This window comes from Thermobia domestica, chromosome 17 (genome assembly GCF_964235325.1).
Source record: "Thermobia domestica chromosome 17, izTheDome1.hap1.1, whole genome shotgun sequence".
Lineage (NCBI taxonomy): Eukaryota > Metazoa > Arthropoda > Insecta > Zygentoma > Lepismatidae > Thermobia > Thermobia domestica.
Genome location: NC_137470.1, coordinates 122,958,405 through 123,102,583, shown reverse-complemented (window position 1 = coordinate 123,102,583; position 144,179 = coordinate 122,958,405). Strand labels below are relative to the sequence as shown.

At 36.9% G+C, this 144,179-nt stretch overlaps 2 protein-coding genes across 2 annotated transcripts; both read right to left on the bottom strand.

The window, feature by feature from the left end:
* Positions 1-117,917: 117,917 nt before the first annotated feature.
* On the bottom strand, positions 117,918-118,391 carry LOC145674153 (histone-lysine N-methyltransferase SETMAR-like). The gene has a single exon (XM_081743982.1). It carries the CDS (start codon positions 118,389-118,391, stop codon positions 117,918-117,920), a length of 474 nt encoding a protein of 157 aa, XP_081600108.1.
* A 197-nt stretch (positions 118,392-118,588) lies between these two features.
* On the bottom strand, positions 118,589-118,984 carry LOC145674152 (protein GVQW3-like). The gene has a single exon (XM_081743981.1). It carries the CDS (start codon positions 118,982-118,984, stop codon positions 118,589-118,591), a length of 396 nt encoding a protein of 131 aa, XP_081600107.1.
* Positions 118,985-144,179: the final 25,195 nt, after the last annotated feature.

Below are 144,179 nucleotides of genomic sequence, written 5' to 3'. Positions count from 1 at the left end.
CATCTAAATTCATACAATTATACTTACCCATTTCAAGATTTTTCACTTCATGATGTAAAGGCAGGAGTTACTCTTGACCCCTGGAGCTCAAGTATTGTCCTTATAATAACAATTCGTCAGGGTAAAATAATATGTAATAATAACCGCATGCACATGACTGGCGATAGTTCGTGTTGGTCCCTTTGCGATTCTCCGCGACAAATCGAAGGAGCGCGGACCAAAATTAAGCCCTCGCTGTTACGCGGTGGTAACTTCAATACCCCCAAATTTAGATATCTGCTTCGACTCGACGAATCCCTGACACTAGTGGCACACTAGCGGCAATCCTTCGACGCGTCGCTATATAGACAAGCATCAGCTACCAGCAAGTGGGCCACTAGGTGTTAGCGACGTCTACTGCATGGTGTAACTAACTGAGTGTAAAATGCACTACTAGCAAAAATTCCCGGGTCAGTCATGGGGTCCTAGTAATTTCCACATCGATCATGTAGAATTTAAGTGCGCCCAGCAGAGCCCAAATGGGTCCCGTTACAGACCCATGTCGATAAAGGATATAACTCATATTTATAGATTTGTGCAGATTCTGCCTAATTAGAACGTAAATTACTAATTTCTTCCGTAATTTGTGTGTTAACGTAACTATAAGACGATTTAAGCCAATGTAGCAGTTGATATGGGAATTGTCGTCGATTGCCGGTTTACCTAGCCTGTATCATTCTTCGTAGTTTGACAGCGCGCCATCTGTAGTGGGACGACTTGTTAACCGTTCTAGAAGGATCAACCTCGAGATCCATATGGATCGATGTCGCAGTTTTCCATTTACCCATCAACAGCCCACCGACATGTGCTGAAGGGGTGGTTTCGGCTTGTAGTTACATTATAAGCAGTAAAAATTGCTTTGTTCCTTTGACATTCTTAGTCATTTAAAACAGTACTTCTCAAAGTGAGCATTAAAGCACCACAGGGTGTGTTCGCATTTCCAAAGGATATACTGTAACCAAAAGAGCGTTTGAGATTTCATGGCCTTTTTAGACTTTTTCTTATTATTGAACGAAAGCAATTATGTAATTTACAAATGATCTAAAGTTTAGATTTCTTTAGTAACTCTTAGGTGACTTGTCTCAAAAGGTTAATATCTACGGGAGAGAGAAGTACATTCCAATCTCTTTTTTCTTTCCATCTTTAACACTTAATGATACTATAACGTAATTACATCATTTGTACGAGAGCAACATGTCACTCATTGACCGTTTGACGTTGAGAATGGACATAGATAGTACTGTTCATTGGGCAATTCTACTGCTGATAAGAAAACATGGTTAACTTTGTAAATGTATCAATATCATCACTACAATACGATAACCATTATGCGGTTAACTCTACAGGATTAATCTAACTAAAATGTTGTAAGAAACATAGGAAAGAAACATTAATGTAAATGGGATTCTCCATGATTAACTAACTAACTAGCTCTATGGCCTATGGAACCCGAAGGTTCAATGCCGCGTTCACAAAATATCTCCACTGACTTTTATCCTTATCCAACTGGATCCAGTTTTTACCCTGTATTCCTATTTCTGCAAGATCCATCTTAATGTTGTCTTCCCATCTACGCCTAGGTCTTCCTAATGGCCTCTTTCCAATTGGGGTTTCAGTTAAAGTTCTGAAAGCGTTCCTACTTTCTTCTATTCTAACTACATGGCCTGCCCACCTGAGCCTCCTAGATTTAATAACCCTAACAGTGTTAGGTGAGCGGTATAAACAGTGCAATTCCTTCACGATTACTACTAAACAAAATAATCAAATTACACATTTTCTACCTGTTGTTCTAAAGAATCTTAGCAAATTGGTAGTGTTGGTTTAATTTAAGGCGTAGTTACACTATCTTAAAAATAATACAAATATTAATCTTTAATACTAGACTGTAGGAATATATATCAGGATCGGCAACGTTGAATTCCAAAAGAGGGGGAAAGAGTTAGATTGCATGACGAATGTGCTAACCTGCAAGAGGGCGTCATCGCCCAGATTTCAACTTTTGCCGATCGTTGCTCTAGAGGGATTTGTCCAGGATTGTTCGGTGTCGGGCTAATAACGATGAGTATGTTTATTTACATCACCGTTAAAGGAATAGCAAACTTTCTGAAAGGAACTTACTTAGGAAACATCAGATCCTCCTCATACTTAGCCAGAGCCCATTCTGAAAAATTGCATCTGGCGTTCTGGGTGAAAGTTCTATGGGACTAATAGAAAAATATTCCCGTTTTCACGCTGATGGTAGAATCTTTGAAACAGTTATTGAATTACGTTCGAAGCATGGGAGTAAATAGCGCCCCCGCAACCCTGTGACGTGGGGATCACACAAGCTTCAAGGCCAAAAAATATATAGAAAGTACGTAGGGGCAGACCAGGCCAAATTTTCACCCGGGCAAAGTGACTTTTTGGCGCCCTTCCTCCTAGTACTAGCCTATATTTTATCATAGTGCTTTTAATATTTTAAACCCATTTTTCAAAAAGACATTCATTATCTAGGAAAACTTCACAAAGAATATGTCCTACTGTAAACCATACCAAGTCCGCCCCACCCCCCGCTTGGTCTGGTGGTTAGCACGCCTGCCTTTTGTGGTTTCGGGTCCAGTTCCAGGCTGGTTACTGTTGAATGATACAAGTGGTTCGGATTCCACTATAATGTTTCCACATCTCCTTTGGTCATTAAGGCATAATCGTGGAACGCTAAACTCAAACAAACAATACTTACTCCCCCTCCACTATTTATTCTACATGTCATCTCTCCATTTGTCGATACAGCCCTGTTAGTACTATGAAGCTCTCTTCTTCCATGGTGAAATGGAAAAAGATTATGTAATAGCCACTACTTTACAAGAATATAAACCAGAGAAGTCAGTTGAAAACACATTATAAAATTTACTTTTTGTGGCTCATTTTGTTTTCGCTCTGACTCTGGCGCTCCGGCAAGTCGCCCGGGTTGCCCGGCCCTTGGTCCGCCCCTCAAAGTACGGACGCATAACTAAGGGCTGCGGAGGAGAGATTAATCTTCATGTTATGTCATTGGTTTGACGTACTTGGAATGTTCAGTAACTGATCGGTTAGTGAAATAATTTCGACGGTTACTGATATTTAAAGTTTGGCGAAGGCAAAGTTACCTAACCAAATACATTTGATGTCGCGATGTCATAATTTGATTTTCCTCAGATAAAAATGAGGAAACAATAGTAATAAAGACCCTTACTCGTACTGGGCTCTAACTAACAACCAATTCGTTCAGACTAGTTGTTCTGACCAAATGAGTTTCGATTTCTTACACAAAAGAAGTGTGTTATATTACGAGGCATGCTTTTCATTATGATCGTGCTGTTAATTTATTCTTTCGATAGGTAGTTTCCACTGTTTGCTTTATCTATATAAATAAATGTATGTATTTATATACTAAGAGTCTTTGGGTAATGTGTGTAATAATTTCACGGCAAATATACTTACTTAAATGTATACTATGATTGGCCCTGATTGTCTGTTCCTTTGGGGGTTGGAAAACAAATACGTTAAAAGTGTTCTAAGTAATACGAACACGGCTTAAGAACAGGGACGGAACTGAGTTATCACTCGATCGACCTTGAGGGCAAATCACCAAAGGGTAGCTATAAACGAAAGTTCAGCATGCATTTCTGTGGAGTTTTGTTCAGTATTGCTATCTGCCAATCACGTTTGTTCTTAGGAGTAATATTTTACAGACCTAACCTTTCGATAGAGCGCAATGGCAGAGAACCAAAGGGAAGGACTTCTTGTCCTTGGTAACGTGGGACCATGTCCAATAAAAATGTCGCGTCTCCTTGAAGTGATACTTTATCGAAAATAAGTCGTTTTCCTTTATATATTCGAAGTTTGTGAGGGTTTCAAAATGAGGAAACTTTACTGACAAACAAGGAGTCATTTAGGGGTGGGTCCGGCCCCCTCTGAAATCCGAAGTTTTCTGTAAATTTAACCTAATTTTGGGGGTTATTTTTAAAGATTTTATTATAATCTATCCTAATATTGAAGTCGGTCCCCCCAAATAACTAGATAAGTTCCTGCATACGTGCCTGCTGACAAATATATTTTCAATATATTCGTTAAATAATAAAGTAAAATAACTAAATTAGGAGCAAAAAGCTTCAACACGGGCTAACTTTTGTCCACTGCCAATATTGTTAGAAGGGATGTTAATAGCAAAAACTCCTAGTCAATGCTGAACCTTGGAACTTCACCCCGAACGGAGAACACATATTTTTGAAATACACTCAGCCCTAGCCAGAAGGGATTGCAAGCGAGTTACGTTTGCCAACAACGCACGGAAACAAATGAATGCTGAATTGCATTCTAACCCGTTCCTACTACTACTACTTTTGCTATGGATCTGTATAGTACAAGGGCAAGCTTACTTTGATGAAAGAAGTTTAATGAAAATTAAAAAATAATCGTTAAAACACTTTTTGAATATTATTTTTAATCTTATTTTAACGAAAGAACTGTTATAATAATTTTTGAAAATAATAAAAACAACCTTCCTTAGGCAGTGTATGAACTAACGCCAAAACTAAATTTTCTTACCAACATGTTGCGTTAGCTCACTCGGCTACAAGAGCCGACGGCATCTGGCGTTTACTTTGTGCTATATTTAGGACATGACTCGTGATGTCACCAATAGGATCACGATATACACGTCATTATTTTTCCTACATTGCAGAGCCCCCGAGATTTGGTCATTGTCTACTCGGACTGAAATTGTCATTTCGAACCAACACTAATATGAAGCCAAAAATTCCTTTAAAATAGACGAAAACTTTGAAAGTTTTAAGAATTTAATATTTTTGCCTTTTCCCATACGGGGGTCATAGCCTGTACACCGAAGAGTCCCCGAGATTTGATCATTGACCACTCGGACTGAAATTCTTATTTGGAACCAAAACTTTACTGTGAAGTCAAAAATTAAACTTTTACATCAATTTGAACTGACTGGGTTCCGGTTCACCCCACTATTATGTTTAGTTAAGTGGTAATTTGTGACAGCTTCACATCATCAAAATAATATTTCACTTCACCGCTCCCCAGGAGTCGGTGTTGGATCCGCCACTAAAATCAATAGACACTTTTTCTATTCTTTTTGTCACCCTTGGTTGGGTACGAGCTCCCTCAAACAAATAAAGAAGCACTAATATTTCGATCAAGAGGCGCTATATATTAGGTATTTCTTTAGTTACCTACCCCTAATCGCACAGGGCTATCTTCGGTAGAATAAAAAAATGCTACGTGATATTGCAATCATGAAGAGGGAGAGGATGCTGCAAATATATTTCTTAATCATTTTGTCTGTCCTGCTTATCAGAAATTACTTTCTGTTGGAGGGTACTGAAATGAGAGGGGCAAAATAAAACGTTGTGTCGCCTCCTACATGGTTGCTCAAATTATTACTAAAGAAAGAATTTTAAAGTAAGATGTCTAAGGTTACTATTTGATCTAGGAATTAATTCGTGCGGGTGGACAAGAGATGGCGCAACGAACGGAGCGTCTCACAGTTCCGTGTATCCACACATGTGTTGCAAACCCCTGTCATCGCGTATCGTTCGTAGTATAGGGCAGTGGATTAAAGCGTCAACAACACCAGTTTGTAGTTAAGTGAACATGGCGCAATTTGTGCCTGATAAAGTGTTTTTGCGGGGTGTCCTGCTGCATTACTTTAACATGCAGAAAAGTGCGACTGAAAGTCATCGTATTTTGGTGGAAGTGTATGGTGACCATGCTCTAGCTGAGCGAACGTGTCAGAAGTGGTTTGCACGGTTTAGAAGTGGTGATTTCGGCTTGGCAGACCAAGAGCGAGCTGGACAGCCAAAACAATTTCAAGACGAAGAATTGACAGCATTGCTCGAGCAGGATTCGTGTCAAACGCAGGAACAACTTGCAGCAGCATTAGACGTTGATCAAACAACAGTCTCCGAACGCTTGAAAGCCATGGGAATGATTCAAAAGATGTCACATTGGGTTCCACATGAATTGAAAGACAGAGACGTTGAAAGACGAAAAAACATTTGCGAATTGCTGCTTCAACGACAGAGCAGAAAGGGGTTTCTGCATCGAATTATTACGGGTGATGAGAAGTGGATCCATTACGAGAACCCTAAACGAAAAAAGGCCTGGGTGAAACCAGGTGAACCAGGTCCATCACAACCAAAACGAGATATTCACTGTGCAAAGGTTATGCTGTGCATATGGTGGGATATGAAAGGTGTGGTGTACTATGAGCTGCTGCAACCGGGTGAAACTATGAATGGAGAACGTTATCGACGACAATTAATGCGTTTGAAGCAAGCTCTGGCCAGAACACGACCAGAATGGGAGAACAGACATGATAAACTTATTGTTCAACATGATAACGCTCGCCCACATGTCGCAAAACCGGTCAAAACCTATTTAGAAAATGTCGGATGGGAAGTTTTACCCCACCCGCCGTATTCACCAGACGTTGCTCCTTCGGACTACTACTTGTTCGATTGCATGAACAACGATTTGATTGGACAGCGGTTTACTTCTTCAGAAGATATCGAAACATGGGTCTCTGACTGGATCGCTTCCAAGGATGAGGACTTCCTTCGCCACGGAATCCGTACATTGCCTGACAGATGGGCGAAAGTGGTGGCTAGCGATGGACAATATTTTTCTTAAGGTATTTATGTATTTTGTGTTTGTACTACAGTTCAATGTGTGCGTACCAACCGCACGAATTAATTCCTAGACAAAATACATTATGTAAGGATGACATATTTAAGATTATTATTATTATTATTATTATTATTATTATTATTATTATTATTATTATTATTATTATTATTATTATTATTATTATTAAGTATGAATGTCTTTGGAGCACCGAAATTGTGTGAGACGAACCATGGTATATAGAGGTTTAAGATAGTTGGTCATAGGGGAAAAAACAGAATTTTTCCCTATCTGACTCTCTAACGTATAGATTATGTGCTGAAGGTAAGAAGGGTCATCATTCTACAATTGGTTACTTTTAGGTAGAATATCAGCTACCGTACTTCAATTCTCCTCTTTCGGGCTACTTACCTCATGTGGTAAAATCAAAACAATTTCAGTTCAAAACAAATACATTGTAATATTTTCCCGAAATTAAACGTCTAGGGGAATTAAACATTTAATAGGGAAATCTGTTATAAAAATGTCCAAACAAGTAGATAGAAGACTATTTAATGATAAACACTGTGAAACTATAAAATTCTCCAAATTAGAACTAACGTTTACTGGAAAACATTCGTTATGCACGAAGGATCATAAGTGAGCACAGGGAAAATAATTACGAAACTGTTTGCAAACAATATTTGGGACACTAATGCAAATGCGACAACGACATTTTTTATGTTTTTGGTATCGTCATGAGTTTTACACATATGTTACAATTTGATTCTTTCTTACATAAAAAGATAAATAAAATAACGATAGTAATAAAATTCACAATTGCACTTCTATGGGGTTCGAACCAGCTACCTGCGGGATACATATTCGTTGCTTTAACTAACTGAGATATTTGTTTTCTTACGCGAACTGAACCTGTTCTACAGTAAAGACGATATTTCATTACGATCGTGCTACCAATCCGTCCTTTTCGACAGGCAATTTCAACTGTTCTCTCTATCTATACGTTAATACTTGGCATAGATTCATATATTTGGAGTTCGCAGATAATGCACGTAATAAGACATATTAGAAATGTTTCGTTAAAAGTTTCGTTTGTAAATTAAATCCACATTTCTCTCAATGACATAAATTTCACTGCTTCGTGTTGAACTGCAGAATTCCCTCGCGTTCTTGAAAATTTCCCACTTTAGCAGAGTTGGTAATTCTCGAGATTTCTGTCGATTTAATGTTTTTTTGCTTCTAATTTATTTATTTTAAGTTAATATCTAACACAAATATTAAAAACAGGTTTGTTATTAACGTTTCCTGCTGGGGAAACTTTCTGAAATTTCGAACATATAAAGTAAACGGAGATATGTTCAAAAGTCTTCAAAATAAAGAGACGCGTCATTTATTTTGTTCATAGTAGTACGGCACCCAGAGGATTTTACGTAAATTACGACGAAAATCATCTGTTCAAAAATTATGGGACATTTTTCGTGGGCTGCCTTTTTCCGTAGCTCCCTTTTTCAGTTCTCATATTTTTTTCTGAGAATTTTGGGCTCCCGTGGAACACAGCCACTACTGTTGTTAAATTCTACAGCTATTTTGTTCCATGTGCAGTTCCTGTCGCTCCACGATACAGCGTTGCTCCGCTTATTTTCTAGAATGATCTTATATTTGATAGCAATGTCTAATAGCAGTTCTACTTACGACTGCAAAAAGTTTGTAGTTCTTTTCTTACTTTCAGTACACATACTTATCCAATCCAACATCTCTTGCTAACATTTCACTTCCACCGCATACTTACACAAATTAGACACCATTCCCTGAACCAATCATAGGACACAAACTGAAATAAAGGCAATCGAGATGTCAAAAGTTTGGTTGAAATATTGCTAGATCCATAGAAACTCCTGCTTAACAAAGCCACACTTGCAAACTGATTGCGCAACAGACTACTGCTTAATTCTGCCGCTCCGTTTACGTTCGGCTTTGCTCAATCAGGAGTTAAGCGAACATTGTACAACCGGCCGTAAGCTGCCTTTCTTTGCTCTCCCGTCTTTGCCCGTCTACATCATAACTGCTACCATTAGCTATTGTTTGAATCATGTGTTTCATTTCAGTTATATTTCTCAGAGTTTTGGTAGGTCTCTCGCAACGACGTCAACCCTTAAGTCGTGTCGTTTCATGGTGGATTTCGTATTGGGTTTCCGGCAGCTCCTCCACCTTTACGTCTCGTTTCCTTTTTTAATTTTCTTTTCAGGAAACATTGGTTACTAAAGGAATTGAATGCAAGGTTGCTAATGCTGTGTAAAACGTATCACGTGGGAACAGCATGAAAAATATGGGAAAACGAACTTGTTTGTACTGCCGTTGGAAATAGGATTTTTTGTACTGCCATCTGTTACTCAGTATATTACTGATAATAACAAAAGGAATAATTACAGGTCGCTGTGTTGGACCACGGTGGCTCAGTGGTAGAGCGTTCACCTCTGGTGCATGGGGTCTTTGGTTCGATCCCAGCTCGCTCCAAGTGGACTTTGTGGTGGACAAATACTGTGTGTGGGTTTTCTGAAGAATCTCACGTTTTCTCCAACTTTCTTCATTCTACCATTTCATTCATTTTCTCATCATCACCGCTTCCTTTAACCTAGCCGGAATAAACGTGAGACGTAAAACTGACAGACTGATTTCCATGTCGCTAGAATACATTGTGACAATACTAAAAATTTCATCAATTTCTGTTAACATAAAGTGGTGGTGGTTAGGCTCGATTTAAGACAAATAAAGGCCAGGAAACTGAAGTTTCAAGGCCCCTTTCACGTTAACAATAACAACAACAACAATAATAATAATAATAATAATAATAATAATAATAATAATAATAGTAATAATAATAATAATAATAATAATAATAATTTGGTGAAAATTTTAATATTCTAATAGTGTCAGAGATTTGACAAATGGCAGAAAATTACCCAAGCTCTATTTTCCCCCTTATAGGCCGTATTTCGAAATATTACATATGATCTACAGCTTAAAGCAGAAGCTAAATATTAATATAAAATGTCAAGGCTGCACGCCTTCTACTGAACAGAAATAAATCATTCAAGCCTCATTATCCTCCTAAGTGCCTCAATTAAGAAAGCTAATCTTACCTACAGCTTGGATTGAAAGAAAAACATTTGTAGAAATTTTCAATTTTCTGTGGCTAATAGTTTCGGAGATCTGTTGATGAGTGAATCGAAAAACAATATTTGAGTTTTACGTCTTACATTATGCCGGTTAGGCTAAAGAAGACAGTGATGATGAGAAATGAGTGAAATGAAGACAGTGGGAGAACCCCGAAGAAACCAACGCACACGGTGCTTGTCCACCACAAAGTTCACTTGGCGTGAGATGGGATCGAACCAACAACGCCAAGAACCAGAGGTGAACGTTCTACCACTGAGCCGCCGCGGCCCATTGACGACTGGATCAGTCTTTTCATATTGTAATGTCCCACGTGGTATTGTGTATAAACAACTCTTCACGTTAATGTTTACAAACACCACAACATGGTTTTGCAATAGGATTCTACACACCAGATGGATCTACTATCACCTGCATACGCTTCTGGCCCCTTCCACGAAGCGGACCACGACCACGAAGGAGCAGCGCCACAACCGTCTGAGGAGCTCTATAAATTGAATGGACGACAGCAGACCAGTACCAGTTCTCTGGTGCCCCTCCTATTGTTTGCATCGGAACATTATGAGTAACCTAACTCCAGGCCTCTAGTCTGCTTCGAGACTCTTGGCTATTCCTATCTCCTGGCCTAGCCTGCTTCAGGGCTCTGTAGCCACCTAAACAAGTCACTGCTTGCTTCGGAGCTTTGGGTTCCTAACGTCACTCTGCTAATCCTGCTTCGGGTTTCTGTAGAGATCCTGTCTGCGACCTCTCGGTCAAAGAATATATCTAAATCTGCAAACTTAGAGAAACTATCTGTAAAGTATTTTTTTGTAAAATACCGTTATAGTTTAATTTTATAATAAAAGCCGGTAGTAGGACTCGATTCGGGACGCTCTTTTTATTAACGCTCTACCTACAACCTATATGGGACAGAGTTTTACGTGATCGAGGCTTTGACCGTCTCAGTTTTGATCTGAATACTCCCCGGACGGTATTTTTATTAACAGAAAGTGAGCTCTTTTCTCATAGGTATGTGATTTTTTGTCTGTGAAATTAGTGACTCGGACTGGACTTTATTTTAATATATGCCTCATATTAGGTCAGGGAAGAACACTTTTCCGGAGGACGGTGCAAACATGGAACAGGATTCTCGCCCTTCTTTCAATATCCCACAGCTTACTAAATACTCGGCCAACAGGTTACTGAGGACCCTGATAGGTTTTTGACCATCTTGCGTTATTGCATTCCTGGAATGCAGAAAGAGGAAAGAACTGTTACCTATATGCCTTCAGGACATGGCTCTTGATTTATTGTTGCAGTTAAAAGCACAGAACCAATTGGATCCACTCAATTATGAACAATTAAAAGCTAAATTAGTCGACTTGAGTAGACCAAAATTACCTACCTATAGTGCTGAATTTGAAATTTGTCAGGTTCAACAGGGCTAAAACGAACCAATTGATGCATATTTTTAAAGAAAGTTAAGAGTTATCCGACAAGTTATGCCTCAGGCCACCGAGGAACAGAATATAAATTATTTATCATTAGGTTTAAATATTTTTTTTTTTTACAAAAAATCTCATTAGAAACATTTACAACAGTTCAGGCATTACAATCACACCTGCGTAATTTGGAAAAGGCGCACGATCTAATGAAAAACGTGATTATCTACAATTACAGCAAGCAATCTAGTCGATTTGTGATCAAAATCCACCAGTTACTAGTTTTAATTTGTCAGCAGTTGCTAGCGGCTCCTTTCCCACAAACAGCAACAACCAACTTATCCCTTATGTAGTCCGACACCTAATTGGCATCAATACCAATACCCTACTCCAATATTTCCTGTACCTTCAAACAAGGACATTCTACAGGGTGCCACCCAAACTCAATTACCTTCAAATCCTCCCTCCGAAGTTGTTAATACTCAACTCCCACCCGACCTCCCTGCGCCTAGCACATCTGGTGCATCGAGCGCCAATAATTCATTAGACTTTAGTAAATTAGCTAATCAAATGGCCAAATTATCTCTTCTAGTGCTAGGCTATGAAAAATGCTATGAAAAATTCATAATTTAGAAGGGTCAGCGGTAGTAATTACGTATAGAAATGCAAATAAGGGCAGCAATAACCAGCACATAAATGGGAAGAAGAGTAATTCTAAAAATAATAATAAAAATAATAATACGCCTAAACCAGAAGCAGTCACAGTTTGCGGTACGTGCTATAAACAAGAACATTCTTCTAGCATATGTTATAGGAATAGTAAACAGGGAAAGGCATAGGGGAGCCCAAGGACAATTTTTCAAGAACATTTTCTGAGGGCCGAAAGACAGGAAGTACGTGAACAACAAGAAGTCGCAAGTACTAACCTTAACAAACAGTTAATGACATCACTCTATACTGTGGCTCCAGTAACCAACAGAAGAACATTAAATTATTAAATCAAGAGCATAAATTGTTAATTAATGTAATAATTAACAGATAAAAATATCGTGTAATAATTGATACAGGAAGCTCGTTGAACCTATGGTCCAAGTCGTGGACTCCATCAAACACACACATCTTAACACCAGTCTACGAGAAATTGAGAATTCCATCTAATTTGTGTTACATAGCCAACAAATTTAAATTCAAAATTGGCATTTAAATTCAAATTTGCATTTAAATTCAAAATTGGCTCAACAACATTTACTTACTACTTCCGAGTTTTAGAACACGGAGAATTCTTGCCTTTATTTAAAGAAGATATTCTAAATCGTTTACAGGCTAAAATTGACTTGCAAAATAATAACATTATATGTATACAAGAAACCACGGCAATCGCCGTATCCAATTGAATTTAATGCTCAGGGAGAATTATCGACAAGTGCGATTCATTCAATAAAACAGGATAAGTCGGGTGACGTATTTACTACTCGTAAGGTTACCATACCAGTCAGGACACATTTCTTTCTACCCATTTATATCAAGAATCGAAAAGTGATACTGAGTATTTAATTGTCTCTCCACTAGAAAATTTATTGGATAAATACAGATTACAGGTTTTACCTACTAAAGTACCTAGGAACAATTTCACACTGCCAATATCAAATGCAATTAACAGGCCAGTAATATTAGGAAAAATACACCGATCGCATATGTTGAGGAGAACTTGCAAGAAGTCAATATACAGGGAGATCACCAAATAGATGAACGAAATGACGAAACATTTTAAAGATCTGAACAGGAAATTTAGGATAGGCTGTACAAAACCAAATTGCTTTTTGGTATTAAATTGTTTGACATAAACCCGGACTTATCGGATGAACAGAAAAAGGCTGCATATAATTTGCTTTTTAAATACCGGGATGTCGATGTCTTTTCATATTCACCAACATACAGGTTATTTCCGTGGCTACATCCATATAATAAGGATTGACAAAGGAGCTTCTTTCCATCAGAGGTAACATCCTATTCCTTTGGTTATAAGGCCGCAAATTGATCTGCAAATTAAAGAGCTCTTAGAGGGTAATATCATTAAAGAGACCAGTGACAGCTCGTTCTCGTCGCCACTTCTCAAAGTGCGCAAACCAAATACTTCAGAATTTCGTTTAGTTTTGAATCTATAGGCATGCTATAAGTTTACAAAATATCTTAGCATACCTTTCCAGTCCACGGAAGACATTTTGCATGTACTTAGAGGCAAATCTTGCATTTCGGCCATCGACATAAAGTCTAGTTATTTTCAAGTATTCTTGCACCCTAAAAGCCAAAAATATATGACTTTTGAACTTAATCCTTCTAAGAAGGTGCTTCAATTTCAACGCTGCGTTATGGAACATTCCACATGAGCTGGTGGGCTGAATATAGTAGTACGCATACTTTTAGAGGGTTTACCACCTCGTATAACCACATTTGCGGACGAACTCATAATAGGGATTAAAAATTGGAAATGGCAATTATCGGACTACGAATTACTTTTCTAAAGACTAAGGAAACACGCTTTTAGAGCTAGCCTGAACCAACTATTATACTCAGAATTCGATGTATTAGGTTTTACAGTTAGTGACAAAGAAATCAAAATTTCTCCCAAAATTGCAATGAAATATGGAACTTTAAGAAGCCAACCTCTGAGCGGGCCTTAAAGAGTTTTTTGACTCCGCTCTTATTTGAGGGCACACATTAAAAAGTTTACGGAGAAAGTGGAACCATTTCAAATTCTTTTGTAGAAGAATTCTAAATTTAAATGGACAAATCAGCATGACGAGCTATTTGAGAAACTTAAAACGGATGTTATCAGGCCCCATCCTTGTTTCATTTCGATCCATCCTTGGAAATCCGAGTGCACTCTGATTCATCTTCAGTCTCAGAAGGCGGAATTTTAGCATAAGACGAAAACTAGTCAGGAGTGTGTTATTTCTTATTGTAGTCGTTGCTTTACCAAGAGCGAGCGACGGGCCTCAACTTGGCAAAAAAGTACTATATGCATTGATATACGCCCTTAGAAAATTTCGATATTTTCTACTGAATAGAAAATTCAAGTTATTCATAGACGCTAAATGTCTGGCTTCACTCAACACGCAGCCCGACAAAGTAGGAAAATTTAGTCGCTACAAGATATTCTTAGCAGATTATAATTTTGAAATTCATCACACTAAAAGTCTATAGCATCCTGCAGATATTTTTAGTCGTTTAGAAGAAAAAAAGAAATACAACGGAACAAGAACACGAAACTGATAACTTTTCGGACACGGAAGACGCTAAAGTTTTTCCTTCTTACTCATTGGAACGCACCTTTCAAATTGACCAATCCGTGACATTACCCAATTAGGCTGAAGAGCAAAGGAATGACTCTTCATTTTCAGACTTCACTGTCTTGGAAAATAAGGAACCTAATAAATTATCAACACTCCGTGCCGCGAAATAATCCTGTCTTAAAAATGGATTGCTATATAGGACTCAGAAACATCCTCAAATTGGATTGCTATATTTTCTCTGTATAACAAAATCTTCACTATGCAAATGGTTTGATGCCACTCATAACAACCCATTGGTACCTCATTTCCGATATACTAAGACGTACCAATCGGCACTGAGAAAGTATTATTTTCCTTACATGAAAGTTTTTATAGCGAACAAAATAAGGACGTGCAATCTATGCTAAAAATTTAAGAAGTTATAACCAAGCTATCTGGCCAATTACTCCATCATCCTCCTACAGTTATCGCTACTGCATGGTAATAGATTCAATTTTAAGGTTGTAGACAACATTACAGCTGAAGAAATTGAACAATTTCTTATATATGATATCATTCTTAAATATGGAGCTTTTTCGTACCTGTACTTAGATAGACATAATGCAGAGACTACAGAACCTAGCAGAGTTCTACAACTTTGAATTTAAATTTTGTCCAGCACGTGATCATAAAACTTTGTGTAGTGGAAACATTCCACAGAATTATATAGTGCTCTTATTTTTTTGTGCAGGAAAATCGAAACCAATGGCCGAAGCTTATCCCATATATAACTTTTGCAATTAATACATTCGTCCAGGCTGGAACCAAGTATTCAAGTTTTTTCTTAATGCACGGATACGAACCTAAGACCATTTCTGATATTGTGCTTGCGCCAACGCCATCATTATATGTCGACAGGGAACACTTGAATGAAATACGGGGAATTGTGCAGGACAATGTAGCTGCAAGCTATAAGAAGCAGAAGAAATATTATGACACAAAACATTAACAATTTAACTTTCAGATTGGAGAGAAAGTCTTGTATTCTATCCGAACCGTCAAATTGCAGTACTACAAACGTTCTCTAAACTTGCTGGTCCGGTATAAATACTCGGAAGAATAAATCCAAACCTTTAAGGATCAGATTTCCTGATTCATATCGTCAACCTATTCAGGAAATTTCTGTAGACAGAATTAAGCCGTACTATGAAGACTTAGATGATACTCAGCAAGGGGATAATTAGCTATTTTTTTCTAAACGAGGGATGACATACATAGGGAAAAAACTCATTGCGAACAGAATCTAATTTATACAATGTAAATTGACTTTAAACATCATCTCTGTAGACAGCTTTATTTTCAGTAATAATTACTTCAGAAAAAAGAAAAAAAAGAAAGAAAAAGAGAAAGAATTGAATACAATCACGAGCATTCATATGGACTTTAAAACATTTTCAGTCACTCGCAAAAAGGCTTGTTCATTACTCTGCAATGAATGAAAGAATGCTGAAATTGCACTTCCGCATTTAAAAGGCAAACGGTCTATACAAAGACAAGTAACCTATAATTCTACATTTCCTGGATTATTATTTTCCTTTCAATCTTTTCTTCTCCACTATGGACCGCATATTGTCACCGATATTAGGCAATTATACTATACAGGATGTCCAGTATTTCTAGTTCATAACTATTATTATTATTGACGTTCAAAATTGAAACAACTATTAGAGGCAGATACATTGGAAATAAATAACGTAATGTCTTGCACTTAATAAACATGCAGAGTACTTACCTAATGTACGCTGAACTTCAGCCGTCCCTTTCTTCTTTTATCTACCCATTTCTCGAGTTTAACGGCCACCTCTCCGTTCCTCACCAATATCTCAAAATACGTTTCAGCAATCCCCGTCACCTGTCTCCATAGTTTCCCTCCTTTCACTTTATCCAGATATCTATACCCTTACAGCACAATTACATAGCAGACATCATGTTCCCTCATGGGAATGTGTCCATTATGTGCCTTATGTATCTCAGAGAAAAATCACATGAATGGCAAGTGATAATCGCAGTCTATGTCCTTCCCTAGGCACGTGTCTGAAATGTACGTGGGAACGTGCTTAGTATGTTCTAGGTATGTTCCCCATGCCGTAAGCGTTAAAGTACCACAAAATTACGTTACGTTAAATACGTTAAATAACCTATATGCGTAATGTGTTTACATTAAGGCGAGTCTAAAAAACACTTTAAACAAGTAAAAAATTTACACCATGGGGGCGGGCGCGAACCACCAAAGTTTGGATTACTAGCCGCGTGCTATTCCGACTTGGCCACGGGGGCGATGAAGAAAACGTCACTTGTAGAGGGATAAATTGTTGAGTTCTTTTGAATTTGGCTGATCAAAGTGCTCCTTTAACCACGTACATTCGACGACAACCGTTTGGGATCAGACAAAATCTGGTCGCATGTAATTTTATAGCAAAATGACAGATGTTCTATTTACTTTACTTCATAGTTCTTCCATATTCACTTTCAAATAATCCGCGACAGTTGCCATCTAATAAGGTTGATGCGTTTGTTGCTTGTAGTATTCAATCGCTTAGAAAAGAAGCAACAAATGCATCAAATGTGGAAGATGAATTTAGAACAACTAAATGGCACATTCCTAGCATATCTTGTGCTGTTAGGGTATTTGAAACAGTATGTACCGAAAGGACGTACCTAAAACATGAGAGATATATATGTCCCAAGTGACGACATAAAAACAAATGACTGTTAAAGTGCGAAACTGAGCCAGGTATATAGATGCCATATTTGTGGTTGCAAACATCAATTAGGTGTAACAAACACCTAAAACTGTAGGTAGGTGAAGTACATACTTAGCACATGAATATCATATGTGCCAAGTGTCGGGTATCTAAAAAGTAGCTGGGACACCTAAATGGCACATGCCTAGCACATCTTGTGCTGTTAGGGTAAGGTTTCACGATTTTTCGACGATCTCGTCCTAAAACACCCTTTCCCTTCAAAACCTCGTTAATTGCACGCAACACCGCACTATCAATGAACATTTTCATAGACTGAATGACAGGTATTACTTGGTTGCTATACAATATCATTTCACTATTCATCATTTTTTTCTTTTTTGTAGGAAGTACCTACACTCAATAGAAGAATATTGATCTCTTTAGCTTGTCACTTCCTAGTATTGCTTATAATCGTCATAAAAGGGAATGAAATTATATTTGAACAATCTGGATTATCGATAGTCAAGTTCAAGCCTATAATCAAGTATAAAAATATAGAATTCTTGCCCTACAGACTCCATTATAGTTCTCAGCAGTACAGCTTCCGAATGATTCTCGTGCTGGATATGAACAATTAGTGTCACTTTTACACGATAAAGAACGACAGTTTATTAATAAAATCTTAGACATAATACCTTGAGATTTCAAAACAGGGTATTTCAAAAGACCAAGATGGATGATTTTTAAGCTCTTACTTGGACTTGCAAAGTAATTTTGAACTTACACGTTTAGTAACAAATTTTTCAGTGGCAGTCTAAAAATTGATAACCAAAACTCATCATAATATTTTACAATTGGTATGTACAAGTGCCACAGATGAACGTTTGTTAATAGTTCTCCTTAATTTCCAAATTGTTGAACAGCACTTTGATGCTATAATACAGAGCATCCTTCAGAATAAGGTTAATGATGCTTTAATAAAACCTGCTTTAGCCAAAGAAATTATTACAAAAAATATAAACGTAAAAGACACACTCATGGAAAGGGATCTTGGACTATTTTATCAATGTTCAAAAGCATTTTTAATCTCGTTCAACCTAGAATTACCCAATTTAGATATTATAGATTAAACCCCAGTTATACACACCAATGGTTATCCCATTCTATACAAAAAAAATTAATAATGGAGTTCTTACCAATGCAGCTCATATACGCCTTCAAACACCTGAATGTGCAATTTGGACGAACCAAGGTATTTATGAATTGAACATATCACTTTGCCAATCTCACAATATGTTTTCTATCCGTAAATTACAAGCACAACCACGATTTCAAGTAACAGACTATCTACCTAGGTATATAATTTAGTTTTTCAAAATTTAACTAATTGTTGCCATTTAAAACTTACTTTATCACGGACTGAGGAATTTTACTTGTATACACCTATGGGACTCCGTCTTACTACTCGCAAATCTGTCGAAATTGCATTTCAAAGGAACCATATGTTAGCTGCTGACGTTGTTAATCGTTCACCAACTTACTTTTTTAGATACGAAGAATTCCAGCGCATAATAACAGATACTTTGAATCTTCCTACTAGAATTTCGGCGAACTTTACATTGATATATAGAAATTTACCGAAAAATCCAAATTTTAATTTTACTTACAATTTCAGGAATTTACAACGTACCATTACTTCTATGGATTCTTTACTATGGCATGAAAAGACTTCTTTATTGGAGAAGATGCGGGAATTTCATCTCTCCAGTGCAATTCCATGGACGATACTTGTTATTGCTATTCTAATTATTATATTTTGATTGGTCTCGGAATACTTTTATATTTTGTCTATAAACGCTTATTCGTAGCAATACCCCATAAACATTTCACTTTATATAGAATCTCCGATAATTTTGCGATCGTAATTTGATTTTTCTCTTCCTGTATGGAGCATCTTTATATCCCTTTGATAATCGAACCTTTTTAGTATTCGTAACTCTTATTATTTTATAATACTATATCTCCGTCTTCGCTCAGCATCAAAAATATCCAAAAGGTCCTGTCTAGATATATCTCCACCGATTCTAATGGACACATTTAATATCATCGATACAATTAAAGAACAAACGATTTCACAGAGTTCAACACCCCTCACCATAAGTGAGCTAATATATGCATATTAACGCCAAAGCTTAAAACAGCCCTACTTCGAGGGAAATGAAGTGACATATAATATACACTGATCCTGCCCGTGTTTAGGGACTAATTGTTTGATGCTTTCATCCACTGCCTTAATAGTGCTTCGAAAAAGTGAAATTTTTTCAGTGCTTTTAGTGATTTTTTTCTGTAATCTCCCCCACAAGTGTTACTACCCCCACAAGAAGAAAAATAACCCTTCGGCTTATTTTTCAAACAAGCCAGGGGGTGTAATGTCCCACGTGATGTTGTGCATAAACAACTCTTCACGCTAATGTTTACGAAAACCACCACATGGTTTTGCAAGAGGATTCTACACAGCAGATGGATCCACTATCACCTGCAGACGACGGGCTTTTGGATCCTCCGACGAAGCAGACCACGACGACGGAGCAGCAGAGCCACCATCATCTGAGGACCTCTACAATTTGGATTGTCGAGATCAGACTAGTTCCAGTTCTCTAGTGTTCCTCCTATCGTTTGCTTCGGAACATTAGGAGTAACCTAACCCTAGGCTTCTAGTCTGCTTCGGAACTCTTGGCTTTTCCTTTCTTCTGGCCTAGTCTGCTTCGGGGCTTTGTCGAGAATCCCAACAATCAGCCGCTTAACCTGCTTCTTGGCTTTGTGGCCACCTAACCACCCACTGCTTGCTTAGAAGCTTTGGGTCTTTAACGCCGCTCTGCTTAGCCTGCTTCGGGTTCTGTAGAGATCTTGTCTGCGACCTCTCGGTCAAAGACTACCTATATCTAAACCTGCAAACTTACAGAAATTATATGTAAAGTATTTTTTTTGTAAAATACTGTTTATAGTGGAATTTTTATAATAAAAGCCGGTAGTGGGAGTCGATTCCGGACGCTCTTTTTAGTAACGCTCTACCTACAACCTATATGGGACAGAGTTTTACAATATACATAATAGATAAGATAGATTCTAATTGTAAATAGAAAGCAGTCAATTTCTTTAATTTTGGAACTTTTCAAATGGTTTAGTGCATAAGTAAATAAATATAAATAATTAAGATTTCCTGAGAAATAAAATAATATTTTAAGCTTTACCTTTTGCTGAAGATGTAAATCTCTGGACGTATTGTGAACATTTCTTACGATCACTGCAAAGATTTCTAACAATGCCTATAAATGCTTATCAACAAACGACAATATTCCAGAAGCACTTTATTCTGATAATACGCAAATAACGTAGATAAGTTCACCAGCTCCAAATAGCTGGTATACAATAAAATGGACGCTGAAATTATGCTTGAATGAATACCATTGTCAGGTGATTGAAGACCGAATTCTTAAAAAAAAATTCTCGGCATGTTTCTGTGTCGTCCCTGAAACAGTTTTAGAAGAACTGCAGTGGCAGTTCAGTGAGCTACAGAGACAGCTATAGAGGACGCTGCTCAGTTTTGTTTACTCCACTACTTTTAGTGTTGTAAGTATCCAATTTTGTTTTTTCAAGTATATCTAGCAAGTAGTGAAGTCATTTGAGAATCATGAACCACATTTAGTTAGTCACTTTTTACCGTCTTATAACTGTGAATTGAACAGCAATTGGGAAAACAATTGTAACACTCATGTAAACCGAACTGTGGAAACAATTCAAGTTATAAACAACAGCATAAACTTACGACACTCGATCCTCACCGGCAGATCTACAGAATGCGATGTCCAGAAGAAAATCGCTGAATTTTACAAGAAATAGATTTAAGAGGAGCTACGACAGTTGCAGACATAGACAGCATATATGTTTCCTAACCCCTAACCAGAAATGGTGGAGACAATAAAAACTTGATCCATGACTCACTGACCCACCATTCACCGTGGCCCACTCCGACCCATCACCCACTGTGACCCACCACTCACCAAAACCCATCGATATCTGACCCATGATCCACGCCCTCCTCTTCATTGACTAAAGAGTTTATACTTGTAATAAAACAAGGTTGTGAAATTATCACTAATCATAATTTCTACGGTCAATTGCTGACGCACCGTCCTGTTAGAATACGGTAGATATGATCTTTTCAATATAAAATGGTAAAGTGTTTGTCATACGATGAATTTCAATTCAATTATCTATTTCCTTGTTGAATTACAGATTCTTTGTCAGTGGAAAATAGGATGAAATCTGAAAATCTGAAACCAAGGTAAAGTAGGCCAGCGTAAAGAAAGTGCAATATTCTAGTTTGTCGCAAAAGCCAAGTAGAGAGCCCTATTCCTATTATTACAATTTCAAATATCAATATCCAAAAATGCCTGAAGTTCTTTTTTCACTTTGATATACTCATCTCAGGTAAGTTACTAGAAACAAATGAAAAAAAAGAATAGAAGCCTTGAAAGTAAAACGTAGGCAAATTTACCATTGTTCAGAAGATGCTGTCTACAATGCACTGAGTAGAGTAGGTCGGTGGGTCATAGGGGACCAGAGTGAGTTAGTGGGCCCTGTGCTGTTGACCTATGACTCACTGATCACACAAATATTGATCCATGACTTACTGACCCACTCCATCTGTGCCTGTAACCAAGACTGACAGCAAATGGAAGATGGGCACAGATCCAAAGTTTCACAGACAAAACCGCCATGATGTTGCAAGTTGCGAGAGAAAAGTTTGAAACAACAGCATATTCATCATGCTGTTGTTTCTAACGTGTATTCTTTTCACAATTCAGTGACATGAATATTATCATTGTTTCTCTGTATTCAGCTCATTTTTTTAAACGAATGTTACTGTTGCGTTAATTTATAAAAACCTGATATGTCCAAGATCGATTCTGTAGCAAACAACAAGAAAACATACAGGGCGTTCGAAAACACCACAATATTTCGGGTTGTAATTCTTGACTAAAATAAAAAAAGGCCAACTGCGTCCAGAAATGCCTTACGGATTTACAACCAGTCGAAAATTTGCCAGAAAAAAAAGCTGTAACTCGAGAACAAAATGCTGAATCAAAGCCAGATGAAGGGGTACATTCATTAATTGTAGTTGTAGAATTAATTAATACAAAAATGAATGTGGTGGAGGGATGGTGAAAGGGTAACCGTAAGAAAAAATATGCATTTTCTTGGATATTCTACCGAAAGTAAAGGTCTGAGAGCTCCTTCGTGGTGTACAGCAGGCCACAGAAATTCTTGAGGTACAAAGTCCGTGAGATAGACAATGCAACAAACGCCTACTCTAAGATTAATTACGCCTGGTAGTAGCTAGCACAGCAGCGTGAAGTTGCCCCCAACTGTTAAAAGCGCAAATCGTGAAGTGTGTTTTCGTGCAGAAGTCGAGCGAAACGCTGGCTGACGATATGACAAAAGGGAGTCTTTGGATAATTGTACTCACAATAATTCTTGTTTGTATGATATACACGTAAAACTATACACAGCCACTTGAAAAAAATATACGGATATCAGAGGCGCTGATGAGAAGATAAGAGTTGAGGGACTTAGTTAATCTTACAATTAACTCAAATGAGGATTATATAAACAAGTTTACTTAGTTCAAATAACTATACATATCCGACTATCAAATAATATACGGATAGATTATGCGGTACATATGGTAGGTTATTTTTTTAACTAACTCAAAGCTTTGCGCTGAGTTTCGAAACTATTAACAGTAGTCCTACCTGCAAATTAATTAAAAGTATGGATGGGACATTTGGGGGTAAGAACTCAACCCCCAATGAAAATTTTGGGGGTCCAACAGGGCGTGAGCTCCTAGGTTCCGGCGCTACTGATTCATACGTAATACTGCTTCGAAAGAAGAAATTGTTGATTTGATTATTTGTAAAATAATTTTTGAAAATGGTAACTGTTGGTAATTTATTTGTAAATATTAAAAATGCAAAATTCGATAACACTCGAATGAGTTGGAGGACATATCCGTATTAAAGTAGGCCTATTTCCCGTTAACTTGCAAATATAAGTTAGGGTTCATGATTCTTATAATATTTGTGAAATTTTACACATTGAGACACAAAGAGAAAAGGGGAGAATATAGTGCCAATAAACAACAACTTAAAAATGCACGAAATTAACGGATAATATCAAATATAGAACCATTAAAAGAATTAATTCTGTAATTAGTTTTCTCCATTCATTTTCCTTCCTTTATTTTCAGGATTACATCATCACTGAATGTCTCCACTGGAGATTATCTTTCATTTAGTAGCATCCAACTGGAGCTCAGCCTTTTAAATGAAACATTTTAAAAAGGGTAAACGGCAGAAGCTGGAATCGAACCCAGACGACAGATTAGAAATCTACAACTCTAACCTCTGAAGTTTTATTGTACATAACTGGCAAACAACTAAATTAGGCCTTGCAGAAAAATTAACCAAGAACATCATTAACAATAAGGTAATTCAACTTAATCAATACATAATAAAAAGAAGTAATAATAATAATAATAATAATAATAATAATAATAATAATAATAATAATAGTAATAATAATAAAAATTGTGTGACTATGCTCGTTCAAACGTAAACGAAGAGTTTATTGCAACACCACTTCTAAAAACCGGCTGAAATATTTCTTGTCCCTTCCGGGGAATAGAGCTATCGACGTGTACGTCTCAGAAAGTCAAAATAAGTGCACGCATCCAACAAGGGCACAAAGCGCTGAAAATATGTAAGAATGCATGCTACAAGAAAGAGCGCTGCCTGATGTTTAGTGTGAGGGAAAAGACGAAAGTCAGGAAAAAACAAGTGCTCCACTGTAAACTGAGAGGGAGGACGGCGTGTAATACGTCCTAACACTCCCTGTAAAGCATGCCAAATAGGGGGAGCTCCAACGCATTGTGTATAACGATGAGCAAAGTGTCCTCTTGCTTGCAGTTATCACACGACGCATCAGGGACGCGTTGAATATCAAATAAGCGTGCGCGAGTAGGAATAAGCTGGTGTACAACCTGGAACCAGGTGACTGACATGTACGAAGGTAGTACAGAGGCCGAGACATTAACACACACTCGCTGCTAAATGACTTGTCGGAAATGATGTACTACGCGCAGCCGCGTCTGAGGATAAGTTAACGTTAGGAGAGCACAATATAACGAACGTGTGGTGGGAAGGTGGGGGTTTATGATCATCCCTGAATAGGTCCAATAGCGGATGAAAGTCTGGACATACGCCGGCCACTGGGCTACAAATTGGATAAAGGGGGGATTCAAAGGATACTCATAATTCGGCCAGAAACAACTGATCCAGTTATGAGTGAAAGAAGCTGCAGAAGTGAGCACAGTGTAGGAATCTAACATATACGAATTTTGACATTTTAAGCGGATATTGACTAATCCTAACCCACCAAGGGAACGTGGCAGATAAAGCGCGGTACGCGGAATACGGAAATAAAAACCGCACCAGATATGCCAAAGAAACAATGATTCGAACCGTTTGGCGTATACCTCCGGTAATATGTAAACTCGCGCCTGGTATCACAGTTTGGTTGCAACAAAAATATTGATAAATTTTATAAATGGAGCCGACGAAAACGCTGGGAATAAAACAGACGGCGTACCTGTGTTAAAAGTGAGGACCAAATCTCGTCATACTGCGGGGTAGGGTGTGACGTAAAGGGAATACCTAAGATTGTTAAGGAAGTGACATGCGGCAGACACGGGGTACCAGGAGCGCTCACAGATAACTGAAAGCCATTAAACCGTAACACGTGAGTTTTTCCGTCTTTATAATGAAGGCCAGAGCAACGAGAATATCGCTGTAAAACAGGAAAACTCCCTAGAGAATAGCAGAATCCACTCCGGTAATGGTAAAATCGTCAGAAAACCCAAAGATGTTTTGGTTGAGAAAAAGAGAGGGTCCAGGAGACAACGTTGCCAAACGATTAAGGAGTGGCTCTAAGACTAAAGCGAGTAGCGTGGTGGAGAGACAGCACCCTTGATGCAAGCCACGCTGTAACGAAATAACGGGGGGATAAATAGCCATTAATTTGAATACGGAAATTCGCTGTAGCGTAAAGGTTGGAAATTACTTGACGGAAAGCCAACGGAAAGCCCCACGCTTCAAGCGTTAAGCGAAGGAAACCATGATCCACGCTGTCATAAGCCTTAGCCAGATCTACTGCTAGGGCTCCTGCGGGAACCTGACGAAAATGGAAATATGCGAAAAAGATCCCGGAGAGAGCGAAGGGTGTACTGTATGTTATGCATCTCATGAAGCGCCGCCTGAAAAGAACTGATATATCGTTTAATAATAGGGCGTAATCTGACTGCAAGAACCTTCATGAATAATTTAAGGTCTACTGGTAATAAGGAAATAAGTCGATAATCAGTAACACGCGTGCAGTGGAGGATTTCGGGATGAGCACAATGATAGCCGTATTATGGAAAAAATCCCCCGACAACAAAGAGTTAAAGATCGTTACAAGAGTCGCACTGGGAAGAGGCCAATAACGCCGATAAAAGAAAATGCTCAAAGCATCAGCCCTTGGGGCACTGCGACCCTCGGCACGTCGGAGAACAGAAGATATTTCATTCTCTGTAATTGGACGCATGAAAACATAACCGTCACGTGCCGTCAGCTTGTGGGGTATTGCGGACAAAAATTCTGGTGCTGAAGTATAATCCATAGGCTGAGCACTCGCAAATGCGGTATAGTACCGAGTGAATTCCTGTAATATTTTAAGCGAATCTGTAGTTGTAGTACCGTCCGCCAAAACAAGGGAGTCGATGAAGTTCGAACGCCGTTCTCGTAACAGGAGTTCCATGTGATACAGGGAAGAGGTTTCCTTTGGAAAATAATGATAGAAGTCCTGTAAAAAGTAAGCTTGAAGAGAGGCGTGAGAGGCAATCTGTCGCATCTGACATTAAGGTCGTGAATACTGGCGTGATTGACAAGTGACGGTGGTGCCGCCCAAAGTTCACAAAGAGCACGGTAAAAAAGTCGTGTAACTGACGGTCCTGTTCACGTGCGAGTTTACCACGCCATTGAAAGAAACTACGTATTTTATGTTTACAATAAAGAAGCCACCATGCTCCGACAGTCGGATAATATTGTTGCATTCTACGCCAGTACTCAAAATGCGTGGAAAAAATTTCCACCACTTTCTCGCGTGACATCACTTCATTATTAATCTTCCAAAAGGAAGGGCCGCGTGCAGGAGGAATAAAAAAGGGAGCTTTAAGGCTACTTCTATTGCTGCGTGATCTGACATCGGTACGGGTAAAGTTAGGACGTGTGGCACTGCAGTACATAAAGGTGCCGTAACATACGCTCTGTCGAGTCTGCTCTTGGTCGTGGGGCCGCAGAATTTCATAGCATGCGTAGAATTAGATGCAATCAGCGCATCTTGTAATTGGCCCTACATGTCTGAGGCACTATATGTCTGTAAGTGGTCTGAGGCAGTATATGTCTATTTTTGTTTTTTAATTTAAATTTGAAGTCTCTCGACTATAGTATTATATCATGACAGAAATCAGTGTATTTCGTTATCGTAAACGTGTGCAGTTTGCTCCATAAACGAGTGTTTTTTGACTCTTTCTTAACAGAGCAGTCTTAGCGTAGTGGCGTGAGCATTCGTTTCGTGATTCAGTGGACCCGGGTTCGATTCTCGCTGCGGTAAATTGTTTTTATGAACTTCAATATTCATACTTCTGATGTGTAATATAATGAAAAACACTCAATTTGTTTCGCTCTTACAAGTTAAAGGCGGCTTTCTTCAGAGGGGAAATACTAGCAAAATGACGTCACATGTCTGTCTACAACCTTGATTCGTACCGTGGTGGAAACCGTAACTTGTTTAGCAAACAATTCATGAATACGACACCTAATGGTCATGCATAGGTCCTAGTATGAGTCATAAATGTGTCTGAAACGATATTGTATCCGAACAATTATTCCGAACGTCTTCCACTATTACTCCTACTGCTAGAAATAATAATATTTTCGTTCACCATTTCTAACACCTTCCATATATCCGTTCAACCAAAATTTGTAAATAGGAACTATTCTTTCTTATATTGATATGTATATTTTGTTAAAATATCAATATAACGCATACATAATCCAAAGTCTTTTAGTCAAAGAAAGTGTGTTGCTATGTATCATGGTGAAGACAAATCCTACTTAATTTCTGTTTAGGCATTTGAAGTTACGACATTAGTGTTGTCCAGGAGGTTACACCTTCTTTCTCCCCTCTCATTTCCTTTCGGACACTAATCGCTCTTATCGTGTCTCTATCACTATCTCTTATCCTTTCTTTTCCTATTCCTATCAAATTCAGTACACTTATTTACATTGCAATAGGACGTAATATTGAGGTCTTAAATTTTCAGTAATAATAATAATAATAATAATAATAATAATAATAATAATAATAATAATAATAATAATAATGGTATTAAATTTTTTGAAGTTGCCCTAAAATTAGACAAAACTTACAGATAAATCGGGATTTCGAGAGGGTGTCTGGACCTCCAAGACACACCACTGCAACTATCAAAATTTTAAACCAAAGCGTTCCGCTGAAGTTTCATGTAGAAAGTATTCTACTGCACATTTTGAGGAAAATAACTGTAATAAAAATAACTTAATATCACTGAACAGTAAGGCATATAATAAACTAACTTGCAAAATGTTAGATTTCTGGTTGTAACGTTATGCCCTGAGCGATAATAAGCTTCTAACTTTTAATCTTCTATGAGATAATAATTATTACTAGTTTATTATTATTAATACTATTATTATTCCTGAAGATTTGATAGTTCAAGTATTGAAACATCCCAGTATTCAAATATTAGAAAAAAAATAAAAGTGTGTCATCACCGTTCAATCGCCACCAAAAATTCTAAAGTAAAAAATATCTACTGGTCGTTCGTTTATCTGACTCGATTCGACTACCTTGAGATTACTGGTCGAGAGCCTTGACTACTTAACCACGATTACTACACAACAATTGATCGAATAAATACTCATATTCTGCATTTGGTTTTAAGGTAATCACCATTATATGGTCAAGGACTTATGTCCGCCACTATACAAACGTTTGCTGGACGTAGTATTGAAGCACGAGGATTACGTGGTCAGCTCCAAATGGAAATCATTAAAGTGTTGCTTTCTATTTATGGTTCTTTTTAACAAGCATAAGAAAAAAGAATCATAAACCAGGTGTGGCGGAAATTCGAATCCAAGACTTCTAATGGCTATCTCAATGGTAAGTACGATAGTCACTCACCCAACAATACACAACAGAAGTATTTGTAACAAATGTAATATCTGGCCTAGTTGCAATACTTTTGTTGTATTAACGTTAAATGCTAAACGATGAAGATTTGTTCTGATTTCTGTTTTATCTTTTTACAGCTTGCTGTGTGAATTGAAACAGTAAAAAAATATAAATATCTATTTTATTCATATTTGCTACTTGTATGGCTTCGTTAAACATAATTAAATTAGGAAGTGGATGCGTAGTGTATGGACTGATTGTTCATAACATCGATACCAAGAAGGGTTAAAGAATGTAGACCCGCGACAAAAATCTTTTTGACAGATACTAATATATTATTTTAGGACACAAGACGTTTCTTTTAGATTTCAGCGTAATTAATTGAATACGTACCATGACACACAGGTTACTATGGCAGAAAAGAAATATTGTGTCACACTCAAGATTTCTTTAAGAGGGATGTCCTCACCGAGACTTGGCTACTTAAGCCTTCGTTCGGCAAACCGAAAGTTTCTGTTTCTTTCTTTTCTTTTTTGAAAATCAAATTTTTGTTTCCGTTCTTTCTCCCTCTGACCTTCATTTCATGACACAATTCTGAAGTTAGGAGATATCAGAAATATTGCAGTGAAATATTAGTCGAGGTGTTATAGGCACTAGGTTAGAAATTGTGGGGTCGTGATTTCAAAACTACTGAAGTCAATTTAACACTTTTAAATTTAATTTGTTTTTGCAAGCTGTGTAATGACTTCCCTTTACTCAATGTTCTCCATCTAGAGATGAGATGCAAGAATCATGAATACTCTAACCGAGAGAAAAAGAGAGTAGAGACATCTCCAATTGAAATATTTTCCGAGCCAATCATTGATATGCATACTTGTTTATGTTTTAGTTCATGTTTGTTTATTTTCTTTACTTAGAATATAGTAAGGATTAGTGAATATGATATTATGGCGTATTACAAGTAATAATTCTTATTGTTTTGATATCTTATATGCTTCTACTAAAAATATGCTTGTATTATTAATTAGGATTAAATTACACAAACTCATTACAGAATTTCATAGTGGACATGCATATTGCAATATTGGCCTTACTAAAATCTTACACAATGAAATATATGTGTTAATACTATTAAAATTCTTACACTAAGCTAAGAAAAATCCATTAAATGAGTCATTGAGTCTCCGGTTAATATATTTACACGTTCATCAAACAAACGTTTTTGGTTAAATAGTACAGGGAACTACAAAAGTATCTCCCCCTAAGTGCTCTAATTCCATTATTAGGGTTCCAGGTCATTTGCAGTTGTGAGAATGCCTAGACATGCAACCCAACTTACGTGTAACTTTTCTCGGCACTGACAGCAGTTAGTAGCCCTGATTTAGGTGTTTGTGGAGGTAAGATTGTAAAGTAGGTGACTAACGAAACAGTTCTGCATTTTAAGATGAATCTCTATGGTTCCGATAATGTTTTCCAAAGAACACCATATATTAATCTCAATATTGCTGTGCACGTAATGTATTATTTCTTTATATACTGTATGTATAGAGAAAAAAATATTGACCACGCATGAATCAGGAAATGCTTGAAAGTAGCTGAAAATATCAAATCTAGAACAACTGCTGGAAATAAGTTTGTAAATGATTGCCTCTATTGAGATATTTTCTCCAATTCTCCTCACTCCAACTTCCTTTTCTTTCTGGTGGAGAGGTAAGATCTTGCTTGTCACACTAGTATACATTGAAATTGAAATATTTGAAGAAGTTTCAACTTGGCGGGGATTTGAGCCGCGCTCCGCCGAATAGAAGTTCAATACGCTAACCCTTTACCTACCGCGTCACTCCATCTTTCACTTAATCTATTAGCTCGTTAAAATCTTTGCATGTAAGACTATAGAAAATAATAATGTTTGTATAAGGAGACGTTCCTTATGAGTGTCACAATGACGTACTCAAGATTTCCTTCTTTAACTCAAAAACAGATTATATACACCTTCGTCAAAGAGGAAAATACCACGGAACCTGCTTCAAGTTTAGGCTACCTCATCGTTTTTAACTGCTCCCGATTTACGTTACTACTATTCTTTCTCATCCTAACTTATAATTTCCAACGAAGAAAAGGCGGCAGCATTTACGCCGATCCCAAGAGTTTCATTATTCGCGCGCTACCCTGTATTATTTCTCGCACGCTACCCTAGGCAGCTGTTTGAAATTGGTCATGTAAAATGTACAGAAAAAATTCGGCAAGAGAACAGAACCTAACCAACCCCTGCGGGGTTTCTAACTCGTTCCTACTACTACTACTACTACTACTACTACTACTACTACTACTACAACAACTACTACTACTACAACTACTACTTTACTACTACTCCTACTACTACTACTTTCACTTTTACTACTACTACTACTACTTTTACTATGGATCCGTATAGTAAAACTGCAAGCTTATATTAATGAAAAAAGTGTTATGAAATTAAAAAAAATATAAAAAAGCTTTCCTTGGGCAAAGTTTGAACCCACACCAAAAACGATTTTAACTACTAGTTTATTTTTTTATTTTTGTATGAGGAATTTGTGGTAGATTGTCAAATTATGAAACTCATATGGCAGAGAGACGGTTTCAAATCTTGTCGTGGCAAATATTTTTTCTTAATTTTGAGGTATTTTTACGAAATTGCTATTCTAATTCTGCTATTCCTTTATTATTATTATTATTATTATTATTATTATTATTATTATTATTATTATTATTATTGGAAAGTTGAGATTTGGCTATATATTTTCTATTATATGAAGTTTTTCAGTATTCAATTTGAAGTGTTTTTGTTGATATGGAACGTATCTGAAATTGTGAATTCCTTAAAACATTAACATTTCTAGCAATAGTAGTAGTAGAAGAAAATGAAGTAATAGTCATAAGAAATTTTTGTGAAATAATAATCTTTGTTTTTGATCAGTCGTATTTTTGACCTATATTAACGATATGTCTTACGTATTCATCAATTGTTCGCAAAACGTTTTACATTCTCAGAGAGTACGAATCAAGATTAATACAGCTGACGTCATCTTGTAGGCCACTGTTCTATTGCGAGTGCACTGAAGAATGTCGTATCGACACTAAGACCGGGAGAAATTGAACATTTTCTATGTTATCTTTCATTGGAAGTTACATTACAAATGGTAAACATTTCCTGTAATTACCCGAAGGGAATCGAACCGAGGACCACCGGAATGAAACTATCGCATATCCACCTACTCTGAGACGTCACTGTTAGTTAAGAGGGGGAAAACTTGGTGTGAAGTGTCTTAAGCAAATTGCACACTTTTGCCATTTCAATGTTGTAAAACTCTTGTTTCGGCTATAATAAAATAGAGAGTGTTATGTAGAAACAATTGTCAAGAAATTTCCAATCTAAATTATCAAAGTAAATTCTTGAAAATGAGTGACTGAAATAGTGTTAGAGGATGTTGTTGCAGCATTTAGACATGAGGAAGTTTAGCGTCCTGCTTGAGCATCGAGGTTAATGTTATGTAAATCTATACTTTAAATATGTTTCTTCGAGTATTTCTTTATAATTATATTCTTTCACGGGCCAGTAATATATATATATTGCAGATTGTCGAATTCAACTCTTATCCAGGTTACTGGTGGGGAAATAACACTCTTTAACCGTTTGCCCTGGAGGACGTGATGTGTGATCCGAACACTCGAACGTACTTTTCATCTATTTTTTCTGTTTATTACGTTATTTTGTATGGAATATTTTTGTGAAAGGTAGAAAAACAAAAATGATAATGTAAACAACCTGTAGCTCAAGTTATCCCATGATGAAAGCGTCGGTAGACCAGCGATGGAAAACTAGATATCTCTTGTCAAAAATTAGATTCCCCGCAGCGCAAATTCGCTGTAGCCCCACTTCCCTTTTTGGACATTATACCACTTGCGTTCCACCAGCGGCAGAGACGCGACAAAATGCCCATGAACCACAAAATTACTCCCCCAAAATATGATGAATCACCTATATGCGTAATTTGTTTATACTACAGTGAGTCGAAAAACACTTTAGAAAGTACTCCGTCGTGGGCGCGAACCAACAACCTTACGATCCGAAGGCGCATGTTCTTCCGACATCGGCACGGAGACGGTGAAGAAGACGTCGCATGTAAAGGGATAAATCATTGAAGTCTTTTTAATTTGGCCAATTAGAGTGCTCCTGTAACCGTGTATATTCGACGATAACCGTTTGGAATGAGACGAATTGCGTTCGCCATATAATTTTATGATAAAATTACGCGCATCTATTTACTTTATATCATAGTTCTCCCATATTCACCTTCTAATTATCGGCGAGAGTTGCCATCGAAATTCATACAATTATACGCACTCATCTCAATATTTTTCACTTCACGATGTAGAAGCAGGGGTTACTTTTGCCTCCGGAGCTCACTTTAGAAACAATACGTCTGGAAAAAGTAATATATAATAATAACAGCGTGCGCATGACTGGCGATATTTCGTATTGGTCCCTTCTGAATTGTTGACGACGAATCAAAGGAGCGTGGCCAAACGAAGTCGTCGCTGCTAAGGAAAGACTGACCCGCGTGGGAAGGCGGGCACTCTCGCCTGGTCTCTGTGAATCAATAATAATAATAATAATAATAATAATAATAATAATAATAATAATAATAATAATAATAATAATAATAATAATAATAATAATAATATGCGTATAATTGTATGAATTAAGATGTCGCCGAATATTAGAAAGTGAATATGTTGGAACTATGAAATAAAGTAAATAGATGCGCAAAATTTTGTTATACAATTATATGGCGAACGCGTTTTATCTTATCCCAAACGGTTGTAGTCGAATATACACGGTTAAAGGAGCACTCTGTTGATCAAATTAAAAAGACCCAATGATTTATCCGTCTTTAAGGAGACGTTCCTTATGTGAATGTCAGAATGACTTACTCGAGGTTTCCTTCTTTAAACTTCATATAGACGCTCCTCAATGAGGAACATATCACGAAACGTTCTTCAAGTTAATGCTACGCCATCGTCTTCCGCGATGGTCCCGACTTACAATAGAGTTCTTATTTACCTTCTAGTTTCCTAAGAAGAAAAGTCGGTAGACATTAATTTCACATTCTTTGAATTTTATCAACATGTGTAGCAATAGTATGTACTATGTTTATCTAACATAACTACTAGTTATTTTCTTATCTTTGTTTGAGGAGTTGATGGCAAAGTGTAAAATTAATATCTACCGTCTTTTCTTCTTTGGAAACTAGAAGGTAAATAAGAATTGCACTGTAAATCGGCGACCATTACAGCGACCCGAGGTCGAATCCCGCAGTGGGATTTTTTTATTTTTTATTTATTGGAAGGAATTTTTCGTAATTGATATTGTAATTCCGTTATTCCTTTATTATTATTATTATTATTATTATTATTATTATTATTATTATTATTATTATTATTTTTATTAATATTAGTATTGGAAAGTCTTGACTCGGCTACATATTTTATGTTTATGAATCTTCTGATTGGATTTCAAGTCCTTTTGTTGAATATTCGACACACTCAATTGTAGCTGATTTGGGAGGGGGAAATATAATCCTGTTGGTTTATATTTGTTTACTTGCACGCTACATCAAGCCTGGATACTACATTTCACCTTTCTTTATCTATGGGAAGTACACTAAAAGTTTTGACGATCATAAGAGAGTATGTGAATAAGGAAAGATATCAATGAACTTTGCGTATTAAAAACATTTAAAGTATCAGGTTGTCGAAAAAGTCATGACGTATTTCCGTAAAGTTATGACAGATGATAATTTCTGGATATACCAGAATTTTTCGGATCATGCTATAGTTATGTCATGAATAGCTAAGATCTTGAGCGTTTTGTTTATAATATTGCTCTTTTTTTCGTTTGGTTTTACAGATTTCAGAACACATAGAAAATGGAAGATCAAAAATAGCATGTCCACCATATTTTATTGTTTTACTTCAGGCAACAAAAGAACGCGCGAATGGTGTTTGAGATTTTTACTGTCCTGAATGTTTCTGTGTTTTTGTCCCTGTTCTTAAAGAGTTACTGGTAAACTGTAAAAGTGACTAAAACGCTTAAAAATAGGAAACATAAGGTGTGAGGAAGGTTCGTTAAATTAGTTAACTTAAAAAAAATAATCCAGTGCCCTGAAACCCCAGGTTCCGATCAATATGAGTATCTGTCTAGTGCCATGCCATGAAAAATCAGGACCCGAGGCTAGAGCATACGGCAGCGCCTCCGTACATATGAGTGAGGTCACTAGAAAAGCCGCGAGGCAGTGGCGTAGCAGCTGCCCCCGCAACCCCCGCAGTGCGGGGGGGCCCCGATGTATAGGGGCCCCGAAGTCTTGCGATGAATAAAGTTTTAAAGAAGTAGAACTTCCACCTTACTTGTGTCGGCTTTACAAGTGGGGCCCCTTCTCTATACCTTGCGGGGGGGCCCGCAAAAGTGTGCTACGCCACTGCCGCGAGGCATCACCGTGATTGGCGTAAAAGTTTTTTGGAAAATAAACCCTGCTTTTCTTTGCTTTTGAGCAATTTAATTACTTTTTAATTCCTTTATTTCTTCCTTCCGAATTTTGCGCTTCCTTACTTGGGCGCACGGTGCCATATCCTCGCTCGCTCCCCTTTCGGTACGGCACTGTGCCTGTCAAGTGTTGGAAGCAGTCTAAAGGCCAATTTCTCCTATATGGCCTGGCATTTTTGTATGTTTTTATTTGTCAATTGAAAGTTGAATTCTCTGGACTATTCTTTCTTTAATAATACTTTACTATTTTAACATGGCTGAAATCAGAAAGTTTCACCATTATTACATTGGAATCGCAAAAGGGTGTAATTGCTGAATGCACTGCACATCCAGTTTTTCCTTCTCCCAGAACAGTGATGTTTTAAAGTAGCGAATTAAGGGTTAGTTTCGTAATGTTGGGGTCAGTTCGATTCTCGCTGAGGCAATTAAGGAATGTTTTACAATTTGCAATATTGATACTTCTGATGTATATCAAGATGAAAGATATTCAATTTCTCTGGGTCTCAAAGTTGAGACAACTTGTTCACAGGTGAAATGCCTAAAACAAAAAATTACGTCATTCGTTGAGTTGATTTTAGTTTAGCGTCCCTTTCAGCAGCGAGGCTATATGAGACGTGGACCTACTGATTAACGTGGAATCCGAACCACATGAGCTCCCGCCGGGAATCGAAACCGGGTCTCCCACGCCAAAGGCGCGTACGCTAACCGCTTAGCCACGGAGGAGCTCCTACGTCATTCGTATCAACATTGATTCGTAACATGTTTGGACAAGAATTGTTGAATATATAAGAGTTAAACACGTTTTTGCTGCTGTAGTATGGGCCAAAAATGAGCTCCTAGGAATTGTTCCTAGCTGTGCACGTTTTACAAGTACTGATCGAACTTACAACTCTACTCACGAGAATGATCCTATTTAAGATGTTACCTCACCTTTCTACCTAGAAGAAGGACGAAACAAAATGCATTACTGTTATCAGCTGTAAATATTTATATATTGCATTTCTTGTTGTCATAGAATGATAATTCAATCTGTAATATTATTGCGTTCATGTGTAAACCTAAGAAACATCTGACATACTGTATATCTTTTCTGTTCCTATGAATGTCTTCGACTATGTGACTTTTCTTTCCTTCTGTGGCAATAATAATACTACTACTAATAATAATGGAATAACATAGTTACAATACCACTCACATAAACATTATGTTCCCATTTAGAAAAAGTAATAATTGCCATTACGGAATTTGAACCCAGGTAGCTACAATGGGAGTTTCCTGCTTTCACAACTTTTTAAAAACAAATCACCCCAACCGGGGTATTGTTCGCCACTGGCACCTCATGTCCTTTCAACGTATTCCGAATACTACCGGGGCACCAACATAGAAATACCGAGGACAGTTAAATTTCCGACCTTGCTCTTCAGAGGAATTCGATCCCCTAGTAGATTGCGCCTCATGATTAGAAGGCGAACTCACGAGATCACTCGGCTAGTGCCACCGGCTCAATTTGCCACAAATTCCTGATATGAATATAAGAAAATAAACTAGTAGTTATGGAACAGAAACATAGAGCTGTCTATTTCTACAAGTATTGATACTATTCAAAGAATGTGAAAATAATTCCTGTCGTCTTTTCTTCTTTGAAAATTAGAAGTTATGGTAAAGAAGAAATGTAATGCAAATCGGGACCATCCCTGAAACCGATGGCGTAGCCTCAACTTGAACGTTTCGTGATATTTTCCTCATTGAGGAACGTCTATATAAGTTGTTTTTGAGTTAAACAATGAAATTTCGAGTAAGTCATTAGGACACTCACATAAGCATTAGAGTATATTGTTCTGTGAACGATTTTAACTAGGTAATAGTTTGGGTGTAAAATCAAGTGGCGCGGTAGGTGAGTTGTTAGCGCATTGAACTTCTATTCGGTATACCTGGTTTCAAATCTCGGCCAGGCTGAAACTTGGCTGGAGAATTGGAGGTCTGTCAATGGAGACAGTAATTTAATAACTTATTTCCAGCAGTTATTCTAGATTTGATATTTTCGTCTACTTCCAAGCATTTTCTGATTCATGTGTGATGAGTATTTTTATTTCTTTGAATATACAGTATATAACGAAATAATACATTGCATACACAGCAATATTGAGATTAATATATGGTGTTCATTGGACAACTCGCTCTGAACCAGAGCGATTAATCTCAGAATGGAGAAATGTTTCGTGCCTCATCTACTCACAATTTTTCTTGCATAAACACCCGACTCAGTGGTATCAACTGCTGTCAGTGCCGAGAAAAGTTACGTGTAAGTTGGGCTGCATCTGTCCAGGCGTTCTCACAACTGCAAATTACTTGGACCCAAGTAATGGAATTAGAGCACTTAAGGCGGAGAGATACTTTCGTCGTTCGTTGTACACGTAAGTGTTTCATAATTTTAACTTTTTATAAATTGACTTCGTTTATAGAATATCTGGCCACCACGTAGTTTGTTAATAATAATAATAATAATAAAAACTTTTAACATTACAGACAAAATGGCGTCTGGCGGCAAGAAGGCGGACATTAATGGCAAGGTGTAAGTACAAAAAGTGACTCCTAAATTTATCTTAAATAACGAACTACAGTGAAACCTCCCTTAACGGACACCTCTATAATAAAGACACATTTTTTTTTGTCCAGGCAAAAATATATGTTCCCTTATGGAACAAAACTCTCCCTTTTACGGACACTCCTAGATACGGGAGCGGAAAGTCCTTCCCCCCAGATGTTTCAATAACTTCTTCATAACGGACAGGAATTATTCTCGGTTCTGCCATATATATTATTGTTTACTCGCGTATCTATCATGAGTCTAGACCTGGCGAACCATCAAACAGAACAGCTTTAAGCTGAACTTGAAAGTATCCTTTTTCTGTGCCCGCAATAAACTGCTTTTTGGTGAAAATCCTAGAAAACCTTCAATACGCAATTACATTTATGCAGTTTCAGTCATATGGCCAAGAATTCCATGTACACTATCTTCCCTTCTCTAATAAATTTAGTCCTTTTGCTTCTGGGCCTGGTATCTTTACCGACAATTTCATAGATAAGAAAATAAATATTATTTTACAATAACATATTCAACAAGCAAAGTTTTCTCTCTTACTTTTTTTTCTTTTACTTATGATACTGGACAAGTCTAGGTTGGACTTTTCTCGGCTTCCTTTTTCACTTTCTCTAAGAGGATATTCTTTGTGATTGGGGCTGGGTCAATCCCATATGCCTGTTCATCCATTCTGCCAACGAAGATACCGCGTCAGTACACAAACGTACACATGTTTCTTCCGCAACCGTACTTAGGATTCTCAGAGGACACTTGCTAATGAGATTTTATTACACTTGTAGAATAAAAAATATGCTCTTTTCGCTAAACAAAAGAGTTTAGCCGATTAGTTGGTTCCTAACGCATCTTTTGAGAAGGTTCTGAGAATTTGAAATAAATGTGAAACGCTTACCGGGTGGTGACATGTACTTAAGAAAATTAACATGCACGCATTATCTTCTGCAGTACCGGTATACGAATATATTAACACATCACCAGCAATAATATTCTTTAACAGAAATGAATTTTTCCTTCATCCCTCACAGTAATTAAAATACGTACTAAACAGAGTATTTTCATATTGAGTTTTACGTACTTACGTTCATACACAATGTATTTACTGTATATTACAGCACACAATTACCGTTGTGATAAATTAATTTTCTACAACTAATCTGTAACGGACACCTCTCAATAACGGACAAAAGTCATATCCAATTGGTGTCCGTTATTCAGAGGTTTGACTGTATAGCATATCACTCATACACGTTTCGCTAACGTCTATTTCATCCACGAATAGGAAGTAAGCTCCTGAAAATTTTCATATTACTAAATACAAGAATGATAAGAGTTGGTGGTGTGAGCAGCGCCGTAACTTAGATTTTTTCTGGGGGAGCGAGCATTAATACGCGTATTTGGGCCCCCTAGAAAAATGTTTTTCTAATTCTTGGGCCCTCTTTCGCTTACTCTTCATCGGCCACCAGGAGCCTTTGGGCCCTCCCGTACGGCAAGATCTTTTCCCTTTGGCCCGTTCCATACATGACAAATTAATTAAGGGGACAATATTGACAAATCTCAAAGCCATACGAATAAATATTATTTCAAGAGCCCAAGTAGAAGATTTTCTTTATTGAAATGGGCCAACAACTCATTTTTGTTTTATTTACCTTTTATGTGCTGTTTTGTTTATGTAATGTAATGAACCTGTTTGATGCTTCAATTATAATTTCATGTTCATATCGTATATAGTGTAAGAAAATCTTGTCTTAAAGTGGGCCCCTTTCGAACCGCAGGGAGCTTCCCTGGGAAGCAATTGCCCCCAGCCCTCCCACAAGTTACGGCCCTGGCTGTAACTAAGTTTTGCTTAATTTATGAAGCATCCTTTTGAAGCTCCTCAAACAGTGTGCGAATTTCTTCCATGGCAATAAATTTATACTTCCTGGGAAAGAATAGTTTCATTCCTGGCAACGATACTTTTTCTTCCTCTAGTACATTTTAAAGTAGCCATGAGGATAGAAACAGGTAACAACGGTTATTTTGCATAACCAAACTGAGAAAAAACATTCCCATTTGAATTAAAAGAGTTTGTGAAACATTTCACTTCTCAACCTTTATGTAGTGGTAAGAAAAAAAAATATTGAAATATTTAGCTATTTTTGCAGGAAAATACGTTACTTCAACAAGATCAAGCTAAAGAGGTTTGAAGCGAATGGAATTTCTGGAAAAGCATCCTCGCATGTTGTATCATTGTCACACTCAACTAACACAGATGGTATCACGTCACGAATCTAAAAGAAAATTCTTCCCCCTCAGCTAGCGTGGTCCGCCACTTTGGTCCAAACGAATATTACATATTTTTATAAGACGCAACGGAATTTAGCACTACTTTGTTTCTTTCAAATTGTTTAAAACTTAAATTATAATAATTATATATTAATTTGTGAGAAATCTAGGAGTTGTTGTTTTACAATAGTTTAAATTTTGGAGAATTCCGTGAAAAGATGCAAAGAAATTACAGATAAATAAATTATAACTGAACCGGTTTATAAACGCCATATATCGTAAATATTCGTCAATTATGGAGCAAATTTGGATACTATTATCTAATTTATGTATGAAAGATCGTTTTTGTTCCATTAAAATAGTCACACAAAGATAAATCCATCCCTGATTCGAGAACTATCTAGGCTTTTTAAAGTCGAGTACAAGGCTAATATACCAGGCAGTCAAAAAGTTCCCAGAATTTTGTTGCATATCTTTATTCCGACAATATAATTAGATATTTATTTAATCGCCTTCAAAGTAGATATCTTCGGAACACACACATTTACTTCAGTGCTCCTGCCATTGCTGGAAACAGACGGAAGTCCTCTGGTATCTTCCGAAGTTCAGCCATCACATTGGTTTTGATTGTCTTCTACAGTGGCGAAACGGTTACCTTTGAGACCAGTTTTTTCCTTAAAGCATTATCACTGTACCCGTAAACTATTTTAAGGTTATCAAAGTCTTTGAAGCTGATTTCACCAATTTGCACATGAACTTCATGTTTGCGCGTTGCTTCAACTGATCCAATATTGAGCCAACTGAACACTACACACTTCTCCCTTCGGCTACACTTCTCGTACACCCAACCACAAAAGTATCTCCCCCCATAAGTGCCCTAATTCTAGTCCTTGTGTCCATGTAATTTACGGTTGTGAAAACGCCTAGACAGATGGAACCCAACTTACACGTAACTTTTCTCGGCACTGACAGCAGTTGGTAGCCCTGATCCAGAGGTGACTAACGAAACATTGTCCATTCTAAGATGAACCTCTATGGTCCGGATCGTGTTTTCCAAAGAACAACATATATTCATCTTAATATTGCTCTGTATGAAATGTATTATTTCTTTATATACTGTATGTTTAGAGAAATGAAAATACTGACCACACATGAATCAGAAAATGCTTAAAAGTAGCTGAAAAAAACAAATCTAGAACAACTGCTGGAAATAAGTTAGTAAATGATTGCCTTCATAGAGAGATATCCAATTCTTCTCATTCCAGCATCCTTTTCTTTCTGGAGGAGAGAAGATCTTGCTTGTCACACTCAGTATGTATTGAAATTGAGATTGAAACATTTAAAAAAAATAGAATCTGACCAGGATTTGAACCCGGGTTCAATGCGCTAACCACTTACCTACCGCGTCACTTCATCTTTCATCTAAACTATTTGCTAGTTAAACGCATTGCATGTAAGACTATACACAAAATACTCGTACTAATACTCGTATAAGGAGACGTTTCTTATGAGTGTCACAATGACTTATTCGAGGTTTCCTTCCTTAACTCAAAAACAACTGATATAGACCTTCGTCAATGAGGAAAATATCACGAAACGTTCTTCAAGATGAGGCTACCTTATCGTTTTTAACTGTTCCCGATTTACATTACTGCAATTCTTTCTCACCGTAACTTATAATTTCTAAAGAAGAAAAGCCGGCAGACATTATTTTCGCATTCTTTGAATTGCATCAACAGGTGTAGGAATAGTGTGTGCTCTGTTTATCTAACATAACTACTAGTTTACCTTCTTATCTTTGTATGAGGAATTGATGGCAGTGTGTGAATGCAGAGAACTGCCATTTCACACTATTAAAGACTATAACTGACTTTAAGCTTTTTAAGGCATACTATAAAAGTTTGACTTGTTCTCTTCTTTTGTAACAACCAAGGTAGGTAATGTTGCCATTACCGTTCCTTCGCAGAAAAACTAATTCTTTGAAAATCAGGAAAGAAAGTATTATGTTCCCTTCCCTCTATTCAAACAAGTAGTCTCTCCGAGAAGTTTCCCGGCCCGGTATGTGTTTTACAACGCCGCTTAACACACGTAAAAATTAAGGTTACTCAAAAAAGAATGGTATGCTGAAGCCCAACAAATAATAATATGCCAGGAACGCACTACCATTACTTGATAAGCGACACAAAAGGAATTTAGATAACATTAACAAGTTTTATTTTTATAAAACATAAAAGTAAAAGAAATATGTAAGTTGAATAGAACAACAAAATTGTAAAGTTCGAAAAACTTGTCTGATAAAAAATATTTTCAACCACTAAATTTAAATAAATTCGATTCACGCAAAAAACCATAACAAATTTATACATTGCTGAAAAATTCATCAGGCACATGTCGTATGAAGTGAAATTCCAAGATGGCTCCTGCCTTATAACAAATCACATTTAACGCGAACCATTTTCGAAATATACCTATATCACTGGAATTCAAAAACAATATTTGAACTGATGGTTCAATTAGACAATTCAGCAATTTTCTATCTACATTCTTATATAGTCACGCAACAACAAGAATATGATTCTTAAATTCACAAATAAAATATAATACACACAATTCTAAATATGGTATTACACATACCTCGCGAAGAAAACAAGTGATTTGCCCAATCACTTGTTTTCAAGGCTCCTTCATCGGATGGGTAACCACCCAATCAAATGCAAGTATAGTAATCACATGACGTATTGACAAAAGGCTCAAACTATATTACCAGATCACTTAAGTTAAGAAAACACTAAACTATAATATCCCAGTAAATATACTGTAGTGGAATACAGGAAGAAAAAATGGAGGTGAATAGGTTATCAGAGAAACAAACGACAAAATAGAAGGAAACAGTGCTGTTTCTAGTTTGAAATTATATCCCTCTTGCATTCATTTTACTCCATAATACAAAAAAAAAAAAGAAAAAAAAAAAGTGAAAGTGAAGATCACTACGGCACAGAGTCGAGTTGGAGGAAATTTTTCGAGTCGAGCTCAAACATCTCTGCTTCGAGTCGAGTCGAGTCGAGTTTGATTGAAAACTCGCTCGAACTCGGTCGTGCCCATCCCTACAATTCTTTACCTTCTAGTTTCCAAAGAAGAAAAGACGATCGAAATTATTTTCACATTCTTTGAATTATATCAAAACGTGTACAAATAGTGTGCTATGATTATGTAACATAACTAACTAACTAACTAAAACTAACTCTATGGCCTATGGAACCCGGAGGTTCAATGCCGCGTTCACAAAAGCTCTCCACTGACTTCTATCCTTAGCTAATTGGATCCAGTTTCTACTTTGTATTCCTATCTCTGCGAGATCCATCTTAATATTATCCTCCCATCTGCGCCTAGGTCTTCCTAATGGTCGTTTTCCTATGGGTCTACCATTCAAGACTTTGAAAGCGTTTCTACTTTCTTCCATTCTAGCTACATGACCTGCCCACCTAAGCCTCCTAGACTTGACGACCCTAACAATGTTGGGTAAACCGTATAAACTATGTAGTTCCTCGTTATGAAGCTTCCGCCATTCCCCATTCTCGTTCCTCTTGGGTCCGAATATTCTTCTCAGGATCCTGTTCTCAAATACTTTCAGTCTATGTTCTTCCCTCAGAGTAAGCGACCATGTTTCGCAACCATACAAAACAACAGGCATGATTATCGTTTTATATATTTTAAGCTTCAAATTCCTCGACAGAATTCGCGACGACAAGAGATTTTGAACCGAATAGTAACACGAATTCCCTGCTTTTAGTCGACATTTAATTTCTTCGTGAATATGATTTTCGTCTGTTAATATTGATCCTAAATATTTGAAAGTATCCACTTTATCAAAAGTATTATTTAATATTTTAACGCCTCCACAATTTGCCGTATTACGGTCCCGACGCACTTGCATGTATTTAGTTTTCTCTGCATTTACTTCTAAACCCATGTCCCTGCAAGCGTTTAATAATATCTCTGCATTTATTTCTACTGTTCTCCTATCATCCCCTATTAAATTTACATCATCAGCATATGCCATAACCTGGTGAATGCCGTTCAACTCTAGGCCCTGGTTGCTATCTTTGATTTTCCTTACGGCGTATTCCAGCACAAAGTTAAATAATAATGGCGACAACGCATCTCCTTGTTTCAGGCCATTTTCGACGTGGAAGCTCGTGGACAAAAATTTTCCTACCCGCACTTTACTTTGGGATTCACTTAAACATATCTTAATTAATCTAATTAGCTTTCTCGGTATTCCAAGCTCTGTAAGAACGTTGTATAATGTTTCTCTCCTAACCGAGTCGTAAGCCTTTCTAAAATCAATAAATAGTTGATGTACCGGGGTATTGTATTCCCACTTCTTTTCGAGTATTTGGCGAATGGTAAATATTTGGTCGATAGTTGATCGATTTCGTCTAAATCCGCACTGATAATCTCCAATAATTTCATCTGCGTATGGGGTCAATCTTGCTAACAGAATATTTGAAAGGATTTTATAGGATGTTGACAGAAGAGAAATGCCTCGATAATTATTACAGTCAGTTTTGTCGCCTTTCTTGTGAATTGGAACAATGATTGACTCTTTCCACTCTTGTGGCAATTCTTCCTTGTTCCATATAAGGAGAATGAGTTTGTGTATCTTGTTCCACAATTTTTCGCCTCCAGCTAAAATTAACTCAGCCGGAATTTCATCTACACCCGGAGATTTGTGTTTCTTTAATTTCTTTATAGCGGCTTCCACTTCTATTCGATTGGGTTCTGGAATATACGGTTCTGCGGTGTGTATCTCCTTTTTTTTCACGCACATTAGTTTTTGGCTGCGTGTTCAGCAAATCGTCAAAGAAATCTTTCCATCTATTTAGGAGGCTATCCGTATCAGTGAGAACTGTTCCGTCAGATTTCTTTAATATATAAGCACGAGGTTGATAGCCTTTCTTAAATTCGCTGATCCCCTTATACATGTCCCGAATATTTTTATTTTTACTATTATCTTCAAGTTCCTTAATTTTAGCTTTCAAAAAATCCCGTTTCTTTGTTCTAAAAGTTTTGGAAGTTTCCCGCCTGATATCTGCGAAATTTTGTGTAGTTATTTCATTCGGATTTTGTAGCCACCGTAATTTTGCCTGTTTTCTCTTCTCTACTAGTTTAATGCATTCTTGGTCGAACCATGGTTTGTTCCTACGTATTTCCGCATGTCCCAATTTTTCTATTGCTGAACTTTTAATGCTATCTCTAATTTCAATCCAAGTATCCTCAACACTAGTGCACTCCGATTCTTCTAAAACCGAGAATCTATTCGAAACTTCAATCTGGTATTCCTCTCTTACCTGGCTCTCTTCTAATTTCTTTAAATTAAATCTCTCCGTTTTCGAGCATTGAGTATTACATTTATTCAACGATAATCTCTCCCGTATTATCGCTGCTACCAGGTAGTGATCAGTGTCACAATCAGCCCCTCTAAACGACCGGACGTCAATTATGCTAGATTGTCTTCTTCTATCTACTAAAACGTGATCAATTTGATTATGTGTTTTTCCGTCTGGTGATGTCCAAGTGTATTTATGAACGTCGCGATGTGGGAATTTTGTACTCTTCACGATTAGGTTTTTGGATGTTGCAAAGTTCACGAGTCTAACACCGTTGTCATTACTTTCCTTATGCAAACTTTCGTTCCCTATAATCGGTTTGAAAATATCCTCTCGTCCTACCTTCGCATTGAAATCCCCTAATAGAATCTTCATATGGTATCGCGGGAGTTGGTCAAATATCCGTTCCACTTCTTCGTAAAAACTATCTTTTATATCGTCACCCTTATCTTCAGTTGGAGCATGTACATTTAAAACAATAATATCACACCACCGTCCCTTAAGAGTAATAAAAGAAAGTCTGTCAGTAACAAATTCAACCCGTTTAATTGCTGGTAATATTCGTTTGTGAACGAAAAACCCTGTTCCTAACTGGTGATTTTTATTTCCTTCCCCGTAAAAGAACGTAAAATTTCCGGAATTCTCAGATCCATTTCCTTCCCACCTAACTTCCTGAACTCCTACTAAGTCCATCTTGTATTTCTCTAACTCACTCGTTACAGATTTTAACGCGCCTGCCCTATAAAGACTTCTAATATTCCATGTTCCAAATCTCATGTCCATTTTCTTTTGCTGATGTCGTGCCAAGTTATCAGTCCTTGTCCGAGGCTTTTGTGAATGTTTCTGAACAAGTACCTTTTTTTACAGGATGAGGGTGTTAGCCTTACCCAAACCCCCAAGCTGGAGGACCACTCCTAGTCGTCTGTCCGCGACTGCTTATTCAGTATATTCGCAGCTAACCTCTATATCTAGAGGCCTTCTCCTCGATGTAACATAACTACTAGTTTATTTTCTTATCTTTGTCTGAGGAATTGATGGCAAAGTGTGAGAGCAGACAACTGTCATTACAGTGCCCCGGGTTCCAATCCTGGCGTGTCATTTATTATTTTTTCTTTATTGAAGGTAGTGTTTATGTAATTGATATTGTAATTCTTTTATTCCTTTATTATTATTATTATTATTATTATTATTATTATTATTATTATTATTATTATTATTGCAAAGTCGAGACTTGGCTACATATTTTATATTTTATGAATTTTCTGATTGGATTTCACGTGTTTTTGTTGAATAATCAACACACTCCATTGAAGGAGACTTAGTGGAGTGAAATGTCATCCTGTTGCGTTTTATTTGTTTATTGCATGCTACACCAAGCCTGGATACTACATTTCACCTTTCTATATCTACGGGAAGTACCCTAAAGGTTTTTATGATCATAAGAGAGTAAGTGAATAAGTGATGAAATCAATGAATTTTGCGTATTAACAACATTTAAAGTATCAGGTTGTCGGAAAAATCATGACGTATTTCGGTAAAATATGACAAATGATGATGTATGGATATACTGGAGTTATTCGGATCATGCAATAGTTATGTCGAGAATAGCTAAGATATTGAGCGTTTTGTGTATTAATATTTGTCTTTGTTTGGTTTGGTTTTACAAATTTGACAACACATAGAAGATGGAAGACCAAAAAATTACATGTTTTCCATATTTTATTGTTTTACTTCAGGCAAGGGAAGAACGCGCGAATAGTGTTTGTGCTTTTTACTGTCCTGAATGTCTCTGTGTTTTTGTCCCTGTTCTTAAAGAGTTACTAGAAAACTGTAGAAGTGAGTAAAGGATCATTCCATGTCAAATCAAGAAGTCATCAGACTTTACCATATCAGATTTTAGTAAAGAATGATGCACAACTTTATTACAGTGGGAGATGAAAAAATCCCGAATATTATCTCTCTTCTCCTGAAAGTGTCCCCATACAGGGTGTTTAAAAAATGTCAAAAAGGGCACTTTATCAGTTACAATGATTATTAAAAAGTGTCATAAATGGTTAATATGTGCACTAGAGGCGTTGTACAAACACCATTAGAAAGCTTAAAGATTGCTCTACAAGTTGTATTATATTGAAGAACACCTGAAAGATAGAAAATAACAATTGAAAAATTCAAATTAAAATGTGAATTTTGAATTTCGTATGGAAATCTCATGCCGTAAACGTCGCTAACACCTAGTTGCCCACTTGTCGGGAAATGTCGGTCGTCGCTATAGCGACGCGTTGAAGGACTGCCGCTAGTGTGCCACTGACGGCAGGGTTTCGTCGAGTCGAAAGAAATATCTAGAGTCGGGATATTGAAGTTACCACCGCATAGCAGCGAGGACTTCATTTTGGTCCGCGCTTCTTCGATTTGTCGCGGAGAACGGCGAAGGGAACAACACGAACTATCGCCAGTCATGTGCCTGCGGTTAGTATTATATATTATTTTTTCCTGACGAATTGTTCCTAAAGTGAGCTACGGGGGTCAAGAGCAACCCCTGGCTCTTCATCATGAAGTGAAAAATTTTGAGATGAGTGCGTATAATTGTATGAATTTAGATGACAACTGTAGCTGATCATTTGAAAGTGAATATGGGAGAACCATGAAATAAAGTAAATAGACGCGCATCATTTTGTTATAAAATTAAATGGCAAACGGACTTTATCTGATCTCAAACAGTTATCGTCGAATACACATGGTTATAGGCGCACTCTGATTAGCCAAATTAAAAATGCTTCAAGGATTTATGCATCTACAAGCGAGTTTTTCTTCATCGCCTCCGTGGCCAAGTCATATGTTCGTGAGACTTCGTGCTATTCACATCGTCTCTCGCTCGGTGACTGTTAGTGTTGTAACACACGACGAGTCGATACAGGTTTGTGTACTGTGCGATTATCTTAGTGGCATATTGTATTTATTAGTGTCTTCTAGGTCTACATACATTTGTTTCTTCGAGTTGTTTTTGTGGTCGTTCTACGACCACTACTCAACATGAGCTGTTTGCTTGAAAATACCTTACGTATAAATTTTGGTCAAGTAAGTCAAAAGCCTACTTCAATTTTTGTCCATGAATGGATACGAAAGACGTTCAAATTAACAATTGATCAAATTCATAGCATTGAAATGGATTATATAAAGAGACCAATCTATATTAAGTTAGTCAACAAGGTGCTGTGTGAACGAATTCTCACTTCAACTCATGGTGAAGTCAAATAAACCGATAGTGACAAGGAACATTTATTTCGTATTGATCTCGCTGACAACAGTCTTACCGTTGTTAAGGTGTCTTTGTGCTCCATGGAACTTAGTAATCAAGAGTTAACACGAGTGTTTTCTCAGTATGGTGAAATACAGTCAATCCTACACGAACAGTATTCTACGGATCATGTATATGTCACCCTTATTGGACGTAATTAATTAAAATGAAGGTTAAACAAAATATTCCTTCATTTATTACAGTGTGTGGTTTGCGTCTCTTTTGTAGTTATTCAGGTCAAATCCAAACTTGAGCGTTGTGCAATTCACAGGACCAATTTGTTCAAGAATGCCCCCGAAAAAAGGTTCGCCCTTTAAAGTGCACCTGCTAGTTCGTAGTTCTCAACCGCCACCGCTTCGTACCCCTTATAATCTCCCACATGAAAAGGTGTCTCTGCATATTGATAACTGCACGGAATTTCCTCTACTCACTTCTGCTCAACCTGGTATTTTTTCAAGTCATGACATTGCAGCACCTGAAACATCCTGCGATCCCATCATTCGCCCCGACCTATCAACAGAAAAATTCGTACTACTGACCCGGATGTTATTGCCCCTCTGGAATCTACTGCAGTACCACAGTCTACTCCTGAATACAAGGCCTAAGAAATTCTCCAGGAAGGACAACTAGCTCAGGTGGGTGACCAACAGTCAGTAAAGGATTTACAAGTGGATTCTAGTGTTCCCTTGGACCACGATAATCAGTCTGTCGTGCAATTGGTAGCCGACTCGAACCCCAACCTTGACAGGAATGTGCAATCACTCACCAGTGATTCCGCCAGTGAATCTGATCTCAGTGCCCCTGTATATGAAAAACGTAAACTTTTCAAATTAAAGGCAACTGTTATTGGAGTTTCAAAAACTTCTAAAGGAGGTCGTTCTTCAGATGTTACACAAGTTTCAGGTGCACGAAGCCGGGCCACCTTGAAGAAGTTGAAATCTGGTACCCCCGTTGGGGACGACTTATAATGATCTTTCTTGTATTATCGTGGTATCATTTTCAGCCTTTAACCCTTATCCGGGCAAGACATTTTTGTAACGTAAACGGGCAACCGGGGCCTGTGAGGCCCAGTATATATTTTAAGTGCAGAATACACAAAATCAATGCCTATTGTCACTTACTGTTTAGACTAGTCTAGAATGTACCGGTATATATTTTTGTCAAGTAGCGAAACTTCGTGTCACGCTTTTGTAAGCCAAGCAGAATAGCAAATTCGGTCCAGACATTTTTGTAACGTAAACGGGCAACCGGGGCCGTATATATTTTAAGTGCAGAACACTCAAAATTCAATGTCTGTTGCCGCATACCGTTCCGACTAAAGGTTACAATAGTCACGTGTTCAATATATAATTATGTGACAATTTGATCTAATATTTGACAGGAATTTCACTAAAGTTATACGGAGCCTCCTAGGCCCCGGTTGCCCGGTTACATAAGGAAAAGATTTTCAAATTAAAAAAAAAAACATTAGTTTTACCAACTCGATATGTTCATGATTTTAACTTCGACGAAAGATAGAAGAATTCAGTATTTTATGTCTTCGAAATATGTATGGTTATTGAGAAAGTTTAGAAAAATGAAGCTACTGGGCCTGGGTGGCCCCGGTTGCCCGGATAAGGGTTAATGCAGTGTTTACCACATCGTTTTACTTTCTTTTTGTTTATGTATAGTATTAGTTTTGCCACCATTAACCTAAATGGATTTACTTCTCCTGTTAAACAAGAAGCGTTAAGATATTTTACTTACAAAGCAGATATTGAGGTGTTGTTCGCTCAAGAAGTGGTCATTCCAGAATATGGTTATCTTTCCAATCATACATGCTATTCTCGTTTTACAGAGAAAGGGCTAGGTAAAGCTATTACCTATCGTAGTGACCTATCTTTTAAGACAGTTAGTGATCACCCAAATGAGCGAATCTCCATTGGTATGCTTGAACGCATCAAATTATGCAATATTTATATCCCGTCTGGTTCTCATAACGAGAGAGAGCGCCAAGATTTCTGTAACACTGACCTTGCTCAGGTTCTCTTTAATGGCACTAACCCTTGTATGTTAGGTGGAGATTATAATTCAGTTTTACAATCCATTGACCAGACTCCGAACTTTAACTTTTCTCCTGAACTTCAGCGCCTAGTAGACACATATGATTTAGTAGATGTGTGGTGTCATTTTCGACCCGCTGAACCGAGTCTCTCATTTCATATTTCAAAATCACCTAGTCGCTTGGGCATAAGGTACTCACTTGTTGCAGAAGTACGCGATATTAAGCTAGAACATGTTTGTTTCAGTGACCACTAAGCTCTAATTATGAGAAAAACCCTACCAATATCCATTTTTTTGAGAAGTAGTCCCCTTTGGTATTTTAATACCACTATACTTATGGACCCTGAGTATCATCAGCATTTAATTCGAGAGGAATGACGGATCTTGTTTTACGTTAATATCACGCTATCAGGGCAAACTTATGTATTTTTGGGACAAGCGAGTTAAACCGAGATTTCTCTCCATAAGTAAACAATATTGTATTGAACGGAACCAGGCATACAATACTCAATACAACTATTACTCGAGTCTTCTCAAAGAATACATGCAAGAACAATTTGAGAGGCAGTCCGGTCAGGCCTCAAATTCAAGAAATCAAAGCACATTTATTGTCATTCCGTAAACAACGAATGCGCGATTTTTTTTGTTAGAAGCAAACTTGTCCATGCCGAAGACACGGAACAAGCTACCATCGTACAAATCCAAAAGGAACGAGTCAGAGTCAAACAAAAGTTAATTTCTTCTATTACGGGCAAGAGTGGCCAAATTTATCAAGGTTTGCAGGTACTTCCCCAATTTTTTCAGTATTATAAAAAGTGAATCTCTTTTTGATTTTATTCCTCTAAACCTAGATGTAAATGCTCAAGGGTATCTCAACAGTCCCTTTACACTTGATGAGGTCAAGAGATCAATTCAATTAGGGAAACATGGTAAATCTACTGGCATTGACTCTTTACCATTAGAATTTTATATTATTTTCATTGATATTCTTGCCCCATTTTTTACGAATCTCTTCAATGAAAATCGAGATACCTGTACCTTAGGAGAATCTCTATCCACGGGAATTTCTGTATTAATCCCTAAACTGACTAACTCTAACTTCATCGACAATTATCGTCCTATCAGCGTTTTATGTTCGGACTTCAAAATTTTAACACGATGTCTAGCGCTTGTTATGAAACACTATGTGGGCGAGTTATTAAGTTCTTGTCAATATGGACATGGGCAACAAGCTTTAATTCATGAAACCTTAGCTAACGTAAGAGATTTTATAGCCTATCATGAGACTGCCTCTCCTACGCCCCCTTCTATTTTATCTACAGATTTCTCGAAAGCTTTAGATAGGATATCACACGAGTATCTTTTTAAAGTTCTACAAAAATTTGGTTTCAATTCTGCTTTTGTGTCCATGCTCCAAGGAGCATATCATAACAGGACAACTAAACTAAAAATCAATGGTGATATCAGTTCTGTCATTCCTTTCTGTACTGGTATTCTTCAAGGTGATAGCATGTCCAGCTTTTTTTTTTAGTTTCTCGATTGCACCTCTCGTATACGCGGCACAAAACAGACTCACTGGCATAAAAGTTTATCAAGCTTCCATTTCTGTCGTGAGTTATCTTGACGTTCATTTCTATGTCAACAGCATTTCTATCTTAGAAGATATGGTCTATTCAGAGCCTTCTACACAGGTATCAACAAATTTCTGGAGCGATTTTAAATAAAGACAAGACAGAACTGCTATGTATAGACCCCGAATACCGGACTACATACATTTCGTACTATACATTGCTTACTAAGTTAAAATCCTATGTATTGAATGGTTCAACAACACCAAACAAACCATTAACTACAATTGTGACATAATTGCAAACAAAATATGTGGTCTTCTAATACAGCATAAGCCTCGCAATATGAACCTGGTCAGTAAGAATTTATTTCTGTAACAAAAAGCATTGAGTCTTTTGTGGTATTTCTGTCAGTTTCCCCTCTCCCCACAAAAACATATAAATTCCTCAACAGTCACGCTTTGTTCTTTCTATTTCAACACAAGCTGTTAGGAATTGCAAGTGATCAACTTGTGATCTTACTAGCTCAGGGTGGCGTAGCTAATATATAAATATTACACTCCAAGCAAAATCACTACTGCTGAAAAGAAGCATTGAATTGTTTACGAATAATAAGATCAGTGTGTCGTCCTCTGTTCTCTGGGCATGTTTAGGTTGCGTTGAAAATGAAGCCCCGATTCATATCCCCACACTTGTATTAACCCGTCTTAGATATCGCTTATGCATTAATTGAACGAGCACAAATTGAGTTAATGCCTGTCAAATTCCTCTACCGACATTATCTAACAACACAACATATTCACGCCTCATATTCATTGAAAGAACCACAACTTCACTGGAATTATATTTGGCGAAATGTTAATGCTCCTTTTTTAACTACCCAGGAAAAGATCTTTTTGGTATTTTATCGTTAACAATAAATACAAAACGCAAAACAGACTATATCAGCTCGGTATAGTGCCTTGTAATCTGTGTGACTACTGTCATAATATATATACTCTTGAGCATCGCTTACAATATTGTACAGAGATTTAACACATATGGAACAAATTTAGTAGATTGGTCATTCTTCTCCATTTCATACTACTGCTACTGATGTTCTGATACATCCAGATTTTAACTATCTTCCTAAAGCAAGAAATAACAGCATAGTCTGGCTTGCTGCATACACGCTTTTTTATGTGCTCACCGTACATCGACCATATCATGTCGATGTGTATTTGTCTTATTTACGGTACCATTTGCAGATATTATTAACTTCATTTTTAATCTGCATAATGCATTATCTTGCCCACAACACTAACAATTATTAAAATATGGAAAATGAAGTATAGAAATCAATGTTCAGCTCATTCTCAAAGAATTGGGAGAAAGGGAATTTGTTCAATGAGCTACACAATTAACCAACTCCATTCTCACAGTCTTAAAGTCTTAAGTTTTTAAATTTAAGAAGTAGACCAAGGTTGCCAACTTTTCTTAAGAAAAAATTGGGACGGGACAATCGGTATTGGAGCCCCCTTTTTCCCGAAATTTCGATGTGGATGGTTCATTATTGATGTTGTCTTCATTATCATACATCATTGTATGTAAAAAATAACTTTATAACTTAACGTCGAAGAACAGAATAATACTACACAACACAGATTAATGTAAACAATGCAATTGCGCGCCAAACCAAAAGAAGCAGAAGACGCCGTCACTAGCGGCAGATTTGGTAGACGGCCGGTACCCGGTATAGTTAGCGTGGCGTTCACCCGCTGAAATGAGCGCTAGTGTTACTGCCACTGCGGTAGCAGTCTCTTTTATGTAGAGGTTGCAAAAACAATATTTTTAGCGCTGCATGAAATATATTACCATCATAATCAGCTGAATTGTCAAGTGAAAACAATCAAGGAATAACTATACATTAAAGAAGAGCTGCTATTTTTTCATGAGTCAAATTAAAACACAAATTTGTTAAATTGATTCTATATATAAAACTGTGCGTGTAAAAGAATAAGTCATTCCTTTGTAAAAATGGCCCAGTAAAATATTAGTTAACTTTGAAAATCGATAAATCGGGACAATATGCGTCCCGACGAGTGTTCGGTCTGGACACGCGGGACAATATGCGTCCCGACGAATGTCCGGTCTGGACGCTTGGGACGCGTGACAAATAAGTCAGAAATCAGTCACAATCGGGACGGTTGGCTATCCTGGAGTAGACTGTAGAAATCAGGAACCTGGATCACCTCTGTGGTAGGATGACTGCTCTTGATGTAAGAGCAACTGAGTCACTGGAAAAGTCTGGAGACATCGGGAGCTTTTTGAGAAGTGTCTCTTACATAATCCTTATAGATTAAAAAGAAAGGAAAGCCGTTAGGACTGATATAAGAAAATATTGGACGAAGCTATTGATAGTGAAGAAGATACGAATATCATTTAATAAGTAACAAAGCGCTGGCTGCAATTATGTTTTTTGGACTAGGCCATAAGTTTTAAGCCCGAGTGCTGTAATTCCTTGGATTTTTTAGTTTATGAAAATTAAAAAAAAATAATCCATGAATTAACCGCGCGGGTCCATGAAATTTGTGGGTTACTTACTACCCCTTTCGTATATATTGAGTGCCAAGCTTATACAGCAGGCACACCTCTGTCAGAGAGATGCCAATAAAAGAGGGCACGCAGTACAGGCTGGTGACAACAGTGAAGCTTATCGCACTGTAAACTTAATAAATATGTGTGTGTGTGTTTGTGAGTGTAACTACTGGACAAAACGCTACTCGAAACCTAAGTTTCGTGTTCGTGGAATTGGGAGGAGATGCTGCTTGGGACGAAACGACACGACACGTAAAATTTTGCATGCACATTATAAAATTTATTTAAGTAAAAATTTATAAATTGTTAAGGAAAATCTTTTATCGCATAACTGATCTAGTTACATAAAAAAGCTTCAAAAATCGAAACTCTTGAATACATACAAAGGTAAATTTATAGGGCGGTATCCAGAGAGAATTCGTTAATCGAAGGTTAGTCACAGACTAGCTAGTAGGCATACTAACTCTTTACTAGGGAAGGTTCACTTTTTGGTATTTAGAGTCTACTTTGATTACAACTAAAATGATGATTTGGGTATGATTAACTTATAGAACCCCAATGCATCTGTGAGTAAAATAAATGCGGCAACTACGGAAAAGTAGATGAGCGCATGTGTAATCTGTAAAAACGAAAATACATGAATTACGAAATACGAAATGTTGTGTCGCTCTCTAAAACGTGGGTAAAAGATTAGTCTCTGCTCTAGATTAATTAGTCACATGTGATTAACTTCGTCCAATACTACGTCCTAATCAGAGACTCTAAATACAATTTTGATAACCATCCTTAATCAACCCCGTAGTATGGTGTTAATCAGACGTCAAAACGACTCTGCATAAGGGCCATAGAGATTATGGTTTTGTAAAACAATTGTAACATTTTTTTTGTAGCTGTACTTTCAGCAATGAAGTGCTCTTCAAAATTTAACGAGTGAAAAGACGAAATCCTGAGTGAGAGACTGACTGATCAACGCACAGGCCAAACCGCTTAAACTAGAAACTTGAAATTTTGACAGTGCGTACGAAGCTGTAGCTAGAAATTTCGGCGTCCGAGGCGAGGTAGAGTTCAGCGCCCCTACACTTACCAAGCTTTACAGTTTTTTTACATGTAAGAGAAGCATCTTTTGTTGTTCCGCTATGTTGAATTTTTAACAAGCTTCTTGGACAGATCACTGCAACAGCTAAAAGTGATCATTATTTATTCTTTTCACAAATAATAGCTGTTTTCAAGAGCCTTGTTTTGGAGTTTTTATTAAACTCGATGAAACTACCTTTGGTTGCATACAAATCCATTTGGAGAGCACTTATGGAAATTTACAATAATTTTCAATTTTTATATACTATCGGTAAGAAATAAAATTTCAATACATTAGAAACGATGTGCTTTTAGAATGTTCGAAATGGGTGACAGCATTAATTTCCAGATATTGTAAACTTTTGTAATTTTACTTTGTATGTGACCATACAAATAGCATTCTATTCTTTTACGTTAAAAAATATTTTGTGAAATTTAACGAATTTTTTTTGCGAAGTTTTCAATATTCATCGATGGAGATAAAGAATATGTTTAATGTTTGTATTTAAAATCCAATATTAATAATGCACTAACACACACGCACGCATATATATATATATATATATATATATATATATATATATATATATATATGTGGGGGGGGGGGTAATGTATGTATATGTTTGTATGTAAAAAATATCACACAACTATATACGTATGCACAAAAAGAGAATCCTAGCGATGCAAGTAGTTGATGGAGAAATGATCCCAATAAATTCCTTCGGATTGGAAACATTTTGAAAAGACGAAAATCGTTGGATTAAGTTCTTAAATCTCTATTCTACAACTGCTTCAAGTTCGAAAATGTTATTATTTCCCTTGTTTTCTTTCATTTTTAATATTCTCGCAGCTTTTAATATAATGGACACAGCAGCTTGCGCGTTTCTATTCATTCCTCTCATTTTTGTACATTTATTTTCACCATCGTGATTAATCCGATTGGGTAGAAAAGCGTGCTTAACTAAGCAAACTTATCACCATCAAAACGCTGAACACTTATTTCAGACTTTAACCGTTTCTGATTTTAAAAATGATCTTGCGTACACTATAAATCATAACTCGACACCTCGTATATCACATCGTCATTATCAAATCATATACAATAAGTAAATAACTTATTTTAGGTAATAAGTAAAAACTTGTTATAACTCTTTTATAAATGTTTGGGTTGCTAACGGAGCGAGCAACAAAATTTTTAAGAAATCTGTTTCTTTGCAAACCGACAACAATATTGATTTAATAGGGCGCCAATACTTTTTCGGAGCAACACGTCGTTTACTCATTACCAACAATTTTCCTTTCTCCTTGCTCGTTCGGTGCCTTCTCTCTATCAGCACCCGTGGCGACCACCCCGCTCGCCCTCCTTTAACTACGGCTCTCAGTGCATAGGGTTTATGACGTAATGGTCCCAATGAGGAAGGACTTTTGGAAAACTGTCGGTTAAGAAGTGAAATGGTCAATTATTATAGTTAATATCAATATCTTGGTATGTCTTAAACGAAATGAAATGAAAATGTCTTTATTGAGGCGGGCGAGGTTCAGCCATGGCTGCTCTACCTCCTAACCACCTAAGGATAGAGACATGACATGTGATATGTGGACTTTCCGTTTAAAGTAATTAGACACGTGTCTGATCGTTTTTATATTTTCCCTAGAAGGAAAAAGATAATGGGAGTTGCAATTGTTAAAAAGGATGGCCATATCTTGATACCGCTTATTGTCAAAGGCATTTAGTATTTAGATTTTTCATTCAAAATAATAAAGAGCGAGTTTTTCCGTGTTTTCATATTTCTCTCAAAAGGGACAAGGAAGGGTGAAACCAAAAGGGGATGAGAATTATAATTGTAATAAGATGCCAATATCTCTAGGTCGCTGAAGATTAGAGACAGTTCAGGGAAATGAAACTTGATATATAAATTCCTTATTAAAAACAAGTAAGCATATGATGCCGGTGTCACGTCAGAAGGGCCCGGACAAAAGGGCGAGGACAAAAAGGCCCGAGTCAAAACGGCCCCGCGTCAAAAGGGCCCCGGTCATAAGGGCCCGAATGAAAAGGGCCCCACGTCTAAAGGGCCCCGCATCAAAAGGGCCCTGGTCATAAGGGCCCGAGTCAAAAGGGCCCCGCGACAAAAAAGGCCCGAGTCAAAAGGGCCCCGGTCATAAGGGCCCGAGTCAAAAGGGCCCCAGGTCAAAAGAGCACCGGTAATAAGGGCCCGAGCCAAAAGGTCCCTGCGACAAAAGGGCCCGAGTCAAAAGGGCCCTGCGTCAAAAGATGCCGGGTCAAAAGGGTCCCCGGCAAAAGGACGCGTGTCAAAAAGGCCCCGCGATCAAAGGGCCTCACGTCAAAAAAGCCTGAGATATATCCTGAAAGGCATGAGAAATATAAAAATACTTATTAGATTAAAAGTATTCAGTGGGCACCACCTGATTTGTGTTGAAAGAACGTACATTTGGATCTGTATACAGTGTTAGTCAAAGTTATTACGACAGCCCAGTTACGATTCATGTGAACAGAGGAAAGTGTTGCAGGTAGGTATTGATCAGTGCCGTGTCATGGTGCGGGTGAGCGGGGCAAGTTTTTTGGAGGTGAGGATGGGGTCCCCCACGTTCGCACGCACTTTTACCCCTGCTGCTAAGTATTAATTGCTGTGAGGACTAACGAAAAATATTCATGATACTACTACTACTACTACTACTACTACTACTACTACTACTACTACTAATAATAATAATAATAATAATAATAATAATAATAAAGGATCTGAATGATAAAGGTATTTTTTTAAAATTTCTTTACAATTCCTGTGGGTTTCTGTGAATCTGGTTATATTGCTTTTATAAGAAATAAAGAGGCTTCAAACAACAAATATGATTTGTATAAAAGAAAAAAAGCCTTATCAGTTGTTTCACAACTGACCGTATGTCTGTTTTTTTAAACACAATGTTACAAGACACAGAGGCCACGAGTGCGAGCAGCTTGCTTTTGTCCCTGAGGGCAGATTCAGTACAAAAATTAAGACTTTCATTCTGTCAATTTATGTGTAGCTATCAGTCAATCACACAGGTTCTTTGAAACGCTGAATTTTACAAGAAAGGTTTTGTTCATCGGATAGGAAGCGAAGTCCATCATACGTTGTAATCACTTCCCCTCTTTTGCACACTGTGTGAAATTTAACTTGTATACTGTAGTAAGGTACAGAAAAGAGAATGCTATTTTTTAAAGAGAGAATGACGTTATCGAATAAGATTGACCATTATCACAATATATTCAAGATGAAAAATATTCATTTAACAGTCGTCATACTTAGTTGTCTGCACTGAAATTCCCATAATGTGCTTTCTTCTTTTCTAATATGAACACCGAGCTTCTTCGTGGCTAAGTGGTTAGCGCACGCGCCTTTGGCTTGAGAAACCCGGGTTCGAATCCGAGGAGAGCTCATGTAGTACGGAATTCACGATTAATCAGTAGGTCCCGTCTCATATAGCCACGCTGCTGAAAAGGAAGATAAAATCAACTCAACGCATATTGAGCACCATAGGATATATAACTCCGAGGGGAATTTTGTCCCTGGGAAACGTCCCAAAATCATCAACGGTACGAAATATGTCTGCAATGCAACATGTCAATCATTTCCAACTCTATGCTCTGTGACCTAGTTTGCTTTCCATGTTTTCAGTAAACTAGACAGACAAAAGGAAGAATAAAGGCTTTCTTCCAGAAAATTGTGTTCGAGGGTGGGGGGTCACACAGGCCCGAATCCACGGGCAGTTTAGGGGGCCGGGCTCACCCTAAATTTTTACATGAGATTGAAATATGAGCATTAAAATAGTCAGCCATTAGGATTTTTTTGTCTTAGAATGATACCAGATTCGACTTCTGGTGTAAGCTCAACTTTCACTCCTGTGTCATTTGCAGGTCTCGTTTCATACAGATTCGTTGAAAAACCTCTAAACATATGCTGTGACTAGTATGCGAACTAAAGATTTTTTTCGCAAAAGAGATATACATTTCTTGCTTTAGACTCTGCCCTGTAATCCAGTTTTTCTGAAGGCGAGATAGTATGGTTGGGAACGGTCGATCAGATTCAAGCTGCGAACCCACATCAAAAAGACCTTCCTTTATAACCTTGGTGTTGTATAAGGGCGAAAAACAAAAATATAACGATAGTTCTAGTAATAGATATTCTAGGAAAGAGATTTGTAGCTGGTTTTGAAATAGAGAAAGGACAGTGCCTGAGCTTTATTAATATTACTAGCATATATTACCCACTTTGCTGAGTTGAAATGAAAATTTAAATGCAGAACTCCGTATTTCATGTGTTTAGTACCCGTGAAATATGCTGTTTTCGTTTTTAATGGCACCGATTTAAACAGCATCGGAAAGATCATTGATCATCTCGGCGACCCCAAAAATCATGGATTCGACACCAATAATGGTCATTTTCGGTCATTTATATGTATATTTCCTCCTCCCCCATGTTGCGGGCCATGGCATCGAAAGTGTCACTCTTGATCTCAGCGACCCCCCACAAATGTGGATTCAACACTCGGTCATTTTCCATCATTTTTAAATATCTCTTTCTCCCTCTCCCCCAAATTATGGGGTTGAATTTGAATTTAAACGAGTTAGAAAGTACCACTGTTCATCTAAGCGACCCAGAAAACTATAAATTCGACATTGATAGCGGCCATTATCGATCATTTTATATATATCACTTTCTCGCCTTCCCGCAAGTGGCGGGGCTGATTGTGCATTTAAACCGGATAGAAAATGTCACAGTTCATCAGAATGATCCAGAAAACTATGAATTAGACACTAATATTGGTCATTTTCGAATATTATTATATATAGCTCCCCTACCCCCGTACTGCGGCACACGACATCAAAATTGTCACTGTTAATCTCTGATATTCCAAAAAGTATTGATTCGACATTAATATTAGTCATTTTCGATCATTTTTAAATGTTTATCCTCTCTCCTTCATTGCACCCTACCCCTCCCCAATTAATAGGGCTGAACGTAGATTGAAACAGCATCCGAAGTGTCACTGTTTGTCTCATTGACCCCGAAAACTTTGGAGATTCAACAATAATATCGGTCATTTTTGATCATTTTTAAATTTCTCTCCGTCCTCCTCCCCTACGTTGCTTCGTCAAACTGAATAGCGTAAAGTAATCCCTGCCCCTAAACTCATGTATGCTGAAAATTTGATTTAGATCGGTCAGGTGGTTCAAGATTGAAGTCACAAAGGCAGTCATTTATATTCTACTTTTTTACATATATATTTCCCCCTCCCCCTCCCCTACGTTAGCTAGTTAAAGTGAAACGGTAAAAAAAACACTCAAGGCCCGACCTTCATGTATATAAAAAATTAGATCGAGATTGAGTGGTTCAAAAGTTATTAGGTTTTACTAGTTTTTATTTATACGTCCCCCTCCCCTCTTCCTAGGATGTACCGTTAAATTGAAATTAGGAATCGTTCGAGTGGTTCAGGAGTTATTAAGTTTTATTTATTTTTACATTCCTCCCTCTCAGTTCTACCATCAAAGTGAATAGCATAACCAGCCCAGCAGTGAAACTCATCCATGTGACAAATTTGATGAAGATCTGTTATGCGGTTCGGGAGATTTAGAGTCAAAAACATAGTGTTTTTCAATTTTATATATATTGAAATTAGTGTAAAATCCATAGTCTTCGATATTAGTGTAAAATCCATAGTTTTCGCGGTCGCTGAAATATATATATATTAGTAGTGTCGAATCTAAATATTTTCCTATGGGGGCAAGGTAAAATTTTACGGCACTTTCCACCAGCCCCTCCCCCTTTCTAACAGAACGGCGGATGCATCGCTTTTACCACTAACAATCTTCTACATTAAAACTTTTCCCAAATAGGCAGTACTGGCTTCGATAGAAGGGAAAAAAGAGTTTGAAGGACCGGATCGGGGTAGGGGAAGAGAAGATTCACAGTGTTACGCAAATTTCAATTGAATTAACAATTAACAATTAATCTGTAAATTTAATTGTTAATTGCTATTAACAACTGAAGTAAGTAATGGTTAATTGTTAATTGCAGTTGGCCATTAATAAAGGAGAATCAATTGCAATTAATCAATCGATTGAAAGTAATTGCAGTGGAAAGTAATTGCAATTGAATTCAATCATTCAATTGCAATTGAAATTAATTGGCAATTAATTCAATTGCAATTGATTTCCACAGCAATTACTTTCAATTGATTGATCAATTGCAATCGATTTTCACTGATTAATTTTAACACTGTAGTTCAGAGAGGGTGTGGGGCAATGAAAACTTTAACCACGACCAGTTGACCTACCACCCATCGTGACCCACGACCCACCGTGACCCACTCTGACCCACCACCCACCATAAATCACTCTTAACCACTGTGACCCACAGACCCGCCAAAACCCATTGTCATCAACTCTGACCCATAATTCATGCCCTCTTCTCTACTGACTAAAGAGTTTAAACTTGTAATAAAACAACGCTATGAAATTATTACTCATTGGAGTTTGAATTTCTACGATCAATCACTCAAGCACCGCTCTATTACAATAACGGTGGATCTGACATTTCTAATACAAATAAAATAGAGTTTGTTTGAGTGTCTGTCCTTCTATCTGTGTGCGGTCTGTGAACCAGACGAGTGGACGAAAGTTTTATAAATTTGCTCACGGGTAGCTTGGTCTAGGCCCCAGATCAAGACGAAGAGTGTTTTTTTCAACCGGGACCGGCCTGGGGACCAGACAAGTTGGCCGAGAGTAACCAAATTTTGGCCACGAATACGTTGGTTCAGAACCCAGACCAGGCCGAAGCGTTTTTGACTAAATTCGAAACAGGGCGTCTCAGCGGTCGTTTACCGGGACAAGTAAAAGTAGTAGAAAATGACCGAAATGAGTGTCGATTTCATAATTTTCGCGTTTGCTGAGATCAATGGTGAAACTCCGATCGCATTAACTTCCAAATTCACCCTATTCGGCTGCGGGCCGGGGGTCAACTGAGGGGAAGGGATACCGAAACGTAAAAGTAATCTAAAATGACCGATATTAGTGTAAAATCCATAGTTTTCGCGGTCGCTGAGATAAATGGCGATACTCCCACAGGCGTTGACTTCCAAATACAGCCGCCATCGGCTGCGGGCCAGAGGCGTTGCTTTTTCAAAATTGGAACCAGAGGATCATAGGGGCTTTTACCGGGATGTGTAAAGGTAGTAGAAAATGGCAGATGTTACTGTTACATTCATAGTTTTCGCGGTATCGGCTGGAGGCCAGAGGAGATTTTTTTCACAATTGGAACCAAGGGGGTCTCAGGGGCGTTTACCGGGACATGTAAAAGTAGTAGAAAATGACCAATATTTGTGTCGAATCCATATTTATTCTTTTCTCAGATGTATAGTGACATCCCCGATAGTGTTTACGTTCAAATTCAGCCCTCATTGGCCTTCCCAATGAAAACACATGTACGTTGTTGGGTATATATTCACACAAAATATATCCAATTTTAGAAATATTTCTTAATTGTTCTCCCGTTGTTCAGTTTGTTTACATTGGTACTTTATCTGATCAGTGCGAAGAACGGTCATAACAGCTAGTACGAAATGGTAAAGTGTTTCTCATGGACCAAATTACAATGAATTCAATTACATAGATAATTATTATAATTATCATTGATAATTATTACCTTGTTGAATTATAGATACTTTTCAGTGGAAAAAGGATTAAAATTTGAAATCCAAAATCAAGGTAAAGGAGACCAACGTAAATGAAAAAGGTATAAAATTTTTCATATAATTAAGCGTACCGAAACTTAAAATTTCCATGTAATTAAGGTTACTGTACAAATTTTATATCTCTTTTTCCCTCAATTTAATTTCCTTGTGCTCTGAACGCTAAACACAAGCTTCAGCAATTATTATAATAGAAAGCAGTGGATATATAATGCGAAGCACTGTATTTTGTTTCTCAATTTGTTTCTCAACTAACATTGATCGTTTTCGATTATTTTTTACAAATCAACCCACTACCAATTTCCCATATGTAGAAAGTCCTTCCTTCCATAAAAGAGATTTAAAAAAATTCAAGGACACGTTCTGTTTATTTTTAGCTCCATAAATTGATGTCGAGTATCGTGTCGAGCCGAGTTTGACAAATAGCTCCCTCGTTCAGCTCGTTTTAACTCGTTTTGAAATCATCATCTGATTATACTGGAAAGAGCAACCATGAAAAATGTAAACAGTAATGTGGAATACTTTTAGGGGTGCTCATGACAGGGTGCATTTTGTCTCGTACTTTTAGTGCATCTCGATGGGTGCTTTTAGTGCATCTCGTCTCGTCTCGATAGCGAAACGACTATATATTTTTATAACGAGACAGCGTCAAATGCCGAGAGCACTGGCGTCATTAACTTGTTCCGCAACCAACGAATTTCGGGATGTTTTTTGCATAGTTTTGTGCCATTTTGTACGCCTATTCTCACTTTTTGTGCGTCACCGCAAGTGGATCAAAGTGAGCCTACAAATATGGCGAAACAAGTTTTTTTTTTAATTTTCTGCGGAAACACGGTTTTAGGGGGCAAACTCAACCACCCAAAATTTTGGAAGTTGAGGCCCGAAAGGCCAGAGGAAGTAATCCGAAGTGAATGAAATTGTGCACAGATATTGTAGACATAAAATGTGGGAATACGAGTTTCTGATTTTCCTGAAGAAGAAAAAACGCATAGGTGGGACCCAGACCCCTCCAAAACTTAGATCGTGAAATATCAAAAGTACTAATAACAGTATGTCAGAGTACTTGAAGGACATGAAGAATTTGAACGATATATTTTGTAGGAACAATACGCAAAAAATAAACGAATATATTTTTTATTTTGTGCGGAAAAGCGGTTTTACGGGGCAAAAGCCCCCTCCAAAAATTTTTGAAATTTGGGGCCCAAAAGGCACGAAGAAGTGAACAGAAGTAAATGAAATTGTGCACAGATATTGTAGACGTAAAATGAGACAATTAGGTTTCGTATTTTCCTATCAAAAACCGTTGAGTGAGTCACGAACCTTTTGAACCGTTGATTACGAAATATCAAAAGTGCAAATAAGCATACGCCAGAAGTTCGTAAAGAATATGGAGAATAGCAACGAAGCTTCGTATAGGGACAATTTGCAAAACAATAAGTTAAACATGTTTTAATATTTGCGGAGAAACAATGTTGGGGCCTATTCCCCATCCGAAAAAAGTGAATATTACCGTAATAGCGCAGGAAGGAGTGGACTGAAGCAAGTGAAATTGTAGGTAGATATTATATAGTCCCTATGTAAAATAGGGCATTTCGTGTTTCTTAAGTGCCTCTATCCGTTTTGCTTCAAATTTGGCTGATCAACAGCAAACTGAACATAAATCAATACGTGTTCTTGTTTATGCGCAAAAACTTTGTAAGCGTTGAAGCTGCTTCCTGAAATACTATAAAATACGCTATAGTGTTTTTGCTTGTACTCGATCTGCCAAATTGAAAAAATCGGATGGAGACAAGACACTTGTGAAACACGAAAGCCATATATTACATATCCAATATCTACATACAATTTTGTTCGCTTCGGTCCACTCCTCTCGCTACTCAACGCCATGGTCCATTCAACAGTTTTTTATTCTTTCAAATAAATACGAAACACGTATTCTCTCGTCTTACCTCTATAATATTTGTGCACATTTCATTCACTTCGGTCCACTTCTTCTTGCCTTTTGGGTCTAATTCCAAAATTTTGGACGGGGGCTCTTGCCCACAAAAACCATTTTTCCCCGAAAATTAAAAAAACGTATTCGTTTATTTTTATACTATTATTTATAGACAAAGTTTTTTTTGCAATTTTTCATGTCCTCTAGACACATCTGACATACTCTTACTAGCACTTTTGATATTTCGTGATCAAAGGTTTGGAGAGGTCCGTGCAGCACCCAACCCATTTTTTTTTCAGGGAAATACGAACCCTGTATTCCGTTATTTTATGTTTACAATATCTGTGCAAAATTTCATTCACTTCGGTTCACATCTTCGTACCTTTCGGGCGCGAACTTTGAAAATTTTGTGTGGGTTCTATTGCTCCCTAAAACTGTTTTTGAGCAGAAAATAGAAAAAAAGTATTCCTTTATTTTTTGCGTATTGTCCGTACACCAAGATATGTCGCAATTCTTCGTGTCCTTCACACACATCTGACACATTGTTACTAGCACTTTTGATATTTCATGACGAAAAGTTTGGAAGGATCCGTGCCCCACCCAGCCGTTTTTTCCTGGAAAATACGAAACCCGTATTCCCTCATTTTACATCTACAATATCTGTGCACAATTTCATTCACTTCGGTTCACTTCTTCTTGCCTTTCGATCAACAACATTCAAAACTTTGGGTGGGGACTTTTGCCCCCTAAAACCCTTTTTCTGCAGACCACAAAAACCCGTACTCGTTTATTTTTTTCGTATTGTCCATACACAAAGTTATATTGCAATTCTTGATGCCATTTACATACATCTGACATACTGTTACACTTTTGATATTTTGATAGTGTTAATAGTCTAGCACTTTTGATATTTCATGATCAATGGTTTGGAGGGGTCCGTGCCTCACCCAGCCGTTTTTTCCAGGAAATTACGAAACAGGTATTCCCTCATTTTACGTCTAAAATATCTGTGCAAAATTTCATACCCATCGGTTCATTTCTTTTGGCCTCTCGGGCGTTAAGTTTCAAAATTTTGGGTGGGAGTTTTTGCCCCCTAAAACCGTTTTTCCGCTGAAAATTTTAAAAAACGTAATTGTTAATTTTTGTGTATTGTCCATACCTAAAGTTATGTTGCAATATTTCATGTCCTTTACATACACCTGACATACTGTTACTAGCAATTTTGATATTTCGTGATCAAACGTTTGGAGGGGTCCGTGCCCCTCGAACCGTTTTTTTTAGGAAAATACGAAACCGTATTTCCTCATTTTACGTCTGCAATATCTGTACAGAATTTCATTTACTTCGGTTCAGTTGTTCTTGCTTTCGGGTGTCAACTTTATAAATTTTGGGTGGGGCTTTTATATTGAACGTTTACATTATGTAACTTTTTCTTTTTTATGAGATTCTTGTTTGGAGGGAGTAGAGAAATGCTTTCCTCTGGTATCTGTTTCTTGCCATTCATCTTGTTTGAACTGCTTAAGTAAAATAATTTTGTAACTTTTGATGTCATTTAATTCCGTCACGATAATAAAATTGTCATTCTTAACAATTTGTTTTATTCTTTTATTTGTAGTTTGCCACACTGATATATTTGTTACAAAATTGAGGTTTGGTCCAACGCCTTTCGAATTCACAACCAACCAAACCGCCGAGCTTTTTGGGTTGCCTGCTATTGCAGGAAAAGGAGAATAGCAGGTGGTAATGCACTTTTGGAGTCGTGTATACAAATATATTTTGCTGACTCCACTTGGAGCCTACTACTAAGTCTTATATTGTTCAAAATTACATATTTATGGGAAAGTTTAACGTTTCGAGCTCGGAGTTAAATACCCATCAGCCTCGCTTCGAGAGGGGATAATTTTAAATCACCAAAACAGCAGTTTTTGCATGTCACAAAATTGAGCATAACTGCATGTAATAAGAGTTAGAACCAACAGTTGGCAGCACATTGCAGTCTACTCGTGAGTAACATACGTTTTCGTTCATGTGAGAAAACAACAAATGGCAGAATATGCATAATTTCGTCACTACTTTACGGAACGTATACGTATACACCGAACCGCCTCTAGAAGCACTATGACTGCCCGTACATGTGTACGTCGAATGGTTTGAGCATTTTAAAATATTGTTGATTATCCTTGCTTCTATAACATCACACCAATAAGTTTTGGTTGTTGTAATTACAGCATATTCTCGCAATTGCACAATTTCTAGTAGTGTTGTAAACTTTTCCAATTCTTATTTTACCTCAAGAGTTATTTGAAATATAAAATTGCTGGAAAGCGTATTATGAGCTTTACATCTATTGGAAGTAATTTACGTGATTAGATTTGATACTTATTTATACATTTTTTTCCTTCTAGATGAATCTTTTGTTAAAAATCAACTTTTCAATCACTTGTACTTTGCGATGCGTCATATCATAATGATAATACTCAACGCTAAGGCACACTCGTGTCAAAAATTTGTATCACATGTATTAGAAATTACATAAATAGAAATAACCCTCTTTCTTATGAAAGCAAGTGTCATATGTCTTCTTGGAAATATGCAGAAAAAGAAAAAAACACATTCCAATAAAAAATCAAGAAGTAAGCACGTTACAATTTAGAAAAAAAAGAAATCTCCGTAACTCTCATCGTCAAATTCAAGTTCCTTTTTCAGAAGCGCAGCAAACGCACAGCAAAATGTACAAATAAAGAGGGAATTTATTCTTTATTAGAAAAACAACGTAAATCTCTCATAATGTTTGGTACTATGCGAATGGCACAGCCCTAATGATCATAGGTATTAATCATTTCATATGTAAGCAATGGACTAAATAGAAATAAGCCACAAAATATGCGCAGCAAGTACTTTCGTTCTTTCAGAAATTAAACAAAAAATAATGCCTCATACTAGTTGCTTATGTTAGTTTTTTTTTCGTGAATTAGGGAATCTACAGTCAACTACCTAGATATTTTGTCTTTCCTTTTGAAAGAAATGATTGAAGTAGGGTTTTACTAAAATAAAGATAATTCTAAACTTTTATAGTAATAACATTTAGGAGTAGATTTATATCACCATTATCATAGTCCTTCTTTTATTATTGGCAGGTTACTTTCTGCAAACTGAGAATTTCCATGCATTACGGTGTTCAGCTAACCTTTCGTTTTCATGTACGATTTTTTTGGTTTAATACCGTTCATCAACTGTAGAATTGCTGCTCCTTTCTCTTTTTCCTATCGTTCTTCCGCCTTGCCCTTCCTGACAATTTCTTCTCAGGCAATACTCCAACCATTGTTTCTTCCTCTTTCCAATTGCGTCTAAAATTGGTCATTTCTCACCTATCATTTCTGATACCTTCTCATTAGTTTCCCCCTGATAATTTTCCCCATTTTTCTTCAAGCCATTATTTCGAAAGCCAGCAATCTTTTTCCATCGCTTTGCGCACGATTTGTCTATATTTACATTCCCTCAAAATAGACTTCATTTCACCTACATGTTCCTTTAACCATTTATATATTTGCTTTTATTCCACGTACGCACTTGAGCTCTTTCGTGGTTAAGTGGTTAGCGTACGCGCTTTTGACGTGGGACATTTAGCGGGTACTCATGTAGTTCGAAACCCTGTAGGTCTATATCTCATATAGCCTCGCTGCTGAAAAGGACGATAGCCTCAATGTTCAATCAGTCATCATTATGTATTTACTTTGCATCCTCACTAGTAATACTACCTACGTATCGAAAACTAGTCACTTGTTCCATTTTCTGTCTGTCTACTTCTATATTTATTACCGATCGCTTCGTATCAATCACTATCACCTTTGTCTTTCTAATATTTATTTTCATCCCCATAACTTTAGCAGTTCTTCCTCAAGTTCCCTACAATCTTATCACTATTCTTTCCAGGTTCTGCAACAGGTATCAAGTCTTCCATTTTGCTTTGTTTTCCCTAAATTCTTAAATATTAAGTTGCTCTTCACCAAGATTAAGTTGTGGTCATTCTTTGTATTTGCTTCTGCGTAACTTTAGCAGTCCTTAATTCGCTTTCTAAAGCTCTCTTTAACGACTACATAATCTATTAAGTACGTCTGTAAATCTCCTGACATTTTCACTTATAAATTCTGCGCTTATATATCTTGAACAAAGTATCTGGTAATATTAGGTTCTTTTTCGACCAAAATTCAATCAGTCTTTCTCCTCTTTTCTTGCGCTTTCCTAGTCCATATATTTTTACTGTTTCCTCTTCTGCATTTCTTTTACGATCGCATTCTAATCTCCTACCAGAATAAGATTTTCTTCTCCTTTTACGTCTTTTATGACATTTTCAATAGCTTCATGAACTTGTTCAGCTTCTTGATCATCCTTGGCTGATACCGGCATATATACCTGGGTAATAGTAGTATCCCTTAGTTTTTTAGCTAGTTTTACTGCTATGACTTTGTCGTACATTATGTTGTAACTTCTTACTTGTTGTCGTATCATGTTCTTCAATACATTGGATCTCTCTCTTCAGACTTTCTAGCTTACCTACCATGTTTAGACTCCTCACGTCCCATCCTTCAATTTGTATCTCCTATACATAACTAAGCGATTTCTTGCTCGTCCCAAAATCCACGGAGCTGTTTGCTTTTGCAGTATGGGGTTCTGAGTTTATTGTTTACCGATTTGGGGTAATTCAGTTTTAAAAATATCTATTTCCATGCTGTTTGTTCTTGAGAAAGACACGGTGATGGTTTCTTGTTGCCTTTCACCGGTTAGAAATGCCAGTTTTTGCCGATACTCTACTAGTTTTTGCCATGACCCACACCTACCGCAAGCACGCCTAAACCTTTCCTGTAGAGCGGAATCTCTACTATGAGGACCGGTATACAGGAGAAAGTATGTGTCGTGAGTTCCCCAGGACTCACTATGCGGTGTCGTGAAGTTTTGACATCATTTTTATATTTTAAGGAAACCATCATAGAACTTGCTCGTTTCTCTCCCTTCCTTAGAAGCGGGGTTTTGAGAAACGCTGGACACATCCAGTTACTTTTAATAAGTAGTTCATATTTCAACTCTAACATGAGAGTTTGTGAGATTTTCTATTTTGATATACCTTTAAAACCCTCTCCTTATTCCTTAGGACGCACATTGTAATTAAAGTGACATAACGAAAATACTAGTTGGTTTTATATGCAGAGTGGAACATGCTTTTCAGCGTAGTCTTCATTCTTGTGCTCGTAACCCTTCAAGCGCCTCACACATAACCCTTACAACCGTTCGATGCATTTTATATAAGGATTTTAAGTTCCGTCCCATTAAAATTAAAGTAGAGCAAAAAACTCCTTCCTTGTGATTTGAATCAGTGCAATGAATTTTGCAGGAAATTGTAGTCAACGATTTTTAAAAGATCCCATCGCGATTCCTTGATAGTGTGATCTCGGTGTAGACCATATCATTCAGATAAGTCTATAGGAAGAAAGCACATGATGATAAATCAGGAGAGCATCAACATCTGAACGAGAGATCATATACTGAAGAAACATTCCTCATTTGAATTCCGTAGAATTTCTTGCTGTGTTGGGTATAATTTAGATAGAATGTTCTTATTATCACAAAATCAAGAGAAATCATAAGAATGGTTTAATTGAAATATGTATTCCACGGGGTCTTAAAGGCGGGGATAAATTTTATGCCAAGAATTAAATATCTGAAATTAATAGTAAACCTCCTTTTCACAATTTCCATCAACAATTACATGAAAACATACTATAAATATAATATTCAAGTATGTCTTCCTATAATTCAATAATGCTCTTTCTTGTACATGATCGTGACTAACAAATAATATGACTTCCTTCTAATAAATTAATTTGCTTTAGTTAATTTTGTACTTGAATCTATAGAGTTTTTAAGTTGGAAGTATCAAACAAAATGAGAGTCATTATTTTTTAAATATTTACGTAAGGAAACAATAGTTGTTCTTGTTTAACAGTTGACAATATGAATTATCGGTGAACTATATAAAAATGTTTGTTTCTTATGCCTATTGTGTGAATGTTAAAACATAAGACGTCAATGTTAGCGTAGTGATTTACTTCAGAACAACCACTCTTCTCTGTAGGTGGAAAGGCTCGGAAAGTGTTTATCTTTTGGTTGTATATACGTATTTACGAAATTTACGAAATTTACGAACTCCATTGTCATCATCATCATCATCATCAACATGGTGTAGTTGCCAAATTTATATTTTAGCAGTCACATCAGGTAAATGCTAATAACTATATTTAATAGTAACCTCTCGAATTGAATTTCCATCAATGAAACACGATCCTGACAAAACATTTTATTTTATTCTCCTAATAGAATACCTAGTGAAACTAAATTCAAGATACCTTATACATTTTAAAAGTTAGCAATTACAATTAATATACTGTTTGACATAGAAGTACAGTCATCCAGTACGCTTGTTTATAAACAAAGTAAGAGTGAAAAGAATTGCATAATTTGAAATAGTTTATCTAAGAATACATTATGCTAATGTGACACTTGCATTTACACTATGAATAATATTAGTTCTTCCTTCAATACATTAAAAAGAGAAAAAGAAACTCAAAGCTTTATATGTACGAATTAAAATTGTAAAATGATATTGTTTTGTTCCTAGCAATAACATCAAATTTGGCATTTTTGCTAACATAAAAGAAAATTGAATGAGCTATCACCTGTTTCAATAACACGTAATTCTGCTTTATTTAGTGTTGAGTAAAATTGGCATTAGAGAGGAATATATAGTACAATTCAAATTTTCATATCAACCAGTTTTTTTTTGTTTTATGTTTTTATTAAGTAGTAATATTTAAGATCTAAGTTCATAAATGGTATATACTAATTTAATTATACCCAAATTTTGAAATACAAATTTTCAGTTTTCGGAAAGTAGTTTTGTCACTGAAAAATCATTCAGTTTAACGTCCCACGATTATGTTCTTAAGGCTAAGGGAGACAGATGATTAAGGCAAATTAATGATGATGGAATAATTCGTGAAACGAAAGTGTGGGGGAAAAATGCGGAAACGATGTTGTCTACTTCAAACTTACTTTTCCGGGGATTGAAGCAGGAATTCCACGCACCAGAAGTAAGCACTCTATCACATAGCGTAGGTACCAGTTTTGTCACGGGATAACAAAGAAGAAAATAAACTTAATTTTTAATCTGTATATGCCAATAAGCTTAGAATTTCAAATCAGTGAATTTGCAATAAACGTGTTTATTACAAGAGTAGCCTAGTTGCAAGTATGTTAACTTTATACGTAGGCTGACTATAAAATCCGTACTAAGTGCCAGAATGAAAATGTTGAGTAAAAAGCCCAGATTTTACTTCAGAGCTGGTGGCACATAGGCCACCCAGCATTCTTCTGGCGATTATTTGAACTACTTCCACAGTGAATACTACATAGCCCGATTTTAACTGAGTAGTGTTTTGGCACATACACACATTTTGACAGTAAACATATTTTTTTCGTTTTTGGTACTTAGCACGGATTTTATTTTCAGTCTCTCTCTCTCTCTCGCTATATATATATATATATATATATATATATATATATATATATATATATATATATATTGAACTGTAGATGTTAGTGCCACTTGATAACGTTGTATCATCTGACTAAACATATTTTTGTCCGAGGAAGTGCCTAAATTTTTCAAAGAAAATCCTACATGGTTACATAACCTAGTAAGTGCACGCGGTTACAGATATAGGCTAAAATCCATTAAACATAATTGTGAAACCTTGTTAAGTTACAAACGTTTATATTTTAAAACTCAGGTTTATGGTATAGTGTGGTTTAAAGAAATGCTTTCAGCGTGTTTTATTATTATATGCTAATCTAAGTTAGATTGCGTCATATATATATATATATATATATATATATATATATATATATATATATATATATATATATATATATGAAGCAATCTAACTTAGTTTAGCATATATATATATATATATATATATATATATATGTGTGTGTGTGTGTGTGTGTGTGAAATTTAGTGCTTTTAATAAAAGGCCTTGCTGGGAGTTTTAAGATTTTTTCCTTTTAATCACATAGAATACAATGAGATAGAATTTCATTTTAGAAACATGCTTTCTTACAGAATAATACAAATCGTACTAAAAATAAATAAATAAATAAACTGAAGCTATTAAAAATTGAAAAATAATTGTTTTCAAGAAAATTACTTTTTAAAAAAAAAAATAAATTTTACTTATGCTTGGCTAAAACAAGAAAGCGTTGGGTGTACTCATATGCACAATCAATTTAAAATATACTAACTGTAAGCACCCGTTGTTGCCAAGTTGTAATTTACAAACGGAATTTTTCGTTTCCCGACCACTTCCGATCCCATCATTATCGGCTAAGACGGAGTAGTGCTTGGAATTGCCAAGTAAATGGATGCATTCGGTTTTACCCGATCGAATTTGACTCAGGATGGTTTGACCTGTTCGACCCGTTTTACCTGTTTGATCTATATACCCGTGACCCGTATGACTCGTTTGGACCGTTTGAACCGTATGACTCGTTTCCCGTTAAAATCGTTAGACTCTTTGGACTGTTAAAATAGAGACCTGCTAAAACTATAAGAACCAACAGACTCATTATGAATCCTTATATACAAAATACATGATTCTGAGTTATAAGAATCGTTGGAAACAAGTTTTTTTTCTTTAGATTAGTTTTCACACAAACTTCTAACATACTTTAGATTTATTTCTGCTTGGAAAGAAGGAGAAAACAAAGAAAAACATTGGCAGGTATAGGTGATTTTTAATTAATAGTGTTCCAGAGTAGAAGTGTACTAACAAGGAACGAACATGAACGTGTCATCCGGACATTCGAATCAAACCTAGTTCACTCGATAAACATAACAAAGATATGTTCATGCACAAAAGAATTAAGTGCCATGGAGAACGGAGTAAGTCCCTGTGGCCCATTAGCCCTGTTAGTATAAAGAAAATCGTAGACTCACAGTGAAATAGCTATTACATTAACACTGTTCATTGGAAAGTCATTGGAAAAGAACTGTTTATAGAGCTGATAGATGAACGTTTATCATTTTTATTAACATTTGATAGTGTTAGCAATGACTGTTCTGAAAATGTAGCAGATTTCATGGAACAAACTTATTTAAATTTTATGAATGAACTAGAAATTTATTGTAACTATACATAACATTTACTGAGGCCACTAAAGTTCCAGGAGGAGAACTTTAAAATGCTATCCATAAGTTTCTTATTCAAAAAATTTTGACGCGATATTCTTGCAACAGTGAAGAAGGAAGGAATTCTATGTATAATAATTTTAAATTTTTAACTGCGTAAGTTGACTTTGGTCGACTGGAAGAAGCTTTTTCTAACAAGCGCATATCGACTGTAGTCTATAAATGTAAGTGTTGTACTCACAATTAAACCTTACGTTTGGGTGAATCGAGTTGCTGACTGAGACACATATGAGAAAGTAGTACTAAATGTAGTCAGTATTTCAGTGAAGTTTTAGGTGCGAAGCTCCAGGGGTTTAGGAGATACAGCTACCAGAACATCACATGGAAGTACAGAATAGTCTTCATTAAGTTGGAGGTAAAAGCTCTGTAAGACCTCTTGTAACGACAAAAGGTGAATAACAAATATATGAGTACATATTAGAATTAGGAAGAAGTCATATAGTAAAGGTATACCTGATGGTGGCTATCTTGAAATCCTTCATTTCGAATTAAGGTTAAGTTTTTAAAATAGGAATGGGGTCATGTGATACATGATTTAAGGCGCAAATTTAATCAAAAGAAGAATGGTGACGTTAATTTTGATTTACGCGCAATTAGTAAAAAGTTACAAGGAAATTAAAAATTGTTGCAGAATATGTATTAGTCCTTTACCCCACCTTGTAAATTTTGTGTTAATGATAATAATTACTGCTACTGCTTTGACGGAATTGTTAACGACAAATGTGTCAAGTATAACTCGATTGCCTTTGTCAGGTGTGCTCACTGTGAGCAAAGCATTTGTGCAAGACATGCACTCTTTTCTGAACTACATATTGATTTTACTAATTGAGGACTTTTCTGGAAGAAAGACCCAAGTTCAATTACGACTCAATTCCACTTTGACCATTTTTCTTTAATTAGCAACTTGTTTATGAGATAACATATGCTGGTTAATGATAAAGCAAAAATGGTTATACCGTTGGATTTATGGTAAACTTTGCTATTAATAAGGTGTCAATGTTGTTTAAAACTTTTGCCTGATTCAAAATGGCGGATTTGAACATGGCCGCCATCAAGGCAACTCTTACCATAGACCTAATATTTATCCACATGCTTTTTATTTAATTATTATCATTAACACAAAATTTACACGGTGGGGTAAAGAATTAATACATATTCTGCATCAATATTTAATTTCCCTGTAACTTTTTACTAATTGCGCGTAAATCAAAATTAACGTCACCATTGTTCTTCTGATTAAATTTGCTCCTTAAATCATGTATCACATGACCCCATTCCTATTTTAAAAACTTAATCTTAATTCAAAATGGCGGATTTCAAGATGGCCGCTGTCAGGTATACCTTTACTATATGACTTCCCCCTAGTCCTAATATGTACCCATATATTTGTTATTCACCTTTTGTCGTTACAAGAGGTCTTACAGAGCTTTTACCTCCAACTTAATGAGGACTATTCTGTACTTCCATGTGATGTTATGGTAGCTGTAACTCCTAAACCCCTGGAGCTTCGCACCTACAACTTCACTGAAATACTGATCACATTTAGTACTACTTTCTCATATGTGTCTCAGTCAGCAACTCGATTCACCCAAACGTAAGGTTTACTTGTCAGTACCTTGGGATTATCGAAAAATATCGCCCAAGGCTTTCTGTGCAATTTCCGGTCACTTTACATTGTACAAAACAATATTAGAGAAAAATATGTATCGGATGCACTTGTGAACGGGAGGAAGGATGATTGCATGGGATGAATAAATTTAACAAAATAATTAATATGCTAGAATGGAAATGTGGGAGGAGACTTCACATGCACACTGATAATTACTCTAACTTAATGCAACCTCCACTCACAAAGTTAATTTAATGAATTTTGATCAGTCGGTAGAGTTTTATTTACAAGAAATAAAAATTTGGAAAAGTTAAACCATGTTCTTTGTAGCATGAAACTCTAATTTTCAAGGAACCCGTGGTTTTAACAACCATCCTGAATGTGAAAGTTACCCAAATTTTGCATGAAACACGCACACTATATTCACGACTCATTGATACTCCCAGCATCTGGCTTGAAAAGGAAACAAATAGACAGAAAAGGGTAACACATACCTTGCAGCCACACTGTTGTAAAGAAAGAGAAGCTCAAAATTCCGGTGGTAATCCTTTTAATGCACCTCTCCAACATTCCAAATGCACAGAATATTGTATTATACAAGAGCGCACGCGCGCGCGGTCTCGCACTGAGACCCGAGAAAAGAAAAAGAAAAAAAAATTAATATTTCCTTTTGAAATTTTAAATCACACTTTCAGAGATCTCATTTTTATTGTTCGTGCACGTTTGTTTTAATTGAGCTGATCTCTTCTCTCTTGCAGTGTCTCTGCATGTCAACACTTCCTACTCTTCACTGTAGTGTTTCTTCCGTATTTGTTGACCATCCTCCTTCTTCCTCTGTTGTGCTGCTAGGCTCTTTTACCGGTCATTCTCCCTCTAACATCGGAGTTCTGCTGCATCAGTGGCGGTTCAGCGGGTAGTCCTCTGTGCGATGGTACTAGTGAATCGTTGAATATGTGATGAAAGTTCACACTAGTTCCCCATTATATGACACACTGCAATTGTAACTTCGCTAAATGCGCCTAATTCATACAAAGGTAAAAGCTCAGTCTCTTGAACCTAACGTTATTTAAATAAACTGTACGGTATTTTAGCATTGGTCATTGCCTAAAGAATCAGGCATAGAGTTTGTCTTTACCAATACTATAACTAACTTCAGTAATCACTGCAAATAATGTTAAACATGTGATATGCCGTTTGCCATAGAAACCGCCGTTTCTAGGGCAACAGATCCTGTCACGGTTAGCCAAAATTGAAAGAAGACGTAAAAATTTAACGAAGATAAAAGAGCTAATGTAGAGAAGAGGAGTCGCTACAAATTAATTTTCTTTAACGAGGACGATTACGAAAGATCACTTACTGATTGAAATCCAGATTATTTTCCAATAGAGTAACTTCCAATAAACCTTTTGTTATTGTTAATTATTCCATATCGGACTCCCGAAGAAAACTCATCGAAACAACTTATTGACCGTGCCAATAGCGACTACTCTCAATCATGACTCCGTTTTCTTTCATTTAGAAATAGGAAAGAAAGAGAAGAAAGTAGAAGGGTAAAAGAAGGAGGTAGGGAAAGAAGAAAGAAAAGAAATAGGGTATTTTAATAAGAAACAGATTACTGGATAATTCCGGAAATATAGTAAAAGGTCGGGAAAGTCGTTGAAAGATGAATCATTCTAAATGTTATTAACAACTAATCAATTTTGAAATGCTTCGGAATAGACACATGTTCCCTCATACCACCCAGACCTAGCTCCAGGCACCACGATCATGGGGTTGCCCAGACCTAGACCTGGAAATGAGAAAAGTGAAATTTAATTCTTTGTAAAGTTATTCCAACCGGTGATTGATAACTATCCAGCATCTGAACTCTGTCCTCTAAGATCGACCACACATATGAATTAGCCAAGAGGAAAAAAAAACTTATTAACTCAATATAAATTTATGTGTCGCATCAATAAAAGTCTCAACTTCCTGGAAGAAAGATGTCGTATTTAGGCTTATCCTGCTATTTTTGCTTCACTCCTCGAGCCGATTTAAACCGTTAGTGACGGTCCTTCATGACCTAGGTTATTTACCTTAACACATATATTAAAACATGACACATATATTACAGATGTTAATATGACAAATGATATCACTAGAATTGCTTATATTAAATCTATCATGCATTCACACGCTCACTCACTCAGGACAGTGTATATATGTTTAAAGGAAACCAACTAACTACAAGAGTACAAATAGTTTATTACATTCATAGTGAAGAAAAAAAAAGACAAAACAAATAATTATAAGAAAATATTGAAAGCACAAGTTCTTGGTTATATATTAATAGAGTACATAGTGTTATATTTTAGTAATTTTTTATATATTCAATCATATTGACAAATGAAAAAGAAAGAAAAAAAATAATTACACGTATCATATCTTAGGCATGCTAAAGCAAAATGATGATTTGCGACATACGCAAAAGAAAAAAACTTATTTCACTAAAAAAAAATTGGACAAAGAGGAAAGAAAAAAAAACTTTTAGGTGTATTAAAACTTATATGAGTCTCTACCTCACGTCGAGATATTAAAATATTAATAATTTTGAGCGTCCAAATCACAACTCACGCACTAGTCGTAGTGTCCAAAACGTTTCGCTCCATTTAACTTAATTTGTGTTTATACATATATATATATCTATATATATATATCTAGTGGTTTACGAAAAAAAAACATTCATCGACTATATTTGGTTTATAACTCTTAACAGATTGTATCTGCAATCGCACACTGCTACGTTTATATCCATCTAGGGATTTCGAGAAAATCACTTTCACTAGAGGAAGTTTCTCCTCTTAGACGGTCTATTTCCAAATTTATTAATCGAATAATTTCAAGTTATTTATCCAACACTGGGACACTTCACGAGACCTTTCATTAGGATCACTTTCGTATATGTTTATATATGGTTCGGATTTTAAAAAAAAATGATCTTCCACAGGTGTACGGAGTATGATGGTTCAAATTGAGGATAAAAAAAAAACTGGTCAAGTCACAGGATACATATGAAGGTGAGACGGATTCAAGGTACACTTTCCACAATGGTTTTAGGTTAATTGTTCAGGGATAATATTTGTTATGATGGGGGTTACGTTTAGACCTGCCGATATTTTTTCAATGCATGCCATTATATAATTACAGAGGTTATCACTTACATTGATTCAGAAGAAAAGGAAAATTACTTAAGTGCACGGCGGTATTCTTAACAAAATCTACATTCTTAAATTCGTCGGAAGACTTCTGGTAAACTATAGCAACCAATACACGTCTAGGGGGACAGACACGAGCGCTCTTACATATATTCATAATACATTTAATATCATACTTTTACTTTAACATCATATTCACATACTAATTACACATATATTTCGAAGTATTTATTTCTCTCTATATATATATATATTTATAATAAATGCGCACACATTTAAATTAATCACCCCTACAATAAATTCTAAGAAGGTTGCAACATTGTCCAAGAAAACAAATGACTTCCAACATTACATTTGGAAACAAATTAAATTTTATCTGATACCGCGCGTCTATAAATTTTTAACTTTTATATAATCAATTCGTGTTTAAATCATGAAGGAAAAAAAAAACTTTGTGAGGCAGGCACGTAACACAGAGCATTTCTAGATATAACTAGGTAAATCAAAATACAATTTCTGGGCCCAGGTTAACTACAAAGTAATTGAAAACCAAAACAGAAAGGAAAGTGACCAACGGATTACAAAAAAAAAAAAAACTTTTGAGGAACGACGGTGAAAGAACGTAATCGAAGTGTCGTCAAATACTAAGTCTTTGTTCATTTCAGCGATAAGTCAAAATGTGATGGAGGACCCAATCATTATCTACTCCATTCATGAATCGTGTCTTGCAACGTCTCAGCTGGTAATTTCAGATCAGAGTTGTACGTTAAATAAATCGTAAGTAACAAGTTCAAAATCTCGGGGGGGGGGGAAGGTTGAAAAAGAAAATTAAAAAAACTTGAAGAAATGAAGACAGAGAGAGAGATAGAGAAGAAGGAAGACTAAGAATAGGGGCGCCAAAGACTTAAGTGAGAAATAACTAACGCTACAAAGTTAGAAGTCGAATTTCGCTCTCAACAAAATCCATAGCCAAAATATTCTTAACATGCCAAAAAGGGTTCGGCTTACCAAATAAATAGCCGATAAAACTGTCTGCGAAGATGAGACAAGTCTGTGTCCACAATGGGATTTTCGGAAAGACAAAGGCTTTAGGGAAATCCCACCACTCACCGTATCCGGTCAACACCCTTGCAGACCCCGAAATCCTCCGGAAGGTTAGAGACGGCGTTAATTTAGGATTTCAAAAGGGAGAAAAAAAAATCATCCGACCTCTTGGAAACTAGAAGATTCCAGGATAGTAATGAAATTAGAGTAATAGTTAAGATATCCCTAATCAGTGATTTGCCAAAATAAAAAAAAAATTAAATAAACTGAATTTTGGATCGGTGATTTCTATGCCAAACCTCACCGATAGCTACCCTGCGCAGACACGCCACGGTCTGGGATGTCGTTAATTTCCCTCGTCTAATTAAACTAAGAAAAGAAACGAAAATACTTAAAGGGACTAGGGGTCGACATCCGGGTACGCGAATATAAATTTCAATAACTAATTGTTTTGATTCTGTACCCAGTCAGAGCTGTCGCCTCCATGAACATTGTAAGCTAGCCCGAGTAGGTAACGTGAAGAAAAAAAAATCTCACGGAGCAGGATATTCTATTAAAAAAAACGACCAGAAAATATAATTCACTACAGCCCTGTTGTATAACTGCTACTGTCTTTTCATAATTTATTATTCAATATGTCTAGTCAGCGATTATATGATGCTACCCATTCTATCAGATGGTATTACTATGGTTGATTATTACTATAACACATTAAACTACTAAGTATTACCATAGTCCGACTATATATCGCCCTCCGGTCCGCGTGATATTATGGTGCAGGGGACAGAACCTGAGATGTTTGTAGTTACACGTATCTATTCAATATCTATATATCGACACACGGCGAAGTATTCACTGGGCTACTATATATTTAACTATATGGGTGTCCTATATTCTATATTCATTTACTACAATATTCATATACTTATTAATATTCATATTCACATTAATATTCATTTGCCACGACGCTATATTCTACAAACACCCTGTTTCCTCTATCTACGCCCAGCCTATTTACACATTTCATCATAATACTTTAAAATCTATAATCACTACAAACATTTCCCGCTCCGATCACCGCACGACAACCTCACTCGAACCCAAGACTCTTTCATCCCACACACAATACTATGTAATACCTGGTAGCTTTATTAAGAACGAAAAAAAAAATCCTACGTATGTTCACTGAAACTAGAATTATCCGCGATAATATTTAATGTTTACGAAATTTCTGCAGCAACAATTGACTTCTGCAGCCACGAAGAAAAATGAACATCTAATATAATTCCAAAGCGAAGAACTAGCATCATATCGCCCGACTTCTGTTAAAAATTTACGTATTGTTTATTTATTTAAATATTTAGGTTTCTAGACTAGGCAGAATGTTGAAATTTTCAGAATATATTAATTTTGGGTCACTTGACCTAACTGTACATTCATATGGGCTGTGAATTATACCTTCTAGGTTTTATTTCGGAAAGAACGGTCAATTTCATGAAAACTAAATCACTAAGCACCTCGACGGAAGAATGGCGGTTAGTACTGACTTTTGACACTAGGGCTAGCGACGATATAATCAACCCTTGAACAACGGAATGTGACCTTGTACACGGAATTATTATACTATAATACGTTCACTTAATGACGGAGTAATAAAATTTATCGCATAGTAAATACTGCACTGTCCGTATTTAATTATCTCACACACTCTTTCATCACCTAACTACCACTACCACTGATACTACATTACAAATATACACATACTACTCAAACTACAAGACACATCATGCCAATACACACCAATTATTACTATCATTAATACATGTTGTACTGATAAATACACACAGAAAACATTCATATTCTACCATTTTAAATCGGCTCGAAAGGAAAAGGAAAGAAAGGGACAGGGCCAACTGGCCCTTGTTTCACTGAATCACATTCTTAAGTGTTTTATCAACGCCCCCGAGGGGACGTATCGAAGTATTAGCTAACAATAGGACCCCTGCCCTGAAGGGGCAGGAACCCGGAACAAACTACATATTTAACTCATCCCGCTGGAAGCCGTACTCCCAATTTGGGAGTCAGATAGGAGCCCTTACTGATAATTCACACGTGCATTGTGATCACTATCCTAGCTACAAAGAAATTAAATACCGCAATGTTATTACTAAATAAGTACAAAAGAAATCACATTTACTACATACACGAACACAATCGGCAGTGGGGCAGGCCTAACGTAACTCTAAAAGGAGTAATTTTCAGGATGAGAATCTTTTAAGGGAGAAACACTACTCTTCCGAAACTGTTTATAGATTTTTTTCTTTCTAAGAACAACTAACAAACTGATGCACTTCACAGAACCTGTCCACCAATAATTATATCATCAAAACATGGCGTTACCGAGTTGACTTCCTATTTCTGCTCTACAGTCCGGTTTTTTACTATAAAAATTGGCAAATTATGGCTCCATAGCTTCCTGGACGGTATTTATTCAATTATTATATTAGTTTTACCTTCTTAATGCAACTTTTCTAGTTAATTTCTCCTTTTATATGCTGGAAGATCCGGGTCGGCTGTCGTCAACAAATTTTCAGGCATGGAATGGAATAATTGCGCCCTAATATCATAGCGTGGGTTTATCAGCCAATCAAAACTAAGCATTTTGGCGGTGGGGCTTTGAAACGAATAAAATTTGGTAGAATCTGGATTAAACTAGTTTTTTAGAAGGACCTAGGTATCTAAAAGAGAGGTGAAGGGTGGTCCTGAAAATTCTGTCGAATTTTAGATTGGTTATTTGATCTGGAAAGTTCCGTCCAATAGTGGATCTATATTTTCGGATAGCACTGACACCGTAAGAATTGTAATAATCCATATACACATCCATATGCAAGACTTATAACTAATTTAAAATATAAATAAAGATATTGATTCCCAAAACTATCATTCCCAATGAAATTTTTTACAGTTTTCCCATGTTAATTTGAAATAGAATAACAAATAAAATTACGAATTATATGAACAGCCAGAAATTTTTTGTTAAACGTCAAGTACAGTCGGTGCAAAAAATTTCGGGCACCCTCCTATTAAGAACATAATATCATTAGACTGTAATGGCATATTACAGTTCCCCGGCGTCGTTAAAAAAAATTTTATTTGAATAACAAAATTTTGTTGAATAGAATTAACATGTATTAATACTAATAAACTAACTACTCACTCATACTCTCATACACTCAAATGAGACAGTGTAACATTCACTTTGGGTATTGAGATAGAAGTTCCCGTTTTTTGTCCTCGGTACAGTTGTAAAGCTTAAGATTTTGGAAATTGTGAATTCACCTTTTAGGTAGCAGGAAAACACGAGGTAACCAGTTCGCAATGTTCCCATCAAACGTGGGAAAATGTTCAATATCCCGGAGGGACACTTTAGAGCTCACGCTAACATGAGTAGGGGAATAGTTACTGGGAATTAACATATTATCCTGCACAATCGGAGTCGTCACCGGATTTACCACCGACGACGTAGTAGCGGTGTTATAACTACCCATGTAAGTGAAAGGGATTCTGTTGGTCGTATTGAGTATGTTGGGCTCCATCCCCGGACCAATCGCACCCATGAACAACGACTGAGAATGGCACCCATCTCCTTTTCCCGGCAACACGCTATGTGATTGTATACCTCCATGTAAGGAGGGAGCACTCACGCTAGTGACCGTAGTCGTCACAACACTCGACTGATTCGGTACACTATTAGAATTGAACCACGACTTTGGTTCTGACCGATACATGGGGTACTGAGTCGCAATATCCCGTGCATCAACTGACGTTAAATTTTCTTTTCCTGCGCTACGGGTAGTTGTAGCGGGTAATATTCCTGAGGAATCGCTACCGGGGAAAGGATAGGTTACCTCTGATTTTTCGCGACTAGATTTTGTCATTTCTTTTCGAATATTTACTATGTCATTTTGAATTTTCGAAACCTTCTGGTCAGTTACTTCCAGTTCGGTTTTCAATGATAAGTCTGACAAGGTTGACTTTAAACTATCAATTTCGGCCTGCTGTGTTTCTAATTTATTGTTAATTTTATGCAATTTTGTATCCATTTCTTCAATTTCAGAATTTACATGCTCTAATTTACCTTCAGTCTCCTGCTGAAATTGCTTTAGGGACTGTTGAGCCTCGCATCTGACCAAATCAATTTCAGTAGACATTTGCTCTCTCAATGTAGTTATTGAGGAAGCAAAGTCCGAGCGTATGTTGTCGATTTTCTGGGTTAATACCTCGAATCGAGATTCGGTTTCTCGTTCCGAGGTGTCGAATTTCTCATTTATTTCGCGTCTTATCTCCCGGCTATTTTCATTCATTTCACGTCTCATCTCTCGGCTATTCTCATTTATTTCGCGTCTCATTTCCAGGATATTATCATTTATTTCTTGTGCCATTTGTAGCAATGAAAGGAGGAGAGCGTCATTATTAGATGACCCAGTCTTCCTTTGCTTTTCTTTGGGTTTATCACCAATTGGATCCCCATCTTTTTCATCATCATCGAGGTCAGATATCTCCACTGGAGATATTTGGCCTCGGTTCTTCGGAGTACTATACCCTCGCTCACCATCCGAATCGGGATGTTCATTTTCCTTTTCAGAGGATAAACTCATGGGTTCACGCGACTGGTGGAGCTTCCCCTCACATTCTTTACAATATTTGACTATCTCACCAGCCCGGACCTTTTCTGCATTTTCCGCAGTATCCTCTAAATTGATACAACTGAAATGGATCCATTTCAGTCCACATTCGTGACACCTCACTAGCCTACGAGAGACGCGAGCTCTTTTCTCACTACTTTCTAATGTACATTGTGTACATGAGACTTCCGCGTTCTCGTGTGATACGACTTCTCTATTGGTTGCCATAGCTTCGACCCAAAAAGACACAATATAAATACATGCAATTATATCCTTATAAACTAACAATATTTATTAATCAGGTACTATTCATAAATTAAGGGACTCCTATCTAATTCCCTCCTTGGGTCAACTTCCAGCATTTTCAAATTTTAGAAGTCACTTTAGCAAATTCCTTCATTTCCCCCTTTCTACAGAGAGAGACAAAGATAGCAGAACAGCCAATGACTATAATTATTTAATCTCACTGTAACTTTTTAATTATGCACCTTTTGTGGCCAAATCAATATGTGCTCGATCCTAAACAGTGTTTAATAAATAATTTCAGATTCGTTACCAGGGAAAACAATTGTTTCCATGGTAACTGTCCGATGTCAACGGTCGCCAAAATTGAAATAAAACTTCTGTCCGTTGCCATAGAAACCGCCGTTTCTAGGGCAACAGATCCTGTCACGGTTAGCCAAAATTGAAAGAAGACGTAAAAATTTAACGAAGATAAAAGAGCTAATGTAGAGAAGAGGAGTCGCTACAAATTAATTTTCTTTAACGAGGACGATTACGAAAGATCACTTACTGATTGAAATCCAGATTATTTTCCAATAGAGTAACTTCCAATAAACCTTTTGTTATTGTTAATTATTCCATATCGGACTCCCGAAGAAAACTCATCGAAACAACTTATTGACCGTGCCAATAGCGACTACTCTCAATCATGACTCCGTTTTCTTTCATTTAGAAATAGGAAAGAAAGAGAAGAAAGTAGAAGGGTAAAAGAAGGAGGTAGGTAAAGAAGAAAGAAAAGAAATAGGGTATTTTAATAAGAAACAGATTACTGGATAATTCCGGAAATATAGTAAAAGGTCGGGAAAGTCGTTGAAAGATGAATCATTCTAAATGTTATTAACAACTAATCAATTTTGAAATGCTTCGGAATAGACACATGTTCCCTCATACCACCCAGACCTAGCTCCAGGCACCACGATCATGGGGTTGCCCAGACCTAGACCTGGAAATGAGAAAAGTGAAATTTAATTCTTTGTAAAGTTATTCCAACCGGTGATTGATAACTATCCAGCATCTGAACTCTGTCCTCTAAGATCGACCACACATATGAATTAGCCAAGAGGAAAAAAAAAACTTATTAACTCAATATAAATTTATGTGTCGCATCAATAAAAGTCTCAACTTCCTGGAAGAAAGATGTCGTATTTAGGCTTATCCTGCTATTTTTGCTTCACTCCTCGAGCCGATTTAAACCGTTAGTGACGGTCCTTCATGACCTAGGTTATTTACCTTAACACATATATTAAAACATGACACATATATTACAGATGTTAATATGACAAATGATATCACTAGAATTGCTTATATTAAATCTATCATGCATTCACACGCTCACTCACTCAGGACAGTGTATATATGTTTAAAGGAAACCAACTAACTACAAGAGTACAAATAGTTTATTACATTCATAGTGAAGAAAAAAAAAGACAAAACAAATAATTATAAGAAAATATTGAAAGCACAAGTTCTTGGTTATATATTAATAGAGTACATAGTGTTATATTTTAGTAATTTTTTATATATTCAATCATATTGACAAATGAAAAAGAAAGAAAAAAAATAATTACACGTATCATATCTTAGGCATGCTAAAGCAAAATGATGATTTGCGACATACGCAAAAGAAAAAAACTTATTTCACTAAAAAAAAATTGGACAAAGAGGAAAGAAAAAAAAAACTTTTAGGTGTATTAAAACTTATATGAGTCTCTACCTCACGTCGAGATATTAAAATATTAATAATTTTGAGCGTCCAAATCACAACTCACGCACTAGTCGTAGTGTCCAAAACGTTTCGCTCCATTTAACTTAATTTGTGTTTATACATATATATATATCTATATATATATATCTAGTGGTTTACGAAAAAAAAACATTCATCGACTATATTTGGTTTATAACTCTTAACAGATTGTATCTGCAATCGCACACTGCTACGTTTATATCCATCTAGGGATTTCGAGAAAATCACTTTCACTAGAGGAAGTTTCTCCTCTTAGACGGTCTATTTCCAAATTTATTAATCGAATAATTTCAAGTTATTTATCCAACACTGGGACACTTCACGAGACCTTTCATTAGGATCACTTTCGTATATGTTTATATATGGTTCGGATTTAAAAAAAAAAAATGATCTTCCACAGGTGTACGGAGTATGATGGTTCAAATTGAGGATAAAAAAAAACTGGTCAAGTCACAGGATACATATGAAGGTGAGACGGATTCAAGGTACACTTTCCACAATGGTTTTAGGTTAATTGTTCAGGGATAATATTTGTTATGATGGGGGTTACGTTTAGACCTGCCGATATTTTTTCAATGCATGCCATTATATAATTACAGAGGTTATCACTTACATTGATTCAGAAGAAAAGGAAAATTACTTAAGTGCACGGCGGTATTCTTAACAAAATCTACATTCTTAAATTCGTCGGAAGACTTCTGGTAAACTATAGCAACCAATACACGTCTAGGGGGACAGACACGAGCGCTCTTACATATATTCATAATACATTTAATATCATACTTTTACTTTAACATCATATTCACATACTAATTACACATATATTTCGAAGTATTTATTTCTCTCTCTCTATATATATATTTATAATAAATGCGCACACATTTAAATTAATCACCCCTACAATAAATTCTAAGAAGGTTGCAACATTGTCCAAGAAAACAAATGACTTCCAACATTACATTTGGAAACAAATTAAATTTTATCTGATACCGCGCGTCTATAAATTTTTAACTTTTATATAATCAATTCGTGTTTAAATCATGAAGGAAAAAAAAAAACTTTGTGAGGCAGGCACGTAACACAGAGCATTTCTAGATATAACTAGGTAAATCAAAATACAATTTCTGGGCCCAGGTTAACTACAAAGTAATTGAAAACCAAAACAGAAAGGAAAGTGACCAACGGATTACAAAAAAAAAAAAAAAACTTTTGAGGAACGACGGTGAAAGAACGTAATCGAAGTGTCGTCAAATACTAAGTCTTTGTTCATTTCAGCGATAAGTCAAAATGTGATGGAGGACCCAATCATTATCTACTCCATTCATGAATCGTGTCTTGCAACGTCTCAGCTGGTAATTTCAGATCAGAGTTGTACGTTAAATAAATCGTAAGTAACAAGTTCAAAATCTCGGGGGGGGGGGGGAAGGTTGAAAAAGAAAATTAAAAAAACTTGAAGAAATGAAGACAGAGAGAGAGATAGAGAAGAAGGAAGACTAAGAATAGGGGCGCCAAAGACTTAAGTGAGAAATAACTAACGCTACAAAGTTAGAAGTCGAATTTCGCTCTCAACAAAATCCATAGCCAAAATATTCTTAACATGCCAAAAAGGGTTCGGCTTACCAAATAAATAGCCGATAAAACTGTCTGCGAAGATGAGACAAGTCTGTGTCCACAATGGGATTTTCGGAAAGACAAAGGCTTTAGGGAAATCCCACCACTCACCGTATCCGGTCAACACCCTTGCAGACCCCGAAATCCTCCGGAAGGTTAGAGACGGCGTTAATTTAGGATTTCAAAAGGGAGAAAAAAAAATCATCCGACCTCTTGGAAACTAGAAGATTCCAGGATAGTAATGAAATTAGAGTAATAGTTAAGATATCCCTAATCAGTGATTTGCCAAAATAAAAAAAAAATTAAATAAACTGAATTTTGGATCGGTGATTTCTATGCCAAACCTCACCGATAGCTACCCTGCGCAGACACGCCACGGTCTGGGATGTCGTTAATTTCCCTCGTCTAATTAAACTAAGAAAAGAAACGAAAATACTTAAAGGGACTAGGGGTCGACATCCGGGTACGCGAATATAAATTTCAATAACTAATTGTTTTGATTCTGTACCCAGTCAGAGCTGTCGCCTCCATGAACATTGTAAGCTAGCCCGAGTAGGTAACGTGAAGAAAAAAAAATCTCACGGAGCAGGATATTCTATTAAAAAAAACGACCAGAAAATATAATTCACTACAGCCCTGTTGTATAACTGCTACTGTCTTTTCATAATTTATTATTCAATATGTCTAGTCAGCGATTATATGATGCTACCCATTCTATCAGATGGTATTACTATGGTTGATTATTACTATAACACATTAAACTACTAAGTATTACCATAGTCCGACTATATATCGCCCTCCGGTCCGCGTGATATTATGGTGCAGGGGTCAGAACCTGAGATGTTTGTAGTTACACGTATCTATTCAATATCTATATATCGACACACGGCGAAGTATTCACTGGGCTACTATATATTTAACTATATGGGTGTCCTATATTCTATATTCATTTACTACAATATTCATATACTTATTAATATTCATATTCACATTAATATTCATTTGCCACGACGCTATATTCTACAAACACCCTGTTTCCTCTATCTACGCCCAGCCTATTTACACATTTCATCATAATACTTTAAAATCTATAATCACTACAAACATTTCCCGCTCCGATCACCGCACGACAACCTCACTCGAACCCAAGACTCTTTCATCCCACACACAATACTATGTAATACCTGGTAGCTTTATTAAGAACGAAAAAAAAAATCCTACGTATGTTCACTGAAACTAGAATTATCCGCGATAATATTTAATGTTTACGAAATTTCTGCAGCAACAATTGACTTCTGCAGCCACGAAGAAAAATGAACATCTAATATAATTCCAAAGCGAAGAACTAGCATCATATCGCCCGACTTCTGTTAAAAATTTACGTATTGTTTATTTATTTAAATATTTAGGTTTCTAGACTAGGCAGAATGTTGAAATTTTCAGAATATATTAATTTTGGGTCACTTGACCTAACTGTACATTCATATGGGCTGTGAATTATACCTTCTAGGTTTTATTTCGGAAAGAACGGTCAATTTCATGAAAACTAAATCACTAAGCACCTCGACGGAAGAATGGCGGTTAGTACTGACTTTTGACACTAGGGCTAGCGACGATATAATCAACCCTTGAACAACGGAATGTGACCTTGTACACGGAATTATTATACTATAATACGTTCACTTAATGACGGAGTAATAAAATTTATCGCATAGTAAATACTGCACTGTCCGTATTTAATTATCTCACACACTCTTTCATCACCTAACTACCACTACCACTGATACTACATTACAAATATACACATACTACTCAAACTACAAGACACATCATGCCAATACACACCAATTATTACTATCATTAATACATGTTGTACTGATAAATACACACAGAAAACATTCATATTCTACCATTTTAAATCGGCTCGAAAGGAAAAGGAAAGAAAGGGACAGGGCCAACTGGCCCTTGTTTCACTGAATCACATTCTTAAGTGTTTTATCAACGCCCCCGAGGGGACGTATCGAAGTATTAGCTAACAATAGGACCCCTGCCCTGAAGGGGCAGGAACCCGGAACAAACTACATATTTAACTCATCCCGCTGGAAGCCGTACTCCCAATTTGGGAGTCAGATAGGAGCCCTTACTGATAATTCACACGTGCATTGTGATCACTATCCTAGCTACAAAGAAATTAAATACCGCAATGTTATTACTAAATAAGTACAAAAGAAATCACATTTACTACATACACGAACACAATCGGCAGTGGGGCAGGCCTAACGTAACTCTAAAAGGAGTAATTTTCAGGATGAGAATCTTTTAAGGGAGAAACACTACTCTTCCGAAACTGTTTATAGATTTTTTTCTTTCTAAGAACAACTAACAAACTGATGCACTTCACAGAACCTGTCCACCAATAATTATATCATCAAAACATGGCGTTACCGAGTTGACTTCCTATTTCTGCTCTACAGTCCGGTTTTTTACTATAAAAATTGGCAAATTATGGCTCCATAGCTTCCTGGACGGTATTTATTCAATTATTATATTAGTTTTACCTTCTTAATGCAACTTTTCTAGTTAATTTCTCCTTTTATATGCTGGAAGATCCGGGTCGGCTGTCGTCAACAAATTTTCAGGCATGGAATGGAATATTTGCGCCCTAATATCATAGCGTGGGTTTATCAGCCAATCAAAACTAAGCATTTTGGCGGTGGGGCTTTGAAACGAATAAAATTTGGTAGAATCTGGATTAAACTAGTTTTTTAGAAGGACCTAGGTATCTAAAAGAGAGGTGAAGGATGGTCCTGAAAATTCTGTCGAATTTTAGATTGGTTATTTGATCTGGAAAGTTCCGTCCAATAGTGGATCTATATTTTCGGATAGCACTGACACCGTAAGAATTGTAATAATCCATATACACATCCATATGCAAGACTTATAACTAATTTAAAATATAAATAAAGATATTGATTCCCAAAACTATCATTCCCAATGAAATTTTTTACAGTTTTCCCATGTTAATTTGAAATAGAATAACAAATAAAATTACGAATTATATGAACAGCCAGAAATTTTTTGTTAAACGTCAAGTACAGTCGGTGCAAAAAATTTCGGGCACCCTCCTATTAAGAACATAATATCATTAGACTGTAATGGCATATTACATGCCGCTTGACGTATGACTGAAAAAGTTAATACTTGTGCGAAGCACTTCACAAAATATACTATGAAGCAATGTCTCTTCATACTTGCAACTTTTGTACATGTTTTACTTAATGTAATATCAATTCGCTGACATTTCCGCAAACCGCACCTTCTTAACTGTTAGGAGTACTTCCTACACTCTCATTCCACTAGAAAATGAGTTCAGTGTAAACGAAGATTATATGACAGTAACTAACTTTTAAGTGCTCATTTCGTAAAACACACTCACAATGTCTTTACTTTTAAACTAACACACTGTTTTTTCGACCACAGAGCTGAACGCGACTAATGTCGATTCCAAGATTCCAAGTTAACGGCCGGTTAAAACAAAAACTAAGAGTTTTGTGACCGATGTTCACGATTCGAATATTCAAGAAAGACTCCGCTTCTGGTTGTGTCCCGTACTGTTTTATTCAACTGAAGTTCATTGTTTGCTGGAACTTCGTGTTGGGCCAAACCACTATTGCCCGCTTTCCCCAAAATAGGTGGGGAAGGAACTTCACTCACCTGTAGGCTTCCAATGACCTACTTACTTCCGATATTCAACAGTTTTTCATGTTTTTCTGCATTTTATAACTCACTCCAATTACATCGTTAACAGGCACTATATGTGTTTAATAACTTATTTACTGAGCTTTAATCTTATGTATAACACTCACTAACACTGTGCCGTACTTATTAGCAATATTTAAATAAACAACAAAATTATTTAAACTTGGTCACTCCACAGGTTCACGTACTCGGCTTGACAAGTGGAACCACCTAGTGGCGACACACGTAACTTTTTGTCCAAGTGACATTGAATATTGCATACCACTGAAATTGATGCATTGAAGGATTTTGATTATTAAATGATTACTCAAGCTAAATACACAATTTAAATATGCTACACAAATGCTAATATATTAAATGAGCCCTAAACCAGGCTGTCGTAGACTGACACGTCAAAATAAGTATTATAATACTATTTGAAGGTTCTCTTCTCTATCAAACAGTATTGAAACTCGTGGATGTAAAAAAAAACTGAGGTTTGTGTTAGTCTTTTGAATACTTCTCACAACCATCAACCAGGCTTATAACTGCCATTAGTACAAGCCATTAATATTATTCAAATTACATATCGATCTAAATATAACTAAATACTACGGGTACATCCAGAAAGTTTATTTACATATCATCACACATACTATTATAGCAAATCATGTACCAGCGGAGCAGACGAAAATAATCTTTTAACAGAGACATCTGACGGATGTTTCGGTACTATTACAAACAGTATTCTGGACGACTACAACTAGGACTAAAATGAACTCGTCCAAAATTTCAAAATTTGTCAACTTCCTCCTCTCTGACGGCAGTTCGTTGACCAAGGGACGCTTCCAGTGACTAGAACGCGAAAAGTAGGCGTGTCTTGAAAATCTAACACCTCTTTGTATCATCAATTTTGCCACAGATACGCTAAAATTTTTATTGCTATGAAACCATTGTACTTGCGGACATAGTGTCTCTCTAGTGTCAGTGTATGTTCCTACCTATAACTACACTAGGAATTGAGACTAGCTCTGCATATATGCGAAGAGTGGAGCTCATAGTTATTCTACCCCAAATAAAGATAGCTACATTGATTCACTATTTCTTCCCACGCTGCGGTAGACCAAGGCTCCGTTAGAAACGCAAGCTTTCTTAAAGTTTTTTTTCTCTGAGGCCTTCTCTGCCTCTCTGCAAGCAAAATAGCGTATCTGAACTTCAGAATGTTCTATCTTCTTCGAAGTAAATCTTAGATAATATTAAAATATCGCTGCACCAATATGATGTCCTGTCCTGTTGTTAGTCAATGTTCAATTACATACTCTAAATAAACAATACATATGCATAAAAATACCAATAAAAGTTATCTGCTCCCGCTGCTACGTATGCAAATTCCAATAAACTACATATGTAAATCCTTAAATAAATGATAAAATATTCATAAATTGACGCAAAAATTTAGTATGCAAATCTTATCAAAACACAGTTCATGTGCTGTTCACACACTCAACTCAAAATAACAGAAAAACTATATTAAATTCGCATTTTTGGCAGAATTTTGCACTTTTTAAGCTAATTCGTGTCAGATCACCTACACAATAAAACAATTAAAGTAACACTATATCCAAAATAGCCGTTTATGGCTTTAAATTTGTAAACGGAAATCTCTGAGGGTCAGAATAAAATATTTTCAGAACAGAGAACGAGATGTAGCCAAAATTCTATACCAAAAGAGTTTTATATCTGTTTCTTAGTGTATACTATATTTTCTTACCTACCAGATTGAATTTAGGTAACCAGCAAAACATACAAAAAATGTATGATTTGCAGGTAGTTGATAAAATGGTTTGACAACAAAACAACACTTGGTGTATTGTAGTTGCATAATGTACAGTTGCTAGCAACAACTGCAATGCGAGTTTGAATATCAATTTAGACAGCCAATTCGGACTAAAGATACGGCTTGGAAATACTGGATGTTCTAAACGCATTTTCTTAATGTGTTAATCCACTGGAGGGAAACGAAACTGGTATTGGAACTAGGAAGTCAAAAAAGGTTTTTTTTTCTGTTTTAACAGAAAGCGAAAATTTCCGATTCCTCCTCCAATAGAACTGCCTCTATGAAGAAAAACTTTATCAAGAAAAGAACATTTTTTTTCACTTTTACTCTCAGGTGAAAATTATTGAACATTTGTCAAATCATCACCATTTGTTATTTCTGTAAATAGACTGTACCCGATCAAGTAAATGGCTTTGTAAGAGCTAATCTGATAATGTTAGAAGATTACAGAGCAATATTGAAGAAAAATATGTAAATAGTATGAAACCTGAAAGGTAGAATTTAACATCCTAAAGCTAATCATCGAAACTTAAATGATCTCTCTTCGGCTTTCCCTTGCCCCACGCATGGCAAATTTACATGCCAACATTGCTTCTAAATTAGTATAGTATTTGTGTTTCTGTCTGTTAATGTGAATGTATTTCGCAGATAGATGGTTTCATGGATAGAATAATCTCAAGAAGGTAAGTTGTTTCCTATACACCCCGTCTCTGACCAATTTTTATGGCGTTCTACCAACACCTGTGTGACTACGCTTTTCATAGACTTAGTTTACCTGTGACCTTATTTTTTCTATATACAATTTGCAGTAAGCTACAAAACAACATTCAAACAACATAAAATTTACCTTTTTCAAATTGAGAATAAAAAAGTATACTGAAAACTTAGTAGTGTAGGTAGATAATACACGTTCATACTTCTTTATAATTTAACATTTCATTCTAATAGCTGTCCAGCTGTTTTACACTAGTTAACTCTCTGATAACTCTTCACTTTTCACGCAACTTGCAATACACTTTCCACCTAGACTCATATCTACTTCCAACAAAGTGAGTTTCATTTCACATTGTTAAACTAGGGTACCTTCCAAACTATGTGATTTCTTTTTACACTGCTCGCCAAGAAGGAGAGAAGATAGCAGTGCAAAATATGGCAAGCAAGCTGCAGGTAGCAAATGATAAAACATGCTGCTCTCCGCGACGCATTATAAAGGGCAGCAGAGTTCGTAGGTGTGAGAGAGTTGTGCAACATCTACCAGATGTATTCATGAGGAGATAGATGGAGGGATCGTACCGGCTTGGGAAGCACAAGAAAATAATGTCCAGCTTATGACGGTACGTGCAGCGTGAGGAAGCACGTTATCTTGCTGGAATGTAGTCCCGCAGAGAACCTACCCTAAAAGGACACAATCGGGTCCAACACCTCATCAATATACTGTTTGTTGGTCAAATGTCCATCAATGCGTAAGAGGCACGAATGGGCACGTAATTCAGTGGCACCATTCGTCTCTCCATGCGCGACGTTCGCAACACGATTGTAATCTCTCACATTTATGCTATGCAGTCTGCGGAAATAGCAGCAATAGGCGCCGTGCAAATATGGTCCAGACGACTAAGAACTGTATGAGAGGCGCCTAATAAGTTATCTACCTAAACAGAAAGGAATGCAGATGTGCTCACCTGGCATCACTGTTTTTAGATGTAGTCTCCACGAAGGTGTATGCACCGTGGCCACTTTGTGGGCAGCGAAGAAGTCCTAGAGAAAAAAAAAACTATAGTCTTTGTCATGGCCTGCAAATCACTGGGAAACATCCTGTTGGACCTAGTTGTCCGAGGAAAAACGTTGCCCCGTAGGAATTTCTTCAGTTCTCTAAACTATTGCCTACTTCATGGTTCTCTTAACAATATCCATGAAAATGCAGAAAATGTAGAGGGTCTTCTGATGGAGCTAAATACTAAACTGCAGCATCATGAAAAACACACAACTATCTGTAACTTCTTTATCGATCGGCTCTTGAAAAATTCTTGACTGATTACTTAAATTAATCATAGTGCTAAAGTAAATTATAAAAAATATACATGTAAAAAATCGAGACAAAATGTGTTGTTGTTAAAAAAAGAAGTCAGGTCATTTTTTGTTCTTAAAACGGCGATCAAGATTAATCAGGACGTATGGGCGTCTCAAACTAACGAACTTTACACTTTCTTTCATAACTTTTGACTCTCAAGCTAACTCTCAGTACTCGCCAAGATCTCCAAGAATTTGGGTACTTTATATTAACTAATTCTATGTCCTATGGAACCCGGAGGTTCAATGTCGCATTCAGAAAAGCTCTCCATTGACTTCTGTCCTTAGCCAACTGGATCCAGTTTCTAATTTGTATTCCTATTTCTGCGAGATCCATCTTAATATTGTCCTCTCATCTGCGCCTAGGTCTCCCTAATGCTCGTTTTCCGATTGACTTCCAGTTGAAAGCGTTCCTACTTTCTTACATTCTGGCTACATGACCTTCCACCTGAGTTTCCTAGTCTTCATGACTTTAACAATATTTGGTAAATGGTATAAACTATGCAGTTCCTCCATTCCCCATTTCCGTTCCTCTTCGGTCTGAATATTCGTATCAGGATTTCGTTCTCAAATACTTTCAGTCCGCGTTCTTTCCTCAGAGTAAGTGACCATGTTTCGCAACCATACACCACAACAGGCTACTTTATATTATTATTATTATTATTATTATTATTATTATTATTATTATTATTATTATTATTATTATTATTATTATTATTATTATTATTATTATTTAAAATAACAGTGGTTCATGAACTCCTCTAATGAAATTGCATTTGTGTCACTGTGAGGCTGCACGAGTAGCATTGCGTTTATCCTCCTACTTCAACAATTCATCGTTACAGAAGATAAGCAATGTTAATTAATTACATTTGTTTGCAAAGAGTATGACACGTGTGATCTTGAATTTCTTTTTTGCCCTACATTTACGTGCTCTTTTCCGTTCTTTGCTGAAGGTGTGGTAAAAAAAAGTAATGGGTTCAGTGGAAGTTTTATTATTGTAAACAGCACAATTGGTTAAAGAAGCTAAATGGATCATTATTCCTTCTCCTGTTCATGAGCGTACCAGAAAACGGAGAGGGGCAAAAGAAGGAGAGGTGGATGTTTTCTTTTTTCATTCCAGTCACGAGTTTATTGCTTATAGCTTTCTTCTGTTGGCAACCGTTACCATTCCAGTAGAACAAAATAAGTATTGAGAAAGGGAGCGCAAATGATTTATTTACTGAATGATTGGTAACCGAACTTAAAATTTCCTTTCTGCCTTGCCTTCCAGAAGTAAAAATTCATTCAACATTTTTATTTAACACGTAATTTAGTCTAAAACAGAATTTACTTCTTTAGACTTTCTATCTCATATTGCATATACAAGTGCATACTAGGGGTTCACAACTTGTTGTTGTTGTTGTTATTTGCCTATCTTTCAACATACTGAATCTGTCAGAATAATCAACAATTCCCAATGACAAATTGCCTATAAAATTCACTCTAATCCTACATGAATGTTACATCCACGATAAATGTGATGTTTATGTGACTCACGCAGTGGTGTACGCAGAAATTCGTCAAAGGAGGTTCAAGCTCCAAGGCACATATAATTACATGTAGGGACACGCTTGCTTAGTAGTAAAGCGTATATCTCTGGTGCGTGGGGTCTCTGGTTCGACCCCAGACCAAGTAAGTTTGTGGTGGACAACATCGTGCCTCTGGGTTTTCTCGGGGTACTCCCCTTTCCTTCCAATTTATCATTACACCAGTTCTTCCATCATCATTCATTTGCTTTAATCATCGTCTTCCTTAGCCTAAAGGGCATAATCGTCGGATGTTACTAGAAAGATTTCTTTTCATTTCATTTTCATAATTGCATGTGTATATACACATATCTTAATATTTTTTTTAAAAAATGTTTATTTTCCCATAATATCTTGCTCAAGCGGGACGGAAACCCTGGAAATCCCCTTGCGTACGAACCTGGACTCACATAAGCAAAGCAATAGCATGTTTTGGAGAAATACAGGGTTCCGTTCTTTCGTGACCCTTTTCAGTCGGCGGAAGAGGAACAAGCCTAAAGGAGCGACATTTGGGCTGCAGTGTGGCTGAGGAAGCTGTGTGATGCTAGCAAAGGCGGTGTAGCTCGGCACATTGCCGTGATGAAGCTTCCATGATTCAGTGATTGTTGGACGGACGCGGACCACTCGTTTTCTGAGTATTTAAAGTACATCCACGTAGAATGCAGCATTCACAGTTTGACCAGGCCGTGTAAACTCTTTATGAACCACTCCTTTGCAGTCCAAAGAGAGGATAAACATCAATTTCCTCTTCGACTTCCAATTTGTGCCACTCAAAAACAATTGATTGACCCATGGCATCACTCCCGTACGCAGTTTCAAATATGTCATGTGTCCCACTCACAGTTTTACCCAGTTTGGCGCAAAATTTCACCGTACAACGCTGCTCTAACAAATGATTCGTTGTGGAGATGACAAGGCACCTTTAAAGAGGTTCACCTTAAACTCAATCTACACTCTGTGAAGGCTTGGAGACGGCTGGAGACTGGTAGGTAGACCTCCTACCATCCAACCAGTGCAATAACATCCTCCTCCTTCACCACGTTTTGGAGGGAAAAATCAGTCCTACTGCTTCCCTGACAAACACTATATATACGGGAGCATAGTGAGAGAGAATAACAAATAACTCCGAGGTCCATGGGCGCCATTTTTAGAACACTCGATATATATATATATATATATATATATATATATATATATATATATATATATATGTGTGTGTGTGTGTGTGTGTGTGTGTAAGTGGCCTACTACATTGCAATGAGTAGGTTACTTCGAGATGATAACATATTTTTCCATGATATTTTTAATCTTTTGCTGCCCAAACAGATTTCAACCAAAGTACATGAATCTCTGATCCAATTACCAGCTGAAAATAAACTGGACTTGAACGGAATAAAATGAATAAAATAAACTTTGAAATGGGCTGACTGCTATGTTCAGTGATTCTTGAAAGAAGGTGGAAGTTACAGTAAATTCTCACTTTTCTAATAAGAAGCATCTTAAATTTTAGTGGGAAGTTCTCGGGCCTCAAACGACACTTACCCATTATTTATAATTATGAAAGCCAATTACGTTACGTGGAAAGCCGCGGTAACGTACCCTCCGCATAGTGTAGTGGAGTAGTTCTCAACCTAATTCCTATCACGACCCCCATTTTATCATATCCTCTTGCCAGCAACCCCCTTGTAATTTCTGGTTTGTAATAAGATTGTGTGGGATTTTTAATATTCATATTGTTGGGATCTCCCAATATCCATCTATTGATATAATAGTAGAATCCATTTCTTGTATATAGTAGATAGAGTAACTTCCCTAAAAGCGAATGGATTAAAATCAAATTTGGTCAGTTCATTCATATTCTGGTTATCTTCGCGACCTCCATGAAATCCTCTCGTGACTCCTCTAGGGGTCGCAACTCTCAGGTTGAGAAACCCTGGTGTAATCTATTTGCCAACTGGGCTGCCATGTGTTTGATCCTCTGTGAGGGAGAAAACCTGTTGTCTTCTACCTTTTTCGTCTTGTGTCTCTGATGTTCGCCCAGTTTTTTTTTTTAAAATTTGTGTCTGCAGAAGCCTGAAGAAGTAAAAGTGGATGGAGTGTGTTGTCCACGTCAAGATAGTGTAGATACCTTCTCTCCATACAGAGCGCCTATGGCATTTCCGAAATAGACGCAAAATTTATGAGTTACCGGTACATTTCCTGAGTATTTTTACTTGATTAATGACTCTTGCTATGAGGAATCAATTTGTATAGCTCGTTTCTTTAAAAGTTTGCAAATTGATTTGGTAATTTGTTGGTTTCCGAAAGCATGACCTTAATATCATAAAGGTAAAAACTCATTATAGTGATCGCAACGACTGGTGAAGTTTGAGCTCCACACCAAAAATAGAAATGTTTTGATTTATCTGTGATAAATCGGCAGATTTCGGTACGATTCGTGGAACGCTCACTTGAGAAAACAATAAAGTTCATCAACAATTTTGCAAATTTCGAAGACATGGTGAATGAGTGAGAGAAAAAAAATGCTATGTCAGAAACGGTAACATTTATTTGCATTAAAAAGGTTATTATTATAATAACGAAAACATAAAACAAAGTAATAATAATAATAATAATAATAATGATAATCATATGTATTCAGTCGAGTGATCGACCGGTTCGTGAGATCCTGGGTCCTGGCAATATTCGAAGCTTTCCTCAACTCTTATTGTTAGAGATTGTGGTAGATTTTGTTTTTAAATGAAGAGTTACTATTTAGTAGAAATAGATTATTGATTAAATTGAAAACGAATACAAGACCACTCTCGTTTTCTTTGTATACGAACGCCGTACGTCGTTAATCGTATAAGTAATAATTTTCACGAACTAACAGAGAGTCTTATTCAATTGCTGTAGTGAAAAAGCTCACTTATACGAACTGAAATGTAATCTTTATTGTCCGCAGAATATGGAATTGAAACTTCAGTTCGTAAACTGAAGTGAGTCGAACACTTCGATAGAGCAATTGAAAGAATTTTGAATTGCAACTCCAAAAAGTTGTGAAGAACGAAAACTAAGTTCTGCGGTAAGACAATCCTAATGAAGTTAAGTTACACTCACACGAATAAAACACGTACACAAGCAGATCCTATTCTCTAGTGTATTGGTTCGTCAACTGACGCTTTCAGAGTGCCCCTGAGGCTTTAAACTATCCTTAGAATTGGGCGTTGGCTAATTTGCATATTAGCTCAAACATACTCTCTTTCTTATTGGTTTTCAGAAGGACGTATGCGCTGCATTCTGAGTTTTTAGTTTTGCGCACAGCGTTCCTATACTTTTAGGAGGAATTGGTAATGCATATTTCCATATATGGTGTTACATAAAAGTACATAACATTTGGTTTGAGAGCAAGCAGCTGGTCTCTACTCCTACTCTAAAGATACTATATTTTCACTCGTGATTACATTCAAATGTTAACTAGTACCCTTTCACATCTTTATACTCTATAAAGTTAAATCTAAGAAAACATTAAGAATAGTCATTTGTTAACTTACAGCTGCTTCTTCCATTATGGGTTTCAAAAATCTAATTTACAAGTCCTTCCTTATAGGAAAGGTTTCTACTTAATGTGTTTGAGATCTATTGTTAAAACTGTACCAAAGGCTGCATCACAACTGTTACTTCCGTTCTTCAGATACTATATCTGTCTCCGAGTATGCAATTGGGTTGGACTTATAATTTTCTTAAGATAGTGCAATTTCTTTTAATTGTGCTAGGAGAATTCAGTCACAATATGTTGCGAATCCAACCAGAGTTTTACTTCCTTATTGCGAAGAGAGTGAGGAAGATAACTAGCTGGCTTGTTGGTAATAAGAGTCAAAAGAGAGACTTGCTATTTATGTTCTTCTCTCTGGTCCCTTGCGACATCCAAGAAGAAAGAAAAAGAAAATTTTCATATCGAAAATTCGTGTATCTTACAAATAAACAAAACTTAATGGCAATTCAACAACACTGTAATCTCACATGTTTTCGTATAGCGCGAAAGGCAATACTGGCAAACTTTCATAAACAGGGAGGGGTTGAATATCGTAGCACGCCCTGGCATTCTATTAGGTAATGAAATCGATAGATTTAGGTTTAGCTATACGATTCTTTGCGATCACTATAGTAACGAGTAGAAAATACTTTCTTCAACTTTCAAGCTAAAATAGAACATTTCAAAAGTAGGAAAAAGACGATGAGTTTTTTATTTTGTTTTCTAATTATTTTGCAGATAAGGATTAAAGGACTTTTGTACCTGCATTAGAGGGGACAAGGTTTTAAACTGCTGACACTTAAGCTGCAAAGGTAACACCCGAATTCAGAGGAAGTAAAAGGGAAAATGGGAGAAAAATCTGAGGAATGTGGTAATTATTACGCTGTACAAGTGATTGCAATTGTACTTCTAATACTTATGTTACTTATTTGTATTATTGGATTTTATCTGTATGTATTGGACAAGCCCGGTATACGAAAAACTTCTCATAAAGCACAATTACGTAACAAACCTCTTTCTGGCATTGAAGAATGACTTATGATGTTCTGACTCAAAGAATTGGATTGAATTCAATTGTTGTGATACATTTGCTTTTTGTCATTCTGTTTTGTACGTACGAATTTTTATGAATGGGGCCGTAGTTAACAAGAATTATATCACTTTCACTTTTGTAATTATCTCATTATCTTCATAAGCATTTTTTTGGCTTTACACATTTACTATTACATTTTAATCTTCCCAATAATATTGTTTATTGCATATGAGTTAACAAATCAAGAAGTGAATAAAAATATGAAACATTAAAAGTTAATTTATTGTGTTTTCAACAGTTAAACCCATCAATAAAACCAAGGCGGCGATTGAATTTTAAAAGTGGTGGGGCAAGACATGATCTGAATAGTTGTATACCAATGTTAGTTTCCCTGGTTGCTTCTAACACTTTGTTTGACGAAATATTGTATATCTAATAGCATACTATCTTTTTCAGTTAAGATACAGAATAACTATTTTTCTATTTTATTAAGTAAATTGACAAGAGCAACGCAAGTAGGTACTAGCCTTTTATACTCTTAAATAACAAAGGTGTAAGAATAGATTTGATTCCTTGCTCATGAACATCTTAAAATTCTGTCTGGAAAATTGTGATCAGATTATTTAATAACAAATTTGCAAAACATATAAATAGGAAGGATATTATTAATCATAGTAATGAATAATGAGGCTTGTTTTGCAAAAGTTATATTGAGACTGGGGGTTAATGAACATCTTATATTTTTAGTTCCACGCATGCTATTATATGTATGTTTTTACTCTTAGAAACACAGTAAATAATACAAGCATGTGCTACGACATTTAAAGAAGTACTTACATTTGCAGCTTCCCGAAATATGTTTGTTGCCATTAGGTACAGTTTTCACTTTCTTGAAACACATCAAAACACAACAATAGTTAAAACCACTCCACACTCCAGTTATACAAAATAATCCTAAAACCTAGAATTATGTTGAATTCACTAAAGTTAATTGTATATGCACTCTACACCCTTAAACACCACTTCGCTCATATATTACACTGCAAAACAATGGAGAAGATAAAGTTATTTCTTATTATTCTCTTTTTAATTAAAATTCGTTACTGAGCTCCTTCTTTTCCTAAGCGGGTTAGTGTAAGTACCTTTGGCATGGGAGACCCGGTTTGATTCTCGGCTCACGTATAGCCGCTGCTCAAAGGGATGTTAAACTAAAAAAAAAAAATCAAATCAAATCAAAATATTCCTTACTATTAGAAAGAAGAAAATACATTTTAGGAACTGTCAATTTTTGCGCAATTAAAGAATAACTTGTGAAATACTTTGCCATTTTTCGAGGCAATTAAAACGCAATTCCTGTAGCTTTCTTAACTCCATGGGAAGACAACCAATACGTATTCACGCAACAGTAAACATTATATGGCATCATTTTTTTCTATGAACCACTAATACATACTAGAACGTTATATTTCCAAATGAAACTATATATATTAATGGGTCATTTCAAAAGCGTGGGGATCAACTTTCCCCCCTTTGTCCATCCTAATCGCTGCCCATGAATAAAACTACCTTTCCGAAAGAGTCATTTTATACCCCAACCAATCTCGATCAATCTTGATCAAAGTTTCAACATATATGAGGGTCGAGCCTTGGTTGTTTTTTATCATTTCACTTTGACGAGCCAACCAAGGAGAGGGGGGGGGGAAATATATGTAAAAAAGTAAAATTAAAATGACTGCCTTTGTGACTTCATCACTCTTGAACCACCCGACCGATCTCAATCAAATTTTCAACGTACATGAGTTTAGGGATAGGAATTATTTTAGGCTATTCACTTTGACGACGCAACGTAGGAGAGGGGGAGGGGAGAGAGAAATTTAAAAGTGATCAAAAATGACCGATATAAGTGTTGAATTCATAGTTTTCCGGGTCGATAAGAGAAACAGTGACACTTCTGTTGCCGTTTAAAGCCAAATACAACCCTGATAGTTGTGGAGGGGGAGGGCACAACGTAGTGGAGGGGGATAAACATTTAAAAATGATCAAAAATGACTATTAGTGTCAAATCCATAGTTTTAGGAGTAGCTGAGATTAACAGTGGCAATTATGATGCCGTGTACCACAGCACGGAGAAGGGGGAGCTATATATACCGTATGTGAGGGGGAGGGGAGAGAAATTTAAAAATGATCAAAAATGACCGATATTAGTGTTGAATCTATAGTTTTCTGGGCGATGAGAGAAACAGTGATATTTCTGATGCTGTTTCAATCCAAATTCAGCCCTGATGGTTGCGGGTGGAGAGGGTACAACGTAGGGGAGGGGGATAACATTTAAAAATGATCGAAAATGACTAATATTAGTGTCGAATCTATAGTGTTAGGAGTAGCTGAGATTAACAGTGACAATTGTGATGCCATGTGCCGCATCACGGAGGAGGGGGAGGGGGAGCTATATATAATAATAATAATCGAAAATGACCAATATTAGTGTCTAATCCATAGTTTTCGTGATCATTCAGATGAACAGTGACATTTCCGATCCGGTTTAAATCCAAAATCAGCCCCGCTACTTGGGAGAAGGGGAGAAAGAGATATAGAAAAATTATCGAAAATGTCCACTATCAGTGTCGAATTTATAGTTTTCTGGGTCGCTTAGGTGAACAGTGATACTTTCGATCCCGGTTAAATTCAAATTCAACAACGCAACTTGAGGGAGGGGAGGAAGAGATATTTAAAATGATCGAAAATGACCGATATTAGTGCTGAATCCACATTTTTGGGGTCGCTGAGATGAACGGTGACACTTCCGATGCCATGGCCCGCAACATGGCGGACGGGAAATTATATATATATATATATATATATATATATATATATATATATATATATATATATATATATATATATATATATATATAGGGTAGTCCAAAATATTTTGCGAATTTAATTGCGCATGGTTTATTTATTAATATTACTAAACTTGCAAGTAGCTATTACCAAAACTACCATTTATTGATTTCAAAATAAGTGAGATACCTCCAAATATGTAGTTGCTGTTCATTTTAAACAGAAAAAAATAAGGTTATTAACGAAGTTGGTAATTTTTCAGTCCTCTTTCGAGTGTCTGAAGCATGCTTTCTGTGGTCCTCAACAACCTGAATTAGGCTCTGCATTTCACTTTATTTCTTTGTGATTGACTCATTGAAATTGAACATAAGGGCCACTGAACGTTCAGCAGCCTACCTTAAGTGAATCGACGATTCGTTTCTCCTTTTGGAATTTTTCCGAGTTACTCCAGTGCTCGGGATCACATTGGAACATGAAATTGATGTCAACTCGAAGAGAACGTAAGGCGCAAAGAGAGGCTGAATTAATCAAATCATGAAGATTCTTTGTTCCTGAGCCGTGGCAGTCTGTGAGTTTTATGCTTCTTGAACTCCAATTTTCTTCACAAGCCTTAAGACGATTTATAATATTCCGCTTGTCCTCGAGAGATAATTTCTCAGAGAACAGTGAGAGTGGAACTATCGCTGCTTCAAGATGCAACAAGTGAGTTTAAAGCTTGTTAATTGCAGATTCAAACACATATTTATTCACTATGGCGGATTGTTTGATCTGCTTGAACAGAAGTAAGTTGTTAACGGGGGCATCACATGTCTTGGGACACGAAATCCATGCTTTCACGTATATGAAACTTGCAAATAAACACACTTCCTGCAGATTTTTTCCTCTTTGACTGTAAGCTTAAACATTTCGCGGAAAATATATATCTTAAAGCAGCATATTATCTTTTCCATCCAACGAGCCATATGGTAAGCACCTGGTGACTTGAAACGGTACTCCTTTGGAAAATCACCAAATATCAACAGGAAAAGCTCTATCATTTCTTTATAGTCATCAAGGGGATCACAGTTATTATCTTCTTTATGTACAAGACAATTTTGTAGAAACATTACAACTTCATTTTTCAGTGTTCGTACATATGACATGGAAAGGCGTTCATCTTCCAGCGCCTTAAAATTATAATGCTTAAGGTTTGGTCAAAACTCTTGGAAACATTAAAACAGTGGAATATTTGGACCTCTAGTATGTTCTCCAAAATTGTGGGAGGTGCATAATTAATTAGGTGAAATTTATCCGTATTTTAGACGATACCAATCATAAATATAACTCAGTTTCTCTTCCAGTCGTGGAGTAATATGTCTTATATTTATGCCTGCACTAGAAACGCCATTTCAGGCACGTAGCCAAGGGGGATATGGACTCCCCTTTGAAACCAAAAAATGGAAAAATTAAGGAAGGATTAAACAAAAAGAAACGAGAAAAAGAAGAATCAGCGTTAAAAATAAAAAGCTACAGCAAGCGTTTGGTTATTCTTTCTTATGAGCAGCTCTGTGTGCAGGAAACGGGAAGTGTAAGTTAAAAATGGATATTGTTCTAACGGGGTTATTTCATGTCACGAAATCCTTCCCCCCCTATTATGAAATCCTGGCCACTTCAAATGTTCCTTTTGGATGAAATTCACAAGCATTGCACAAAACAACGAAAAGGTCCATCGCCGCTTAAATGCGAATACGTTCAATATTTCAAATAACAGGTATGGAGCATAATTGAAGGCTTTGAGCGACGTCTAAATATATTTTTACTGCGATGAAATTTTTCATTCAGTATATTTAGACGACATGGATCAAAATTGGCAACTATGCGTTTAGGTCAGAGATCTTTTTTTTTTCTTTACCATTCTATGCTGGACCACCCTAGTATATAATGATCGAAAATGACCAATATTAGTATAAAATCCATGTTTTTTGGTGTCGCCGAAATGATCAATGATCTTCCGGAGCTGTTTAAATCGATACCATTAAAAACGAAAACAGCATATCTCATATACTAAACACATGGGATACGGAGTTGTGCACTTAAATTTTCATTTCAACTCAGCGGGTAATATATGATAATATATACAAAAATCATAAATATAAAAATGAAAGTGACTATGTTCCTGAAAGAATAACTTTTGAACCACCCGATCGATCTCAATCAAATTTTCAACATATATGAAGCTTAAAAATGAGAAGTTTTTTTTTATTATTTAATTTTGACAGTATATCTTAGGGAAGGGGGAGGGAGGAGGGAAAATAAATGAAAATGAATAAAACTTAATAATTCTTGATCCACCCAACCGATCTCGATTAAATTTTAAACATAAATGACGTTCGTTCTTGGGATAATTTTTATGATTTAACTTTAACGGGGTGGGGAGGGGAGGGGAGGAGGAGATATAAAAATAAGATAAAAAATAAAAAATAAAAATGGAAGTGACTGTCTATGTGACTTCATTCTTGAACCACCTGACCGATCTCGATCAAATTTTCAACATGGATGAGGCTCGGGCCTGGGATGGCATTTATCTATTCACTTTGACGATAGAACTTATGGGAGGAGGTAGGAGGGAGATATATATATATATATATATAAGAATAAATAAAACTTAATAACTCTTGAACCACTGGACCGATCTCGATCAAATTTTCTACCCAGATGAAGTTTAAACTTGAGATGATTTTTGTCATATCACTTTGACGATGTAACTTAAAGGAGGGGAAAGACATTTACAAACAATCGAGAATGACCTATATTAGTGTCGAATCTATAGTTTTAAGGTCGCTGAGATGAATAATGACACTTCTGATGCCATTTAAATCCAAATTGAGCTCCGCAAAAATTGTGGGAGGGAATATATATATATATATATATATATATATATATATATATATATATCAAAATGACCAATATCAGTGCCAAATTCAGTTTTTGGGGTCGCTGAGATGAACAATGACACTTCCGATGCCGTGCCCTACAACATGGGGAGGGGAGGAGGATATATAAAAATCATTGAAAATGACCGATGCCAGGGAGCGTTCTAATAATAGTAAAAAGTGACTGACTAACGGAACATGTTACTATTTTTCCTTAATTTAACCCAGCAAAGCGGGTATTTTATGCTAGTTAATTATAATGCTACTACTGAATATTTTGTGTTGCAGATTGATTCGCTACAACCGGGTCTTGATAGAATTCATTCTATATAATCAGCATGAGTAATACCAGATTCATATCTGTAAAATCGTAATATAATCGACAAATTATTGCTATTTTATGGGAAACGCCATCAAACAATGAGTGATTACGTCCATTTCCACAACTTTCGAAGCAATTAACTGCATGTCCTCATCTGGTTGAAGGTCTTGCGGAACTTTCTTGAACATGATATGGTAAAAAGAATAAGAACATAAATTCCATCTGCAAGGAGTGAGAGAAGTTCTTGACTTTTGGTGTTTAATTGCTCTCAGAATCCCATAACTTCTTCACAAAAGAATGGCAGTTCTTTGTACAAACACTTTCATTTCTTTTCTGGCTCAAAAGGTGACGAACACACGCCAACACTAATGAAACTGAGAGAAGCCAAAATAAGATTAAAAAAGAAACGATCGATAATAAACTTTTGTTCTGCTATAATCTATGTATGCTCATACTTGAAAATATCGTCCTAACACAGGTTTTGAATATATGTAAGATGGAATATCAGTTTAACGTCCCACGTATATGCTTTTTAGGCGAAGGGAGACGGATGACTTAAGCAAGTGAATGATGATGGAAGAAATGGCGGAATGAGAGTGTGGGAGGAAACGGGACATACCAAGAAAACCTATGGACACGACGTTGTCCACCACAAATTTAGTAATCCGGGGATCGAACCAGAGACCCCGTGCACCAGAAGTAAGCGCTCTACCAATGAGCCACCGGTTTGAGAAGCGATATTACAGGCGAAGTGAGATATTTTTATGACGCTTATTTGATTACTTAAAGCAACTTCTCGCTATTACAATTTCTATTGTATGATGATGAACGTTAAAACTGCAAGTGGTTGATTTCTATTACTTTCGATTTGAAAAGATTAAGAGAGAAGATAATATATATTCCTAAAACACTAAATCCATACCAAAATACTATTCTTGATATTTCTAATCGTTTTTGCTCTATGCAGATGATCGAAACTGGAAGTTGTTCTTACTCTAGTGGAAGAACGCAGGAAGAAAGTATTTGAGAATAAAATCCTGTGACGAATATTCGGACCCAAGAGGAACGGGAATGGTGAATGGCGGAAACTTCATAACGAGAAACTGCAGAATTTATATAGTTTACCAAACATTGTTAAAGTAATCAAGTCTAGGAGGCTCAGGTGGGCAGGTCATGTAGCCAGAATGGAAGAAAGTAGGAATAGTTTTAAAGTTCTGACTGGAAATCCAATGGGAAAACATCCATTAGGAAGACCTAAGCGTAGATGGGAGGACAATATTAATATAGATCTCGCAGAAATAGGAATACAAAGCAGAAATTGCATCCAATTGGGTAAGAACAGAAGTCAATGGAGAATTTTTGTGAACGCGACATTGAACGTCCGGCTTCCCATAAACTAGAGAGTTAGTTAGTTAATCTGTTGCTGATTTTAAAAGATTGCTTACGTTCTGGAATATGGGCTATAGCTTGCCACCACCGTCAAAGACTCAGTTATACATTAATACATTAACAAGTCGAGTCTATTAACAAACTTGGCCGGGACAACACTCTAACTCTCTATTGGAATAAAAATAGCAATTGAAAAATTCATATCCGTTCAAGAGTTATGGTGCGAAGTAACGGACAGACTGACGGACGTATTAATAACACAATCTTACAAATCTTTCTGTGTAATTCTGATAAAATGTATACGTCAATTTAATTTCAATTAACTTTTATGACATTTCTATCATTGGATGGCAATTTCTACCAAACCAATAAACCACGTGTACCGAAGCACAACAAGAATAAACTTGTTTAATCTTCTGAGATTAGAAATTTACTACGTTCACAGTGTTAGGACTGGACATATCTCTGTTTTGCGAATAAATCAAGCATTTAATTTGCAGAAGCAATCATGTTCTGATTTAATATCCTTAGCATTTTGATATAATGGCATGCTAAATACTTCATAAATACAATTTTAGACGTGGTGATTTCCTGTTCTGAAGTGTGAAATCGTCAGTTCCTTCTGCATTGCCAAGAAAATGCAAAACTACCGAAAGTCAGATCGTTGAGTCAGTCTCTTATGGTCTATTGTGGAGCGTAACGACTGCATTTTGATCCAGTTGCTTTGGTTTTCACAAACGTCGGAAGCATCTTTACAACTGGGAACAAGGGCTGAGTGAAAAATAAGGTAAGTCATATTACAATGAGGTCAAATCCCCGATGCTCTCCTTCAAACAGCTATCTATACTATGTATTTTTAAAATTAATTCTTTAATTGTTTTCCACTGTACTCTCAAAGACAAATTCTTTTGTTTTAGATGAATTGTGCTGTTTTTCCACAAGGATAAGGAAAAGAAAAAAAATCATGTGCATGGCAGTGATAGAGCAGATTATGGGTCATATTTGTCACAACTTCTATCTGAATCATCCGGATCTGGGTCTCGTTTTTTCAGACCTAAAGCGTTTTTCACAGTCCTTTGCATCTTTCAAAAACAAACCGCGTAACTTGATGTTGTATCACTGCGCGCACGACCATTTGCTGATTGGTGAAGAGGAAATTGTTTCGTCTGTTTCCCGCAATATTTCTGCTGCAGCACGTGCATGTATTTCTGCTACTGCGATGTGCATTACTCGTCTCACTCTCACACCATTGCCGTGATATAGGGCAAAATACCCAATACTATATAATCCCCCCTCCTTTAAGAGCAACTGAACATTGTTATTTTTCTCCAAACTGTAATTATAGATGAAATTACAATGAGTTATGTAAATTATCACCTGAACGATAAAGAGATGGCGCTGGTATGTAACAGCAAGCATATTTATCATTATGGGAGATTATTTCTTTTTCATTATTTCTATGAGAACATGAAAATTAGCTATTATAGGCCTTAATTTTCTTCAAGTGAATTGAACAACGTTGATATCGCGTTTGATAAAGTATTTGCTTTTCTTCTGCACTTACGGGTTTGCCTTGTTTATGTTTAACAGAATAACTCGGAGCAGCAAGTAACCTGCTGGCTTCCTTGGGCGACATCTTTAAATTGTGGCGCGCACTTCTTGTGTTTTGTCATTTGTTGTAACAGTTTTCCCTTACAAATTCGATTTTGGTTCAAGATTTCGATCCCATATAGATACATACTTTGAGTCGGATCCTAAATGTTGTCACTGTGTCTTAACAATGCATTAATTACCATAATACGTTGCATTTGTTGTGTACTATTTGCTCATGGAAGAATAAACTGTTATTAGTCTCATTTTCAATGTTGCTAACTCATAGTTATTTTTCAGTTTTTCACAAAGAATGGTGGTCAAACAGTTGTGTCATTTCATGAAAATGGGCTAAGAAAATGAAAAAGAGAAATCAAGTGAACTCGTTGTTCTTATTGAAGATAATAAGTTCCTTATAGTATTTCAGATCTTTGTTTGACCTTTCATTAGAGATGAGGAAATAGTCAATTGAAAAAAAGAGAGGGGGGAGAGATAGAGTGTGTGAGGGGGATAGAGAGAAGTTAAAGAGGATAAAACCTGTTTTAGTGATTCACTACGAAGTAATATGAGGCTAATTTTTTCAGTTATAATTTGTATATCGCCTTTTTAAAATGTGATCAGAATAAATGACCATTTAAAAGATGCAAAAACCGAATATTCGGTGCCAGAAATGAAATAATGTACAAAGGAATCTTCAACATTTAAGAATTTTTATAATATTGGATAGGAATGTTCATAACTTTTGAGTCTTATTTTTTTCTGTCTGTAGTGAAATTAAGAGGAGGTACTATGTGCATGTTAAATAATGTGTCTTTGTTCCTATGCAGAATCTAAAAAGTTTCTTGGAATTTGTTGAATGAGATGTCGATAGTCTTCATAGTCTCATGACTGATATTAGTTTATGGCGTAACTTTTCTGTTAGATATCAAATGAAAGGATAAGTCACGAGGATTCAAAATATATTTTATAGGTATTTTATTATATATAACAAAGGAAATAAAATAATAAATTCTCTATTCAATAAATAAGTAAACTCAGTAGTTTTCAAGTTCTTGCAGAATGAAGAATTGCTTGTTCCAAACACTCGCTCGCCTATAATGGAAACGTACAAGGAGCTCAATTTTGAAATGAAATGAAATGAAATTTTTCAAGTTTTACGTCCCACGATTATGCAGGCTAGGCTAAAGGAGATGGTGATGATGAAAACATGAATGAAATGTTGGAATGAAGAAAGTGGGAGGAAACTGAAGGACCCAGAGGAAACCCACGCACACGGTGTTTGTCTACCACAAGGTTCACTTGGCGCGAACTGGGATCGAACCAGGAACCCCATGTGCCATAGGTGAACGCTCTACCACTGAGCCACCGCGGCCCCCCAAGAGCTCAATTTTGAATAGAAGTCGTGAGTACAACTGCACATGTTTCTAGATTTGATAATTAACTCCTTTGTGGCTATATGATCCGCGTACTCGTCGTCGGGCAGGAGACCCGCGTTCGATTTCCGGAGGAAGTTCATGTAGTTCGGATCACTCGTTCGGCTGTATGTCCAAATCTTATAGAACCTTGTTTTGAAGGGGACTATAAACTTAATCCATCCATCCAACCATAGATCTGCTAGTAGGAACATCAAGTCATCATGTAGTAATAGTGGCTCTGAATCCTAACATTTTAGGTAGATTCTCAGCTAGAGGAAACGTTAGGAGTGGAGATAGTAAGTTTTAGTTGTAATTTACACTGATAGAAGAAATTCAACGTTCTGCCCTTCTTCCTCCTGATGCGTGTATGCGTTTATATAGTAGTTCAAAGATTCAGGAGAGCAGTTCGTACGCCACTGCAAAAGAGAGAAAATGGTTCCTGATTATCTTATCACAAGCCCATACCATTTTATTTTTAATCTCATTGTTTTTCCCCCTTCAGTTTGTTTATTTATTTCTTAGCACAAAATTGCATATAACATTTTTTGTTTAATTAGTTGGCAACATTTGTGCACTGCAGTCTGCATTGTTTACAAGGGGTGCAAAGCTTCGTGAAAATCAGAGTAGTAACCTTAAAATTTCCGAAGACCCAGAAATACTCAGTGACCTGGACAGACTCTGTGACCCAGACAGAACCCGTTACCCTAATGTACCCGGTGACTCAGACAGACTCGGTGACACAAATGTACCCAGTGACCAAGACAGATTCAGTGACCCGGACATACTCGATCACTCAGACAGACCCGGGTCCCGCATATACCCAACAACCCGGACAGACTCTGTGATCCCGATAGACCCGTTGAGCCGAATATAACGGGCGACCCGGACATACTCTGTGACCCGTACAGGCTCAGTGACCCGAACGAACTCGGTGACCCAGGCAGACCTGGCAACCTGAATATACCCGGCAACTCGGACAGACTCAGTGACTTGAATTTATTTGGCGACCCGACGATTCGGAAGCAGTCAAAATATCAGTTCTTCAGTGATCGTCCAGAATTTTATGGCGGGTTAATGATTGCCCACTACTCGATCCCGAATACTCATTTATTTGCATTCCGGTGTGACATATCTTAATCGGAATACCATGTTTTGAACATTTGAAATATAATTTCATATTATACTATACTGGGAAGTAATATAATGCTCTCCAATATAGGCTATACAATAAGATTTAACAAAACATTGAGTTTAGCAGCATGTTTTATATTCTAACGATAAGATGTACATGTTTCCTGGATTGAACTTTGACCATCTTTCATAAAAAAACATGTAGCTTATCATATCTTTGATTTTCACGAATTTATGCACTTATAAACCATGTAGTTATATTTCAGTGCAACGCTTTGATACAATTGACAAGCGAGAAAGAAAATTATTCATTTACTGAAAAGTAGAGGTGCAAAAACCCAGCTTTTCATTAGGGTGAATGTTTTTTTCCTATAAAAAGCCATTTTTGGTGCGGGTGAGACGAAAAATTTTGCTTTCTTGACATTTTAAAAATTTTCTTGTTCAAGTACCACTTCTGTTTTTCTGCAGTGGATTATACAATTAATTAAATGCGTTTATAGCATTAAGTAGTGTGAATCTATGTTCAGTCCTGGGCTCGCTATCTTAACTGGTTGTGACCCTGACCTTGCATCTACTACGTGTAAGTATAAGTTATGCAACCCATATGGCCAAAGTGTTGTTTTAGTTGCCTAAACATTTTATCAAGTAGCCGAAAGTTATACATGTTGATATATGTTTTTTAGTGGTTGCTTAAATGGAGTCTCGTAGTTAAGAGAAACATACCATAAACCAAGAAACATAGTACAACATGTTTGTGCTGGTATAAAATCTTGCTTACATCTTGTTCTCCGTTCGGGAAAAATTTTATTCTAAGCCCCAGAGTTCAGTTTACAAAATTAACGTCATAAACAGCTATTTTTGGTATGATGTTAGTTTAACATTATTATTTTTATATTTTTTCTGTCGTTACTGTTACAATGTGCCACAATTTTTGGATAGAGTTTTAAATATTCTATTCTCGAATTTTGACAGCCTCAGTAGGTGTTATATATAGTTGCAACGAAGTTTTAGTTTAGTCATAAATTTTGTTCTATGAAAGGTAGTACACCGTCGAAACAGTTATTGCTAACACACTTAAAATTTATTACTAAAGCATTTTTGTCGTTGATCAGGAATTACATTTCTGGGTTTTATATACGTCCATGTTAGGCCGTCTCGTATGAGGGATGACGTCCCTCGGCGATCATACTATCCGAGGAAAGGGAAGGAAGGAAGCGGCCTGGGACCTATATGTTAAGTATCATCCCGGCATTTGTCTGGTCTGAATGAGGAAAACCCAGGAAAACCTCATTCAGATAGCTGGCCTGAAAAAGCTTCTACACCTTTTCGACCGAGTGTCCCCGTGATTTTCGTTGAAGGTTAATTTAATGGCTCTTTAAACAATTAATTTGAACTAGAATACCCATGCCTTTTTTCTTTCCTATTGAATGACTGCTTTACTTTGGATCATGTTTTTTTTACTTTACTTTTTCTTTTGGTCTTTTTAGTGATTCAATGTATTTTAGCGTTATAATGGGATAACATTTACGCAACATACATTTATCTCTTTACTCAAATTGAAATATTTTGAAAATCAGTCCCGAAATTTCACAGGCAAAAAGCCGTGAAAAACTTTCTTTTTTAAAAAAAGGCTCACGTTGGCTCAGTGGTAGAGCGCTTACCTCTGGAGCGTGGGGTTCCCAGTTCAATCCCCGGCCAAGTTTGTGGTGTGCAACATCGTGTCCGCGGGTTTTCTCGGGATACTCCCGTTTCCTCCCACTTTCTCATTCCATCAATTCTTCCATCATCGTTCACTTGCTTTAATCATCGTCTTCCTTAGCCTAAAAAGGCATAATTGTGAAACGTTAAACTGAAATATTTTATTTTCATTTTTCCCAGAAAGCCTATATTTTCCAAGCGCTTGCATCCCTAGTGAGAACACAGAGGGAAACGAGAAGATACTCTTTGTTAGAATTACATTAGCAGACTCACATATAGTAAGTTGACCGATGATGGCCACCTCAAAAACTCTTCCTTATAACTTCAAAATATACAAACAGAAAAAGGATGTGGGTTTTGAACAATGATCCATCCACTTACCATTATCGAGTAAATTATAGAATACCCTTTAGTACTTGCGAAGAACATGAGAGAAGTGACTTAGCATTCAAAATCAGCATCATAGGAAACCTAGGATTTAGGGTTTGGGATTTAGATTTCTGGGCTTTCGACATCTAAGGCCATTTAGCCCTTCACGTTTTGACGGATGACGTCCCTTGGCGAGCACACTATCCAGGGAAAGGGGAGGAAGAATGCATTGGAGAAGGAAGGAAGCGGCCTGGGACCTATAAGTTAGGTACCACCTCGGCATTTTCATGGTGTCAATGAGGAGAACCCAGGTAAACCTCATGCAGGGTGACTGGCCTGAAAAAGCTTTTACACTTTTTCGACCGAGTGCCCCAACCGGGAATCGAACCCGGGACCGCTCGCACAGAAGGTGAAAGTGTCAGCGACTACGCTACGTGGAGCCACATATAGGAAACTTATACCCAATTGATGTCCACACTTATTACCTAAGATGGCTTTTAAAAGAAAAATACGATTTAATTAGAAAAATAGAGTTACATGCAAATATGTTAGGCAACTGTATATCCTATTTAGTATATGAATAATAAAATGATATTTACATTATTTCAAGCTACGTAAGTGGGCAACATATAAAAATGTTAAAGTGCGCTGGGGCAAGAAAAAAAAACACTGCTGGAGAAATGGGTAAGTGAAAACTTTCTTGAGGATGATAGTAAAAAATGCTAAGTAGTTTTTATTTAGTTAAATTGAAACGATAACGTTTTGATTGTCCATATATCTATATCCATAGTTTTTCGTATTACATGTCCATAGTTTAAGAACTGTTTGTGTTAACCACAAAACGTTTGAACATTGGACATATTTTATTTTCTTACTACTTAAATTTTAATATTACAAACCTATTACACATCCAAACATTTTCCACAAATTTATTTTGTACTACTTAAAGCATCATATGGCTACTCACTTCTTGTTTGTCCACCTCGCACTCCAAACACTGCATCCAATAAACTACGAGGGTTGGGGCAAAAGTCATGGCAACTATTTTTTTCTTGAAGATACCAGTCCGGTTGGAAAATGTGACATATACAGACGAAAGGACAAGGTGTTAACTACATATGTGGACAATGAAAAGCACTGAAATATCGTAACACACTAATTTATTACGGTAGTATACAGGGCAATATAGCCTTCATGGTGCAAAAGAATGACAACATTGTACGCATACAGTTGACACGATAAACCTGGCCTAAAGACCCTCAAAGTAGTCCCCTGCTACTTGCTCCACACGCTGCCAACGATGTGGGAAGCGCTGAATACCATCCGCCTCAGCATGTGACGCACCATGTGTGAATCGGATCACCTGTTCGCCCACAGCATTAGCAATGTCCTCGCGTGTTGCAAACCGCCTACCACGTAGTGGTTCCTTAATCTTTCGAATGAGATCAAAGTCACAGGGCGAAATGTCAGGAGAGTACGGTGGGTGCTCCAATTCTTCAAATCCCCAATGTCGCAGTAGCTGCCCTACACACTCTGCTTTATGTGGTTTTGCATTGTCGTGCAGGATTATTGCACTGTCCACAATATCCGGACGTTTCTCCCGAACGCCACGTAATACCCGTCGCACCAAGAAATCCCTGTAGTAGTGTGTGGTCACTGTTCTGCCATGTGGAACAAAGTGGAAAACAATGATACCCCTGACGTCATATACGACGATCACCATCAATTTGACTGGGGAAGGATTCTGACGGAACTTCCGCCTCCTTGGTGATCCAGCATGTCGCCACTCCGCGGACTGACGTTTCAGTTTTGGTTCGTATGCCTGGCCCAAATTTCATCAATGGCGATTATTCGTGCCAAGAATTGATCGCCGTTCTCTTGCCAGCGTGCAAGGTGGTCGGAGCATATTGCATTGCGCATTCACCTTTGAACTTCCGTCAGTGCATGCGGTACCCACCGCAATGCGATTTTGCGTAGTTGCAGCTCATTACGCAATATCCTGTGAACGGTGCATTTCTCGATGCCAATTCCCCCCGCAAACTCCAGTAGCGTCCATCGTCTGTCTTCATCCAGATGCTGCTCGATGACGGCATATGACACGTCGGTCCGCACACTGACAGGTCCTCCCGAACGTTCCTCATCACTGGTTGACACACGTCCTTGCTGAAACTTTCCTACCCACCGTGCTACTGTCCGGTATGGTAGGGCATTATTTCCAAGGGCTTCCACTAATTCACTGTGACATTCCAACGCATTTCTCCTTCGGAGAACGGCTATTTTGATGTAAGCGCGCTCCTCGACACAGGTTACTTCCATCTCGCACGACACTCACCAACTGACTGATTTCACAGCCCTTGCTGTGCTACTACCAGCTATTACAGAGCCATTTGTTGTTTTGCATACACACTATGCCTGCAGACCTTCCATACGACACATAGCAGTTTGTGATCTGCTTACATATCTGCAAGAAAAAAAATAGTTGCCATGACTTTTGCCCCAACCCTCGTATATTCATAACACCCCTCTCGTACTAATTCTTTCTGCAACATATGCAGCCATCAGGATGATCAAATGATAATTTCACTTTCTTTCTCGCAGGAAAGTTCTTACCAGTTGCTACATGTAAAGAAAAAAATAAACCACTTTGGGAAGCCATTCTACCTCTGGTATCAACAAAGTTGACTAATCGAGTAGAACGATATTGAAGACAAATTTTGCATAGAATCCCGTAATGTTATGTGTCATTTTATAAAATATCCTTGAAATTAGCATATTTGCACTTTATAACTCAACTACTCTAATACTACCTACCAAAACTTCTAGCGAAGGTGACAACCTATTCCGGACGTCAATTTATACTTGGATACACCATTAGTACTATCACCTGATATGTCTGTGAGAACTGTCAAGGAGTGATCATCATCGATCAATTTACTCTAATTTCCATGCGTATGACAATACTTCGTCGTCTGCAGTTTATATCGGGATCTGTCCGGGTCACTCCGAGTCAAAGGGCTTTCCAGCTGATACGCGGTCACTATGGGTCATTAATCTGCTTTTCGGGTCAGACTGGGTTGCGGGTGTGTCCAGGTCAGCAGGTATGGTACGTCATGTGTCCGACTGCCTCTGGGTTTTTCAGGTCACAGATCACAAACTTCGTGGCTTATTCTATCATTAATGCACGGCAATAAATGAGATCAGGTGTAATATCAAGAAAAGCGTGACACGTCAGCACAATTGGATAATTGCATTTTCGAATTATACTCTTATGTTGTATCACATTGTTTAACTAGTAAGGAATTCCGCACAGTTTCTAATAATTTTGATTGATGTGAAATTAGTGACATATTGAGAACAACTATGTGCTTCCTTCTGACTTTCTGAGTAACGTGTGTTCTTTCTGTGCTCGTAGTCGTGACTAGGGATGCGCACGAGTCGAGACACACTTTGTAAAATTCGAGACGAGTCGAGACAAACGTATTTCTCGACTCGAATTTTCGAGTCGAGACTCGAGTCGAGTCGAGACAGCTGGTTAAAATCTCGACTCGACTCGAATGTCTCGAAAATTTTTCTATAATTGTTAATATTATTTTGAAGAAAGTACTCACTCAGAAACACTCGGCACGAGAATTTCGGAAACTGCAGGACTTGTCAGGTGTTCGAGGAGTGCTGAAGTGATTGTCTTCAACAAGTGGCGAAACCAAGGGGAAAAGACGTCCAAATGTCGAGGGGTTGTGCGCCCCCCACCTCATTACAGATGTCGGACGTCGTAGACTGGGCAGAGTGTTAAAACAGAACAGGCAGCGAACTGCGTCGGAACTAAGATCAGAGTTTAATGCTGGGCAAAGTACAAGTGTGTCTGAACTAGTGTTGTCAAATTTCCGGAAATTTTGAACCTGTTTTTTTTAAAAAAAACTTTTTCTTTCGATTTTCCGAAAAAATTGAAAGAATTAATATGTTTGTATTAAGTTAATTTTACTAGTAATGATATCTCTTTAAAAAAAGTTCGAAAATTTCAATATTTCGAATATTAAAAAATAGTACTCGAAAATAAAACTATTCCAATTATTATCTATATACTAAAATACTAGATTTACGCGTATATGTTTCTCCTCAAAGAAAAGTTTATATGTTTGTCTCCAATCCTTTCAACAACGAGATCTCGAACCCACAAGTGCTAGAAATGTGCCGTTTTCATTTGTCGATTCCAAATTTTGTGTAAATTGTCCGGTTCTAATTGAATATTAAAAAAAAAACATGATCATTAGTTCTTTATTACATTTTTAGAGTAGTACTGTGGGGGCGTGGGGGCTCAGTGGTAGAGCGTTCACCTCCGGTGCTTGGGGTCCCTGGTTCGATCCCGGACTTTGTGGTGGACAAACACCGTGCTCGTGGGTTTTCTCGGGGTTCTCCCGTTTCCTCCCACTTTCTTCATTCCACTATTTCATTCATTTCTCATCATCACCGTCACCTTTAGCCTAACCGGCATAACCGTGGGACGTAAAACTAAAGATATCATTTCACTAGAAGTACTGAAATTTTTGAAAAAGTAAAGCATCCTACCCTACGAGTTATATATTCCAACATCACATAGTTGTATATAGGGGTTATATATTTGTCAGGCGTTTGTTTCATGGCCAAATGGTAATGAAAACGAAGGATAACCATTTCTCCAGTCTAAGATTAATCATCATTGTTTGGAGAGTTTTTTTCAATAAACACCGTTCATCACTGACATAATTAATTGTTTGTGTATTTTATTTACTTATTTAATAATGCATGCAAATGCATACATACACGATATGGGCATTCAGTAAATGGATACTTGAAAATTTGAATTCAGTTATCTATACAAGCCGGCTACGAGTCTATTTTCTTGCCACGGGTGCAGTCCAAACTACTCTCTTTCTACCAATTTTACAATTAGGATTGAGCTTCTTACCGGATGTGTAACCTAGCAAAGGACCACACATATGTTATCGAAACTATTGTGCTATTGTTTCTTTGTGTGTTTTGGCAGAAACTTCTGTAGATATCAAAGCCTGCCAGTGAAGCCATACGTAGCATCTTGGTGCTAGATCTAGCATAATTCACTCCTATTTAGCATCTAGCATATTGACTTTAGCATCTTGGCAAAATCTCATTCTTTCCTCTGGAGAACAGAAAAAGAACGAAAATTTAGATAGCTCACTGACCGTTGGGAATTATTCCTTAGTTGAAGCGATGGTTGGAGTAATAAACCCAGTTAGTATCTCCGCTGTTGTATTGTTGAATTCACAGAAATGTTCAAAAATAAGCAAAACGTGACTCTGCACAAGATGTTTACTTACCCATAGTTTTATTATTGTCAACTGAACCCTGAGTGTCTGGGATGTTTCTGTCCCTTCTCACTTTACAACTTGAGAGGGGAGGGGGTATGATCGTCAGATATGCTTCAGTGCTGCGTCGGAAGCGGCATGTTTTGTAAATATTTCTTAAAATGTTATCCATTGATCAAGTATAAATTTCCCCTTCCTCCCCTGATTCTCTTTCCAATACAGAGAACCGACTCTTTAAATGAAGAAAGAACCCTGAACCCTCCCGAAAATGCTAAAATGAATGATGTGTACAAATAACAAATCTGTGGATTAATCAAATAATGCAGATACATGAGAAGACGATGACGAAGATAACAGTGCTTGATGCAGCGCAGTCCACCACATGTAAATAGATTTGAAGTGCTCATATTTGTGTATGTGCTTGTTTCTGAGTATTTATATGCGCGTGTGTCTTGTAATTGTTATATAAATATCCACTGGATTAAGTGAAAGTATAAAATGGATTTGATGACTGGCAAATTGACGTCACCTCGGTAAGTCATTATTTTTTAATATTTAGTAATATTAAATTAGATTATAGTTTAGCGTCGTTTTCAGGAGCAAAGCTCTACAAGACGTGAACGTACAGTTTAACGTCGAATTTGAAACACATGAGCTCCTAACATGAATCAAACATCGTTCGAGAAAGGCGCATATGCTAATCACATACAATAGCAACGGGGAGCTCAACATTTAGTAATATGTATATTAAGTTGTAAAATTAAATTCGTTTAATTTTCACTAATATAATCTTCACAATGTAAAGCATTCGCTGGGCACGTTATCTTGTTTAAAAACAAAAAGCCTAGCTCTTATGTTTCCTTCTCGTGGTTGGACTGCGGGATGATAGAAATCCGAAAGAGATGTATTTTTTATATTTTGTACAGTAGATCTGCTCCTTCATAATCTCCGTGTTTGATAAGAATGAACCTCCCTGACTCACGAAAATGTATACGTAATATAACAAATCATGCACATTAAATGCCAAACTAATATAGCAAACATTGAAGATGCCCCCTAGAAAATTTTCTTCGGCCGCCCATGTCTGGAGGTACAAAATTTCGCAACTCAGTGGATACGATGTGGATGTATTCAAAGTCCACTGGTTTACTCATCAAATTTAAATTTTATACAAATATTCTCAGTGAATACTAACCTGAGGAGAACTATTTTTTTTTAATTCGATCGCTAAAGGAGTTTTTTTTTTCGCCAGGGTCTCAGTAATCGTTCGGCACGAAAACTGAAGTTTCTACAAGTGTTTCCTCAGCAAATTTTTTGAGAAAGGGGTCCTCCAGGAGCGTTATTTAGGGGGTAATTCCTGCGTTTGTTATATACATATATAGATATAGATAAATATAAATATAGATGTACTGTATATATATAAAGATAAGTAGGAGCGGGGCTTTAAAATTAGTTCGGAAAGATAATATGAAAATGTGGCATAATTTGCAAGAATCTATCTAGTCTAAAATAAATAAAATAAATAGTTTGTTTGTGTGTTTGTCTGTCTGTATGCGGCCTAGTGACCAGACGAGTGGACCGAGAGTTACCAAATTTTGGTCAGGGGTACCTTGGCCCAGGCCCCAGATCAAGACTAATCTTTTTTTTTAATTCGAACCAGGGGGTCTCAGGGGGCGCTTACAGGGACATGTAACAGTGGTAGAAAATGGCCGATATTACTGTGGAATTCATAGTTTTCGCGGTCGCTGAAATCAATGGTGAAACTCTGATCACATTAACTTCCAAATTCACCCTATTCGGGCCAGGGGTCACCGGGTGGGGGGTCGGATACCGAGACAAGTAAAACTAATCCAGAATGACCGATATTAGTGTCAAATCCATAGTTTTCGCGGTCGCTGAAATCAATGGTGACAATTCCATTAGCGATGATATGTAAATTCAGCTACAATTGCATGCGGGCCGGGAGTCAGCGGGGGGAGGAGGGGGATACCGAGACATGTAAAAGTAATCCAAATTGACCGATATTAGTGTCAATTCCATAGTTTTCGCCGTCGCTGAGATCAATGGTGACACTTTCATTAGAAATCACTTGCAAATTCAGCTACCATTGTATGCGGGCCGGGAATCAACGAGCGGGGGATACCGAAACATGTAAAAGTAATTCAAAAGTATCGATATTAGTATCAAATCCATAATTTTCGCGGTTGCTGAGATGAATGGTGACACTTTTATTAGCGATAACTTGCAAATTCAGCTACCATTGTATGCGGGCCGGGAGTCGGCGGGTGGGGAGGGGGATACCGAGACATGTAAAAGTAATCCAAATGATCGATTTAGTCTCAGATCCATAGTTTTTGCGGTCGCGGAATATAGGGTAATACTTCCACAGGCCTTGACTTCCATGCAAAGAATGGGTATATTTAGCTAATATATATATATACAGGGTGTTTAATAAGTAATGGTCATAAATTAAACCGTAGATAGTACATGCCAAAACTAACAAAAAAGTCTTAGTAAACATGTGTCCGCAAACGCTTCGTAACGGAGATAGGGGCTGTCAAAAGTTTGGGAAAATGAAGTTTAGAGACGAATACCTCAAAAAGTATGAATCGGACAGAGGGCGGTCCAATGAATGGCTATCGAAGTCAGACATGCGATATGCAGAAATGCATGGTTGATAACTCTGCAATGCGCGCGCAAGGGATTCGCCATAGAAACGGAAGGAATCCCGGAAAATTGTCTAAGGAAAGGGGGCTCGAGATGAACATCGAGGGCGAGTCTATTCACCAGTAATTCATACGTCGTGGTACCAGGTCGAAAGCTCGAAAGATACAAAATGGCGGACAATGTTTACGTGCCGTGTGTGGTTGCATAACCAGCAGGAAATGACAGAGGTAATCGAAGTGTGGTGATGTACGTTCAAAATTGCTCCAGGAAGAATTCCGACAACTAATGCATACGTACAAGTGTAGCAGCAGTTAGGTAAATCAAAGGGTATGCAAGGCACTGATGAAGCATTATGTGCTAAGCAGTTAACGTAACGAATATCCGCAAACTGGATTGCAATGGGAAAAGCATGACAACATTCGAGTATGTGGGAGGCGAATCTGAAACATTCCACATGTTGAACGCGTAAATGTATTACAACAAGCAAAAAATGATGGACATGTAGTGTTTCTCCATATCAACAAACAGAAATCGTCATGTTGGTAATGTGTACAGCATTAATCATAAGGTAAACAGTAAATACCCAGATGTGTAACCACAGAAGAGATGCATGAGAAATTAACGTACCTCTATCATTAAAGTAAATGTTGGAAGTGTCGTCCATTCATGCGAATGCATGCTCGTACTCGTTTTCGCAAAGATCCACGTACTCGTGATAACATGTCGGCATCCTGTTGAATATGTCTGCACCATTGTTCCACCCTTTCTCGAAAATCTGAGATCAGAACCACTGCATTCAGTGGGCACTTCAGCGGATTTGAACCCGTAACATCATGCACCCAAGGTGAGCTCGTCTGTTGCAACCCCGATTCAGTATTTCCAGCTGGCTTGCATGTTCTACCAGTGTTCCTTTCGGCCATTCCATTCATTTTCGCGCATCGTTTGTTTTACCTTGGTATTGGTACAGTAAATGACTACTCTGTACATGTGCATTCATCTTAGGAATGTGCTCTGAAGTAGTTTAGAACATGCACCACCACCTTTCTTCGATTGCCTCTCTCATTTCCTGTTGGTTATGCAACCACACATGGCACGTAAACATTGTCCGCCATTTTGTATCTTTTCGAGCTTTCGAACTGGTACCACGACGTATGAATTACTGGTGGATAGACTCGCCCTCGATGTTCATCTCGAGCCCCCTTTCCTTAGACAATTTTCCGGGAATCCATCCGTTTCTTTGGAAAATCCCTTGCGCGCGCATTGCAGAGTTATCAACCATGCATTTCTGCATAGCGCATGTCTGACTTCGATAGTCATTCATTGGACCGCCCTCTGTCCGATTCATACTTTTTGAGATATTCGTCTCTAAACTTCATTTTCCTACACTTTCGACAGCCCCTATCTCCGTTACGAAGCGTTTGCGGACACATGTTTACTAAGACTTTTTTGTTACTTTTGGCATGTACTATCTACGGTTTAATTTATGACCATTACTTATTAAACACCCTATATATATATATATATATATATATATATATATATATATATATACATATCTACTGATCAAAAATATTAGGGAAACAGATAAAAACACATGTAAAACTTCTTACGAATAATGTGACAACACTGTATCTTGTCCAGTTCAGATTAAAATTGACTAGCATGAAGGCACAACGTGAAAACGAACCGTTTGTAACATCTGTGCACGTGATCAGTGACGTGGCGCTACCAGATATCATTTTGTAGTTTGGCGCTGCCAACACATTCCAGCTCCAGGATACCTTTGTTCTCATTGTGTTTAGTGCGTCACAAATCTACGTAGTGAAATTGCGCAACAACGTGATTTGCCAGAATCATTGGCATGGCGAGCTATCGGCAGGTTGGAAGCTGGTCAGTCACAGCGGGAGGTGGCACATGCCATAGGAGTGGCACAAAGTGTGATTTTCCGATTGTGGAATCGATTTCAAACAATTGAAAGTGTTCGAAGAAGACAAGGACAGGGCCGTCCACTAGCAACCAAAGCCAGAGGCGATCGTTATCTCTTGTTAACAGCCCGTCGAAACTGGCGTCAGAATACAACTCTGCTCCCGCGAGCCTTCCGAACAACAACAGGACGCACAATATCCACTCAAACGATCTGCAATCGCCTTCGAGAAGGTGGTCTCTACGCACGTAGGCCTATGGTATGTGTCCCATTAACTGCACGACACTGTGTTCATCGAAGAGCGTAGGCGGAGGAACATCGTGGGTGGGGACGCAATGAATGAGACAATGTTTTGTTCTCTGACGAGTCTCTATTCAGTGTGGAGCCTGATAATCGACGTGTTTTCATCTGGAGAGAGTGTGGAACACAATCCCATGTTTGTGCGAGAAAGATCCCAGTATCATGGTGGTGGACTGATGGTGTGGGCAGGAATCAGCATTGATGGGAGTATTGAGCTCCACATCATTCGAAATGGCTCTTTGACGGCTCTCAGATATAGGGATGATATCATGAAAACTCTTGTTCTTCCTTATGCTGGTGCAATTGGTGATTCGTTTCTTTTCATGGATGACAATACTCGTCCTCACAGAGCTCGGTTAGTGGATGAGATGCTGGGTGCTGAGGGTATCGCTCAGATGAAGTGGACAGCATGCTCTCCGGATCTCATTCCAATTGAGCATGTCTGGGATATTCTTGGCAGACGAATTGCCGCTAGGCCAGTAAATCCAACAACCATTCCAGAGCTGGAAGTCGCTCTTCTGGATGAGTGGCACAACATCCCCCAAGAACTCATCGATAATCTGATTGAATCCATGCCACGCAGGTGTGCGAGGCTATTCGAAGTGATCATATGAGCTCTGTTGGCTATTCGAAGTGATCATATCACATATTAAGGAACAATCAGTGTTGTTGCCTTGCCTGTTTGTGAGCAGTTCGAGAGGTGCACACATAACCGTATTGTGTCATGAGCCATGTGAACAAGGTTTTCCGTGCCCCAACACTAGTATGTGTCCCATTTTTCTAGTGTATCTTAAAGCATTCCTTCTTGTATGATATATATGAGTCAAACACAAGCTTATTCATACACTATCTTAAGGTCTTGTGTGATATTTAAGCCGAACTCCTAATTTTTTTGAGCATTATATACCGTATATATATATATAGTGGCGGATCCAGGATATGATCAAGGGAGGGGCTAAATTATAGTTTGCAGTTTTATCCAGGGTGGTTCAGTAATGTTGGACAGCCCTGAATAAATCGTAAACCAGAAGAGATATTAGCAAGAGTGTGGTGGATCCAGATACTTGTGGAAGGGGGACGTCTTTTGAGGTACCACACAATGTTACCAGGTCAACAGTGTTGCCAGCTCAGTACAAAGTTGTATTTTTTTAAATGGAACATATAGAAGTTTATGCCATCAAAAGAATTAGTACAGAATGCGAATACCAACAAGCGAAAGCGCATCTGTCAGTGTTGCCAAATAAGGAAGTTATAAAGCTTCAAAGAACAAGAAATTAAAGTGTCCGTAGGGCAAAACTAGCAAAAAGGCAAGAAAAATAATACTACGGAATGAAAAGGAGTAACAGAAAGAGTAAACCAAAGAACGCACAGCATCCATAATTGATTTGAGGATTAGACCCGTGTAGTTCTTACATTTTGTTGGGCGTATCATTTTCATTACTCGTTCCTGTAGTTTGGAGGGCGAGGGAATTATTATGCAGTGTTGCAAACTCCGCACAGCTTTGGTGTATCTCGGAAAGGTTAGAGATATTGCTTTCGAACAAACGCGATTAGGATTCCTGAATCTTACATAGACTTTCTATGGTGTTTCCAGCATTATGTCTTATGGGCACTTTTCCTCCTATAGCAACTGCAAAATTTTCAATTTTTTCCCCCTTTGCTGTGGCAACCCTGTTACTCACTGGATGCTGTGCGTTCTTTGGTTTACTCTTTCGGTTACTTCTTTTCATTTCGTAGTATTATTTTTCTTGCCTTTTTGCTAGTTTTGCTCTACGGACACTTTAATTTCTTGTTCTTTGAAGCTTTATAACTTCCTTATTTGGCAACACTGACAGGTGCGGTTTCGCTTGTTGGTATTCACATTCTGTACTAATTCTTTTGATGGTATAAACTTCTATATGTTCCATTTAAAAAAATACAACTTTGTACTGAGCTGGCAACACTGTTGATCTGGTAACATTGTGTGGTACCTCAAAGAACGTCCCCCTTCCACAAGTATCTGGATCCACCAAATTCTTGCTAATATCTCTTCTGGTTTCCGATTTATTCAGGGCTGTCCAACATTACTGAACCACCCTGTCTATATTTAAATATATAGTGGCGGATCCAGGATATGATCAAGGGAGGGGCTAAATTATAGTTTGCAGTTTTATCCAGTGTAAAGCAGGATTGAAGCCCATTTTTTGCATCCGCCTCTGTATATATATATATATATATATATATATATATATATATATATATATATATATATATATATATACATGATCGAAAATAGCCTCGAATCCATACTCGCTGAAATGAACGGAAGATGCCGCTTAAATCCAAAAATTCAGCCCCATCAGTACTGTAAGGGGGATGGTGACATGTAAAGATAATTGAAAATTATCGATATTAATGTCAAATTCATAGTTTTGGGGCTCCACAAGTACATTGGTGACAGTTTTGGTGCCTTTGTGTTCAAAATGAAAGTATTCTCCCCGTGCGAAGAACGGATATTCTGCTAGACTGTAATAATAACTAACAGAAGTTTCACTTAATATATTTTTCGCTGCTCAAATTTACTCACTTGTGCGGTATATGTGTGTAAAGTAGAATTAAAACCTGTTGCTTTAAGTATTTTTCCGTTAGCGAAATACATTGTATATACAGTAGGACGTCGATAATCCTAACGTCAAAAATCCAAACGCGGTCCCTACAAGCTTTTTACATTTTGTCTTAACGCTAGCGATAAACAAACAATAGCGTGTCCATCGACGTTATGTGAATTCAGTGTTTTTACAAAAGTTCATTTATAGGTAATTGTTTATCATGTATTTTTATTTTTATTTTTTTTTTTGAACTATAAGTTTTAAGTGTGACTTACAAGAACAGTGTTATTTAGAGTACAAGCAAGTTCTTAGGAAACATTAAATGTAAGTAGCCTTACGTACGGTATTGTAATTACTGTATGTACTGAATAACCACTGTATCGATAGAGGAACATACCGTACAGTATATGTAAGCCTAAATGGCACTTTATTGTTCATTTTCGAAAATCCGAACAATTTGAAAATTCGAACTCCCTGTGGTCCGAATTAGTTCGGATTTTCAAACTTACCACTGCATATGTTGCAGACATGTTACAGCAAGTAAGATTACTAGCATCAGGCCAACAAATAGTTTTTAAACTAAATTTTCCTGTCTTTGCCAATATATCCGAACAAATTATTATTTTTTTTAATGATTTCAAAATTTCCGGAATTTTACATAGAACAATGAAGATATCTCTATGAAATATATGTTTAATTTAACATATTAACTAAAATGATTCTGTGATTAACAAAAATGCTGATTCTGATAATACCCAAATTTTCCGTTTTTTTCCCAGCTCGGGAAAACCGTAAAAAATGTTTTTTTTAAACCCAAAATTTCCGTTTTTTCACAGGCCTTCACAACACTAGTCCGAACACACAGTGCACCGAACACTCCTTACGATGGCGAATGTTAACACCACGACATTGGCAACTACAACTGGAAAGAACAGACTAGACCTTGGCACAATGGCAGAGCGTTGCATTGTCTGATGAATCCCGATATCTTCTTCATCATGACGATGTGAGGGTGCGAATACGTTATGTTCCAAGAGAAAAGCTCCTTGACATCTGTACTGCGGGACGGAGACAAACTGGGTGCGGCTTAATTATTATCTGGGGAACATTCAGGTGAGCATCCATGTGTCTAGTGGAGCTCAAGCAAGGCACCATGACGGCCGAGGCGTCGCACGCTGCTTACAGACTACGTACACACCTTCATGACGGCCATGTTTCTCATCGGTAGTGGCATTTTTCGACAAGATAATGCACCATGTCGCAAGGCCAGGAGGGTGATGGAGTGGTTCGAGGAACACATGAGCGAGTTCCAAGTGATGTGCTGGCCCCCAAACTCTCCGGATCTGAACCCAATCGATCACATCTGGGATGTGATTGAACGTGACGTGAAGGTGCATCACCCTCTCCCCGGAATTTACGGGAATTGGATGACCTGTGTGTGCATATGTGGTGCAAACTCTCCAGCGAGCCACCGAGGGACATTGCGACCATGCCAAGTCGCGTTGCCATTGTTATTCGTGCCAAAAGGTGGACATACTAACAATTAGGTAGGTAGTCATAATGGTCTGGCTGATGTGTGTGTATATTTTAACTCGTATATTTTGTCTCGACTCGAATTTCGAGACGTCTCGACTCGAATTCGAGTCGAGTCGATACATAGACTGTCGAGTCGAGACAGCAACTTATTTTCGAGTCGAGACACGAGCCGAGACAACATTTTCTCGAGACGAGTTGAGACAGGCTTAAATCTCGACTCGATTCGACTCGTGCGCATCCCTAGTCGTGAGTTCGATTTCCGGCGTGGGTGCTTTCCTTGCATAAATTCGGAAAAGACGTTTGAATATCTTGTAAAGTTTGACACACTGTTTAAATTAGAATTACAAAACATATATACTATTTCTCTTTGCCGACAGATATTGAATGCATTGAATTAATATATATGGAACCGGAAAAATGCTTGTATAAATAAAGTATATTTATGTTGCAAGTTCCTGCTGAATCCTAGCTTAAAATTTCAGTTCAAAACATACTAATATTTTTTCATAGATTATTTAATGTGTTGTTGACATAAATCCGTTTGTCCAGAAACAAATACAAAAACTAATAAAAAAAACTTTATATTGCTTTCTCTATAAGCTAAAGAAACACAAATAGATTATCTTTTAGTTATTTATTGTTTCGAGGTAGAAAAGTGTTCAATTCACAAGCATAAAGAAATATTAAAAAAAAACAGTGGACAAATTTGCATTAGTCACTAGATTAAAATGGAAGTTAGGAATACAAGTTGTTTTGTTTTTCTTTTAAAAATAATGATTGTTTTGAGGAGGAAACGTAACTTGTTTCAGGAAGCATAGTAGAAGCAATTGTTGGAGCATATTTTTCACTGCCCCAAAGGTAAAATGTTGATTGCAAATACATATAAATAGTTTATTTTGCGTTTGTTATTAATTATTATTTCTATGAATTTTTTAGCTTTAAAAACCATTTTTAAAATATTGAGAAAATAATCCTATAGACCAACTTCACACTCCCTTCTGAACCCCAAGCTTAAAGATTTTTTTTTTTTTTTTTTTTTTGAAACGCAAACATCGTTAGTTCTTAATTGTTTCAAGATAAATATAATTTATTTCAGGGATATAAAGAAACAAGTGAATTTCGTTTCACAGTTGTAAAATTTACGGTAGACTTCGAAACTATGGAATTCAGTATTGAAACACATTTATAACTTCCGACTGCAATAGAAGATAGCATGAGATGAAACGTGTTATACATTAAATTTCTAAAACTTCTTGTCTTAGCAGAGAGGATCAGGAGGAAAGTGAAACTTTTCTTAAGACGGTGAATTGATTCCAGAAACAAGCCTGTCATCATATATTTCCGTTCTTGTTCTATGACGATCAACATTGAAACAGAAAAAAGTTGCTTTTCTTCACCAATGGTGTGAATAATTTTCGGAACATAATTTTCTAACACTGAATTGATTAAAAGATTTGCTTCTCGATTATCATTCATATTTTCTGCGATGTGTAAATCAAAATTAAACTGGAATTACTAGTGAATTTTAAACACTTCTCCTTTTCATAGAAATCTTTGAGTTTAACGTCCCGCGATAATGGCCTTTAGTGTAAGAGAGATGATGATTAAGGGAAATCAATAATGATAGAAGAATTGGTGGAATGAGAAAGTGGGAGGAAATTGGAGTACCCCGAGAAAACCAACGCACACGATCTTGTTCACCACAAATTTACTTCGCTGGGAATCGAACCATGGACCGCACATACCAGAGGTAGGTGCCCTGCTACTGAGCCACCGCAAAGTGCTCAGAAACTGGGAAAAAGCTGTCAAAAATCGAATTTGTCAACTTCGCCGCCTATGAATCGGTATTGAAATATGATTATAAGTATGTCTCCTGCTTCGAAACCCGGAGTTTCAGGACAGGAATATTTTCGCTGTCCATAAAATGCATGTAACCATGAACAAATAAAAATGCAGAAAAATCAGTAAAAAATGAACCAAAAAAAATGTGATATGTTTTAACCATCTATATCGTTTCTGAGGTCGATGAAAGCGGTTGGATAGTACATTGGACTCAAATACATTGTGTTAAGTGAAGAGTTTTATTTGTTATCCATTGTCATATCATTTATATGATAGCTTTGTTAGCGTTACCGAAAAGTTACATATACGCTGATGTTAGTAGCTCTGTGTCCTTGCTTATCTGCAAAATAAGGTTTATTGAGTTGACCATGAGCAGTACAAAGGTTGAGCATTGGAAGTATCTGCGGCCAAGTGTAGCTGAAGGACTCAGCACCATCTAACTGGAAATGCGCGATGAATAATGTTCTGACCGCAATCGAGATCCTGTGTCTGAGCCTTACAAAGGAATAAGACATATTGCCTTGTACGTAATGCGGATTGCACTTCGTCACTGAATTGAAGTTGTAGTGAGAGCCTCATACATAGTGCAGTGATAAACTATCAATCATGTGGAGCTGCTGTATATTACATGTCAGTGCAGTAATATATTATAAGATTGTATATTGAATCATAATATTACCGAAACAACGTAATCTTGAACTAAATCATATTTCAGTAAGTATTAGTGTTTCTTCGAAGATGGTGCGAGTGCAAAATCGCGAACTTTAATTTTGTATCCTAAGGCCAAACACACATTTGTTTTAGACCGTCTATTTATTAGCTGCACATACAATTAGAGGGAGAGCATATTGAGCCTGTAACCGCTTATTGGATGCATATTAACACTTGTCATAACTTCGTAGTGGCTAGCGATGTCCAATTAATATAAGGCGTCAACATGTTATGTTTTCAATTTACAAACTATATGTACGATTCATGATGGTGGATTTCAAGATGGCGGCATTCATTGTTCTGTGTCTTCCCCAATTTCTCCTCACCTTTCATTGTGCCTTTGGTCACATTTTGCAGTATTTGACATTTATGCGAGAGGTTTCCACACTTTTGGACCACCCTGTATATATAACTGCACTATTGCAGCAGGGGTTCTTCGAATCACTTTAGCAGTGGTTGCAATCGATTTAGAAAGGACATTCACATATAGAACGATAGAGAGACGTCCGTCAACTTCCGTTGTTTCGAAATAAACAACTTTTGTGCGCTTTTTCCAAGTTTCCGACCACTGGCACAGTGATCCCGTTTTTAGAGTATTGAAGGTAACTGCGGTGTGTTCTCTTAAAACGTTGAATTGGCGAAAAAAGAAGCTTGTCGTTGGCTATTATTGTTTTTTTTTTCTATATCGATCAACGTTGAAGCCGGAAACTTTCGATTTATACCACTTCTGGTTTGAGAAGAAGGTTAACGGAGATGACACATGTTGGGATACTTAATATAGTGCACAAAACACTTTTCGATATCTCTTAGGGTTAACTCACATATAGTGTGCCATCCCCACGCTGTGCTCCGTCCATGCAGTAGCCCAGGAAGTTTATTTTAAGATGTTGGCATTGAAAACTCATTGTATTGTCTTTATTTTAATTCTCACATGAGCCGTGCCTGTGGTGGTACAGTGGTAGAGCGCTTTCTGTTGCGTGGGGTCCATGGTTTGATCCTCGACCAAGTAAGTTTGTGGTGGACAACATCGCATCCATATGTTTTCTCAGGGTACTCTCGTTTTCTCCAAGATTCTCATTCCATCAATTCTTCCATCATCACTCACTTGTCTTACCCATCGTCTCCCTTAACCTTACAGGGCATAATCGAGGAACGTTAAACTCAAAGATTCCCTTTCTTTTCTTTTTGTGCAGGTTCTGAATGAAGACGCGACAATGACAGGTGCTTACGGTCAGTAGAGGAATAAAGTTCGAGAGAGAGAGAAAAAAACATTCTTGGAAGACTAAATCAATGCCGAAACTCATTTCTCGCTATCTTTTATTTTTTATTTTTATTTATTTATTTATTTTTTTTTTTTTACTTTCTAGAGCTTAATATTGAAACAGAAAATAGTAGTTGAGGTGCTACGTGTATAAAAACTGCAAATTGTGATAAGAACATCCCCTTTGATACAAATAATGTTTAAGGTTATACAATGAAATTAAGTCGGGGAGGCATCTTCTAAACGCAAAGAAATTCAAGATGGCAGCCATATTTCAAAATAGCTACGCGGTTACAGTTTTTGTTATACGTCGCAGGAATTGAGTGTTTGGTATCGATTTATAGGTTTTTGAGGTCAAGGATTTCAAATTTTGTGTTAAAAACGCGTTAGGAATTATATATATATATATATATATATATATATATATATATATATATATATATATATATATATATATATTGCTTTGCGCTAAGGAAATGTTCTGATCACAAGTACAGGATTTTATATTTCTGATTCCTTTATAAAACAGTAAACTCGTTGTAAGAAATGCAATAGCCAACTAATCACTGTTTTTTATTTTATTTTATTTTTTTAATTATTTTTTTCAGATTTGAGTACGTGAAGGTGGCAATCGAAAATGGAAAAACGTCTCCGATTAGTTCCTGCATGTGACCTGGAAGATAAAAAAAGAACTAAAAGTGTTGATTGGACAAAGTATATACTGTGTCAAAAGGTATCTGTTGAACATTTGGTATGTTCTGCAAATAACCTAAAGGCATCTTTTCGCAACACTGGATACGCAACGCTTGCGAATAATTTAGAAAACTTTCAATATATTTGTGCCTTACCCAGTGATATGTATATAAAGCTGATAAAGATAACTGTGGAGTGGAAAAAGCACTTTTAAAATGACAAGCTAAATGGCACAAAAAGTGCATTAAATTATAACTCTACAATGTTCGAAAGAGCAAAGAAACGGAAGCTTAATGAAGGTGACAAAGAGTCTACATCATTATCACATGATCGTAAACATCGATCATCTACTTCTAAAGAGATGTGCTTCTTTGTAATGGTTCTGCGACCAGCAAGGATCAATTGTTTAATGTAACTACGTTACAAGTAGATCAAAAGTGAGGAAGTGTGCCATTGAACAAGGAAATAGTGATCTACTAGCAAAACTTAATGGTGGTGATGTGATTGCTCTAGATGCAAAATACTATGCAAAGTACCTAGCAGGATTCTATAACAAGTCTCGGAGTAGCCAATTGACATCAACTTGCAATATTCATGTATTTGAAGGGGTAGTTTTTGCAGAGTTAGTTAATTTCATGGAGGAAAGTATGAAGGGTTCAGATGAAACGCAACCAGTTTCCAAGATGAGTGTCCTGACAAAAATGTAGAAGATGAGACTAATGCAACTACTAGGAACGGATGAGAAAATGCCACATCTTAAGATAACGACAGAGAATTCTTGCACATTTCCCGTATATGACGGCACAAATGTCTGGCAGAGAGTATATATTAGCATATGATAAAACTGTTGGTGATACCATGTTGGAATCTTGTAAAAACGACCAAGTTGAAGACACCCTTGCTTTGTTGCGTGTTGCTAAAATAGTAAAGAAAGAAATGCTATAACAAAAGAACGCATTCAATGGTGATTTACATGCTAAAACCCAGCGTAAATCTGTTCCTCGCTCCCTACTTGCCAATGTGAATATGCTCTTGTATGGATCCAACATTGAAGACAATGAAGTTGTTACACAGCCATTTTTAACAAAATCGCAATCGCTTTGTTTTAATATACAACCAACCAACCCGAAAACCAACTGGAAACATATTGAGGCATGAAACTGATAAAGAACCCCCGCTGCCAGTTTACATGGGTCTTTCAATATTTGGAAAACACACACACAAAAGCTACATTCACTTGGTCTTTCAATCTCCTACACTCGTGTGCTGGAACTCTCAACAGCGATGTGTAACTTGTAAATGTCAGGTACCAAGAAGAAAAGGTATTGTGTGCATTAAAACTACGTAAAGATATATTCACAATTGGGGCGTACGATAACATAGACCACAATCTTAGTAGTTCAACTTCGGACAGTTCCTTTCATGGGACAAGTATATCAATATTTCACACTCCGACACCTGAATGTTTAGGAACAGTAAGGGCTACACAAGGTATACAGTATTTCATAAGTAACTTCAAATAGCGAAGTGTGCCTAGTCTTCCGGACGAGTTTGCTTTGGTGGAGCCAGCAATCCTTAAGTCAAAAGAACTCACTATTCCAACTTGTTCTGATGTTACATTGAAACTCATGCTGACACCCACTGCTACGAATCAGAAGAAAGAAGAAATTGCATGGCTAAAACGTGTCATTAGCGAGGATATTGACATTGGACTTGATACATCGTGAGCTGCCTACCATGCTCATAGATAAACTTGCTTCAACTGATTTTGTTCCAGGAATATAATAACTTTTACCATTATTCTATAAAGATTCATCGTCAATAGCTATGATCAAGCATGCGATGAATGTAATAAAACGAGTTACACAATTTCTTAAGGGAAATCAAATTCCTGTCATGGTAGTGGATCAACTACTGTTTGCGTTATCAAAAGTGATTCAGTGGAAGTATCCAGACATGTATGGTGAGAAAGAGTTCATGGTGATGTTTGCTGCAGAAAGCTATCTCAAAGTAACCCACGTAAAGGAAGCCAGAGGAATTCACCAAGTGACTGCAGTAGCACTATACCATTTGTTGCAAGATGCTTACAACCAGTCTGGTTCCGAGCTTGAATTTGACATTTGGTGTGAAGAGCGAGCTGCAGACAGTGTCATTTTCAAATATTGGCTGACTTGTCTTGATATGGAAATCCTATTGCTTCTCTTCGCTCAATTAGAGAAGACAACTACTTTTTGTATCGTGGCTGCTTAAGAGACATGATTCCTTGGTTTTTTGTCCTGGATCATAATAACTATGCCCGTTGGCTACAGGTCCATCTGAAAGACCTTTTTGATACAGAGTCTCAGCTACCAGACATACATCGCTCATTTTCTTCTGGACAGTTTGTGATAAAACAAATCAAACAGAGTCTTTTCAGCAATCAGCATAGCATTATATCATATATTTTTAGATAAAAATAGTGTATAATGATTTAGCCTATGTTACAATTTAAAAACTATATGGAATAGAAAAACACCTATAGTAATTCCTAATTTGTTTTTAACATAAAAATTGGAATCCTTGACCTCAAAAACCTATAAATCGATACCAAACACTCAATTCCTGCGACGAGTAACAGAAAAACTGTAACCGCGTAGCTATTTTGAAATATGGCCGCCATCTTGGATTTCTTTGACTTTAGACGATACCTCCCCGACTTAATTTCATTGTATAACCTTAAACATTATTTATACCAACGGGAATATTCTTATCACAATTTGCAGTTTTTCGTTGATTTCTGCGATGTAGCACCTCAACTATAGTTAAAATCTTCCACTTTAGATTTGAAAGAGGGTGAGGTAATAAGATGAAACTTAGTTTTGAAAATGAAATGAAATCTTTGTTTTACGTCCCACATTTATGCCGGTTAGGCTAAAGTAGACGGTGATGATGAGTAATGAATGAAATGGTGAAATGAAGAAAGTGGGAGGAAATGGGAGAACCCCGAGAAAACCCACGCACAGGGTGTTTGCCAGCCATAAAGTTCACTTGAGAGGGCTGGGATAGAACCCGGGACCCCAAGCACCAGAGGTGAACGCTCTACCACTGAGCCACCACGACCCCAAAACTTAGTTTTGAGTTGCTGAATCGATTTTAAAATACGGTTCTAGCAATGTTTAACCAATCCTGCTCCGATGCTTGTGGACAAAAAAGACGGATGGGATGATATAGTCTTTATACAAGAGTTGTCATGCTTATGCATAGCATAGTATGGAAGCCTAGAAATATAAAGAATGCCTATTATTTGGAACGAGCCAAGAGAGTCCATGTTCAATGTAAATGTAAGATTTCGCACGTTTTTGTACTTTGATACATGGAAGAAGTGATGTACCCAGCATTACTCTTCCGTCGCTTTTGCCTGGAGGTTTTTCCAGGCACCTACTTTGCAAGTGCTGAATGAACTCGTCAGCTGGTCTGTAACGACAGAGAGAGAGAGAGAGAGAGAGAGAGAGAGAGAGGGTAATAAATTCCGCTCCCTCCGGGAATCGAACATAAATAGATATGCAGAATTCTTTACGACTACGTCACTTCGGATCTTCGAAGAACATAAAGGATTGAGAATAATGACAATCCAAATATTCGCTGTCGCCCCAAATTTGCATTTAGAAAAAAATCAATATCAGACCGTTAATTTTTGTGTTTTGTTGAATCCTATTTTCTGCTCCTCAGCTTTTGTGTTTAGCAAAGTTCAAAATAATACATTCAAGAGATTAATTAATACAGACCTAGCATTTGACTGCGTGTTTAGCGTGTTTGAAGAACTAATGTTAATACCATTTGTGGAAAATATGTATATATTTCTAATTCTGCTTTATACACTAATTAGGAGAACGCACATTCTTCGCACGGGAAGAAGAAGGTTTATGAGAAATATTTAAAAGCCATATACAACACTTTTTTGGTTTCAAATACTTCTCAGTACAAGTTTTATTTTGCTGAAATTATGTTCATAATGACCCTTAAATTGTTTCTAAATAAATTTTAACTACATCAAGACCAAACCAAGTCGTTTTATTGTATGTGAAAAAAATGTGAGTCCACTAAAATGCATAGAAAACGTTAGGCAAATTTTTCATAAGTTTTCGACATCCACAAATATATATTTTAATGTGCCTATTTTGTCAAAGTTATGTTGTAGAATCTCTTTCTTAGAACCGGCATTGGAAGACTTTCCCGTTCCGTGGAAATTGTTATTCAAAGTTTATATCCCTTAAACTGAGTTTTCCTAAGGTCAACATTAAGTCTTTTCCCATTATCCATAATTAGCTAAATTGTATTCTTGTGTTACAATTTTTCCTATGACCCTTTTCTTATGTTTACCTGTGCAGTCAACCAAAATTAAATTATCTATTTTCTGCAATCTAGGGTTGGAATAGTCTTTTGTAAGTTCACGTCAAAAGGAATAAGATAGTGTGGTACGCTGGCGTCAGTATCAATAAAAGCTCGAAGAAGAATATCACTAATTTTCACATGATTTCTGGCTGTACTAAATGTTTTAAAGAAAAAAAAATCATTATCGTGCGTACATACATCTTCTATCTCATCATCAAACACCCAATGACAATTACTAATGGGAATATATTGGTAATTATCACTAAAATTCAAAGTTTTAAGGTTAGTTTCAATTACAGAAAAACACTCTTGCGAGTAAGTTCCTGACATGGCTTTAACCCGTTCCACGTGGCCACATCTAGTTTAAATTTCCATTAACAAATGATTCGGTTAGGTTGCATTGAGTAGCGCAATCTTGAGTACCGTTCTGTATATTATGGCTTCCTCCAGATCTTTGGTTTCTATTTTGAGAATTTCTGCCACCTATGAAATTGTTACGAAACCCATTTCGAGAAAAATTAGATGTACTCTTTACCTGATTTCTAAATGCTGTACAATTACCATTTCTATTTCTTCTGAAATTGGGTTCGGTTCTATTACCTGTATAATTGAATCTATCATTACTTTTTACATTAGGACTACATTCTTCACGCACATTGATATTTCGGATTGGAATATGATTGGCTTGGCTTCGGTTGTTACTAGTTTGGTTTCGATTAATGTTACTTTGCACCATTGATTGATTTTCAAAATTTTGTACTATCATAATTAGATGATTGAAATTAATACATTGTGCAGAAATCAATATTTGCTGCAACCTAAAAGGTAACAATATCCGGATCGATGCTATGATTCGTGATTCTTGTTGGTATGGATTAATTAATTTCAACTCATTATATACGGAAATAACAAAATCAGTAAGATTCTTATCAATTTTATGATCATACCGTCTATTTTGAACAAAATCGTCTCGATTTGCCAACATAAAATCAGCCTCAAAATTGGAAAGCAGTGCGTTCTTAAAATCTAAATAATTGCGTAAACTCCCCCTGATCGCTTTGAACCAAACAGAGAACGGTGGTAGCAAAACTTGTGGTAAAATCTTAAGAAATTTGGATTTGTCTACCCCAAATAAATCGCATTCTTCTTCGAACTTCTTTAAAAATGCACTTGCAGGTATGTCTTCTGACCTTCCACTAAATGTCGTTAAAGACCTGATTTCACTAAATCTGAAATGACGATGATTATGAGACGGTTTCAAGTCAGACTTTACGTATCTGCTTTCCCGGCGATGTGATGGATGCGGTCTTCTTTCTTCTTTTCCTGTGAAAGAAGCACTATCATCTCTCTCAGTACAGCTTTCCGGTATATCACTTTCTTCCAAAGGTAATCTACGTTCATTTGGCCTATGGTCGCTATTGGTGATCTGATCAGGATTATCATTTATGGTAATGATCCTTTCCTTTATAGTGTTTATTTCTTCCTGTAATACTTTAATTTGGTTGCTATGCTCACTAACTAACTTGGGTGTCATCCACTTCCACCGAACTTTGTACAGTTGTAAATCTGTGTAAAATTTGTTCCATCCTGCAGCCTGTTCGTTCTAATTTAGTGTTCATTTGCTGCATAATTTGTTCAAGTTTGGTATCCATTTGTTGAAACCTAGTATCCATCTGTTGTGTTTGCTGTGTCAGTTGCTGTGTTTGCTGTGTCAGTTGCTCAAATTTAGTATTCATTTGCTGTGATTGTAGCGTCAGTTTCTCAAATTTAGTATTAATTTGCTGGGTAATTTGTTCAAATTTGCTATCAATTTGCTGAAACCAAGCATCCATCTGTTGTGTTTGCTGTGTCAGTTGCTCAAATTTAGTATTCATTTGCCGTGACAAGGATTGACCTAGCTGTTTTATAAAATCAGCCACATTCGTTGATATATTCGATCCTGGTGTTTCAACATCTCCAACTTCATCGTTATTACTTTCGATTTTGGTTAAATCCATTTTAATATTCATATAAATTTTTCTTTTACTTCTTAATAAACCGTACTCTGTGTTGATGGGTATTTATGAGATTGCTCACTTTACTTTACACAAATCTCAAGGTTCCCGGACGGAAACACCATCTAACAATATGTAACGTTATTTACGATTCCTTTTGTTACATATATTGCCCAGAATTCGAATCACTATATTCAGCACTTTAATTTTTATATGGAATTGCAAATTCTAATAACTGTATACCTTGAAAATTAGGCACAGCAAATGTATAGCACAACTAACTGTTTTATTTTCAAATTTTCATGAATAATCTTTCTGTTGTCATAGCAACACGAAACAAATAACTATCTTTAGTTATAACAACTACCATTAGATGAACATCAATCTATCTCAACATATATTCTACATTTTCTTCTTCTTCTTGTTCTTCATAACATATTATGAACTTTTAAGTACCGTTGCTCAAAATAGCTACAATTAGAAATGAAACTAATTCATAGATGTCAGATATACAATATGTCATATATATATTATCGTTGTAAAGACATTCTCATTGGTCAGCAATGAGGTGCCGAAAATGCTATTATGTACACGTTGTTCTTACCCCTGTTGGCCGTATAACTTCCATAATCCCTGAAAAATATATTTGTTGAATTTGACAGCTAACGGGATGAACTTAGACAACGTAAAGTCAAAGGAGCAAGCGTATTGTGAGTTTTTTCTTTTGACAAAAGTGGAGTATCAAAGTTGCCGAAACACTCCCTTTACTACAAGCGTAAATGGTACATGCACAGAAGTAAAAAACAAGAACAGAACATAAACAAAAGAAAACTGACGGTGTACAGTCGTACTTGGCTTCTATGTAACCACTCTGTATTTGGGTCGGTGTTCGTGGTCCTACCAATAAGTATTCTCCTGAGACCTGAACTTACCTGGATAGAACGATGAAGGACCTCTCCAAGAAGGGTTACAAATTGTTTCCAAATCGCTCGTCGGTCTCAATGATGAGACGAGCATTAGGCGCCGAGAGGTTCGGGTGTCTCGCCTCGAAAACCTCACGGACGATCAGACGGTCATCCAGTCCATAACGCACGCAAACATCACTCACACAAACAACGAAAACATACTGGATTAAATAATACTATACTTATTTATTAGAACACTATTACATAAAAAAAAATAACGAAGAGAAATGAACACAACACTTACCACAAAATATGTGTAATAAGTTTCATCACTGAAATCGCACTTTGCCTTTTTAATGCAATTTAGCCCTTTATATATATATATATATATATATATATATATATATATATATATATATATATATATATGAAATTATATCTGAAATTTTACTATGCTTATCTCACACCATTGACGCACTTGGGGGATTAGCACTGGGGAAAAAGTTGCCGGGATAATCCCACGTAGAAATCCAGTTGCTGCGCCAGACAATCCTGAAGCGTAAAGATGAGTCTTCAGCAAATTAAAAAAAGGAAGTAGAATGCTGATGTTGGAGGGCGCTTGTATAATTTTTAAACGCACAAAGTTTGTGAACCTGGGACTTCACTAGTTGGGGCTAGCCGTAAGAAAACGTCCTTCGACGGCTAACAGCTTGTGCCCCTTAACACAAAATCATACTTAATTTCCGACGCAACGTGCGTGGTGGCTGCGCACAATACCCGGAGTCAAACTCCCCGAGCTCAAAAGTTTAAGATGCAAACTGCAATGGTTGACTGAAGAGTGTTGGCAGTTCATTCCAAAAAAAAAAAAAAAAAAAAAAAACACTCAGTTAGATCACCTGCATGCACATGCAAACGGAATACAGAAAATAATTTATGTTAATCTTAGTCTACTGGCTACGATGCACGAGACACTGCGATAACACGTGCGTGAGAAAGTACAGATGACGAGCTGCAAAACCAACGTGACTGGCGTCACCTTGGTCACTTGAGCATCTGGTCAGCCAGTATTTCTCTTAACTACTGCAATATCTCCATAGGCGATTAAAGAAAGCACTTAATTTGGTTCCAAATAACTGCAGAATATATACTGTGCATAAAATAAGTCAGTTAGAAACACAGAAGGTTCGTCGCTGACAAATATTCTCACCAAAAAGCTATGTTTTAAATATATATATATATATGAGAAAACAATGAGAAACTTCTTTGTCCAGTTGCGTGGGAAGGAAGCAATTCCAACACAAGAAAGAACTGACTTTGCGTCGCAGAATAAAGTATAAATCGAAAAAATAATCACTGTTTCTACAAAATATACAGAGCGTCCACAAAAAATACTTCTATAAC

Excerpts from the sequence above, each read along its gene's own strand:
- LOC145674153 (XM_081743982.1), bottom strand. The coding sequence starts at position 118,391 with ATGGTGATCGTCGTATATGACGTCAGGGGTATCATTGTTTTCCACTTT.
- LOC145674152 (XM_081743981.1), bottom strand. The coding sequence starts at position 118,984 with ATGGAAGTAACCTGTGTCGAGGAGCGCGCTTACATCAAAATAGCCGTT.